At 39.1% G+C, this 144179-nt stretch overlaps 3 protein-coding genes and 1 non-coding gene across 6 annotated transcripts; 2 read left to right on the forward strand and 2 right to left on the reverse strand.

Moving 5' to 3' along the window:
• The first annotated feature begins 21864 nt into the window (after window positions 1-21864).
• Window positions 21865-57540, forward strand: rims4 (regulating synaptic membrane exocytosis 4). 3 transcript variants are annotated; one of them, XM_026347034.1, is made up of 8 exons: window positions 21865-23094; window positions 40275-40419; window positions 46679-46791; window positions 46930-47031; window positions 49427-49566; window positions 54148-54352; window positions 54450-54491; window positions 54735-57540. In XM_026347034.1, exons 1-8 carry the CDS (start codon window positions 22998-23000, stop codon window positions 54854-54856), a joined length of 966 nt encoding a protein of 321 aa, XP_026202819.1. In that variant the 5' UTR covers window positions 21865-22997; the 3' UTR covers window positions 54857-57540. The 3 variants fall into 3 exon arrangements, with proteins under 3 accessions (XP_026202819.1, XP_026202820.1, XP_026202821.1); XM_026347035.1 differs by having other exon boundaries at window positions 54450-54870; XM_026347036.1 differs by having other exon boundaries at window positions 54148-54870.
• trnal-uaa lies at window positions 44635-44717 on the reverse strand. The gene has a single exon. It is a non-coding gene; the product is annotated as a tRNA-Leu (tRNA).
• A 7934-nt stretch (window positions 57541-65474) lies between the features above and the next one.
• Window positions 65475-69261, reverse strand: abraa (actin binding Rho activating protein a). Its single transcript, XM_026349306.1, has 2 exons — window positions 68252-69261; window positions 65475-65912 (listed from the first exon to the last, which is right to left on the reverse strand). The coding sequence occupies exons 1-2, from the start codon at window positions 68882-68884 to the stop codon at window positions 65475-65477; spliced, it is 1071 nt and encodes a 356-aa protein (XP_026205091.1). The 5' UTR covers window positions 68885-69261.
• A 16753-nt stretch (window positions 69262-86014) lies between these two features.
• LOC113153174 (U6 snRNA-associated Sm-like protein LSm3) lies at window positions 86015-90237 on the forward strand. The gene is made up of 4 exons (XM_026346655.1): window positions 86015-86061; window positions 86804-86914; window positions 87095-87190; window positions 89338-90237. Exons 1-4 carry the CDS (start codon window positions 86041-86043, stop codon window positions 89416-89418), a joined length of 309 nt encoding a protein of 102 aa, XP_026202440.1. The 5' UTR covers window positions 86015-86040; the 3' UTR covers window positions 89419-90237.
• The last annotated feature ends 53942 nt before the right edge of the window (window positions 90238-144179 follow it).

The raw sequence follows: 144179 nt of genomic DNA on the forward strand, positions 1-144179 counted from the left end.
CCTACACAGCCACTGCAAAGTGCACACCCTCAAACATACAGTCCTCCAGCGCTCATTTCATCTTTTGATATATATTTTCTATGCATCTTCCCTCATGCATTTTATTATGGCACGATAGATGCTGTGTCTGTTAATCTCTTAATTCACTAGCTCACCGTTCTTTGCAGACCTTCAGTAGTGAAGTGCATGATCAAATCCAAATAGCAAAATAAAAAAGTCCACCCACATTTTTTGTAGGCCTATTTACTGTTACACAATTCCTGCTTAACTCAGCAACTATTCAACATACACACTTTTATGCAGTCGCTTTTTATAGGATATTTTTTTGGCAGAAAAATGTTCCAGTGGCACCCCTGAGTTTGAAATCCCTTCGGCTTTAGTGGGCAGTAAATTGAGATTTCAGAAACTTGTGTTGCATAATCAGCAACAAAGTGGTTATGAGTCAAGTCATATAGCCGTGATTTGCACTTATTAAATGCAGCAGTTATTTCATAATGAATTGTAGGAATATGAATGTATGATGCGAGATGTTTTAGTGCAATTAATCACTTAATTAATTTGTCTGTGCGTTTCATTCTGAGCCCAAATTATCCACTCACTGATGAAAACCATGGGATTCATCATCAGGGAACCAAATACTAAACCAGGAGGAGATTTTCAGAAGGACTGATTCTATGGGGACCTTTAATATCTATGTATACTAAAATGACATTTAATGGCATCCCATCCAATCGCTGTTAAGACATTTCAATAGAACCAAAGTAAACTGACTGACCAGTGCAACGGGACTGTCATCCTTGGAGACAAAATTTAAACAGTTAATAACCAGAGTAAAGATGTGACATGTAGGTATTTTATTTTTGTAATCGTCTGTCCTTTCAGTGCAGTTCATTTTGAATCAGTAGAAGTCACGGAGGCTGCAAAAAACTCACCTGAACTCATACAGTTTGTCAATCGGTCGACCCAGACCACAGGTAGATTTATTTGTCAAACTCAATCAAGGAAGACTGAACCTATTGAAATATTCTAAACTAATAAAACTTCCATCACTTAGCGAGTTGATAACCAAAATGGAAACGGGACACGTTTAAACAGCAGCCAGAGGTTAGTAACTCATGAGCAGACAACTAGTCGATTGGATAAAGCCAGAAAGCAACCAGGAATTATACCATCAAAGCAGTCAATCAATCAACAAAATAAATCAGTCATTGATGTCACCAACTGACTGGTTTTTATAATCTACTAAACTCATGATTTAATCATTTTATTGTCCTGCTCAGTCTACATTCCCAAATCTAATAATTGGTTTAATATTTTATGGATTACTAAAATAATTCTGGATAAGTCGGGATGCTGTGAAAAAGCGACATAAAAACAAAAAGCACTGCATTAGACACAGGCATGATGTTATGATGATTCTGCTGAACTGGCCTGTCTGCAATCCAGAGCAATGGGAAGATACTGACAAAGAAGACCCAGTTAAGCAGTTAGAATCGTTTATCAGGCAAGAATGGGAAATCATTAATTTTAAAAGTACTTTATATAAATACTACATAAGAGTTCCTGTTACATTTGTGTTTGCATGTATATGGAATATTGAACATGGCTCACATGGAACAGGCCCAGGGTCGGAGTGTCTGTTTGAACTGACTGTTCTAATGTTTGGAAAGTCTCAGAGGTCAGTTAACCCTTCATAGGGCACAAATACTTTGAACTTGAACGTTTGAACCCTTTATTGGAAGGTATTCCAAGACTTTTTTACTTTAGTGACTTAAGAATGTGCAGAATTATTTTCCCACGAGTGTTCTGTATCTTCAGATACTGATACTGGTAACAAATATCACACACGTAACAAAGTCCAGTCCAAAAAAAACAAAAAAAACAAGTCACTTTGGTTACCTTAACATCTAAAAGAAACATTTTTATATATTGTCAAAGCAGTAATGTAATATTTTATTTAGGTAAAGTATCTCAGTACTGTTAAACCTGGCACGTGTTTCTCACTTAGGCAGAAGGACAAATGTTATTTATAATATATTTACATTTACATTCAGTCATTTGGCTTTTATCCAAAGCGAATTATAAGTGAGGTACAAGGTACAAGACAAAGGCAGGGTAAGCGTAAGGAGTTCTTTCCTAAGTATCCCTTCTGAACGTAGGCCATAGCCGGGTAGGCCAATGTAAATATAAATTTTATTATTGTTATTGCACCGAGAAAATTTATTACAGCAAAATAATGTTCATTATCCAAACAGTAAAAAGAGTGTTTATTTATAGATATACAGTTTGCTATAGTTTTATTATATGTACAGAGAAAATAACAGTAGTAAGGAAGAATGTAGTGTAATTAACAACAGTACATATGTAAACATCATACAAATGAGTATTTGTGTATATAAGTGGAACCCATTGTAACACATGGGCGTTTTAATTGGCTGCATTAGAGGGAGCACTTCTCTCCTAACTCACAGTGAGAGTCCAACTAGCTTTAGATGATGTACAGTCACTGTGTACAGCAGAGGATGAGGAAGAAGAACCCCAGTGGCCAAATTCCCTCATTCAATAATAAGATTATTATCTCATGTAGTCATATGAATTCCAACCTGTCCTCATATTTGTGTTGTTAAATTCAGAAAATTAAACATTAGTCAAGTCCTTCACCATTCTGCCTGCATTATTGTTACTGTTTCTAGATCCACCTTTATTTCTATAGTAGTACAGTCTGTGCATTGAGGACCTGTATGAGAACTTGTAGGTCAGCTTGTGCACGCTTGTGTCAGTTTTATCCTGATGAACTGTCCTTGTTGTAACCCGTCTCCTCCAGTTCCATGATGGGACAGTATCCTGCCACACACTTCCCTGACCTGAGCTGAGAAAATTATAAACTGAAAAAGTGAAAATAATTCAGATGGAAGAGAGTTAAATAATTCTCAAGAGGCTGATATATAACTTTCATCTACTCTGACATGTCTCAAATCAAATGCTCCGATTTGTCACTGCTCCTCTGAGCTGTACCTCACTGCAGCAGCCACAAGATGGAAGTAGACTACTGCTAGTTTTAAATGTGCTTACGAGAGACGTGGAGCTGTTGCTCTTAAAGCTAATATTAACTTGCTTTAGATTATACAATATCAAATATTAAACAGCATTTAAAGTTATTATAGAATAAATATCTTTACTATATTTACATCTATAAAACAAATAATATATTTTATCTTTTGTTGATGTATATTTCATAAATTTTATTCACTTTCATTTTGTAATTAAAACATTTTATAAAAAAAATCAAATTGTCTGTTGCCTGTAATCTTGTTTGTGTTACTATACTTTATTTGTAGTTATAAGGTGCTTCATACATTAATAAAATAATACAGACATGTCAAAACTAAATATATAATGCTCATATTAAAAAGCAAATTAAACAACCTCACCCCTACAGGTGGTATTTGTCCACCTCATCCTCCCGTCCACCACCAGAGACGTGGGAGTTCAAGAGTTCTTCTCCCAGCACAGCGAGCTCTGATGTTGTTCCTGAGATCTGTTGGAGCCACTTTCAGGAGTCACAGGTCCGAGTGCTCCCATCAACCTTTCCTATAACCTTTTCTATGGCTCTCCTCACCTTAACTCACATCTGCTGTCGCCCTCGCATTAATCCTCACATCTCTGTGAATGCATGTAAACACGACTGACATTCAGGAAATAGACCATGACTTGTCCTTTCTGTCAAAAACCTATACATAAGAAAATCTGCTAAAGACATGTTCTGGTTGTCATTTCTCCGATAGCTCAACCACTGCTCTGACCTAGAAATGTTTTAAATTTAGATGATGATCATCATCCTCTGCAGGATGTCTTTAATCTCAAGATGTTACATTTTGGAGAAGCTGGTCTGACAAAAATTCACCCATCAATAGTCTATTTCCAGATGAAGCACTTCCTGTCCTTAAAAATGGTAATATTTTGTCGGTGAATGTTTTTAGGATGACTCATAACTTCAACCATCAGCGCTACTTAAATTTTACTTTTAAACTTTAGATCATTTGTACAGGGGCCAGTTTTGTTAAGTCTTCAACAATAAAAGAGAGTTGTGTAACATCTATCTATCTATCTATCTATCTATCTATCTATCTATCTATCTATCTATCTATCTATCTATCTATCTATCTATCTATCTATCTATCTATCTATCGTTAATTATGGTTTGGTGCTGATGAAGACCTGAAACAAGCCTCTTGTCTTCAGGTAGCCTTGGAGACATGAAATAAGGACGGCTATGCTTAGCTTTCTTTTCAGGTCACTTAAGTACCTCAGTTATCGGTAACAGAACCACTTCAGCAAATGAACACAAAGAACGAGCAAAGGACGAGGGAGATAAGTGGAGTGATGTAATTCAACTTTAGCACATGTGGATCACATGGCACATAGATTACAGGACATCACGTACTGTAAAGATATCACATTATCAACAATGAGACAATCATCTTGATTTTTTTTGTCAGAATTGAACTCACATGATGAAGAAGGCATTATTAGCGACCTTAATCCCAACTGTTGTGAGTAGACTCAGGAACTGCTTCCACACTTGTAGTCAAACTTTAGCCTCTCAGGTTTTACCCCACATTTGAAGCACAGATTGCAGCATAGACAACAGTCACAAATGAAAGCATTTGGTCACTGTCCTTCTTCTTTCTGAAGGAAAAATGACACTACCGGTAATTATGACACTCGTCAGTGAATACAGCCTAGTACTGATGCTCTGTGATTAGCAGTTAATAACAATGCATCTGATTGCACGTTGCATTGATGGACCAACAAGTGGTTGTTTGTTAACTGCAAATAGCCCAAAAATACATGTTCATCTTGAGGTTTACTCTGCCCAGCTGTGGACTGCACGCTGCCTCTTGTTGTCATACACAAGAATGACCGAGAGCTGCTTCGCCCTGATGCAGGAGTCCGCTCTCTGCAGTCTTTAATCAATCTGACAGAGTTTTAATCAATACGTTATGAAGTCCTATAACTCAGGTCTTGCTGTAGGGCTCCACGCAGAAGAGAGATCTACTGAAAATCAATGGAGTCAATCTTTCCCAACACAGTCATTTGGTCAGAAGGTGACAGCTTTGGAAAATAACAGGAACCAAACCAAGAGAGCTGGGTGCCGAGATACAGGAGGAGAGAGCAAAGACGAAAATGAAAACAGACACGAAGGTGGATTTTTACATGGACAAACAGGAAACGTGTAGGGAAGGTGGGTTGAAACAGTTCTTACAGATCCTGATAAAGGCCATTAGCAGTAACATCAATAATAATTAAAAGACTAAAACACTATGGTGAAACAGGAAGTGATTCAGTGAGAGGAGACAGGCTTTGGTGAAGATCTATACCTACAAAAATGTAAAATTAGATTTTGCCTATTTGTGCCTGTTTGTATATAGGTGTGTGTGTGTGTGTGTGTGTGTGTGTGTGTGTGAGTGTGCACGTAGAAAACGTGTCAGCTAATGATCCTCATCTCTCTGTGCCACTGCAGATCGAATCCCAATCACGTACTGGGAAAATCCCAAGAGAGTGCAGGTTCAATTCCTCATTCCAATCTTTTTCAGCACATCATTCACTCTGAAAAAAAAGAGTGAGAGTCTGGTGTGTTTCATCGTGTGCTGCACGTGTACAGATGTATACAGATTGGGCTGATGTGTGTGTTTGGAAGAAAAGAATAAGAGCAGAACTGTGTTTGTTTCATTCAAGGTCTTTTCATGTTTGTTATTTAGTTAAATACATGCATGTATTTCATTTAGTCTTTAACCCTTACTGAACCTAGTACATGTGAAATCTGCAGTGGTAGCTAATGATTCTCATCATATAAGTTATTATATTGTAATTAGATATAATTAAATTTGTTGCTTTATATAATACATATAAGATATTTATCTAGGTTTCACCGAAGTATTATCCAGAAAATCTTTGGAGCCAAAACAAAACTAATTTGACAGTTTTGGTAAAAACATAAAACTGATTCTCATCATATGGCAGAATAAGAATAAATGAAATCTGAATGAAAATCTGCACAAAAATCACTTGTATACGGCTTTTTGATTAAAACTCATTTGTTCATTCTCAACTTATAAACTTTCTTGCATCGTGTTTGACATCACGTACAAAATGATCCATACAGTTATCAAAGTATGTCATAGATATGTGTAGTTCCTAAAAACACTCAAGACAGAGTGTCAGTGATGGCTGGTGATGAACAATGAACAATGGAATGATAATCAACACATCACGATCAAGTCTGAAAGTCTATAGAAGTTGTTCAAAGTACAATCACTCCTATTTTTGAACATGGGGGAACCTGAACAGTGGCTACATGCCTGTGAAAGAGGAAGTTGAGGAATAAGAATGTGTGGTTGTAGTAGATTAAGATGAAGAGGAGGAAGGCAAAGAGTGACGACATCAGAGCCACACTTCAGCTTGGTCGGAGGGTACAACCTCATGTAAACAGGTCCACAGTTTCATCTACTGTGAAAACATCACCTGGATTTAACTAAGCAAATAGGTAAGAGCCTCCCATTGGATAATGGCTGCTTGGATGATTATTTTTTAGCTGACAACAAGTTAACAAGTAACTGATGCAGTGAGTAGCTTCTCTTTCTTAAGCCTTAAGAAAATCATCTGTCAGTGAGGATGATTGGGAAAAAGCCTTTAATTTGCTAGGGAGCATAAAGATTGGACTCTGGAGCAATAGAAGAAGGTCATGTGGTCTGATGAGTCCAGATTTACCCTGTTCCAGAGTGATGGGAGCATCAGGCAGGTGAAGTGATGCATCCATCATGTCTAGTGCCTACTGTACAAGCCATCAGCAAGTACAAGAAATCTGTAACATGTAAAGAAATATTTTGGGCACTTACTACCTTTTGCAAATACGCAAAAAACATTTGAAGTATGATCAAACTCTTAGAGAATGTTAAGTCTGTTTAAACAAATGAGCCAATCGAGAAAAACTGTAACAGGAGCAGTTATTTATAGAGACCAAGGGATCAGTGCTCTTCCTGTTCCATGTGTTTAGTGTTTTGGATGTGCACTGCTTCTTTGAAGGTGTGGAAGTGTATACTTGTCTATGTGCTACTCTCTGCCCTGCTGTCAGTGACAGTGCACTGTTCAGCCTCATCTGTCTGTGGAATCTGTAGCATTTGCGTGCCTTTACAAAAGCCCTGTGTAGAGTTCTGATGATTTAAATTATGTGTGTATATGTATAGTTTGTATGTACATGTCCTGTATATGGAAATCAAACATAAAAAGCCACATCGCCTTCATCTGAAATCGTCTGGCACCATGGTGCTTTTTTTTCTGGTGGATGAGTCAAACTAGCAGCAGGTTCCTGTTTATTTTGGACTTGGCTCTATGCAGAATCAGGACAGGAAATGGAATACATATGAAATGACACAGAGTGATGTAGGTGAACAAAGTGTAAGGATCCACGCGCAATGAAATGTTTAACTGTAGACACATTTAAAAACAAGCTCTAAAATTACACAAAAGCACCAGTGTGACGTTGGCTGATGTCAGTATATTGCATGGAACATAACTACAAACAGATTATTTCACTTTAACACAACATTGTGAGAACACATGTAAGTTGACACTTAATGTAAAGTTGCAAACACATTGATTTTGAATATGTTAACATAATGTCCCCTGTTTTATTTCTTTTTAAAATGTCTGATCCTGCAGTAAACGTCCAGTTTATCTGACCCCAGAGTGAAGATTTGCTGTGGTTATGTTTAGAAACTGCCTGAATAGTTGGAGAATGGTGGGGTTTTAATCCCAGGTGTGGTCTCCCTCCAGTAGTGGTCCTTAGGCAAGACCTCCTCACACTCACACTGCCTGTACCTTGTAAGTCACTTTGGATAAAAGCGTCTGCTAAATGTAGGTTAAGATTTGGAAAAGATGTTGGTCCTCCTCTCTTGTCCTTCTTTTACCCTCTGCTTCTCTTTCTTGTCCTTTTTTTTTTATCCAGGTCTTCATGGAAACATTTGTGACAGATAAAATTAGAATCCCTCCAAGCGTTACTGAGCTCTTCTATTGGCAACAATGGGACCAATGGAAGGTAACAGTGACTTTGACCACTGGCCACCAAAACTGAATCAGTTCAACTTTGAGTCCAAGTCAATGTTGATGTCCGGTTTCAAGACATTCTCTCATGATGGTCCTGAGATATTAGGTTCAAAGGAATGAGACCGACAATCTAAATGCATCACCTCCGGCTCCAGCATAGAGGAATAATAACCATTATATTAGCAAAGAATCAAAATAATAATTTACACAGCTAAATGTCACCCATTTAAATAACAAGAACAGAAACAGGAAAAACTGAGAATTGGGGATAATCTTTATGTTCTTGATTTTTACAGAAATGCTCACAGCAGGCAATAACTGCTCTGGTTGGGCCCCCACCTCTACCTGAACACAGCTGTGCCTCATGGGAGAGCTTCTTAATCTCAGAACCATGTCAATGGCCTTCTGGGAAATCTGCAGAGACAAATGGTGACAGAATACAGAGCTGATGTCTTGTTGATTCAGCAGAAAACACAATGACCTCCTGGGGAGAAGGAGCAGATGGAGGAGTGGAACAATCATCTGAAGACTCTCAGCGTGTGTGCTGATTGGTCACAAGCATCGACCGCACCACTTACTGCTGCTATAGAAGAAAAAGCATCTTGGCCTAACACACTAATAATCATTAACAACTAACAGAGAGAGGGACTTGAGATGGATTCAGATGACACGTTACGTAACATGCATGTCAGTGACATTAGTTAATTGGATGAATAAAGGAAATAAAGAAGTGTGTTTATTTCTTGTGTAAAGTACTTTTTGCATAGGTGTATTTACATATTTAGACATTATTTCATAGCAAAATAACACTTGTATAAGTTGGTAGCTAAAAAAAAACAGATAAATGATGGTGAGCAACTAAATACATTTAAAGAGTGCTTTTACTTTCAGTGGAATATTTTTCTGGGCAAGTACTTGGACTTTTACTAGAATATTAAGGTTTATGTACTTTATACAACTGTGACTGTCAGTCACACACACTCCTAAAAGGAAGATCCAGTAATAGTGAGCCTGAGCTCTGGTTTCTATATAAGCTGTCTGTGTGAGGCTGCGCCCCACTTTCTATCCAAATTAGGCTGATATGTCCTGAAATGTCCACTTCAGACACGAGAACCAAGTACTTGAGGTTTGGCAGTCTGGAACACACACAAAACCATACACAACACACACAATTTGGTTTAATTGTGTCATTTTGTTGCAAAACTGCAGGGAACTGAAGAAGATCTGCTGAATTTCCAGGGTTCAGCTCCTGTAATAGTAAGTCACAACCATATTAAATACATACAATTAGAATATATGCAACAATTCCTATTAAAAAATATTTGTAGTTTCTTCCACTTTGCTGTTTTTTTGTCTATTAATCCACAACTAATAAGACTCATCACTTCCTGTACACGTTTCACATTAAAAGCCTATCAGCAACTTAAACGGTATAATTTTGATTTTACTGTGAAACAGATGCAGGTGGTTTGACAACAACTTGAGTAAGGTGATATAATAATAGAAGAAGCAATAGTTAATGTGTGAGTGTAAACAGTGACATGCCTTTGTTGTTGTCCTTATAAAATTAGTGCTGTGTCAAGAACTGGCAACATGTGCATGAGTAAAAAGATGTATAGCAAGATCGAGAGAAAGTAATGCAGACACTTTAAATAAATAATCGCAGAAGCAGCGTAAAACTATTTCTAAACCAAGTGTGGATCCAAACAGATCTTTAGAATCAGATCCCACAAATCACATTGACAGAACAAGTGTAACCGCAGGCGATGACACAGAACAGCAGCGTCGGAAAGCCACAGTTATGAGAGGAATGCATCCTGCAACATCTGCAACATCTAACCTTTACAATGAAAATGTCACACCAACAAATGGCGATGGCCTCGGAGCTATTTATGGTGTGGAGCTGCAGCCACCTGCGTTGTTTTGCCCATCCAGGGGATGATTCTCAGCTTGGAAGAAGATATTTATATTCACGGAGAAACACTGACATTAAGGAGCTGTGTACTGTACACAAACAACGCAGCATCTCCTCTGGTGAAGTAAGGGTGATATTATAGGGTAAATAGTGACCTCATGCTAAATAAAAGTCTGAAACCACATGATGGACAGTGAGTAACTGCATAAGTAACTGAAGTTGTGTACATATATCATTTCTAAATAATTCCATATAATTCCTCAAGACAGCGACTCAAGGTCTCAGTGGCTGAGATGGGAGAGAGCCTGTGAAGATCATGCAAATGCGAAATGAACCCACTGAGGACTACAGCAGGACGGGCGGGAAATAACTGAAACGACGGGAAACGTTAGGAAGTGCAACGGGAAATAGAACAATGCAGAAACGTAGCGATGAAACTGTTGTCATGGCAATGTGTCAGTGAGATGTTGGTCCTGATGGTGTCCTCAGTGCTCACATTCAACACCTGACTTACACAACAACACACAGGGTGAGTCTGAGCCTCTGTAAGCTCCTAGGGATCATTAGTCATCTGCTGCCCAACCTGCACACCTCATGCTTCACACACATTCATCCTGCAGCCCTTAGCCCCTGTACGTGAAAGGGAAATTCATTTAGCTGAAACCAATACTGCTGATTTATGTAGTGTTAGCGACTCTAGATCACCGTAATGCTGCTTCCACACACAGATAGTATAATTCTGGGTGTTTTGCTGTTTTCTCTCCTCTGCTGTTTCCACACAGAGTATCCTGCCAAAACCCCATCTATAATAAAAACAACAGCACAACATTATTCATTATATATCTTGTTATTCTATTTTACTTCCACTTTGATTTTCCTTGCTTCATTTTGCTTCACCACGTCAGCTTCAACAGTTAAAGAACTACTACAAATACATGATGTAATAACCATTTAACAAAAGGAAAACAAAACCGGCAGAGACATATGATGACCATCAATCTGCTCATGTTTTAAAAAACAATAAACAAACACAAGCTGCAGAAACCTCTCCTCCCACTCATCATAAAATCATTTCTTGCCCTTTTTCCCCTTCTCTGTCTCCTATTTACTCGTACTCCATCAGTCCTCCAACAACCCCCTGCTCACGCTCTCATTATCTCTCAACGGTTTGATTTTGCTTGTGTGATCTTGTTACCTGTCTTTCTTTTCTCTCTTTGACTGTCATCTCATTTGAATGGGATGACGTTCATAGGTCATATGAAAGCGAAACAGAAGTGTATCAGATGAATTCTCATTAACATATATTATCTAACCCAAGCAGTACTGCAGAACTTCTTCTGAATCTGTTGTGTGTGTCTTAGTAATTTAAAACCTGGAGATGGTAACAATGTACAGTATAGAGAGGTAATAAAATAATTTATGTACACTGAATGTCTGTTCAGAAAATGTACTAAAATAAATACAGTAAAGCCTGGACAGGGAGAATTATGACGACATTACACATCAGAGATCATCATTATCAAGGAGGACGTTGAGCAACTTCCAGCTGCTTCCAACACACACACACACACACACACACACACACACACACACACACACACACACACACACACACACACACACATGCCGTGAGCTGTACAACCTATTCTCCTCCTCTTATTTGTTCATGTGAACCAGTGTAAGTGGAACAGTTGGGCAGCATCTGTGTCCTTGACAAGAAGGTCTGTTCCCTCTGCCCCCTACAGGACCTGCTGTCCCTTTGCATCTGCAGCACAGTACACACACTCATTAACTGAACACGGGGACAGGGACACACACACACACACTAGTGTCCGCCTAGAATGGCTTTTCTTTGGAGATTTGGTAATTAACGACTTTTGTGTTGTCATGTGAGTGGATCAGATCCTGTGTGTGTGTGTGTGTGTGTGTGTGTGTGTGTGTGTGTGTGTGTGTGTGTGTGTGTGTGTGTGTGTGCAACACTGCTACAAAATGCTGATAGTTCTTTGGAATCTGTGCAGGTGAAAATACAGACCTGCACAAAATGACTCTCTGGTTCTATTTCACGTGGCTTTGTCAGCATTTTGGACCCAGCCTGTGTTTACTGCTTTCAGAAGTGTAAATCTGTGAAGATCTATTTGTATCCGTTGGCTTCTGCAGAATTAGACCAAGAAAAGTCTAGAACATAAGTCTGCCGAAGCACCAGTGTGACACTTTGCACTAGTTGCTCTTCGCAGCAACTCTACCTGCAGTTTTTAGTGACTAAGCTGTTTGTGTTTCCAGATTGTGAATCGTTTTGGCATTGGCGATTCACAGACGTTTCACCTCTTCAATAGACAAAAGGACCAACGTGTTGGCACCATCCCAGAATCTTGTCATTCACCCAGTTGTTATAAGAATGGAAATATTTACATATAATATATTTTAATGTTGTCTTTGTCCAACCCATGTGGTGTGCTTTTCTGCCACCAGAACAAAGGGAAGATGTTCTGCCTCTCTATTGACACCTCTATCTCAGCCTTGAGTCTACTCAGGTCACATTGTTGATCAGGCCATTTAGGACCTTGAGGAGATCACAGGCTGCCAGTTGGTCCTTCAGCTGCTCAACAAGGCCTTGATAAGAGGCATCTAATAAGGCAGACTCGTTTTACTTGCCATTGGCTGTGCAGAAATCTGTGGTTTAGTCAACCACAGATCTATTTCCTTGACAGATGGTGAATAAGCCGCGTGAAGTCTCTGTCTCAAGCCGATATGGATCGAACACCCAGAACATGCTGTGGAGTTTGTCTCTAGTTCTGCAGCTGAACCTTGACATTTATGAACAATTTCAGTAAGTCTTTCATTCCCACGTTGGATTAGTGCGTTATATCTGTCGAGCACCAGCATCTTATCAGTGCAACAACCAAACATGAAAAAGGAAGAACCAGTGCCATTAAGTGCACCGCCTTAACATGGACATGACTACCTGGGTATGAAGAAACATCATCACTGTCACGCCTGTTCTTTTGCACTTGGCTCCCTAGGTTGAATTTGTGGCACTGATAAAGTCTGTTGGTGTTTAATGTCTGGCAAAAAAGCAAACGAGGCTTCTGGCTCACAAACAAACACTCTGGTCTCCTTTTTTGCTCCATCTGTGCTTGTGTCTCTTCATTCTCCCTCCTGACTGAAAAAAGACCACACACATTTTTTTGTCTCTTTAAATATCTCTCTCTCACAGAAACAGTCATGATTACGCATCATAACCAGCGATGGCGTCGCAGTGATGTCGTACATTGGATATGTGGGCTGTGACAAGCTGTTATATCAGAGGTGCCATGTTTGTGTGCTGTTTGTTTTATTTGTTTTTGTCCTCTGTGGAGATCAAATGACCTCAGAGTGAGAAAAAAAGAGGAAAAGGCTCAGACGGGACATTTTTCTGAGTCTCCATTAACCTTTGTAAAGGTTTAGGGTCAGAGTGATTCCTAAATTACTATCCAATGATAACTGGGATTGTAAAATCGTATTTTCATAGTGCAGAGGACATTATTGTAGTATTTTTTTTAATTAAATTAGCACTAACCTGGTTTATATATGACAGAATAATAATAATAAATCATACAAACACAAAGTTTAGAATATTAATTGAGTTCAATAAAGCAGAGACAAGCTGCAGGAGAAGAAACCTCCACAGAGAAGTAGTAAACAAAGGCATGAAGGATTATTGGCTGTAGGCTTCCAGTTGTTCCTCTACATATTGACACTGAAGTGTCAAACTGTTTCTGGGCAAAACAACAAGTTTCAGATTGGGTTTTCCAGTTTTGGTACAAACCTCCAACCCTGATTCTCCACACGTTTTAAGTGCATAAGTAAAAATGGTAATAGAGCGTCCATAAAGTAACATAATAGTCAGTGTGGAGTTTCTGTCAAGTCGTAAGGCTGCACCAGAACCTTCTATTCCCAAATAGGAGTTAAAATCTTGTTCTTTAAGCAATGTGTCCATTAACAAAAGAAGACAAGCTTTGTTACAGTCCAGCAGAAACATCTATATCCATACAGCAAGTGTCATTAAAAGAAGAAACAACACAGTGAAACTACAGCGACTATGACTTGCGACTATGACTTCTCCCTTCTGATGCTGGTAAATGAAAAAATCAATAAAAAAAACCCATCATCTGTGTAAAGGTATCAATAAATTCAAATAGTGAGTCACCTGCCTTACTGCCTTATTTACTCTGGCTGTAAACGCAACAGGAGAGGTAAACAGATGGTCCAAGGACTGTGCTGCACATTTCCAACATGGAGCAGCATAATTTACAGGCCTGCAAATGTGACATGTGTTACTACTGTCGATCTTCCATTTTTACAAGCTAGTCAGTAAATCTGTGAATTTGAAACAGAAAACAATATTTAAAGGTGCATTCCTCTTTTTTTTAGCATTGAAATGATAACAAATAAATGTGATATATTATAATCTGTTTTATAGTGGAAAGAGCGCAAATGTCCAATATGAAGTTGGAGTTTCTTATCAATGTATTTGCAACTTGCCTTTTATGATGAAAGCCAAACATCCTCATTATGTTTATAGAGAACAAAACCTGGTTGCAATTATGTTCCAACAAAAAAGTATTGTATGTGACTGCAGCTTAGTTTAGCTGAATATAACTAAAGTGCAAGGCTGAGTTCCAGGGTTCACAAGTAAAAGAGTGGAACTCAGAACTGCAGCAGGGCAGACACATTAGACAGAGAACGTATAAGAGTGTCCAGCAGTTGTTGAAATATTTCAGAAACAAACAACCAAACAAACAAACTCCAATTTCTTTCCCATCCTTGAAACCAAACAATACAATACAATCAGGATCAGTCTCTTCTATTGAACCAAACTTCCTCTCTCCCTCTGACTGGCAATTAATTTACACGTCTGCTGCCTGTCCTGCCTCTCTCCTCTGTTTCAACAGGAAATACAACACACTGAGGAGGAGCTGTTTTATTAGGACTTAAAGCAAAGCTCGCCTCCTGCGGTTCCAACACACACGGGGATAACACAATTTGCAGTTTCTCAAAAGCTCAGCCACATTCTGGTTTGTTCTCCCTCTCATCACATGTAGAAATGTTCTTGCCCTGTGTTCGTTAGTGTATATGTGCATACATTTGAGTGTGTAGCCTATAATATGTGCATGTGTTTGTGCATGTGATAAATACACAATGTTACTGAAGCTACTTTCAAAGCACATCTTGGCAAGTTACCAGTTACTTTACACTGGAAACAGTTCAGCTTCAGCAAAACTATGAGGGTTAGCCGTTCACAAGGACCAGATGTCAAGAAATTGTATAATTTTATTGTAAACAAATCCAGATTTAATATTTTCATTAAACTTGTACAACTTAAAATTTTCTCCTTACATTTTACATTTATGCTTTGTACTTCACTTGTAAGTCATTTTGGATCAGAGAGCCAAATAACTAAATGTAAATGTAAGTGAGGCTGACAGCCAGGCTGCGGTCGCCCGCTTCTCTTGTTTGCTATTTTATCTGCTACTGTAGGATTACATACCTGAATCCAAAATGTCAGTGTTCAGGTTGCATTGTGGGTAATGGTGGCGCCAGATGTTGACAAGGAAGAAGAATAATGGACTGACAACAAGATGTTTCTGCAAAATTGTACATGAATTGTACTTTAACCACTGTTTCATATGAATAATATCAATATATCAGTTCATGTGGTGGTGCACGAGTCCTCCAAAACAAACAGGACGTATTAGATTTTCTTAGAAGAGTCTGGATTAACACGATTCTGAAGTTCAGTTTACAGTGAACGGATAGTCTTGCAAAGAGGGTGGAGCAGAATCTGCTTCCACTAATACAACTACAAGAGAAAAAAGAGACAACAAAAACACAACAGGCTGCTTACTGCACGGCAGATTAACCGAAATACCCCAAATCAGGAGGAAAGTGATGTAACAACAACATGCCTGTGCTGCAAATGGTATTTTTTAAAATCCTAATTTCCTCATTATTTTTGTGACTTTTTGGAATATTCAAAGTAAATACTAAAGAATTCTGGGAATTTTCTATATAAACATGACTTATGAGCGCTGGGCTCTGTGATGTAATGGACAGATTTGTGGTTTAACTTTGTGTATGTGTGTGTGTGTGTATGTCTACAGTAGATAGATTCGCCCGACGGAGATTACCATGACAGGTAAACGTTTGAACTTACATCTTTGGGAGGACACTTATTGACTTTATACCTTCCTTAGCTCTAAACTTAACCATCAAAACTAAATGTTTTATCCTAAACAACAGTGAATTTATACTTAATCCTAAAGAGCTTTGACTAATGGACCAACCAAAATGTCCTTACTCCCAAGGCTGGAATCTCAAACACACAACACACACACACACACACACACACACACACACACACACACACACACACACACACACACACACACACACACACACTCTCTCTCTCTCTCTCTCTCTCACACACACATGCAGAGGCTACCTGGTGATCCATCATGACAGGGTTATGTAACATCTTTATCTGTCCCATCCCCTCCCTGCACATTAACACTCATACACACAAAGAAAGACAAGAGAAAAACCATCTCTGTCTCTCTCTCTCTCTCTCTCTCACACACACACACACATACACACACACTGTTACATACACAAATACACACATGCATCAAAGAGCTACACACACACTCACTGTGGTAGCTCAGCGGACATCTCTACCTCTGGTTGCTCAGCCTTCTGTCTCTTCCTGGATAGACTCCAGAGACACAGCAAGACTGACAGACTGACGTCAGTGTGTGTGTGTGTGTGTGTGTGTGTGTATGCTTAGAGACACTGCATAACTGAGAAAGAACATTCCTGGCCAATGCATGATCTGGAAAGTGTACACCATTGTCAGCCAGTCTTCAGAAAAGTATGAAGGAACCTATTTGCCTCACACATGAAGCTGATCTGGTAGGAACGCAGGCGTCACCTAACCCCAGATTTTATGAGGATAAATTCAGGCTACAGACAAAACCAGCAGTCTCTCTGAAAGTTGCTGGTCCAGTAATTGACAAAACTTCAATGGGAAGACAGAAAGAATGTGTGTATATGAGAGAGATGTCTGAAAGTGATGGGAAAGAGTGACCGAAAGGTAACGAGGAAAAGAAGAAAGAGAATAGAAGAGCACTTCAGAGTCGCTCTACTTATAAAAGTTTCAATGTTAATACCCAGTGAGGCAGGATTATGATGGAATAACACACATTCAATTGCATAATCTCAGAGGACTACATGGCTGTGTGTGTGTGTGTGTGTGTGTGTGAGAGAGAGAGTTGGAGAGATTTCAATAGTAAACGATTTAAACAGAGACTTCATCTTTTTTCTATCTGTCTAACTCTCTAACCAAATGTCACTTTACATGTACGCCATTAGAAAATGGCTTCATGTCCCCGGTCTGTTCCTTAATTATTTCTTTCTCTTCCAATTCACTCTCCTCCTCTCTGGGTGGTCTTGTCATCTCACATCACTGTCAGCTGATCCCAACGTTGCTCCTGCAATGTGCAGTTGCCGTGGCAACACCCGGGTTTGGTCGGGCAGGCAGCCAGACGTGCGACGAGGCTGGACGTGACCTTTATAACCCGACCCTGATCATCATCAGGTCAAGGTGGAAGGATTTCATCTCTTGATTAACAGCTGCTCTTCATTTGTACAATTACAACCTGAAACATGATCTGAGTCATAAAGTGAAAATGAAAACAATAATACACTTATTCATTATTTATTATAAAACATGATCAACCTTGAATATTAGTATGTGGCAAAAGTATGAATACCTTCAGTAATTGGTGTGACCTCCTTTAGCAGCAGTAAATGAACTAAGCTGTGAACATGGGCTTGGTGGGATTTTAGCCCGTTCCTTTTTACAGATAGTTTTTAACGGAAGTTAAGTCAATGAGAAACTGACAACAATAAATAATTCAGCTAAGTTTCAAAACTTTATGGCAAGTTAAAATTTAACTTGAACTTTCTAGGCTAGAATTAACAAACATGTCGACTCACCCACTCCAAATAGTTGGCTCCCATACCTTACGTAATCAGGTACAAAAAAAAGAAGAAGCATATAATATGCAAAATATTCGATGTCCGTAAAATAGGTCAATAAAACAAACTCAGGTAATTTTAACTTAACTTAATGACTGCAAAAGGGGGACATCTATAAGAGCTGATCAGATCATTTCAACACACAAACAAATACTACTCATAAATCATTTGAATCATTAAACAGTTCACCAAAACAACTAAATGAAAAGACTAATAGAATCTGTATCAATTAACAGAATCTCCAAAGTACAAATCTAAATTCCCCCATTGATGTGGCGGTTTAATTGGTGCAGTCTGACGAGACACTTCCTGTGTTTAACAGCTCTGCTGCCAAAGGCTCATCCTTTGCTTCCTCCAGCAGCAGCAACCTCAGCACAGCTACCTCAAAAATAATTATTAACAAAGCAAGGAATAGTTACACAAATGTGCACGTTACAGAAAGAAACAAATAGACACAGTCACAGTCAACAAATTAAAGAGTGCATCATTTGTGGAGCCAGTATCCCCAGGTGCAGTATGAGTAGAAATGTGTGCATTCAGCAGTGTGGGTGTGGATCCATTGGAGGGCAAACAGCTACTATGAATTGACCTTTAAGAAGAGAAAACTGCAGGGAAAACAACCAACAGATAAGGAAATAGAGACAAATGTTAAGGTAAAAACACATGCAAGACAGGAAGCTAGATTCAGACAGACCATAAGGGGAGAGGAGAACTGGCAGGTAGACAAACCTGTGAGGAGATGTAAGCAGACAAGCAAAGACAGCTCACAATGGCAGCAGGAAGACAAATTGAAACACAAAAACGAAGAGAGAGGGTCTGACAGGAGAGCAGATGGAGAAAAAAGGCAGGGAGGCAGAGACGGGCAGTGACATGAAAAAGGAAGAAACAGAGGCTGCGGCAGGTACTTGTAGTAAAAGGTCAACGCTCCTGTGATAAGGCGTGCTTGGACAGCATGCTCACAGCGAGCGGCCCTGCGCTTGTCAACACGATAGCAGTGCACTTCACTGGCCACAGTCCACTCGGCAGAGCACACAAGGACGGACGCGCTGCAGTGTAAAAGGCTTTTTATGAGGCTTCGGCAGGTTACTGACAGAACATATAGTGAAAATATGTACCGAGGCCTGAAATATGACACATAAATATAATATAGACACAGGTCAGAGAGTAAAAATAGTTGTCCTGCTAATGTGTCTGAGATTTTCAAGTCTGTTTGTGGCATGTATTTGTTTAATACACAAAAAAAAACCCAAAAAACAAGTCGACAGTGAAAAGACGACAGTGGTGCAAGAAACACTGTGATGAAATACTGTGCGTCATAGCTTATAATAAATAATAATAATAAATAAAATACACACAGCAAGATAGAAGGTTGTAATACTTAAGAAATTAAAGGCAGCAACAGCAACTATGTTACCGAAAAGTGTCTCACTAACTTTAACTGCTTTACTGTTGCACACCTACTGCACAGGAATCTAATTAATTAACATAATGAATGCATTTACCCTCCAAAGTGCATTCATGCTGTCTGTGTGTCCACTTGTCGTCGTACGAATAGAGGTTTGTGCAGCTCGTTCGCCTGACTCACAGCAAATGGAACCATGGTTTTAAATAGGGTCTTAACGCTGACGACCATTACTAATAAATATTATGTTGAGCCTGTTAGGGAGACGTCTGTTGGGATGGCAGATGGAGGGAAGTCGGAGAGAAACATTTGTTTGTCTTTTTGCTGATTAAAGAAAAATAGCTTACCAAAGAAGGGCACCTGCTTCCCTTTGAAAGGAAGCACAGATAATCTCATCAGTTTGTTTCAGTTTGTGTTCGGGTCTAATCAAGATGTTCAGAGGAACTGGTCATGAAGATGCAGGTGAAAAGATCTGATTTTATTGCCTTTATTGTATATTCAACACAACTGGATCATTTCAGCTGTTGCTTCGATGTTTGTTTGTCTTTCATAATATTTTACATACATACAGTTTATCTGTGCATCGTCTCTATTGACACACACACGGATTGTGTGGTAAACGTGCACTAAGAACAATACACGACAATTGCATGTGTCTGCTGTGCTTTTTTTTTTGTCTGAGTGTCCGTGTTTGCTTGTTTTGACTGTGTGTGTTGTCTGCGGCTTCTATCTAAAGATGAATGGAGCCCCGTGAAGCACTGTTGATTACACAGTCCACCTCCTCCCTCCTTCTCCCTCTGCTTCACAGAAAACAAGCAGTAGAGCAACAGAGGGAAAGAGTGCACAGTCCAGGATGAATCCAGACAGAGGCACACAGAGGAGGAAACGAGGTGATGAAAGTGGGGGGAATAAAAGACGATCAAGGAGAAAATGAGAGCACAGTTAGACCCTAATGGATAAAAGCAGATATAAAAGATAATATTCAATCGGTCAGTCTTCATCCAACTTGCACTGAGCTCCATCTGACAGACACACTGAGGTGAAAATTCATTCCTGGATGACATCAAGCTGTGCAGGTCCAGAGGCAGCAGGCAGACTCCAATCATGATGCGTCTTCCACTTTAAGATTTGAGCTGTTACTCTGGGCTTCCTTTCTACCTCATGCATCATTATTGCGCTTTTGGAGTCTCAGCTGCCATGGATACAACATTTCAAGGTCATGATCTCTGAGGCACTTGGTTTTCACTCGTGCTCGTTAGTAAAATGCACAGATCCTCACCTTGTTTGATGTTTTAATACATTCTTTTTCGTGACTGTGTTTTGGGACAGAATTGCGAATGAGCCCACTGCTGTGGATGATTGGATGAAGCAACCCCACCCAAAGATGGTGTCAGGATGCTTCACTGTTGGCACAACACAAGACTTGGGTAGAGTTCACCTTTTCTTCTCTGGACAGGCAATCTCCCTGACATTTCAAACAGTCGAAAGGGGCTTTAATCTGAGAAAATAACCACTCTCCTGCTCCCGATCCTTGTCAATCCTAGAGGATCAACACTGCATTTGACAAAACTACAGAACAAATCAATGATTTATGGTACTTACAGTGACCTGGCAAGTGCGTGCACTGCCGCTTAAAAAAACACATGCAAATAAAAGAAACAACTCGACCGTTTTGCAGGGGGCACTAAAAAGCGAAGGACAGGGCCGGGACATACATGCTGTGGCTACGTTGCTGTCGGTGACTCATTAAGCTACTGAGGTCGACTGGTGTTGAAAGAGGACACGTACATTTGTGCACATTGCTTTAGTAATGACATAATTACCATATCCAGATGTGTGTGTAGTTGCTCCCAACATAACATTTCTGTTATCTGTGATATTTGAAGCAAGGTTTTTAATTTTCTGTGTTTTCTCTTTTGCATCTCATTTCCGTGTTTGCCTGTGTTTCTTTTATTTTGAAGGAGGATGTTAGATCTTTAATTTCATACTGTACCAACCCTTAGTTTCCTCATAATCTTTCTTTATTTCAAATATTTAGATATTCTACAGCAAAAGCAGTTGTCCAGCAGGGTGGATGGCGTGTGATCAGAGAAATAAAGAGACTCAAGAGACTCAAGAGATGGAGAGAGAAAAAGAGAGAGAGAGATTGCAAACTTATCTCGCTCTGCATTGCCTCCACTGTCACCAAGCCACACCCATATTCCCTCATCCACGTTGTGATTGGTTGGGCTGTCAGCAACAGTCTGCTCTCCATGGCTCCCGTCCTCCCTCCGTCTCTTTTCCTCCCTCTCTCCCTGCTCTGCCTCTCTCCACGCAGCTCGCCACTGAATGAGTCCAGTCAGACACAAGCTGTTAAGCAGCGTAGCCTCGGTCTCCTACGCTCTCATCATCTCTCGCTCTCTCTGTCCTTTCTCATCTCAGGAGCAGACAGTCAGTGGAGCATCGGCACGGCACAGGAGCGACAGAGGACTGACAGAGGAGAGAAGAAGAAAACCTCAATGACTGCAACACAACATAGAGAGCATTTATACCAACAAGAGCAGAACATCTCTTATCTGTAATATAGTTTAAAGCAAAGCAGAAGCAACAGATTGCCCTCAGCTGGAATTGTTGCTGCAACTGATGCTCTCCTGGCTGATCTGGGCTTGGAGACAAAGCTGATTTGCAACAGCGCCTGCAGCTGCCGTCTCCTGGGTTTTGAAAGTCAGTTTCCCTGTGTGAAATAAACGCATTTGCTGTGTCCAAACACAAGGAAATGACAACACTGTGTGACAGGCAGCTTTGAATTATTCGGCAACACGTTTTCATGCTGGACGTCAACATCTCCACCAGCGTCTCCTCCCATTTTCATTCCTTTACCAGGCTGTGAAGAAAACCAGACATCTGGCCACTGAATGCACAAACAGGAGGAGGATGTTAGATTGACATGCGGAGTTCAGGGAGTTTTGCTGTGAAACAAAAAGAAAAAGGTGAAGAAGAGCTGAGATTTACCACAAGACATCGGTGAGTCCTGCAGATTTTCACTTGGACTTCTGTGGACAAGAAAATGATTTACAGGAGGATGTATAGGGCCACCTGGTTGACAATGGAAACCTAAAGAGGAGATATGACACAAAGAGAGCGCTATAGCTCTGCTCCACACAGCAGCAGATAAATATTCAGTTACCGAACAGCAAAAACACTTTCATCAACAGTGTGCAACCAACAGAAACATATCTTCATCCACATTTTTTGAGTCCTAGGATGATTTTGCTCCACTGGAGTTAGGATCCAAATCTCTCTTTGAAGTCAACTTACTTCAAGTAAGTTAGTGCACCGATTTATTGTCGGTGTGATCGCCTTGGAGTTCTTGCTGGACTCTAATTTTAAGGGTGAGGTGGATCTGCCGTGGGGGGCAGCTGACAGCCATCCAAGACGCCGCGAGCCGTACTCCGCGTGAAGAATGCCCAGCCGCGCTTGGCCAAGCCGGCTGACCCGGGCCCGACGGCGGGCCTCTATATGGAGAGATCACAGAGCCGCATCAGTTTGTCGGCATCCTTCGAGGCCCTCGCCATCTACTTCCCCTGCATGAACTCCTTTGATGAGGATGATGGGGGTGAGTGGAGATGACACAAACACACACACACACACACACACACACACACACACACACACACTCACACACAACCATAACAAGATTGAGAAGCCACACATAAAACAAAGCACATGCTATTTGACACCTGTCTGCCGGAAAACGGATGCTTCCATTCACGTCAGGCACTCTTACATAAATCTGTCAAAGCTCAGAGGACAGTCTAATTCACTAAATCACCCTTCAACTCAGGAACCTTTTATATTGTTCATGCTTCTGCTCATGAGTAATAATTTGCTGCATTTGTCTGATTTGTCATTTAAAACTGAAAATTCACTTTTCTGTGTATTTATTAATGAATGATTAACATGTTAAAATAAACATAGAATGATTCTAAAAGATGTGTTTCAGTCTTAACATGAACAGTAGACGTAACCGACAAGGCAAATGGATGTGACTAGACTCAGATTTAGACAGGTGAGATGTGAGGTAACGTTCCTTTGGAGAAAAAGTGATCTAAATACAGTGAAATGTCTCAAACAAAGTGTGATACGTTTCAAATTCAACACTGTTGAGCACAAATCATGTATGTGGTTTAAAATGAACTTGGGCTTGTTAAAAATAACATGAGTCATAATCAGTAAAACCATTAGAAAATTCACCGACGGGTGTTTGTCTGCATGCAAATGTGTGTGTGACATTGACATATCCACCTGTGTTTATGGCAGGTTTGGATGATATTTTATGATATTTCTTTTAGTCACAAGCATCAGATGATGTAATGTATTTTGTTCTGAAGCGGTATCGTTGTTACGTGACATTACTCCTCACTTCCTGTCATGCTGATCCCATCTTGTGAGCTGGAAATGTGTAATAGTGGATTCTTTGTACTATATGTTGATGTAAAGGAGAACTATACATGACAGTGTTGTCAAATCATACATTGTTTGCAAGGTACCAACACATTTATTCAGTTATATCATATCACACAGTGGCTGCCAACTGATGCCGTAGTGAGCTCATGTGACACACTCCACTAACACTAACCCGGACTCAGCACCAATCCCTTAACAAATGCTGATTTGTACAAGAATTCTAATGTTTTGTGGAGGTGTATGTGTGTTAAAGTGTTTAAACTCACATATTGCCCAATTAATATTCCAACTAAATATTCCTAATTAAGTTGCATTTAAGGAATAACTTTGGTCAATGTCCAAAAAAATATATCTAGTTATATAAAAACCCAAATGAAGTGTGACGTAAACCAGACGACTGCACATCTGCAGTGAAATAACTAAAGTCTTGTGTTGACGTTTGTAAAATAAATAAATAAAATAAAATAAAATAAAATAAACCTTTTGACAAAGAGTTTTGGAGTGAAGAAAGATGTCACAAGTGTTTTTAGTTATTTTTAGTCTACAGTACAAACGAATTAGCTCATCCAGGCTGCAGACTAGTGGACTAGCTGTGTATTTAGTTCATCTACATAATATCTAAGACTACAGAGTCTATCACAGAGCCAACATACAGAGACTCACCATCATTCACACAGTCACACCTGTAGACACCTATTAACCCAAACTCCACACAGAAAGCCACCAGCCCGTCTCGATCTCCTCGAGAACCAGGCTGATCCACGGCTCATCTAAATGTTCCACACTGCATTCGGTGGTGGCGTTAATTGAATAAAAAGTGTTGCAGCATCTAATACAATTTTGTTTCTCACACAGTTGTAACTTGTTGGAACAGTTAGTACATGGCCAAATGTTCTGTTGGCTGAAACCACCTGTTGTAGTTATTTACATAGTAAATCACAAACACTTTGAATCCAACAGCTCAGACACAATCTCAACACAATCGATCGGTCCAAACCTCTAAGAGGGCAGCAGCTTATTTTCAGTATCGTGCACTTTACTCACACACGCCGCTTCTCACCAACACCAACAAACATAGACATCTATTATAAATCCTTTTTTCTATTTTCAATAAGACACAAAGCTAGAAAAGAGAAGCGTTTGATAAGGAAAACATCCATGACCGAGCAGATTATTTGTCAGGTACTGTAACGGGGACATGTGTCCTGTTACAATCACAAATAACACCGCTGTACAACATCCAGTAAAACTAATCCTCCCATTTATTGTAAACTAGCTTTGTACTCGTTGTTTTTTCTGCACTCCGGTGGCCTGGGAGCTGAGGGGCCATGAATGAACCACAGCCTCGTTGATTTGCATCCAGCTGGCTACTTTTATTGGATTTAATTCCTGATCCCTCATTTCCTCATAAAGTAAGTCCTTAACTTAGGTTCCATATTACTTCCTAGGATTTCATTATCATTAGTTCCATTATAACATTCACGTCACCAGTTCCAGTAAATGGAGTTTAGTTGTGTTTACTTGTCTCTGAGCACAATATTATACAAGTATCACCTGCCACATAGCATCATAATATGGTTACTGACACTAATGTCTGATCAAGGGCAGCATCACCTGGATGAAGGTAGAAATAATGAAGCACGCGTCAACACGCTGATGCCCTTTTGTTCTTCAGGGCATCTACACATGATGCTTTTGATGTCAAAACTGGAATACAAACACATACAAATCCCTTCACATGCTTATGTTTTGTGAGTTTTACACAGCAGCTGCAGCAGAGGTTCACATCAACCCAAACACATACAGTACCTGTTTAACCACTCATGCATTCACAACCGTAGGCATTTATACACCCATTACTGACTGGAGGAGCTCGTCAGAAGACACACATGCGCACACACAGATATGAAAGCCGTGTGTGAGGTAATCAGAGCGGAGAGGCAGACCGTGGTTTGTGGCTCTCCGTCTAATTAAATGCTAATATGGCAGCTGATTGTGGCTGACTGCAGCTAAATAGAGGCCTGATTGCAGGTTAATTCTTTCTCTCCCTCCTTTTCTGTGTCGTTGTCTCTCTGTCAGGATTCGTCTCTCTCTCTTCCTGCTCGACACTCTCGTGGTTTAAAAATCCTGTTTGCAGGTTAACTGTCTTTCCACCTTAAATTGTCTTTTAATCGTTGTTTTCCCTCATTTTCTCTCTCGCTCTCTGTTTCATCCCCCTCTCTCACTTCAGTTCAGTTTAATTGAAATATATTTCACTGGCTGGACAGGTAGGAGGTGTGTCTCATACTAAACATCAAGTGCAGTGATAAAAATCAGAAGATAGGACATTTTTTCTGTGTGCGTTGCAGGTCCTTCTGTAGTTTATGCTCTATATGCTGGATTGGATTTTACGACACTGGGTTTGATTTTGACGACACCGGCCAGTTGCATGACCCATCTTAGCATTAGGAAATTGAAAGTATCTGTGTTGCTGTGAGTATATTGGTACAGCTACAGATGAGATGATTAAACATGATCCAGGAAGTCCAATCTGAGTAATAGTCATGGGTTTAAAGGCTTATCAGACACCTAAATACTGCACAGTGGTTTTTAATAACATGGGACCCGATTTTACATCAGTGGAAGTATGCCATTGACGCTACAAGGTAATGTACCAGGAATGAAATTCCTTTGATACAGTTGAGCCACAATGACGCTGTGCTCCCTGCTGCAACAAAACACAAGTAAATGAATAAAACATTTCCACCCTCCATCCACCCCAGACAGACAGTACCCCAGCCTTAAAAAGTGGTGAAAAACTCCAGTGCCATGTAACAAAGTTAGGTTAATGTAATGTTATATAATATAACAATAAATATAATAATATACTTTAAAAGTAAAATAAAAATAACCTTTCACATCTGTCTCTCTTTGTCTGACCTGTATTTCATTTAGCAGTTTTTCTTCTCTCATGTTTCACAGATGATCAGCAGACAGAACAGACACACACGCCCTTATGAATGTGTCATCTAGCAGTTTAGGTGTCATATCACATCACTTTTGGTGAGAGACTGACAGCTGAGCTAATTCTTCTGCATTACTGGGTAGATACGAAATGTGAAAAATGATATCTACTCATCAGTCCATCATGTCCGACTCAAAAGAACATCCAGCGTTGACGACTGGTAAATGAGAAAACCCCTTAAAAGTCATAATGTAATGTAGTGTGTTTCAGAAAGTTTCCCACTGTACCTGAGATTTTTCCCATTTTCCATTTCATGATTTCCTACATTTCCCAGAAGACTCACCACTCCCAGTCCACTGGGCGCAGTCGGTTGTGTTTTTTACATAAAATTGGCGAGGGAACCACTTAGAACATTAGGAGAGGTTTGTCATTTGCAGAAATAAGATTTGCAAATCTAATTGCTGCATGTTGCTGTGATGTTCCCTGCTTCGGTTCTGTGCACTTCGCTGCTCAACTCCAATACCCCATTCACCAAAGCTAGCCAGTGTTGGCTCACACATCTCGTTGCTGGCACAGACGTGATGCTCTGCAGGGGTGTATCGTTTAAAGCAAAATGGAAACAAGGAGAGAAAACATGTTTGTATTTGATGTTTGCAATTTGCAGAAATAATTATGGAAAAAATATGTTTACTTGTCTTTGTGGTCGCAGAGACTCAGAAAATGATTGTCACACTTGCTCGTCAACCCTGTCTCCTAAAAATTACACTCCTGTGCAACTAAATTGGAAATGTAAGTGTGTGTTTGTAGGAAATGTAACCAAGCAGGTGGATTAGGTTTTGATGTAAAGTATTTTTTGAATGAATGCAGTGTTTTACATTTATTACCAGAAAGTAGGTGCAAGCAAAGCGGATGGTGAGTGTACAGTCTGCACGGCTATGACACCACAGACAAGAATTTGACTCCCAAGCCTCATCTGTGATGAAGTGAAATTTTCTTTATTTAGCCAGATGGTAAGTTTAGTCCAGCCGTAAACAAACGCTGTGACTGTAACCACAAAGCTACTGTTCAGTGTGGTAATATATCAACTAATCAGCTGCAATTGTTCAATTTAAAACACATTTGTGATTTTCATGGAGAGCCTCAGTTCAGCGAAGGCTGTTGACTGTTTGTAACTCATTGACTGCCAATGCAGGAATCTGTGTCACATGGTCTGAACTCGTTTCCTGACTTGCATGTAAAATAATATTCAGCAAAGTCCATGTTTAGTTTTATTTACTGCAGTCGACTCTACGGAACGGAAATGTTATTGCTGTGTTATTGAGGATAAAAAGTGAAACACTGCTGTGCACCAAACAACATGTCTTAAGAAAGTAAAGGCACATTGTGAACAGCAGTTGTTCAAGATAATATTTAGGTTTTAGGCAGGTTTGGGTTCATTCTGATCATTTCATTGATGAGATGGAGAAAATATCTTAAATATAGAAATGGAGCAGGCACTGCGGCTGCTGCTCTGGGAGACTAATTGCGTCTATATTTCTTTGTGTGAGACTGTGTGCTGCTGTAATGTTTTGCATGTAGGGACCAAATGTTCTCACAAGAAGAGAAAAAATGAGAAAATATGCCAAAATGGGCTTTTTTTTTTTAGTCACTCACTTTGTTTAATAACTAGCAATTCAATTCTGGCTTTATGCGGAAGATTGTAGAACATGATTATGTTACTGCATTCAATGATATGATTATATTTCATTTTGCATTATGTTTGTGTCTGATTGTATTTCTGTGTACAGCCTTGTTTGTGATGCAGAGATTAGAAAGCCTTAAAGTTAAGAAGCTGTGTTTGATGCTCAAAGGTTGTAGTTTGAAAAAGTTGTAATAGAGGGTTTGTTAAATATGTGTGTGAAGTTTGAGGATGCAAAGGAATCATGGCATCGAAATAGCAGCTAACGTAATGAGATGTCACTTATTATAGGAGGCAGAGGAACGTTAGCCTTCAATAAATCAAATGATGGAAAGAAGTCAAACGGAAGGAAGGAAGGAAGGAAGGAAGGAAGAGAGGAGAGGAGAGCAGGTTAAGAAGATGGAAGGGCAAATGTAAGCATGGCTTTGAGTGATGGACGTATGAAGAGAGGTGGAGCAAGTGAAGAAAGACAAGGGGATTAAGACAAGCATAGATAGGAATAGATATGGAGCGAGGAGCACTGCATCAATCATACATCAAGCAGGGGTCACATGCATGGATGAGGAAATGGTGGAAGAGGGAGGAAGGAGGGGAGAGTGATGAAGGTTAAGAAACATCAGGGAGGAGGGAGGGTGGATGTGAGAATTGAAAAATTAAAATGACTCCGTAGGTCTCATTTTCCCTCCTTGCTCATTACCCTTTTATTATATTCTTATTTCCTATCCTCTTAAATGTCACCCCCTTTTTCCTTCACCCAGACCTCCTCCCTCGTGTGTGCTCCACTTCACCCCATCATCAGTCCATCCTCCCGTCTTCACACCTGCTGTCATGTCACATGGAGACCAAAAGCATATATATATAAAAAAATACAAAACAGGAGTTCAAGTCATGTTTTAATGAAAGATCTGTAATGAAATGTAGCATGTAGTGCAAAACTGGGAGCTATAGAAGAGGAGGGACATAATAGTAAGAGAAAGAGAGGAGTGTGGTGTGCTTCTGAGCTGGAGAGACGACCCAGAAAAGTCAGGAGTAAAAAATGGATTGCCAGAAAAGGAGGTGTATTGTACAGGGAGGAGGAGGAGGTGAAGGCTGCAGGTGTTCGTTTATTATACTGAGCACCGTGGCAGCAGGGAAGGTGCTCTTCATTGTGTTGTAATCTGGTGCTGGAACAACTGGGGGTGTTTTTAACAGTGTTTTTCACCCTGAGGTACAAAAGCTGCACCAAGCAGCACTGCACATCAGCAGCACCGCGTGGAAGGGAGTGCTTTGACTAATTCAAACGTCATTACCCAGAGATTATAATGCAATAGGACATCCAGCAAGTGTCTCAGTCTTCAGTCAGTAGACCACTGTACGCTCTCACTGGGGGAAAAGTGCTGTATAAGGGACAGCTAGACTCTCACGCATGTCATCATGCTCCAGCTCACCAGGAGCTCAGCTCTGTGTTTTAATGGCTGCAGGAAATGAAGCAGCAGCAGATTTTCAAATGTATGTGCTGTTTTACAGCGAACACAGTAGTTTGCAGGTCATTTAGATGCTCAGATCTGGACCAAACGGACCAGCGAATGATTCCTAAAAACGCAACCAATATGAAGAAAAGACAGGGAAAGGACACAGGAGCACGATGCTTCTCTAAATAATGAGCAGCAAAGTCAATAAAAACTGAAATACATTGTTTCCCTGCACTCTTCACCTCTCACCTTGCAGCTAAGAGGCTTCTGCTGACATTACTTGGTTGGTTTTCTGAAATGATCCATCCTTATTTTCTGAATTGTAATTGTTACCTGACAGAGTCTAAGTATGAGCAGTAGTAAGTAGTGAGTCGTACGCATCAACACGTGAAAATGTTGGATTGTAATTTGAAAATCTTCAAGAGTTCCTGAGAACTACTTCTTCTAATGAGATGGACACATGATGGGTAAGAAAGGATGTGAGAAAAGAAAGAAACAGAAACACAGGAAGATGATAAGAGCTAAAGGAGGGAAATGAAGAAGAAAGAAGAGAAATGGACGTCAGAGGAAGCGCTTCCAAAAGGCCCGCCTGTCCTGACAGGCTGCATTGTGACAGACTGCGAGCAGGAAGTCAAGTTGTCATGTGGGCTTCAAGTGGAGACAAAGCCAGACGAGACGAGCGGCTGCGAGCTCCGAGCTGCCTCTTCAAACATAACGTTACATAATGAATGAGAGTGTGATTTCATTCTTAATGCCGCAGCCGGTTAACAGCCGCGCTTTGTGTTGTAATGACACAAATCACCGAGAGGCAATTTGAATGTGTTGATCCGACAAGCTTTGACAGCCACTCTCCTTTGTCTGAGATGACAGGTAAAATCTTTGCAGGCAGCTTGTAAATTGCTGTGATATGAGCGTCTGTTTAGAGAGAAATAGAAATATTAGTTAAAAATAACTGAAACACTTTCAAAGCCCCGTTGTCGACTCTTTTGTCACGTCTTCCACCGTGACCTTTCGTCTTCTGCAGCTCTTTCTAACTCACGTGAACTTCAGTCTTCCTCTTCACGTCTGTTCCACTTTCTTCCCTCCACTCTCATCTCCTTTCTTTCTTTCCCTCTTCACTATTTTTCTACTGTATTCCTCCTCTCTGTTTCCCCGTGAACTGTCCATACTGAGAGAGCACCAAGTGCAGAAACTGTGCCTTGCTGCTTGTTTCATAAACTTTAGATGTGATTATTTCCACATCGTTTTTTTGTTCACATAATGCTGCTTCATATTTCCTGTCTCTCCTCATCTAGTCTCACTCTTTTCTTCTTCTCCTGTGACATGCCACATCACCTCTGTGTGTGTGCTCCTTGTTATTCATGTACTGTCAGTTACAGGCATCAAAGAGAACTTAAAGTTAGAACATCTTGGATTATGTTTTTAGAGTTTACTATCATGTAGCTACTAAAGTTAGTTCTGAGATTTAAGAATTTGAATGCCTTCCTAACACTTTGACTATTAGTAAGAGCACACTTTGTTGTATTAGCATGCAAGTGTCTTCAAAATGCTCTAAATTCATCAACACAACCCTTTATCACATGTAATTGTCATAGTTTTCAGACATCTGCATTTTATTCATTGTTTGCACCTTGTAGCAACTCCACCTGTGGACACCACAGCTGCTACTGATTGTGTTCTTTATTTCCGCCCATCTTTCATCACTGTGTGTCTTTAGTGAGACACAGTGAATTAGCAGGAATCGCAGCAAAAGCAACGTCAGGTGCTGTCATCTGAAATAATAAAAATTTCAAGCTATAACAGCTGTTAGGCCGTCAGAGTGTATCCAGCACTTAGAGGGAGGTTGCATGAGGTGGATCAACTGAACTTTGCAAAGAACTTCAGTTCTGAATATTGTTTGTAATAAGGGTAAATGTGCTGTTTAAGGTCAGGTATATTTGTTCGACTGATATTTTGCATGAGGAGTCGATACAAATAAATTACACTTTATTATTTCTTGTACTTGGCTGCAGCACCCTTCAGGAGCCCTTTTCTAATTTCATCAGCTCTTTGTAATAGTTTAGTCTTCAGATAATTTTTTTTTAAATTTAAAAGTCTTTGCTCAGACATTTTCCTCATTTTAAAAAAGTCCTTGTTGGAACCTCTTCTTCTATTTTGGACCAGTCATTATGCAGTTTCAATGCAGACCTTGGAACAAAGCAGCACAGTGCCAGCTATAATAGAGAATAGAGGACTCTTTATGTGTAGGTGTGTGAGTGTTTTTGGTCTTGGTCAAAGATAAAGACAAAATCATGTTAAATGTATTTTATTGGAAGCACCAACAGAATTTCTCTCTCCTTAAAGTGATTTATTCTCCCTGCAGCAAGCACGGCAACAATAGTGTCCAGTCATCGTACAAGACAAAGAAAAAGGACACAGACCAATGTTTGCATTTAAAGAAATGAACTTTATCAAGATCTTTTCAGCAGTAATGTGCTGCATACATGCAGAATATACAATATACAATACCCTAGTGTTGCTGCTTACTGCTTTTTTTATCATGATTTTGCAATTTTACATTATACAGCAGACACAATTTTGAATCACTTAAATGGGAGTTAGAAGATTTTCCAAAACCTGCAAAGCTAATAAAATTCAGTCTCCGTTGTGCTTTGAATCTTATGACAGCTAGGAGGCTAACATGTTAACACAATGAACAAAGTGAACATTACCTGCATCATGTGGTTTTCACAGAGCTGCTAGAAGGACCGCAGTGTTGCTTACACATAAAAATCAAAATAAGAAATTGTTAGTTTTGCATTGAGACTAGTTAAGACTCTTTGGAGTTTTTTTTAAATATCAGCGCAGTAATTCTCTGGAAAACTTCATCAGTGCGTTGTTTTGCTGCAGTGACACAGTACTTCCCTTTCCCCCTTTATGCTGTCAGCCTGATTTGATCTTTTTCTATTTTTACCTCTCTTGTTCTTGTCGCTCTCGCTGCATCTAGTTCATCTTAATTGTCTTGTTCTCTTTTGTATCCTGACAGACTGTCTTTTACAGTCCCTCCCTCTCTATATGTCTATTTCTCTCTGTCAGCGTACAACCACCAATTAGTCAAATAACTAAGTTTGTTGTTCTATAGATGAATTCAAACCATGAATACTGAATGGAAATGATGCACACTGGAGGTACTTAACCAGTGTAAGTAAATAATGTAGTATCTTGACATCAGTGTCCTCACATACCCACCTCCGTCACCGCACTGAACAGATCCTTAAGGAAGCAGACTTGATGGAGGCTCAGCCAGTGTCCTCACAACTGAACTGGTTGCTGATCTATTCTACTCTAAATCAAACTGATTATTTAGAGTATTTAAAAATATGTTTAAAGTACTTTAAATAATCAGTTTTATAATATACAGTGCATGAAACCTATAAAGGCTTCTTTAAAAACTTTAACCAAATTTTAACTTCAGTATTTATTATGATCTCATGCAGTTGAGGTCAAAACTCAACTTGTTCAGTATTTTGATTTATCACAGAATTCATAACTTTTCCATTCTACAGTTTCATACTTTCTCAGAGCATGTAAATGTCTTTTCTGTGTCTGTAGAATGATTAATTGAAACTTGGAATAGCTGTATGTGTGTGTACATTACAGCAGGTCAGGGCCAGTGCACCGGGTTACAAAGGTCACTAATGAACCAAAGATGAATGGAGATTTTTATGACACAAATGTTTAATCAATATAAAGGTTTAACCAGAATATTGGCAGCTGCAAGCACCGATCAATAACTGTCCCACAGGTCACTGGGAAACTCCATTTCCCCTCCACTCCAATTTGCCTGGGACATTGTCCTTGTCAGGAAGGAAAGAAATGTGATCATGTGAAAGCAATCCATATGTCCACAGAAGCAGCACATGTAAATAGCTCTGAGTCACTTCCCTTTGACCTGATACACCCGTGATGTCTGCTTTTCAGTTGTGCCACTCGCTGCTACTGCAGCACTGCTGAGTTAAAAACTGACCGTCCACTTTCCCGTGACACTTCCTCTCAGCATAAAATCAATTCTTTAATTAACTTATCTTGCTACATCAAAACAGAGTGTCGCTGTTGTTATGTCAGCACTTGCAGTTACAGTGTAAAACTAATTCACAGTAAACAGGTCCTGCAAGACGGGACTCATTGAACCAATTAAAGAAGTTTTCAAGGTCCCAGAAACTTGTGTGTCACATACAGTATGATATAAATGGCTTTATAAGCCTAGACTTTTCTGTATGGGACGTACATGTTCCAGACAATAGTGGCTGTTTGATGTCTAACAGATAAAAGACTGACGTACGACGAAACTGATTCAGAAGACTTGGTGCTCTGAGACTTGACAAGCTGCCAGTTTGCCATCTTTATCCACTGCAGCATCAAATCTCGATGTAACACTGAGCAGGGCGTTTAAAGCCTGGCTTCCCCCTGCCTGTACAACAATACTGCAACAGGACTGTAACAGGGTCCTATCATCCAGCTGTAAAACCTGTACTCAGCAAACCCCTTCATTTGGAGAAAGGTTAAAAAATGCTTATCTCCCAGTAAAGTAATTAGTTCTGACTGTCTTCCGGTCTGTAGTTTGTAGTGCCAAGAGGTTTCAAAAAGCGGCTTCTTATTCATCTCTAGCCTTAGTCATCACTTGTCATCATCTGTAGCAACTCCACAGGAAACTCATTTTTCAAATAAATGCAGCTATTTCAGGATCCTCTTCCTCCTCTATCTCACTCTAACAAGCACCTTATGCCAGATTTTCTCTTTTTCTGTAATGAATGGACTGACAGTGACAGAGCAATTTCACTCACTGGCTACTGCAGTACATCGATTTTATTTTATTTAAGCATTTAATCATCTATACGTGTTTGGGTGTGCAGCGCTGCCTGAGCAGGATGGAGAAAAACATTTTTAGCACATGATGATAGAAAAGATGGAGTGACTGAGAAATAATTAAAGATAATGTTCAAAACTACTACAAGTGGCTGAAAAGCAAGCAGGAGATGTTTCCCAGCAGCTATAATGGATCGTTATGGTATCATATATGGCATCATTTAGGAGGATGGACTAAGTCTTCTGTTAGATGTTTACTTCTAAGACACTATGTGCTGAGCTTAAACGTATCATAATGTTTTATCTTTTTTCCCAGCGTCTCCCAGGGGAAGCAGATTCAGCCTGACTGTCTTCATTAGCTTTTACGACAAACTCACTGTAGACGCTGCGGAGGGTGGGCGGGTGATGGAATACGTCATGAGCTCAGTGTGCCAGGGGAGGACAACAGAGCCCCATGGTGGATGTGTGTAAAGTTCAGAGTTTGAAAAGAAAAGATGAATCGAGGACAACACAGGCGGGTTAGAGGTGTTTGATAACCATCACAAAACTCCACCCAACTACGGTAGAAGTGGATTCATTTGCAGTGATGTGAAAAGCTCTGGATACAATCCTTGACTAATACTGCTGTCACAGTGCTGTTGTTTAAATATGTAGACAGATGTGGTTTCGAGTGCAGACCCAACAAAGATCTGGACTCAGATCTTTGACTTTTATTTTGAAGAAGCTTCTTAAATTACATACAGTAACATAAGACACACTTTTCCATGTTGGTGCAGGTTCTGTTATAAATGTTAAGACACAGTGCAAAACTGGAGTCATCAGTCACCATCAGCCACAGCAGTGCTTTGAGCTAAGTGCTAACATGCTCACGACATTAATCTAGCAGCTATAATTCAGAGTGGTCGAGCAACCATCTGACCGGCCACTAAATGTGAAGTAAAGCTGCTAATCCACCTGCAGTTGTTTTGACTCATTTCGATGTGACCTGACTTGTCTTCGCGTCCTTCTGTCTGTTAGTCAGTGTATTGGCCAGAAAAGTTGGCTGAATGAGGAGCAGCTATTTCTGTATCTGTTCTGCTTTCATTAATATCTCTCTGCTGGGAGACAAACTAATGAGTCCTGGCTCTCTGATTGCTACATCACAACTTGTGTGCGTCACATCAGACACTTTTTGTGCTACATCACAGTAGGTGCTCTACATCACATGCTGTGAACTACATTTACCAGGATGCTATTTTAGAGAGGAGCGGGATTTTACTTATGTTAGTTTTAAGTGCACATAAGAGAACACTTTGGGAGAGGTGCATAGATAAGATAAGAATGTTAATATGGTAAATGATTGGGAGAAATGATTCCTTGCACGTGTTTGATCACACTTAGCATCCGTCTACAGAACACCAGTGTGAAATGGGTGTGATGAAAGAAAAGGGACAAATCAGGCGGGTGGAGTGGCCGTACTTTCCAATTTCTTAAGACCTGAAACATCTGGAAACAAATAAACAACAACAGCTGGTCACATAAAGTGGTCTGGCTTGACTTTCCAAGCAGATGCTGGTAAGTCAGCATCTGTCTTTTTCTAACTGTAAACATTAGTGTTTCAGGGTGATTACCTGTAGCTGGTGTGGCCTGCTCACTATGAAAGCAACATATAGGCTGAACCAGATTTCAGGGAGGTATTAACTAGTTTTTCTACACCCAAAACGTATGTCTATCCATCCGTTATCCTAACTGCTTATTCTCTAAAGGGTAGTGGGCGTGCTGGTACATCTGATCAGTCAGATACAGAATCAAAACAAACAAAAAAAGGTTTAGAAAGTGAAGAAGTTCACCATGTCTGCTGCCTCGTGTTTCTTTTCTTAGCTGTGTCGCAAAATGACCAGTTCAATGGGACATTTTTGGGACTTACCGACTAACAGAGGAGCTAACATCGAATTATTGCTCCAGCTTAAAGTAGAGAAATAGCAAAAGATAAAGGGAAACATCACAGGCTTAATATTATGCAGAAAGTGTCGGGAATCCATGTAAAAATGTCGTAAATAAGAAAAACTGTCAATCTTTTAAATTTTAATCTTTTACCTTGATTGTCTGGTAAGATTGCCTTTCGCTGTGCTACAGATAAACCATGTGGAATTGAACTGAATTGAAGTGAGATAATATCCCATCAGCGGCATGAAAGGGTTCGCCGCAAAGCAGAGCGCATGATGTGTCTCGAGTCGTTATCCACCTGCAGTCTCAGTTTTGCCTCAGCAGAACCTTTTTTATTCATGAATTGAAAATATTTTTAAAAACAATAATATTTTAAATATTATTATTAAAGCTTTATTTATAATGACAACACTGCTAAACATTAAAGTGCTCACTTTCACCTTGTATGGATTTATGATGTTCTGTATTTAATACTGTTCATATTTTTGTTGCTGCATGCAGCTGGTCTTCTGTTTTTAGCAGTCAGTTTACCTGCCTGTCAGCCTTAGTGCAGCCATTTTACAGACAAAATAACACCCTGTCTCAAGACCGGGAAGTAGGTCAGTCTGTTAATTGCTGTTATAGCTTTGAGACTGAGTGGACTCATGGTGACGGGCCCACCGATTTCATTTGACTCTCTCCAGCAAAAATAAAAAAATAAAATACAAAGGATGCATTTGAGAGGGTACAGAAGGTTCTGTAAGGCTGTAGAGGCTTGAGCATGATTTGTGACTGTTCTTAGCACAATAGTGCACATGCAGCTGGAGAGTAAAGCAGATTTAGTTGCTCATAAATCTATGTGAAAAGCAAGATTAGGATTAGTTTATTTTTCAACTTCAAAAGGTCTTTATGTGGCTGTTCAGGTTAGTCACAAGGTCAGATGGACATTAAAAGTCTATTTCAAGTCAGTTTCTGTTGTGTAGTCTTGATGATGATGGCGTTTTAAGCTTTATTGAAAATTTGACTGAATCAGGTATTTAATATTCAACATGTTAATGCACGTTGGCATTGGGCTGCAGTCGAGTTGCATTAATTGCCACTGGACCGGAGGAACATGCGACCTGGCTCTGTTCCATGTTTGTTTCCCTGCTTGCGGATGTGGACATGGATCAATTTGAGCTGAGAATCAGTGCCCGTCACTTGAGCTAGCTTTGCATAACTGTCGTTTACTGGAAATTTAACACGTCACTTATTACTAGGATTCCCTCAACATCACAGGGCTTCTTTATTGAGCCACCAGTTTACACTGATGGTCAACAATTATACAGAGAATAAATCTCTCAGAGACGAGGCTCAGAAACCAATTTCTATAAACCATTAGTAACAATAGAAAAGACTGCAGTGCTGCAAGACACACTGAGATTAAGGCCAAACAGGGATGTGACTGCCATCATCCCAGGGGGTTCACCATGCTCTGTGGTCTAAGGTGCAAAGAATCTGCAGTAATTGCAATGTCCCATGGTTCAGTGCTGCCTGAAGTCCTTCATTTCACGTCCTTCCACCTGGCCGTGCTTTCTGTTTGCCATAGCTGTTAACACTCTTTATATGTCTACCTTTACATGGAAAGCAACAAATCCACAACAGTCTTCTGCAGCTAAAGCCAATCTAAGAAATACAGAAATGAAAAGCAGAGACAGAGACAGAGGTGGAGGAGGCAGGCTGAGAAAAAGTGGGTTCACAAAAAAAAAAAAAAAAAAAGCAGAGCACTGAGACTGAAGCAGATCCAAGGGGGATTTTTTCAGCAATAACACAATGCTGCATGCATCCTCTAACAGAATGATTACCGCTGCTGACTAAGTGTGGTTATCTTGACCTTTGTACCGGGCTGTATAGTAGTGTTGATGAATGACAGCGTGGACTAACACAATAGATAACTGATCATATAGAACCAGTCAGGGAACAACAGCAGTAACCCAAATCTGCCAACATCCCGTCCCACATGAACACGATAGAAATAGCACCGTTCTAGGTCAGTCTTTAATAACCACAGAACTAACTTCATGGTACGGCGCTCTGGGTGTGTGTGTGTGTGTGTGTGTGTGCCAGGCTCTCTACAGCAGTTTTCTTTATGTATATAAGACAACCCAACACATTACGCTCTCTCATGCTCTCAGCTCTGTTTGTGATGTGTGTGGGTTTCCTGTGTGTTCCTGTGTGTGTCCTCCATTAAAGGAAAACAACTTTAATGTCCTGTCCTAAAAACAAGGTCAGAGACCTCCTGCTAAAGCACTTCATTATGGGCCTCAACCTTAATAATAATAATAATAATAATAAATTTATTTATAGAGCACTTTTCTAAACATATGTTACAAAGTGCTTCACAAGACAGACAAGAAACACATGTAGCCCAACAAGATCAACTTGAGCAAGCACTAGGCAAACAGTGGAGAGGAAAAACTCCCCCTGGGGGAAGAAACCTCCAGCAGAACCAGGCTCAAGTTAAACGGCCATCTGCCTCGACCGGATGGGGAGCAGGAAACAGCTATACAAACAAAACAATAATACAAACAACTACCACATCGGTCCTTGGGGAGACCAGTTCCAACGTAAAGACATTGTAATCTAATGGAGAGTCTTCCCAAGGACCGATTTGTTTTAGCTTACAGAAGATCGCAAAAGGCTCGCCGGTAGAGGTATGTTTTAAGGAGAGTTTTAAAAGATGTTACTGAGTCAGCTGATCTTATATGCTCGGGTAAGCTGTTCCAGAGTTTAGGGGCTCTAACTGAAAAGGCTCTGTCACCTCTAGTAGTCATTCTGACATTGGGGACATACAGAAGATTTCTACCAGAGGATCTCAGGCTACGTGCAGGACCTCCTTCAACAGACACACACCACACACACACACACACAGGACACCTTGCAGCCAGCAGAGGTAGGTCCCATAAAGTGCTCTGCATCGATTTGTGGTCTGTTTTGCAACAAGATGTATGTCTTTGCTGCGAGGAAGAACTGAACGCTTTTGTCCTTGGACTTGTTAAAATGATTTCTCATCAGTGAGGTCGTCCTTTATCTGACACTGACGAAGTCACATCCGGACAAACAGATGAACAATCACGACTGACCTGTTCAGACCGGGAGCTGTGGGGACGTTCCTGTGCTTGAATTTTCAGAAAAGATTTTATTTTACTTTTGTTAAATGTTCTTAACGTCAGTCTCTCTCTCTGCAATGATTTCCTGTCTCACTGAACTGTCCTCTATCAAATAAGGCATAAACCCTCCAAAAAGGGGTTTGTCTGAGGGAAAACTGGAAAAAAAGACAAGAGTAATGATTCTAACCTAATAACAGAACGACTATAAGGCAAGACATCATGCTGCTGCACACCAAACCCATCACAAACCCAAGAACATTATTTCCAATATAGTACAATTTCCTTCCAGTACTACGGCATTTTCAAAATGTGTATAGGAGCTAAATGACAGATTTGTTTGTATCTGTTTCTCTACAGTGGACACAGAGGGCAGGAAGTTGAAGGGGGGCATCCAGAGGAGCACAGAAACAGGTCTGGCTGTAGAGATGCCCAGTCGGACCATCCGCCAGGCCAGCCACGAGTCGATAGAGGACAGCATGAACAGCTACGGCTCTGAGGGCAAGTGAGTAAGAAATCCTGCTGCAGTTCCAACACAAATGCAACTGTGATGAATTAAAACTTACTAAAACACATCACTTCAGCTGAATCCAACATGTTGACGCAACTTCATTTCATTTGTTGAGCTCTGACAACATTTTGGATTCATTTTAGATATGTCTGGGACATGCTTATGAATATAATTGAGTTAGTGTTAGGTTACTACAACAGATCTGAACAATTTCAGTGCAGTTTTAAAATGCATCTGCTATCCTGAAAATGTAAGGATGTGTTTCAGTAGAGCTGTGCAGTTATTTCGCTGTTTGTTTCTCTGCAATATTTCTCACTGATTAATGAACAAACTCCCATGAAATGACCTGTTCTGCCTTTGGAAAACATCTGGGATGACTGACACTCGACTATTTGTGAGGAGCAGTGAAACTGACAGATTGAAATATTTGGCTATTAAAGAATCTGGACGTTTGTTTAGCATTGCTTCGAGCTTTTTCTCTTTTCTATTTTGTTTTAATAGCGGGATATGTAACTTCCTCCTGTATGTGAGTTTCTATCACCCATTTAACAGAATAAAAGTCAGCAAGGGTTTTACTGTAGCTGATGGAGCACAGAGAGCAGAGGAGCCTGTGACATCAGCAATACTGAGGTAGTACTACCGAAATCGCACGCACATACACACATGTAGATCAGTGCCAACCTGGCTACCAGCTTGAATTTCTGCAGTTACATAACAAGGCAGGCAGACAGAGTGACTGATGGGGGCTGGGAGGGTTTAAAGACAAACAGAGTACAGAGGATAATAAGGAGAGGTGGAGACTGGGAGAAACGATCACTGCATCGTTGAATGTTGTATTTGGATGATGCAGATATTGTATCTATGACCTGTTGCATGGAAAGTTTGTATTCTCAACATAGAAATATGACTGATTTATTGTGATTAATGAAGAGGCATCAGAGAGACAAAGAGAGATGAAAGAGAGCACCAGGACGAGAGAAACGTACAGTAATCTGTTCTCACACTGAGCCTGTTTGACTATTACTGTATAGTTTATCCATACTCCTCAATGATTACTCCTCTTCCTGTTGATTCGAGTGGGATAAAGACTAACCAATCACAACATATTTTCTAGTTACAGCCTCAACTGTCTCCTAGGAAAAAAGGTTAACTAGTAATTAACAACTGCAAATATTCTCGAAAATAAATCTAATGCTGCCGGGATTATTAAGAAAGAAACTTTGTTATTTAGCATATTTAGTATTTGTAAAGTGTCTGAAAACATAATGATATTAAATATATTTAAACCAAACCAACATTTTGCATCTCTGGATTCCCTCAAACACCAGCGCTATTGCTTAAATTGTATATTTGTGGATGCTGTAAGCTCCAATCATCACGGCACAGAGGGAACACCACAGTAGGATCATTAAAATTGGCAGCATCACAGCATCATTGAAATCAGCACCAGCTCATCTTCCTGTCTGTCTGTGTTTTCGTCAACTGTTTGGCTCAGTGCGCTGATTGGAAAGCTCCGTGCCTGCGTATGCACAGCCATGAATAAGCACTCTGTTAGCTAACACCATCCAATCACACTTATGAGCTTATTGATTTGTGGTTGGGGAAACTCAGGAACCACCGAGAGTGTGTGTGTGCTGACAGCAGTGAAGGGGCTAAATGGGTTTGCTTTTGATTTTTATCTTTAAACTTCCAAAGGTGAACAATGTTTTACAGGTTGGAGGTATAGTGATAATGGTGACAGACCAGTTTCTATCTGAACTGAACTGTGAATCGCTTGTGTTTAATCCATACAATCATCCTATTTGTAAAAATAAGGCGACATTAAACATAAGAAACACCTCTTAACATAATGAACTCCAGTACACTTATTATTTGCCTTTTTGATAGTTTCAACTTAAAACTGTAAAATTATAACCTTGTAAAAGTGTAATTCATGGCAGAGATGCTGTATTTCATTATATTGTACCCAATAAAGTAGTTAGTGAGTGTATTTTCAGAATCTACTTCTGAAAAGCACCTAATAACTAGAGAAATGTCGAGAAAAACATAAATACTTTTGGAGCCACGGTGCAACAGGAAGTATGACGCAAAGTGAAAATCATCTTACAGCGTGCAGTTTACATTGAGCATCATATTTCTGCGAAACAGCAGCGTAATCCCCAGATGTGCCTCACACAAACATTATAATCTAAAGCTCAGGATTTTATCACCCAGTAATGCCCACTTGGCTAATGTTGCTAGATTTATTGCGTGCCAGAATGCTTTCTGCACACACACACGGGCACACAAGGAAAAGCCACACAGAAACACAAACTAACTTATCACAGCAGAAACTGGTCGAGTGCACACATGCACTGCAGGAATGCAGCCCTACATTACATCACATGAACATATAATAAGTGAAAACATCACAATATGAGCATGAATAATAATAATAAAATATCTAAACCTGTGGTAATTTATTGTTTTCTGTCATCTGCACTAATGACTAATCTAAGATAAGTCATTTTGTGCATTAATCATACTGGAAGCGAGTGTCTTATAAATTATTTCATAATGAGTGCTGAGTGTCTGCTCATTATGAAGTTTATTTTAAATGTCAGCCTGTGTGCTTTTAAGTGACTTTGTTGGGACAATCTAGTAAATAGTTTAACACTCTTACTTCATTTAACATTGAGTTGCTGGATAATGAAGGTTGTGGTCCTCGTGGAGAGACTGTTTGGTTTAAAAAAATAATACACCTGTTTCCTTAAACGCGCAGCTGAAGTACTCTCATCAGAGCAGTGATGAGGAAAAATTGAGCAGCTATAAACTAGAATGAAATATAAATGTCGAGGCAAGAGGGAGAAAAATGAAGGTTAAAGAGATTTTGAAGAGGAGAGAGAGAGAGCAAGAGAGAGAGAGAGAGAGAGAGAGAAGCAGAGATAAAAGTAGCGACAGAGAGACAATTTTATCTCACGAGGATCGAAGCAGCTGCACACTGGAAAAGACACGCCGGAGGAGAAGAGGAATTAGAGATGGAGGAGAACACTGGAGAGAGGCCGGAGAGGTAAAAGGAAGAGCAGAGGAAGTGAGAGAAGGATGTGTTTAGTTGATCTGCCCTGTGTTCTTCTGTTCACCATCTGGTAGGCAACACAGCTGGATTTACAGCGATGTGAAGACACCTTCGACAGCCATGGTGTGACTGAGAAGTTTGTCAGGTTAGATAGTGGGATCGTAGCTGTGGTACTGGGACGTACTAGTCTGCAAAGCTTTATTTTGCAACTTTACATACAGTTTGTTGAAGTTATTTTTAGTATTTCATCTTTAGTAAGTCTAGCACTGATTGTTGCATTGGTAAAGGGAACAGTTTAACGACACATTAAGGAGTCTCACTATCTCCTTAAGCTAGTTACAGGACCCACTCTTCATGTGCAGTGAGTTTTTAGACACAGCTATGTGAAAATGATCTACCTGTACACTCCATCTCTTTAAAACATAGAAGCTCTCATTCAACCAAATTCACATTATAAACCGTGACTGCTCCATGTTTGCTAGTGAGTCCACCGAGTGTGGAAACACCAATTCAGTTAATTGATTTTAGTTTCATATTCCACTGTTATATAAGTGCTCTCTCACTAGGACATGATAATCCAGTATAAGGTAAATAGCATACAAAAGATGCAGAAGATTTCTTGCCATATTATAGCAGGTCACAGGTCCAGATGAACTAATGGGGACAGATCCTGAGAAAGTGGTCGGGTCCACCAGGACAAAACCCCCAGAGACAAACAGAGCAATGTAGTATGTGCAGTTCAATGCAGTGAAGAATGTACAGATTTGTACGTAGGAGAAACCAGAGAGTAGCTTCACAAAGAAGAGCCAGTTCCTCAGGACAGGACAAGGGTCAGTGCTTTGAAGATAGTAAAAGACGAGTGGTTCAAACGAGGTGTGAAGGAGGCTGTTTACTGTAAGATTGAAGAAGCTTCGTTAGGTGGAGGAGGTGGACTCAGGTGGAATATCATCCACTTACAATGCAGTTCACACTGTGTCTCAGGTGGTCACAGGGACACACATGAAAGAACAACAGGTGGCCATCAGGTGCAGGTTTTCAGCCAGTCGCTCAGAACGGATGAAGTCATCTGGAAAGAAGACTAATTAGGAAACAGGTCCAGTAAGTAGGTCGACCACAGCTGCAGCTGCTTTAAACCCATTACTCTATAAAGAATGTACCAGGAGTGGGGTTCGAACCCACATGGGCTCACACCCATTGGATCTTAAGTCCAACGCCTTAACCACTCGGCCATCCTGGTTCACAGAACACCTCTGTGAGTAGACTGCATTAGGTAAAAGCTGGTCACCATAACCAACAACCTGTATGTTGCACAACTATTAACACTGTGCTTTCAGAACCATGTCGACTTCATCAGTGGAGTTTAAGTCCAGCTACTGGACCTTAACTACCAAACCGTCCACGTTCATCACAGATTAAACATATAAATCAACATCACAATATGTTCAGGTAAATGTATTCTTTAACTGCTGCCCATGGAGAACACACACACACACACACACACTTGCAGAGATGTGGTGTACCTCTCGTGGCAGTCTGCCACCAAAGCACTCCAACACAAGTGGTCAAACTATAAACTAATATCTCAGGAAGCTAATTTGAATTTAAGAAGTTCAACTAAATTAAAACAAATGTGATAAATGGCTTCTAGTTATCAATTATTGTGCAGATTAGCTTTAAATCTTTTCTCCACCTCCTGTTCTTCCAGATTCACTCACATTCTGTCATTATCGTCTAATCTTTGACAACTTTCTCAGCCTAGATGAAGTAAAGTGTGAACTGCATCCAGGTGAGAGAGCACACAGAATTAAATTTGTCCTCAGAATAACACAAGCCTGTTTATCTACAGTCAATATTTTCTGTTTCATATGAACAGATACAGTATTAATCGCAGCACAGTTGATGAGTGTATTGCTAAGATTTTGAGAGTCAAAGCTTCTACATGTAGTTTTTAAAATGCTCCTGAATCGAGGGCATTTACTTGAAAAATGAAAAGAAAACTTGAAACAAATAACTGCTGAAATAATTTTACACTAGCAAAACAAGTGCATCATAAATCAACACTGTGTTCTACTGCAGAGTTTTCCTCATCGTACCCACATTAATTCATTTCCAGGCTGTATATACTGAATATATTTTATGCAGCCTGTCTTCCACAACAGTGATCTACTGTAAGTGGGTCAGTTTTCTCGCTGGCAACCAGACAGTGTCCTTGGCCCAACTACAGTGACACTGACTGGACCAATTCCACTCCAAACCTGCAGTCTGGTCCAACATTATATAATGTCAGAGGACCTAGAATAACTTGGCTGTTATTTGCACACAGCTACTTTGAAAGGAATGTACAATTTATTTATCTCAAACTGTTTCCAGAAGAGACTTTTTACGTTGAATAATGAGAAAAGTTTCATTTTTCCAGATCAGTATTTTCTAAACACAACTCAAAGCTGGATTGTGGATACAAACAAACAAACAAACAAACATAGTTCTTAAAATAGATCAGAGCTATTTTAGATATATTTGCATGTACAGGCCCTGCTAGTGACACGGGTAGAAAACAAAGACAGACATGTGGTCTTGGTGTTAAAGGGTAAACAAAGCCATCAGGTAAGTACTGAAAAAGCACAGCTGCACAACCCTGTCACCAGCTGAGCTGTTCTAAACCCATGGAGAGTTTCTATTGGAGTTCAATGCCTTCACTACTGAGACGTCCAGATTCAGACACAGAATGTGCATCAGAGAATGAAGACATACATAAACATCAGTGCATGTTAGGGTGGACTTGTCCTTTAACTGCAGTACACACACACACACACACACACACGGTTGTAGTATACTTGGCAGTCTGCCACCAAAGCACTCTGAGCTGATTCCTTTGCATACGCACACAAACATGCAGAAAAGGACACAAGGGGTCAAACTCTGAAGCCACCAGGCTGGGTTTAATTTCAGAGAGCTAATTTGAATTTTGGGAGTTTAGCTAAGTTGAAAGAGGGGTGATGAATGGCCTCTAGTTATCAATTATTTTCCGTTTTCTCCTTTTATTCTCCCACGCCTCGTTCCTCCAGACTGTCTGTCGGTCATTATCTTACGCTCACGGACTCACTTTCGCTCTCTATTCGAAGTACAATCAAAACTGCCTGATCATGTTTAACCATCTGTCTCTTTGTCTGCTCCTTTGTTCTTTGTTCCTCTCTGCAGTCTTAACTACAGTGGAATGTGTCTGGCATCTGATGCACAGTTCAGCGACTTTCTAGATGGAATGGGACCGGCCCAGTTTGTTGGACGACAGACGTTGGCCACAACATCCATGGGTGAGAGAGAATTTCAGCCTTTTCATTCGAGCCACACGAGCACAACAGCAGTTCAACTACAGTCAACTTGACTTATTGCTTAATATTAAAAATACAAATAAATCTAATACCTGCACACCTGTGTTCTCACCCATCCAGGTGATATTGAGATTGGTCTGATGGAGAGGAACGGAGGTCTGGAGGTGGAGGTGGTCCAGGCAAGAGGACTGACTATAAAACCAGGTTCAAAGGGACCTCCAGGTCAGTCCCTCCCACTGCAGTCGATTTAAAACTGTGTTTTTTACCATCTGTCGGAAACATTTTGCTGTCAAAACATAAAATTTGGTTTTCATGTTGTCTTCCATTACGAAGACTGCTTGAATTCATAAATGTATCATGAGGCAGCAGATAACAGCAACAACACACACTAAACAGCCTGCAGTGAAAATTTAAACCTAATGAGATATATCTTCCAAAACACAGCTCTGGTATTTGAAGATATGAATGAGGAAGAGGCAGTTTTTAGTGCTAGATGGAATTAACACACAGGCCGGAGGGAGGTTATCAGCTAAATAAGTAAGAGCGACATGTGGTTTTGCCATATTTATTTCTGGATGGAACAAAATACAATATTAAGCACAGCTTAAATGACAAGAACTCAGATGAGTCTGTTCTCGGACTGGGTTGAAATTTTCAGAACCAATAAGATCAAAACATTTTTACTTAAACTTAAAATCCAGTGGTTCTGTCTCTCTCAAGTGTTGGAGCTTTAAATTCGTTACTTGAAAACACCGCGACTCTGCTTCATCAGCATGTTGTGGATGTGGTTTAATCCGATTTTATAGGAAGTGAACAAACTACCTGCAAACTGTGGCCAGACTCGGATTCATACAGTAGGTTTCTGAACCTTTTCTTTATCTTCTTATGGCGTCTGTCATGTGACAGGAAACAGTAACAGTAACACACCATTGTTTTATACTGGATAGATTTTGAGTTGAGGGTTTTCTCTTTACAGGAGTGGCCTTGTAATGTTCAATCCCTCTCACAGGTTTGTGGTGATGTTTTTTTTCCTGCTGATCCAAACAACCGATCACTCATATTTTACAGGACAGTCTCATCCCATGCAGCTTTAAGCCCTTCCACTATATGCCGAGAAGTTTATTTTACCACCTACTAATTTCATTTTATTTTATTATTTTGACCTTAAACATTCAAACTGAAGAATATTGAGGTACTTTTACCACAATAGGCATTTAAAACCCACCATGTGCACATGTAAACTCCCCCTCCGGTTATTAAACCCCTTCCAGTCCTACAAACAAGGAAGAGGACGCGTCCTTGGCGTCCTGTGTTTTAATTATTTTTTTATTTTAATGCAGGTTGGGTTGTATAATGGCAAACTATCAAGTCTACTCGTAGTTCCTCTCTGTGGTTACATAATATTAAACCAGCCATCGATTTTAATTGCATAAGAACAGAACAACATCAGCAAAAAAAGAAGAAAGAACAAAACAAAACAAAACAAAGAAAGCATTATTATTATTACTTGAGTTACCAAAATGTCATCCCAGGATGTAAAGTCACATCTTCAAGACTGACTCAGTGTTGTATCACTGTTAAGCTGTATTTTTATTTTTTATTTTTGTACAGCTGTTTCAGTGTTGAGTGTGATGCAGAATCACACTGTGAAAAAAGAAGAATCACTTCAAGCTGACAGCTGTCATCGTAAATAATAGTGCTATGACAGAGAGCCTTTGTGTCTGTAGTTAGGAGCTTCCTCAAAGGTGCTGAATGTGGTGCTGACATCCAGAAATCCAGAGAGACTGATGGTGCCAAAATAAGGGAGGCTTTTAAGGACCTGCTCCAACCTGCATAGAGAGGGCTCTGTGACCACTAACAAGCTGATCTGATTGCAAACTGTTGGTTGGCTGACTTTGGTCTATTTCGAGCTGAGTGAAGTGTCACATATTTATCTAATAAACCGCAGTGACTGTGGATTTGACAATGTCACGTCAGAGTTTACTCCAGAGTTTTTAAGGAAACGGTGTTACTATAGAAACTGACTATGGCAAATACTATGAACTGCTTCCATCTCATTATCTGAGCTAGAAATACTTGATCTTGATCTTTTTTTAGAGTTATGGGGAAAAATGTGTCCCACTAATGTGGCTCTGAATCTAATTAACTAGAACTATTCATGAAGTAATAAGTTTTAGCCTGAATCTTTAGTTTGTTTGTCTCATGATTGTCTATTTTACATTTAAACATTTTCGCACTAATTCATCTGTCTTATTACATTTTAACAGAGACCAATGTAATGTTTAACATACTTCACTGATTTCCTCTAAAACAGTAGCCTGCACATAAGGAAGCAATGCTAATGCTATGTTGTCACGTAGTTGTATCAGTCTCTGCTTCGTCGTCTTTTACTGTGCCTTACTCTAAACTGATGTCTTTTATCCTTCTCTGCTCTTTGTCTGTCGTACTCTCCTGTACTCCACAGTGCTGTGGTTCACTCTGCTCTTCATCCTATCTCTAAATCCTTGAATCTTAAGGATTAGACTAAATTATAATATTATGTAAAGACTGTGTAGCACCAGAGTCTCTGAGAGGTCACTGAGTTCAGGTTTAACTTTTCTGTCTGCTGTTGTTCCAGCGGCCTACATCAAAGTTTACCTCCTGGAGAACGGCATCTGTGTGGCCAAGAAGAAGACCAAGTCAGTGAGGAAGAGTCTGGATCCTCTGTACAACCAGGTCCTGGTCTTCTCAGAAAGCCCACAGGGGAAGGTGGTGCAGGTGAGATACACCACAACGACACGGAAACGTGTTCTTAACAACATTAACAACCAAATAAGAAAAAAGCATATGATTAAAGATGGACTCGACACTTATCTACTCATCAAAATATCTATAACTACAGTATCATAAAACCAAGATCTCCATGTTTGGGTTCAGACATGCAGTGTGCAGGGAAAGATGTGCTCTCAATGTACCTCAAACATTTGCAGCTATCTTATTTAATTCACATGTGTTCACATAATAATAATGTTTGTTACGAAAACATAACAGAATAGAAATGTAATTTTCAGGAGACAGGGTTTCATCCCTAGAGCCACGTCACCAGTGTAGCTAAAAATACAGTCGACACAATGTGCATGTAGAACACATGCACACTGGGAAATGGGAAAAGCAAATTGATTACCCCACTCGCATATAAACAGTGCCAAGGAGAGTCCCTCTAGGATCATGTGGATTGATGAGACTGTCCTCCCGCTAAAAACAACCCCACAGGTCGTCTGTGCAAGCAGCTCATTACTACCCATAGTTATGGTTTATTGTTAGGTGACCTTTATTGGCTGTAGGTATTATAAAAACAGCAAAGGAGGAAGTCGGGTAATAAAGAGCCACAAAACACAGGATTTAATGCAGGTCCTCAGAGATTTCTTTCTCTAACCTGGACTGTGCAGAAACAGACAATCCATTATATATGGCCGTCCAGGTTGGAGGACCTGTCTGGACTGATGTCAGAAATCACCCTGCACGTCTTTTCATGACTTTGTGAAAAAATATAAGAAACTCAGCGACTGCAGAGGAGACAGAGCAGAGGAAGCCAGGAAGCAGAGCTTGACATTTACACTGAGAATCCGACCTGAGGGAGCAGGAGGCCGTATGAGCTGAGTTTGTTCTTTCATTGTTTGAGCTTCGGCTGCTTTCAAGATCAAAAATGTCACAGAAGACGAACTGAGAAAAAGACTGATTATTACAGCTTAGTTTTTGCTCTCTCACCTCATTCCTGTCTTCCTCAGTCCACCTGCCGATCCTTCACTTTCTCTCCCTTATTGTTCGTCCTCTGTAGCTTCTCCTCTTTGTATTTCCCTCCTGTCTTTTCCATTCTTTCTTTTCTACCGCCTTCCCTTCTTCATTTTCACTTTCTTCCCGTCTATGATTTCTGTATTCCTTCTTTCTCTCTCCTTAATTTCATATTAATTTCTTCTGTATTTAATCAATTTTCTTTCTGTATTTCATGGACTTATTTATTTTTTGCCCTTCTATATTGATTTCTTTTTGTGTGGCCTTCACGTAAAACTAACGTGCACAAACAGGACTTGTCGTGTTTTAACCTGACGTGTTTCCTTAGTAGTGAGCAGATGGAAACGTGACGTGTTTGGTGGAGGGGGCTTCAGCTCTGCTTCAAGATGCTCTGCTGCTCTTGTCGCTGTGTAATTAGCCACTAAACGCCTCCCTCTTAATTATCTGCTGTCTGTGTCGCTGTCCTCTGAGCTTCATCAAACTCATTCACATTGGATAATGAAAATCGCTGAAATCAGCAGCTCTTTTCAATTTGTCACTTCCTGATTTAGCAAAGCAAATCAGCTGCTAGTCTGCACTAGAAATGAATTCAGAAACCTTCTTTAACTGTCTCTGTGTCACATGATAAGACCAGTTTGTTTTTATAAAGCACATGTTGTTAATTTAGAATTATAAACAGCTGTTTTCTATCAATTGTTTACTTCACGGACGAAGGTGTTAGATTATATACATCTCAGATGCAGACTTCATGTTTTTTTGATGCATGATAACAGGAGCCACAGAAACTACATTATTTTTTAACTTGACTGTGTGATTAGTGTGATAATGCACATTAAGTTTTCGTTTCTTTTATTTCGTCTGTAATGACTCATTCACATGCTGTTGGGACAGGTGTGTGATGCTAACAGAGGTCAGGTCACTGGGTTTTCATGGCTGCATTTTAAACTTTAGTGCATTCAGAGAAAAGGCCTTCAGAGCGGCCGAGGCTGCGCTGCTGCTGCTGTCACAGCATAATTAGCTGCTAAACGCCTCCTTTCTAATTATCAGCTGTCCGTCGTTCCCCGTCCCTCCTTTGTTCTTCTCTGCTCCTGTCCTCTGATAAACTAATTTTCTCTCTTGTCTCGTGCTCTCTCACGATTTGTAATCTGTAATTTTGTTTTGTTTTTCAGATAAATTGTGTTGGGTTGTTTGTTTTCTGCAGTTAGTGCAGCTAAACGTTGATTTTGGTGCTAGAGTCCGAGTATTTTTAGATAGTTAAGGAGCTTAATCAAATTGTTCATGTTAAAAAAATCACTGTTACTCACCTCTCATAGTGAATATATATTTTTTACATACAGTAGTTTAATTATTGTAAAACTAAGTCCATGACAGAACATTAAAATTTAAGCAGTGTCAACCAGTAGATAAAAAATAAGAACTGATATTTTTCAGCTAATTCTGGATATTTTTCTCTGTCTGAAACTATGATTTATTTTTTTGTACAGGGAAAACTACCTTCATATCTTTAACTTCCAGGAGTCAGAGAGAGATAACTTTAGCATTTTAACTAATCTCTCTGTTTGATTAAATATTTTCTGGCTCAGTCTCATCAGGACTGCTGCAAAGTTTCTGAATAAAAATCAAACCACTCGAGTCTTTTTGAGTACACTTTCCTTTTAGTGAACCCTGACAATTAATCTCTAATCTAATCTGTTATTATTATTTAAATTAATCTAATTTGCATCAATGACCAATTGCAAACTCTCTGATTGCACCACCCTCGAATAGGCATTACATCATAGAGCTTCCAGTACCATGTAAACCACAACAAACACGACAGTATCCTTTATTGATTTAAACTTTATTTAAAATAAACAGAAAAAAATATAATTGTATGCGTTAACGTTTATGTTCATTATAACTAAAGGACACAAGGGATGAAGACATGAAAAACAACTTAAAACCAAATTACACTATGATGCTTTTTACCATACTGTATATTTTTCTAAATATTTTACTGAACATCTACTTAATTCTTCAATTCAAGTTCATCCATCTATCGTCTGCATCCACTTCTCCTCACTCCAGTGCAGCATGCTGTGTTTTTTAAATTAAATCCCCTTTTGTCTTTCCATCAGCACCTGCGGGATGTGATTTTGTGTTTGCTCCATTTCCTAGAGAGTGGGACTGTAGAGGATCTAGGACACTGTACTTTTCATCTTCCATACTAAGCACAACACAATCCTTTTCTAATTCTCCACATGCCTCTCTCTCTCCTACATTGAAGTGGTTGAGGGCAGGACATTGTTTAAAGAACAGGTCACAGGCAGACAGAAAGAAATGGAAAGATTCCTTCTTTAAAGATGGAGGGAATAGATTGAAATAGATTTGACCGCTGAGTCCCACACACCAGTACATGCCAGACAAATTGGTATGCTGGCATGCACAGGAACAAAAGACCACCATGAACGGACAGATATTGATTATTTTGTCCACTGTGTGACAAGATGTGGGGACATCTGAGATGAATCCTGATGGTTTCAGGACATCAAGAGGACACCTAAGATCCAAACACATACACAGGTTTCCAACCACAAACCACCGTAATCTCCCTGTCTCCCTAACGCACACAGTCCCTGTTCATTTACTATAACTGACACCTCAGCCTGCTCGATGCTGCTGGAACAGAGAGCGAACCTGTTTAGATCTACAATGGCTTCAGAACAAATTTCCAAACCATATGGATTAATGCTAATTAACCACACCCTCTTAACATTATTACTTTGTCAATTAATTTATCTGGTCCTCCATTGCCCCCAGAATGCTTTATGCGCAGCCCCCAGGGGCCTTTGAAGCTTTGATTTAGGAAATAAATCCCCTGACACAAATTGAATTCTGTTTTGTGAGCTGGGAACAGTGAGGGAAATGGTACATCAAACTGTGCTAACAGAAATCAAAGACCAACGTCAATAAATCAAAGACATTCAACATAAACATTATGTTCTTTATTGCCATCATTTTAGAGATGGCAATGTGAGTCTGTTGCTTGGTTGGTATACCACTTGGAAACTGTCTTAACCCTAACATTTGGTACAGAACTTTATGTTCTCCGGATGATGAAATGTTCATCTAGCGCCACCATCTGATCAAACACCTTAGTTTACAACAAAATACCTGCAAATCTGATGATCAGCATCAGGTGTGGCTGCAAGTTATGCTAGTTAGTAAATGTTAATGCAGCAGACTAACATGGTAAACATGGTAAACCTTATAGCAGATAAACATTAACATGCTAACATTATCTCTGCACATATAAACCACTATCTCACAGAGTCATTATCATGACTGGAGGCTCTTTGTCTTGTTCCTGCAATATCAAAACAGTTTAAGCAATAGAGATCTCATCACTTAGTTAGGGTAAGGGTGAAGATCATAGATGCTTTAGACAATACTGAGCAAACCTCAAATCTTAACGAAGTGAATTAACACCCTAAACTAAACCAGGTTGCAGGACATGAAACCTTTTGAAACTGTCTTTAAGTATTTTTTCTACCTTCCTAATTTCTATCCCACCACTCTGTTCTGTAGGTGATTGTTTGGGGAAATTATGGACGGATGGATCGCAAATGCTTCATGGGTGTAGCTCGAATCCTCTTGGAGGAGCTGGACCTCAGCACGATGGTGATTGGGTGGTACAAGCTCTTCCCTACCTCCTCCATGGTGGACCCAACAATGGCACCACTCATCCGCCACTCGTCTCAGATGTCCCTGGAGAGCACCATCGGACCCTGCTGTGAGCGATCCTAAGACTCACACAAAAATATTTAAGTTTTGTTGCCACTAAGATTTCATTGCTCAAGTCCTAAGACACATTTTTATATACCCTGTAGCCCTGCACCCAGGTCAGCCAGGCCATACTGTCCCTGGAGCAGGTAGGTGTTAAGCATCTTACTCAAGGGCACTTTGACAGGTCCAACCACCTTGGGGAATGAATCACTTCCCTGATTGGGAAATTACTTTATAAACCAGTACATGATTCCGGCACTCACTGGAAATGCACTGTAATTCTTTTGATACTGTATCAGACTGTTTCCTGGGACTTACAGGAAGCACATTTCTTTTGTTGTTGCAACCGACCGCCCCTCAGACTCACAAGAAAGTTTTGCTCTCTTCAGATCTCTTTGATGAAAAAAACAAAAGCCTGCTTAATGAGGATACTTCAAAGCGGGTCTCGGTTGCCGACACTGATCACATCCTATTGGGACCACAATGCACTGCGGGCTCAGCTTTGCTTTAGTTCTGCGCCTTCCTCACAGCCTACATTCGATTTCCATTCTGCTTGTTGTCTTTCTGTGTCTTTATTAAGGCGTTCGACAGCTCCTGTGTGTTAAATGTCTATCCATACGTCCAGAGAGAAAGTGACACTGTCCTCAGATTGTTTGAGACATCAGCCTCCCGTTTTGCAGGTGCATGGGGACAGTAGGTTGAAAATGAAAGGATCTGTGCACAGCAGGACTAAAGAGGATTTCCAAGGAATGAAACTAAGTTGACTTTTTGTCTTTCAGCACTCATGAGATGATGAGATATTTTTGTGTCACTCATATGTCCCATCAGTGTTTAGTTAATCTGGTACTATGTATATGTGAATGGAGTAGACATGAATGAATTTCACTTTCACTGGAAGGATCTAGACCTGATCTACCGGATCTTGGGGATCCAAAGCTGGTTTCTATCCTACCAGTTAGTACTGTAATACATTACAGTTACCTGCAATGTCAGCTATAAGTTCCTGGGTGGATTTAAAGGATGTGAAGGCAGATTCTGAGTTCCCAAAAGATGTGCTATTACTTTAAGAGCCTGTACATTTTTATTGCTTTTAATCACAACATTAGCTGATTTTATAGATTATTTTGTCATCTTTTATGCAAGGTGCTTATCAGTCAAATCAGCTCATGTTGTGTTCGGTAGGAATAAAAATATGCAGCCTTGTGTGTTTTTTCTAATCAGTAATCCAATGGATTGCATCTAAATTTCAGCTTAGAGGAGCAGGTGAATAGGCACTCAAAATACACGGTCTGATAACTGATCACCTGAACCTCTTCAGTTTTAGCTAGTAGGGATACAAGTATAAAAGCATTTGTGTCACCTGGAACCCTCCTTGTAGCCATTAAGCAACCATCCCAAAGTGGAAACATGGCAGACACAGATCTAAATTGGATTTTATACATGCATGAAATCTGAACTCAAAGCAAGTAACTAATAAATGCATGTGGCATCTAAATGCAGTTTATCAGGATACAATCAACTCCAGATTCAACTGCCGACAACCTGCCAGGTGAAAGTGACGTCTGAGAAGTTGGAATAAATGCCACTTGGTAGTGCACTTCCACAAGTGAAGGGGGCAGTATTGTACCTGTGCTGCGGCTCTAACACATGATGATAATGCAAAAAAACAGATGTTCCCAAAAGCATTGAGGACAGTAGCCTGGCTGACAGCGTAGGGCTGAAAACTTGCTGTGTATACCAGTTTAATTATAGTTTGGAATGATCTTTTGCTATCTAGAAGTAGATTGTTGGGATTCATCCTTTCTCTCTCTCTCTTTTTTTTTAAAGCTTTGGCTAATACTCACAGAATAACAGTTTCTACTGTGCCAATTTCTACCAGCAAGTGTCTTTTCCTTTCTCTTCTTCAATTAACTTAAGGCATGTGCCATTGAGAGGGAGGACCAGAAACAACCACTCACAACATCTGACAGCCGTATTCAGGCTGTGCAGAGAGGCGTCCCTTTTATCCTAAATTACAACCCTAATCCACAGACGGCCAAGGCACCTGGTGATTAGCCATGCTACGACTCAGTGTGGAGGGTGGAAGCAAGGCAGGAAAAGGAAAGCAAGAGGAAGTAAGCATGAAATGTACTTTGCATCATCCAAACAAAAGATCTGTCTGACATCAGGTTCCACAGATTTAAAAAAAGGACACAAAAATAGGATGACTTTAAAGGGAACACAATGTGCACACTGCAGAGAGATTTATAGTTTATTAAAGAACTGAAGTATATGTATTTCATTTGGGCACTTTATGATACTTAATGTCTTTTTTGTGTGTACATATTATGGTTGTTAGTGTCTTTTGGAGTGAGCCAAATTTAATCTTTAGTAAGTTTGCTGATTCATGTTATAACTCTGAGGGAGGGAAGGGATAACCTTGCTAGTTACCGTAAGATTGTAGCATTAGCTGGTAGCATCCGCATGATTGATTAAATCGTCTAATTAATTAGAAAACAACTTGATAAGATTATAAGCATGAGCTATGAGCTACACAGAGAGAGGAGAAATTCAATATGGTATGTTGGGTTGAAATCCAGCATCAATAATAATAATAATAAAAACATTCATATGTAGCAAATGAATTCATATTTTTACCAAGGTGACTGATTTTCACGTTCAGCACTTTTTCTTTTACAGACACGAACTGAAATCTGCAATAACAATTAAAAAAATTTGAAAAATATCAATTTCTTTTGCAAATGAAAATTTGCTTTCTGTTTTACTTTGAGGCAAGATTTCAGAACAAGATTTAATTTTTCTAATCAGATAAGATTCTCATTACGCTGTACAATTTGGAGTAATTTTATTCGTAAAAACTTTGCAAAAGTGTCCAACTTTGCCAGTAGCAGCATTGCAGGGATATTACTACTGTATGTGTCCGAAAAGAAAAACCTTAGCTACATTCTGTAAAGCAATAATTAAAGAAACATTCAGTCAATGCAGTTGTTTTTTCTTGTTGTTGTTGTTGATCAACACAAACTGTGGAAATGGACAAACTTAGCTAGTGGTTTTTAAAATGCCCTGAAAACCACTTGTTCAGTCTGTCAGTTCACTGCAGGGCATTCATGTTTTTTTTTCCTGTACCTTCTTGCACAGAGAGCATTATGTAGTCTGTTAGGATAAAATAGTTTAAATGTTAAGATTTAAACTATTTAAATTTTAAATTGTGGGATCATCGAAATTAACATTGACTTACAAGTATTTGAATACAACTGCCCTGTAAGATTTGTATATTGGAGCCAAAAATTGTATAAATCATAGATACATACATATATAAATATATAAATATCATTCAACTCCTCTTCAAATGACCCAAGGAATGTGTTTCTGTCTGTGTTCTTCTGTGCCAAAATTTCAACATTCTGTATTCTGTGGGCTAAATCCCCACTGAGGACCAATGAAGGAGGAAAGTTTACACAGTTGGCATTTCAGCAACTAATAAAGCAGAGAGCATTATGGTCTAAAGAAACAGCTTCGTGAGTAACAGCAGGGACTCTGCAGCTGAAACAAAAGGAATACTGTTTGACAATAATCTACTTTTAGTGCAGATACATCTTACTGAGAGTTGTCGAGAAATGTAAAGTTGCAGTGGTATCCATCATAGAAGCTTCCATACGTCTACATCTAATCTGCAGCTGCTGCCCATTCAGTGCAAGAGACCTTTTTTCTAAACAATGTTAATGTTTTCCTAAGAGTTGCATTGCAGTGCAGCCTCATTATGGCAGTAGCAGTATCAGTGCCGTGGCGCGCGTGCAGTGCACGATGGGGTTTCTATGATGGCTACAGGTGGAGACAGTGGAGTAACAATGTGAATTTGGTGTAAAGGTATATACAGCCGACCCTTGAGAAAACATTTTGTCCTCTAATTGTTTAAGAGAGAATGAAAATCTATGCCAACAACGCTAGCAAGATTAAGAGTAATTAATGTTTGTTTGTCAAACTGATTGTGTAACTTTGCTCATCAAAACTTTCTTGGTCACCAGTTTGATTGTGACATTTTGTAACTTTGAAGAGAAATAAATTAACTAATGAATAATTTAGATGTTATAGTTGAACATGTTCAGCACCAAAAATTGTACATTTTTGCATTCCCCCATACTCTGATTGTGTCTGCCACATGGATGTTAATTATGTACTACTATCAATTGTAATGTAAGTAGAGGCCTTAAACACACCGATATACATTTTGTCAGGGCTAAGGACTAAGAATTGTCACATAAAGTAATCAAAACGACGCAAAAAAAAGTTTTACAGTGTCACCATTTTCAACCCATTACTTACAGTAAAGTAATTTAAGTGTCATCCTTGGAAATTAGAATCTTTGCATATGTTCTTAATGACTTTCTGATATACTGACCACTAGTTGTGTGTTCTCCCCACTCCTTGATGTGGGCTTAAGTGAACAAACTGAGCAAAAAAAAACAAACAAACAAACAAAAAAAACATTTTTGCAGCGTAGATCTTCAAACTTTCTGAGTGATTTCTTGACAATAATTAATTTTTAAACTCATGCTATTGTTTGCTCATCAGTGCTTCAATGCACATTCTAGTATTTCATGGTTTCAATTGATCAGATTAAACTGGAAAAACAAAACAAACACAAACAAAAAAACCAACCCAGTCATCTGTAAGAGTTGTACTGAAGATCTTCTGTGGTCCCTTTGCGCCCTTGCTGCCTTTTAGGTTGTCATTCTGCAAAACCAGACATTTTTCTTTTACTGACTCAATTTTGGAATGAAAAGAGTTGAAAGGACCAAAAAGTACTGGACCTCTTACATTCACTGACAAATTGTGCATAGATCAGTGTGCTCCACATGACCTAAAGTCCTGGCTGTGGTTACCATGATAAAAGCCAGCCAGACTCTCCATTTGATTGTTCTGACTGAAAAGATAAGAACATGAAGTGGTTTGGAACATGTTCTTGAAGTTATATAGAAGTTGAGTCATGGCAACTGGACTTCCTTCTTGATAGGTCGAAGCTTTTTGCTATTCATCCAAGTAGTTTCTTCAGTTTGAAGATAGTTGGTTAGAGACACAAACAACAACTCCCCTTCCATTGTTTCACCTAACTTGACCTTCTTGACAATTTAGCTTGAGTCCACCTCTAAAACTGTGAGGCAGTTAGAGAAAATGTGAAGAACAGTGAACCCTCCACTGCAAAGAAAGACCAAAACCACCAAACAGTGGAAACAGGGTCGAAGTCTCTATGACTCCTTGATGATTCACATTAGTTTCAGGATGGCAGATTTGCTAATGTCTGTTTTTGCAGAAGACCAACCTAAAAGTGAATCCGGGTAGAGTTCCCTTTGAAGTTCTTTAAAAACCCTTCTGAGCTTAAATCGTCAATATCTGTTTCCTCTTAAGGACATGATTTTACTTATTAGAAGGAAGGAGAGCACTACTTGTGTCTCTTTCTTTTTTCTCTTTTAGAGTGACAGTATGTACATTCTTAGATACATATCATATCATGTTCTCTGTGGGGGAAGAGGTGGAGGAGTGGGAGGATGAAAGGGGAGCTGCAGCTCCTCTGTGGCTGTTCCAAAACAGTGGCTGGTGGATCCCAAAAGCAACACATCTCCTCCAGTCTGCTGTTCTGCAGAGGCAGCAGCTCGACTGTTTTTTCCCCAGCATAGCCCCTCCTCATACCAATCTTCACGAGTTTCCCCCCACATGGCATCTGGTAGATCCTCTCAACCAAAGCATCCCTCATTACCGTGAGTGAATAAATTTTTTGGTTGGCCGACCCCAGTCAGAATTAAAGTGCCATGAAGGTTTGTAACTTGCGTTTCTCAACACTGTTCCGAATGAACCATTCACTTTTCTTTGTGAATTCACACGTCAGTCTCAAGTTGGTAGTCATTCAGTGGTGTTGACACAGTTTGGGCAAAATGTTTATTTTTCCAGTGATATAAAGCCATTGCATATGCAGCATTCACAGCCTTAAATTCCCACCACTAAACCATAATTTGAGGCCTTTTCAGGACATTTGACACATTACCAAACATGACATTTTCCTAAGGCCCCTTAACTACTACTGCATATGAAGGTGATGTTTTGGTTTTGGGATATGTTGCAGGTCTCCTCATGCTGTCAGGAATGTGTGACGTGGGCAACCTTTGGAAGCAATGCTGATGTGAAGTGGTCCTCACTTTTAAGACTTCATGCAGGAAAGATTTGCTCAACGTAAAGCATCAACCACACCTTCATTTGGTTAAACACATTTCAGGATTTCAAACTCCCATTTCAAATTTAAACTAATGTTTGCATAAGATAAGGTTAGTAAATCATTAATCAGCAAAAGCCCATCTGCATTGCTTTCCATTTGTTGCTCAGGTTTTACAGCCTTGAGGACCTGATTGTTATCAGAAGAGTAAGAAAATTGTGTAACTTTAATTTTTATTCACCACACTGTCATTTAATACACAAGTATATTTGCAGATTCTTTGGCAAACTGTTATATTGTTGAGTAAATGCACAATTTGGTGTATTGTTATTCTATTCCAGCTGTCAATAAAATAGTTGAACTTCATCATCTGCTGCATCAATGGTTGTTTTTATTGGAGCATTTGGTATTATTCACACATATTTACTGTATGAGCCAACAGAGACCACAACTTTCATATGTTTGATTCATGAATATGTTTAGATTTAACTAAATAATTGTGACATTATCTTATCTTCATTAAACAGTGAGGCCTGTGTACTTACTTTGCATATTACTGAAGGCTATAAACTCTGCAGACTTACACATTAGAAACCAGACTAAATAATGCATCAATTGAGAAAGTCAAATGTTGAAATGTTAAAAGAAAAAGGAAGAAGTGGTGACTAGTCGTCCTAAAAAAACCTTTTGACATCATTGTTGTCATTACTTCAGTTATCCCCATCGTTCGTCTCTAATGTATTACATACAGTACATTGAAGTAACAGAGGTAACTCCAGATTCTGAAGGTATTTACAGACTCCTCAAAGACTTTTCTAGGGGTCATAAAGAATCCGGTTCCCTCCAGGAAATGTATAATTCTAACAACCCTGTCTCCTTTGTGGAACTGGGTTCGTATGCAACTAAACTGGAACTGTGATTACATTTTTGTAGCAAACATAATTCATGATGGAACGAGTGCAGGTTGACAACAAATACATTTGCCCAAAACTTTCTTGAACCTTAACACACTGCAAAGCTCCTATGGGACAGATGAGAAGGAAAGTAAAAGCAGAAAAATGACGTGGAGAGGGAAAGGAAAAGCACAATAAAGACAGAATGAGTTGCAGAAAGAAGCAGAGGTTTGAAGTCTGGAGTGTGAAGCATTAGCCTGCTGTCTGTACACACCCCACATTGTTTTCTCTCCCTCTATCTCCTTTTCTAAAATCTGTCCTCTGCTTCTTCTATCTTTCTCTATTCATCACTCACTATTTCTCTCTGCCTCTGTCTCTCTCTCTCTCTCTGGCAGATGTCCAGACTCCCTGGCGACCAAACCGATCAGCTTGTATTAAGGTCTCTCTCTCACTCACACACACACAAAGCAATTGCGTGACAGGAAGGCAGGTCACACTAGGCAGACACACACACACACACACACACACAGGCAAAGGCATGACTTGCATGCACATGCGCAGTGCACAGTGAAGACACATCAAACACACACACACACACACACACACACACACACACACACACACACTGGCGTGACTCGCATGCACAAAGACAAAAAGACAAATTCACACACTAAAATTGGATGAACCAGCAGGAGGTTCTCAGATGGTGCAAATGCAAATCGAGACAGAAATTCTTTTCTCCACAGGGAAATTGTAATTTCAAACAACAGCGTGTTTCTGCTCAGTAAATCACTGACAGCAAATAGGAAAGAGCTGAGCTTCGACACAGACTCCCGGCCTGAATGTAGTGCCCCCTTTGATTTTTAATTCTTCTGACCCGTCTCCTTCTATCATTTCTTTGTGGTCTCCTTTCCTTATAGTCTTTAATTCTCTACTGTGTCTTCTACATTCAATTACTTCTGTTCTTCAGTTCCATTCTCTTCTTCCTACTCTTTTATTTACTTATACTTTTGTCTCCTCTGTCCTTTTCCCTTATCACCTCCTTCCTATTTTCTCCAACTCGATGGTGCTTTCTTCCCAAACTATTCTCTCTTTATCCCATTGTAACTCCTCAGTCTCCTTATAGCTGCTTTCTTCTTCCTTCTCAACACCACCTCCATGTTCCTCTTCTACCTGTTATCCAAGGGACAGATTTAAGCCATTCGTGTGGAAGTATCCAAACTGTAAAAGTGTATTAAATTTGCTGCAACAAAATGTAGGTAACATGTACGACTGTTGCCTTGTCTCAAACGTCAAGTGGTTGCCAGCGTCTGAGAACCCCTCTCCTCTTTTTGACACTGAAACTGTTGAATCTGTTTCCCTCTGCTTCGTTCGATTCCCACATTATGCAGAAATTCACTCCAACTCTTTCACATGGTTTTTAATTTCCTTTACCATTCTTCTGCATCACACCTTTCCATCCCTTGTCTTATCCAGGGCACGCCCTGGTGAGGTCCATGCTGATAAAGCTCTGTGATCTGCCAGCAGTGTCTGGTCTGAGAGCCACACACTGTAGCCCATAAGGACTTACTGTAAAACTGTCTCAGCACAGCACTGGCAAGTACTTAAGTGCTCTGGAATGAACTTGGAGACTTCCCCAAGGATTTTTAGCAAGTCTGCAACCTTGTAGACTTTTCAGAGCGATTAGGCCATATTTCATTGTAATGGTGGCATCAGTAAATGAGGACACAGCGGACGCAGCCAAGAAACTAAAGCAATAAGATCAGGTGGAAATATAAAAAAGTTACCCTATAAATTCTTCCATCTTTTATTGCTCTTGTGTACATAATTGTATCGTAAATGTTTTATCATGAAATATTTATCTGCTACATACAGTAAGAGACTGTCGATGACGATCAGTGTTACTGTGTCCAACAGAACAGTTGATTCCAAATGATCTTTCCTTTCATGAATTAAGGATGTGTTGATTAAATAAAAAACATCTTGAGACGTGTGCAGCATACGTGTGCACACACACACATACAGCATCATGACAGATACCACTTACACATGATATAGTCAGTCAGTCAAAGAAAGTAGCCCCAGGTAAATTAATGTGACACTAATAGGAAACTGAATCATACATTTAAATAAATTTACAGGTAATGCAGGTAAACTCCACACAAAATATTATTATTATTAGGTGAAACAAAGCAGCAAAAAGACTGATTCGTCTTCGCCTCAGCCTCATTTCACCCAATCAAGATTTTCGTCTGAAGATGTCGACTTTTTTTTAACTGGCAACTATTTCTAACCAAATTGCTTCATATTGATTCAGTGCTTTAGAAAGCTTTGATTTCTCCCCCACTAATTAAAAACCCTAACTCTGTAAATAAAGATGTTACAACAATTCAGACAATAAAAGGAAAAAAGATCTCGACTGCACATTAAAGGAATTTAAAAAGGCCAAATCAGTTAAACGTCAGGGACATCAATCTGAGCACATAGGAGACAAAGGTGATTCTGAATCAGTTTCACCTGCTTTGGTGCAAAAGAAAGTGACGACAGGTTCAGGCTAAAACAAGACAATGCCCAGAAAGAGGTTCAAACATGAACAAAAGGTAGAACTGTGACAATGCCTTTATTTGTCTTAATAAGAGTGCTTTCAGACTTAATTCGTTGGTGCCGATAAAACAAACTGTGGTGCATTTACCCTTGTTTTGTTTAGCTGTATTTTGCTGGTGTGAAAGCTGTAATTTCAACATTTTGTGCAAAACACCTGCATCAAGGCCAGTTTAAAATTTCTCAGTCTGGTTCCAAGCAAACCCTGGCATAGCGGCTTTATTTTATGAAAGCCAAACCCTAAGCACTGTTTTCTAGGAGAGCAGACGTGATGATTTTACTAGAGACTAAACTGCAATTAAATCTGCTGCTCAGTTCCTGACCATGATGAGAGATGAGAGTCATTCAAAATGACTTTCTGTTCAGCCTTGTTGGCTACATCAACGTGAACATGACACCAATCGCCATAACAAGCCAAGTTAACCAAGTTAGTTAATGTCAACCAGCAAGCAAAGCCTGGCTACCCTTATCAGTGTATCTGTGAGTGCAGTTTATTTGTGTAGGAATGCATTTTTGGAGACAGGGTTGCAATATCCCACACAATCCAATTTATTATTTAAAAAAACAACATGGCAGAATTTGAACGTAAACCTTTATTAACATCATTGTGTCTCGTGTTTGTATCCTAAACATAACACAAATGATAAAATTCTCCCAATGCTATTTTGATTTTTAGCATTGACACAAAACATGACATAACAAAACATTTACAGTAATTGCAATTTGTGCACACTACACCATTTACACAGTTTCTGTAACACTTCTGTAAATAAATTGTACTTCTGTGAGAAGACACACATGCTTTCACTTTGAAAGAAAAGAAATGTCAAAATGTATTTATTAAGCACCTCTATGTTTCATTCATGCAACTTGAATCTCACCTAGATGTTAAGAGGATGTAATTTACATTTTACAAACAGGTAAAGCTAAAATCACATTTATTCATACATTTAATAAATAAAAGTTTTTAAAACATGAGTTGCTGGTTTTGGTGTAACTTAAAACTTTAAACTCGGACGTTGTTCACAACAGGGAAAAAAACTTTAGTTGCATCGTTTTTGTCTTGAAATGTTGCCCTTTGACCAACAAACCCAGCTATATCTGACAAAGGCAACACTCATATTAACCTCAGCAAACTGTTAATAGCAAACTGTTAATAGGTGAAATCAACTGAGATTTCTCAGCCATAATCCGAGAAGAACATTTCAACATGACTGACATTGTGGTGGATTCCTGAAGCTTCTAGGATGTGGCATAGTTTGGAAGGCAAGCATGGTTACCATGCTAAAGATAGCTTCCCTTCACTGCCTGATTAATCAGCTATATGAGAAGAACAGCTCTGGAAGTCTGGTGTGTGCGTGTAAGTGGTAAAAATATATTGATATTTAATGTGAATATAATGTGTTTGGTTTCTCCAAACACTTGAGAACTCAGTCCCTTAACGTAATGATGACATCATCGTCCCGTCCTTGCCACAGCATCTCGCCCTCAAAGTCCAGCATCTTGTGTTTGCGGCAGCGCAGCAGGATGCCCACCACCTTATCTGAGATCTTCACGTAGCGGTCGAAAAGCCGGCCGAAGGTGATGATGGTCCTCCCCTCTTTATCCTTGAAGCCCATGTCTCTGATAATCCACACCATCTCCTCCATCTCCCTGAATATGTGTTTCTGGGCCCTGTCGCCCCTCTCGGCCGTCTTTGAACCGTCTTTGGGTCGACCGTAGCCAGAGTCGCCCCTACGGAGGCGCTGAGACATGGCGTACTCATAGTCAAACTCCTCACTGAAGGGGTTGAGCTTCTGGCCCTCAATGTGCTCCTGAGACCACTTCTGCCAGCGGCTTCTAACATCGCCCATTGTGGCAATTTTAATCTGGAGATACAGCAAATGTCAGGGAACAGGTCAAATCCAGCTGATAACCTTCATACAAACAAATCCACTAAAAGGTGCAACATCAGTCTTCTGTACACAAGCGGAGCCATTATTTTAATCTTTGCAAGTCCAGCAGCTTTACTGAGGTTCTAAACATAAACATACCAGCTTTCTTTACCATAAACTGCACAGGATCATGTTGCAAACATTTGTTGCTCTTTGTCAGTTAAGACTAAGTTACATTTGCTATTTCCGATGTGCTAAAACTGGCAGTGACTCCACTTATTTTCTTATATATTAATGCTGATAAATGATCGTCTACCTATAAATAAGCTTCTTCCTGCTTGGTGTAATTGATCCCTTGCAAGACCTTATCTTTATTCTAACACATATATAGTTTATTAATGGGATATTAGAGACTAGCGTGCTCAAACATCACAATTGCTCTAAGATCATTTTTTGTGCTTCTTGGGACTCAAATATTACACAAAATGCTTCTACAGACTCTTAGTTGTGCTACAATTAAAATCTTAACATGAAACTCCCTTTATTCATTCTCATCTCTCCTTTGTTCTCTTTACCTTCTCTCTCATTTTGTTTTCGCTCTTGCACTCTCCTCCTCTTGTCTTTTTCTATGCTCTCATTTATCAAAATCTCCTCTTGCCCTTCCTGTTTAATCTCCTATTTTCGCTTGGTCTCCCGCTGTTTTCTCCTTCCCCCCTTATGTCTTCTCCTCCCCCCTCTCCTTCCTCTTACGTCGGTATTTTCCTCAGCTTGCCAAGCCTTCAGATCAGTGTCAACAGATCTCTTTGGTATTTGGTCTATGAAATGTGAAGACTTGTCACTTAGGGACCTTCCATGAAACTCTGTGAACCCTTAAAGTGATAATGCTCCTGATTCCTTTTTATTAATTCTCTGCCACCATCTTTGCTGCTTAGAACTTGTTTAATTTGTGTTAATGCTCTGCACATCGGATGTGACGCATGAGGGAAACAGTTTGTTTGAAGACTCTCAAACCAGAGGTGTAGTTCATTTACTTGTTAATAACATATTTTTAAAGTATAAATCCCATTATTCAAAGAAATCTGTTGCACTATGAAACCAAACTAATAACTTTGTGGGGATATGTTATTTCACACAGCCTCAACCATTATACTAAGATCAGCGTTAATTTTACAACCTCCTTCATCATTTGTTAATTATATATCCCTACACTGCTCCAGGACAATACATGGATCCTTAAACATATAAAATTAGTTAAAAAACTGTCATCCCTCTGTTTGTCATATGTCTTGAAGCTTTTTAATTTCCTAAATTATTATCAGTGTGTCTCTTTCTGTTCCTCATATTATCTGTATCGATCATGTCCTTTGCTACCCTCTCCCCCTTCACCTAATTTTCCTCTCACTGGCTGAAGGTCAGGTCGGAGAGCGTGTTGCACAGCGTGACTATATTTATTTATTTATGTTCCTATATTCCACTGCGCTGCAGTCCAGCTCGTGTTTTAATGTTTTGGGCAACCACCCCAGCACGTCCTTTGCCTTTTATAGGAGGATTTTAGGATTGGAGTTAGGCAGCTGCTATGTTGATTGGTGTCCATGAGGGAGTCAGATTTCTCCAGGTGACTTCTGCCTAAATGTTCGTGTTCATGCTGTTTGACTTGTGTGGGAAGATTTATGCTTTATTGTAAAGCATTTGCTCTCCACTGTGTGTTTGATTCAGGGACAAGGGAAATATTTTTTGTGGCTATAGAGAATGCTGACAGTTCATAGGTGTCTCCTAATAAAAAAATAATTAAAGGCAATTTTCAGGGTCATATTAGGTCATATCTGTTAGACCTGTTGCTAACATTCAAATATGTGGGGGCATGAAATAAACATGACCTCTATCACAAAAGATGAGGTTTGGTAGTTTTGGGCATTTGCTGTCATCATTGTGCTTTCACTGATCATTTTGTACTCTTTGAGGACAAATTTGGAGTTTAACATTGACATATACTGGTTCAAATGTTAATTGTAATAAGTCATGTCTTCTTTTGGTTTATGCCTCATGAAGTTCCCAAAGCAGATCATGATCATACCAACCACTGAGCCACTGCTGCTGATGAAGAAGTATCGGTATCTTAATTAAGTTAGAGCTTGATGATAAATGTTTGTGTTTGACAGAGGTCTACACCTCATAATGATGCATTGGCCAATGAGCTAGTTGTCTCTCTTCTTTGTTTCTCTGCTTTTTCTCTAAACAGCTGATTTCTTACATTGTTAAATTAATTCATCCAAATTCAAAATGTTTTTTTATCTACTTCTATTCACTTCTCCTTTTTTAATTAACCACTCTACCTTTGGCCTGTTGGTGTGTTTCTTGGACTGGACCTCATTCTGTTCAGATTTGGACTCGCTGTTGTCGCTGAGTCCTGCCTCCTCTCCTATCCCGCTGTCCTCTGTGTCCACACTGCTACTCCTCGACCCCAGCTTTTTCTCCTGGAGCATCAGTTTCCTGTCTTGGACCACTCCACCTCCTTCTGCGCTCTGCAGCGCCCTCATGTGGCGCCGTCGTGTTGGTGACTCATTGCCCAGGAATGGCTTGCTCTCGTCAGGGCCCAACTCCATCTTGTCTCGGATGGCGCTAACCAGATCGTTACTGCTGCATTTGCTGCGTTTTGGCTGAACCATGTGGTTGACAGAACAGGTCCTGATCTTACTCTCACCGTTATCTGTGTCATCTGCATTGATTACACGTGGGGTCACAGTAAGTTTGACCACATGACTGCGTTCCTTTTTGTCTTCCTCCACAACCGATGAAGGCATCCAGCCACTGGGGATGGCATCCTGCTTGTTTGCATGTTCATTAGCCCAACCCTGCCAGCTCTTGGCTAAGTTGGCCACCATTGCAGCACATTTTACTTTCCGCACTGCTCGTTTAAAAGCCTGAGGCTCTTGTGGTGAAAGTGTGGCAGTTCCCCCTCTACTCATCGTGAGTGGATACCAGATGGGATGTTGAGATTTTATTTTTCTTGTGTTCTTTCCTCTGCTTTGGATGTAAATTCTAATAGGTTCTCACAGAGTGTGTTGTGTCTCTTCACAGGGTTAGCATCTGTGAAAATGCTTCCAAAAAATAGGAAGTTAGATCAACGCAAAAGGCTCTGAATGTTATGTTAAAGTCTTAAAACCTTACTGGATCTCTTAAAAGGTCCTGGTTGTCTTCTGGAAAATGTTGAGTTAAGAAAAGTCCAAGTGAATGTAAATAGCTTTTGCTTCAGCAAGTATTCAGCTTCTTTTCCAAAAATTCCTCAATTTAAAAAAAAAACGTATTTGCAAAGTTTAGTTTCAGATGACAATGAACAAAAGTCCAAGCGCCTCAGTCTTTATAGGCAGGATGGGTCTTCACTGGAACATCCAGAATCTTCTAGATCATCAGTTGGTTATTGGCTGAACTGCTAGTGCGAAGAGAGCGAGGGCTTCGGTTTAAATCACCTGCTGAAGCTCCTCTGGCTCCACACCGGCCTTTAAATAGTGGTCATAAAGGAAGCAGTGTTGCACAGTGGCCATGTGAGACAGGAAAGTCCAGTGTCGACACACACACACACACACACACACACACACAGTGATTGAGGAGTGGAATTTCTCCCTGTGGGACCCGGGGAACAGGTGCCCAGTGTTTTTAGCTCTGAAGTTTCTGTCCTTGCAGATGACAGATGCTCAAACATAAACAGGCCCTTGCTCTGAGTCAGCTCACTATACATGGGGGGACAGTCTGTGTCTACAGTAGATGTTGTTATTCAGATGCACAACTTTCCTTTATGGTACGGGAAGTTATTCTTGATCTCATGGATGCTGTTGGCGTGTGGATTCCTAAATAGTGTGTCACGTCACATTCAATGCATCTGGAGTGTTTGTCTGCATGTCTATACATGTGTGCTAGTATCTATTTCAGTCTCTCTGTGTATTTGTGAATGTGACTGTGTATTCCTGGGATATGATTCATATACAGAATGAATTCAGGGCTAAATATATTCTAAGTGACTCCACGGCTTCAAATACAACTTACACACGTGATGTTTTTTTTTTTTACTCTTACTTTTACATTAATTTTTCTATTTATTTCTGTGATGCTGTGACTTGATTGTTTGACTTTACATGTTTGTGATTTTACTATTCAGTATCATAGTTGTGGTTGTCTTTGGTTAGATCAGACTAAAAATCCCATTTGGTGAACAGCTTTTCAAAGAAACAATCTCTCCTTGTTTTGAGTATGTGCTGCACTAAATATATATAATGAGTACATTTAATTTCCTGCCCAGAATACAATGTTCCCCTGGGGTGGGGGTTTCCTACATTTAGCAAAAAGAAAATTGGGTGATGCAGGCAAAGTAAGAAAGTGTGCATTAGGTTGGAGCAGACAGATGTGTTAGAAAACACAGATGGTTTGGACAAAGACAAAGTTCTGGTACGTTGTTTTAAGAGATACTCCTACTGTTTAGGTTGTAAAAGAAGGGACAAACCTGTTTGGTCGCTCTTGTAGGAAGACTTGATAAGAGCAATACTAACATTAAGGTTACTTGAATTTATTGATAGGCCTGTCAATTATAGAAGATTGTCAGATTGCCCATCCGTATTAAGTAGTAAAATACAAAATTGCACCTGAACCAACATGAAAACATGACTAGTCTGACAAATGATATTTCTTTCCTTCTTTTCTTTAACTAATTAATCTGTTAATTTTTTTCATTATGTATTCCCCTGTGATCCAATATACTCCCATATGGCTTAATACATAACTTGTAAACTGGGGAGTAAGCTTTGTCTGGGTGCAGCTAATTAGTGTCATTAGAATCATCACAGTAGAAAGTGAATTTAAACCCACCGAGTTATTGTAGATTGACTGACAGATTGACAGGAGACTTTTATTAGATGATTAATTAGCAGTATCCAGTTATTGGAGTTCAAAAGGATTAAAAAAGGCATTTCACCAAAGCAACTTTCAAACATAATACTAATTCTCTAATAAGTATTCATACCTTTGTTATTGCTGCTGTCAGCCTAATGTGAAAAATGTGTCATAGCAGAAACATGTTGATTCAGTTTGAAATGTAAAAGCACTCCATGATATCATGACATTTAGTAGTTGAACCTTGTTCTTTCACCATCATACAGTACATAAAATTCAGTTAATGTAAAGATGACTAATTTACTCCATAAACCAAACAATAAATAGTAATTAGCAAATGTTGAGTGCAGTGCTACTTGTGAGAATTAAGAATCCTTTCTATCTCTGTCTGACATGTCTCCAAACAAAGCTGAACACATCTTGTAAGTGTGGATTAAAATAACCCACCAGGAGGCCACGCTGTCACCAGCTCAGGTTCCTGGCATAGGTGTGTGTGTGCTTCAGGTTCCCCCGTGCTAACAGCTGCTTCACGTGCATGCTCTGATTACCCGCTGAGCATGACAAGGCTTGAGCAGAAATAGATCTGCCTAGCAGTAGAAAACCATGGGGAAGGTGTGAGCACAGTGTGTAATGATATAAGTATTTATACATGACATAATCAGAGGAAAGGTGCTTTTTATACTGTATGGGAACCGTGAGTCACCAGCTGAATAATCATGTGGTGGACTCTGCTCTTCTTTTCCTCACTTACAGTAAAGAGCAGTTTCAGCTGCTGCTCTGACTTTCTTAAAGGCACTTTGGTCGTTTCCAAACACTTGTTTGTTTTCCTGATGGCTGATGAATCTGAAAACAGATGTTTTAAATTGGTTTTGTGATTTGTGTGCTTCAATAGGCTATAAAACTATACTGGTGTCCTGATGTCTCGTGTGCTCTTGCTCCTCTAAGTAAAGCTGGATGTTCCAATAGTGGATATGATTATACAGTTACACTGGCTCTTTATGCAATACTCTCTGTATTATAAACTCACGTGTTGTTATCATTGCCCCAGTTTCAACACATTGCTCACACACCAATGGCACATAGTTGGATGTATTTCCTGCTCCAGCACTAAGCCTCTTCAGTAAACTTTTGTGGATTGTGTGTGCACATTTTCTGTAATTGTCCATTATTTCCAGGCTCTGCTGAGGAAGACACCGGTCACCTATAAATAATAAACTGTTTAAAGACACAAAAAAAGCTCGGAGGGGCAGTTTTTACCCAGTCACAGTATTATCCACTTCTTGCACATCTCAGTTGTGCTAGAAACCCAAATGATTAAGCTGGTTACCAAACATTACATAACATCTTTGTTCTAATGTTTTTTAGACTCTGGTCTCAGCTAATCTCACATAACCAGGCTGTTGCTTTACAGAACACACCAGGGATTTTATAGCAAAATCAAAGCAAACTTAAAAATGATCAATCATTCTTTGAAGTTGGCATTAATTGCAGTTTTCTGAGATTGACTGATTGATCTGATGTAATTGAGTTTACATGAAATTAATGATAAAAAGTTGTGAACATACTGAGTGAGTAGGAAACAGGATTTATGAGCTGGACTCAAAGCCTTTGTGTTGAATTGCACACACATCTGTGATCCCTGCACGTCACACTGTTAACTCTGGATTTTACTTTTTTTACTTTAACTACTTTTTGGACAAAATAAAATAAAATAAAATAAACAGCTGTTTCTGCTGTGAGGGGATATGCATGAGGGTAAAACAACTACAAACACTATAATCACTGCACAACTAAAATACAGTCAGTATCTGATCAACATTTTCTGTGGGCAGTGAGTCGAGTTGGAGAAAATGTGATGCATGACATCAGTATCTAAAAATCCTGATTACAGCATTGTCTGTATTATCCAGCAGTGATAGAGTTACTTGTCTTGCTCATATAGGACAATAAATTTCATGTGCATTACACATTTTAAACACCTCGTGCAACTTGTTTGCTCTTGTGCAAACCTGTGGTAGCCATCATCACCAATCCTCATCTCAACAGGAAGAAAGGCAGAAAATAGGATTTTACAGCACACAAACAACAGACAGTGAGATGACTCTTTCAAGAGTTTTTTACTTGCGGGACAACTTGCTATATTTACTCACACATTACACTTTCTATATTTTTCTCGTGCGTGGTTCTCGCTTTCATAATTTGAATATTTGTGTCTAATTGGTGGATGTCTTTTTCTGAGACTGCTGACGCCATCGCCGCAGGAAGGCGAGCCAGAAGTGAGATCTCATTACGGGTTGGTTCCTCTGTCCAAGCAGAGTGCCAGTCTTGGCAGAATGAGAAACCCGATGCGACGGCACAGCCTGTGACACTCACATGCTCACACACATTTACACCTCTGTACTTGTGGGTGCCCTTAGTGACATACTGCGTTCATAGCTTTGACTATAAAATAACAGGAACCCATCCCTATTAGAATTTGGGGCGTCATATATGACTTGATTCAGCTTTATCAAGGTTTTGAGTTTATCTTTACAATTCATTAAAAGAATTTCTAAGACACCTTCTGTCTTGGTTATTTATGTCTTTACCTCCCCAAGATTCCCCCGTAGTACTGGAAAATATGGAAACCATCTCTGACTATTCTACACTTTATTTAGCCCTGTCAAACACCAAAAAATCTAATTCTTTCCAGGAATGAAAATGCATTGCGCCCGTATTAGGAGTTCTTCTCCAGTTAAATCCTATTAAACCATTGCAAGAGAAGATTGTACAGTTGTACAAGTGCCAGCCAAACTTTAAGTGGCTGGCACTTAGTAGTTTTAAGTGAAATACAATGTGGAAAATATGATACAATTTTGACATTTGTGGTTGTTTCTAGTACTTATTCAAGGAGCCTAACAGTCTCCTTATGGCCTCTCGTGTGTTGTTTTTGTCCTCTGCATTGATTTGTTTCAGTAGGTGTTTAGCTCATTCATTTTAAAGAAACTAGAACTAAATTACATATTTACAAAAGTGTCCTCAAGTCTACAAATCTGTAGATTGACTACTGACTGGTCCTCATAAAATACACGTTTGGACAGGGAACAAACACATAAACACAGCCTGAACAGGTCAAAAAATACACATGGATATGCTGTCCAAGTCCTACTGTGAGAAAACAGATTGGAGTCAGTGTGAGAGGAGAACATTTCTCTGGATGCTCATTATGATGATGACATCATTGTGCAGCCACAGTGATGAACAATGTGTTCTCATCCAATTCTGGTGAAAAGAGAAACTGTCCCTGGCTCTGGGTCCTCTTCAGTCTGGCTCAAATGATTAAGCTGTTACAGTTTTAGCTTGCAATAAAAACAACATGTAAACACACTAAACTTAGCTTTTTTTCTGCGTAGTTTGTTAAATTATGTTGTCGTAGCGATGCAATAGTGATACAGGATAGAAAAGGGGCCAAAAATGGTCATTTAACTGTGTCCACCTCGTCCGTCAATTCACTGCAGTGTCTATCCGCGCATTATCAGCAGGAACAAAATCTGAATAAAAAGCATTTGGCATTTAATAAAGATACAATGAGCACAAGTCCAAGGCCAGTCCTCACTACCTGCCATTGACATGTTGCAGTTTATTTGCCGGAAACAGTTCTTCAGTAGACCCCTAGTGGAAATGCATGAAACTACACCTGCACTATCTTCACCTTACAAATCTGCACAGCTGAAAGTCTTTGTTTACTAAAATGTAACCACAATCTTTCCCTAACATTAACTACAGTCCTTTGTTGGACTATGAATGGCTTAGGTGTGACAGTTGTAGGCTGTGTTACCACTGTTGTCTCTGCTGCTGTTAATAAAAGGAGTGCTTCATTTATTCAGAATAAAAACCCCATTGCCTCTGAACATAATCCAGTCAATAGGTATGTTGTCACCGCAACATCATTTTTAGGAGACAGAGTTGACATGAGTATTGTGCTTCTCTGAAAACCTTGGTGACTGTTAAAACAGTCACACAGATCTGATTAAATACTCAAACACACTGTGGTCCAGTGCATTGTTTGCTTTTATTATCCTAGATGTGTCCACGTGTGCTAAGGTGAAGTGATTGTACATGGTTTAGAAATCCACACACGTGTGTGTTACTGTGAGGTCTCACATTTCACTACATGTCAGCAAATAAAGGGCCAGATCAGGGCAAAAATACAAATGTCTGAGATTAACAAGACTGTTTATTACTGGGTCACAATTCCTAGAAATGTTGAAACAACCAGCAACTTCACAGGGCGCCTTTAAATATTCTGCAAATTATTCTACAAAAGCAGCAAACACGTTTATTGAAATTCTTTCCTGGAAGGTAGAAAACCAGCTTTGTTTTGGGAAAGGTTCAGTAGTGACGTGATTTGTATCTAAAACTATTTGCATGGTATTTTATCTTATTTCTTTTCAACCCCATCTACAAGTGTATTTTCACAGCTTGCTATTTTCTGTACAGGTTTATTACGAAAAGTTATGGAGGCTGCAGAAATCATCACCTATAATTATTTTTTTTTTAGAGAGAGGGGACAGGGAAGTGGGACAGCAGCAGATCAGAGCGTGAAGCTCTGTTCACAGCGACGCCGTCACCCAGGCAAAAACCAGCCGGAGACAGAAATAAACCTGACAGGCGTTCTTTAGTTTTGCACTCGTCGCTCTGTTCAACTGTGAATATGACACAGCTGAGTCACACAGCAAAGTGTGTGATAGAGAGAGAGATTTGCTAATGTGCAACTCATTTCTTCATGTGCATGTGTGTGTGTTTAGCTTTTCAGGTGTATGTTCACACGTGTGTGTTTATCAAGAGAAAAACCTAATAGGATCAGTCAGCTGCCGTCCTCTGTCTTGACAATACATCAGTGCACCTACGCACAGCTCTTTTTTCAAATGTGTTTGTGAAGTGAAAACCTAACAGCTTGTCCTTGTTTCCTGCCATAGGTGAACTGAAGTGAGCGATGGTGTCTCACCACTGAGGTACAAAACATAATCGAACCAGCTAATATAGCGATTTGTGCAATGTGTTTATTCCTCTGTTGCATTTACAGCATCAGCTTAGTGCTCTAATAATGTCTTTGCACGATTTCATTAATTTTCCAACTTTCTCTCTTTATCTCTTCTCTCTCCTTATGTTCTTCTTACATAGTTTGTAAAAGCAATGATTTTCCTTGTCAGCAAGCAGCTATAAAGAGATTTTTCTGCTACTCTAGGCTGTCCTGCCATGTCTGTCTTTTCTTTTGTGTTTATACTGTACTCCTGCACAGCCACAGCTCACTCTCTATTGGTCCCTCATGATGTGATGGATAGATTTGTAAAACAGCTGCAAAACTTAAAACTAAAGTGTTTCATCAACAGCACAAACATCAATTTTCTCAACATATAATCTTTCTTTCTCTCACTTTTCTCTTTCTCATTCCTGTTCCACTGTGAAAAGTAGGTGAATACATATGTGTACAATGAAATGGAAGATCTGTCATTTCCTTTTTTCACTGATTGTGATGAACTCAGATGCATCTTGTGGGATTTCTGGAGATTATGGATTATTTTACATATGAATGGTAATTGTCCATTAATTACTTTTTCATGGGCGCTTCATGTTATGTTTATTATTCTCATATCACATTGCCATATCTAAATTATGATGTGTAATTATTAGAAGTATAGTGACACCTTCATTAATCATAATCTTTCAATATCCAGGACTTTGCATAATTGCCGGGCATCATCTTGTTGTCTGGAGACTGGGTTGCGGCTACAGACAGAGACACACAAACACACATAGTGAAATATACAATAGTATCCCAACAATTCTTTCTCTTGCACTTCCTCCTTTTGTCATCTCTTTTTTCATCTGTCATTCACCTCTTTTCTTCCTAGTGCTGTTGTTATTGAAAGGGAAATTAGTCGGAAGTCGAAGTCTTAAAATAGAGATTAATTCAGTGATCTCCGAAGCAGTGTTGACAAAATGTATGACTTACTTCCCATCTTCCCCTGCCATAATCAACCTATTAAATGATTTTGTAATGGTGGAAGATATTTGATGACACAGTGTTGTAGCTGACTTACTGTAAGTGCAGCAGTGCAGTCATATCCAAACTCATTAGATAATGGAGCTAAATTGTGATGGGGTAGAGAATGCCTTTCTCAGCTCAACTTTCTTTACACAATGTGGGATAAAGTATATACTCTAGATGTGATACATCTCCTGGATAGAAGCCCTCACTTTTAATCAACTGGAAAGCTTCAACAATATTTCAGTCTTATTACAACTATTTAAATCATCTGGCAAGTGGATTTTTTTAAAAACCGGTGGAAATGAGTGAAAACTAAGAAAGACTGCTAAGTCATCGTCTTTATGCAGTTTTGTCGTAGCCATTACTCGTTTCTTCTGCTGCTCTAATGTAATGCAGTACAGATACAGGACAAATCCACAAGGGAGGATGACTGCAGGGGCTCCCAGTATACATTATACAACCCTAATGCAGGATATATGCAGATCACATGCATGCCAGATAGCAACAACAACCAGTCTAACAAGCTGCGTAATAAATGATCCACTCATTCTCTAACAAGCTCCCCTGCACAGAAAAATATTGCTGCTGTCAAATATGGTTTTAATATATTCATCATGTGCAGCTACCACAGTCACGTGCAACCTCTCGTTCTAGTGCTTATTGGTCACCACCTCTCAGTTTTAATGAGCAGCCCATGCCAGAAAAGCCTTCCTCTGGATCAGTGCTCTTCCTCATTGTTTGCTTTCAAAGTGTGCATTATCTAACAAGCTGTAAGATAAATGATGTGTCAGTTTTTACACAAATATCTTGATAGCTGGAAAAATGTAGCTGTTGTGATGTGGCGTTTGATATATCGCTGTTGTCAGATGAGAAGAGGACACACCTCTATACAAACATAGACAGCAACATTCTGGCTTTAGGGATGGAGACGTCAGTCTCACAGTCCACCATGTTAGTCCAGACAATGAGATCACGTATTAGATTCATTCTTTAATGCTCGTATAGATGGAGTGAGGCCCTTGATTTCTTCCTGAAAGTGATATTTATATTGCAGCCCATCCACCAACATTATCATTGATCAAACCAAACTTGTCTCCTATTGGATACAAATCTAGAACTGAGTGTAATGCATACAAAAAGATAACTGTTGGCATTTACTACAATAGCTGTGAATGGTGGAATCAATAGTGCAGTCGCTGTTCGATGGAGACACACTGTCGGTGTCAGTTTTCATTCTGTCATACTCTGGGCCAAAAAAAAAAAACTGTCTACTGCTGTGCGGCGCCGCTCCACCAGATCTGGCTTAGATCTCTGATATATTAATTAGTCTGCATAACGAGCCATTAGTTATTACAAGAAGACACCTCCCATGCTCTGGACAAACCCGGAGCTGTGTGTGTCTTTGCATGTGTGTGTGTGTGTGTGCTGTGTGGTTTAGGGTCAGGGAAAGCGTCGTACCTAGGATGGTCCTCATAACTTTATAAATGAAAATGTGTGCGTATCTATCTCTAAAAGTGTGTTGGCCCTCTGACTGTTGTCTTTTTCTGTCTTTTGGTCTATTTCTGCATGTCTGGCTTTGACATTGCTGGAGCACATTAGCATTACAAAGAGACAGTTAATGCCTGTGTGTCTGCTGCGGCTCCTTAGAGACGAGCTGCTGAACCACTAACAGTCCTTGATTCCCAGATACTTGCACTGATATTATTAACCTGCTGCTGGACTGCTGTCTAACAGTGGGATCTGTGCATATTCTGCAGCATGTGTGGGCCTAGTTTCTAATAAACAGTTGTATCCAGAAGTGTGAGACGAGTCATATGTTTGTGAAAACCTAGAAATAACCAAAAAGTCAAAGGATCTGGAGACACGAGAAGCTGTAAGACGACGCATCTGTAAACCACTGATCAGTAAATGACACAAGGCCAAACTCTGAATGAAGCGGTGCCTATGGTCAACTGTGAAATCCATTTAGAAGAAGCTGTGTTTCTCAGTGTCAACAAGCCAAATGAAGACTAGCTACTTTCCTAACACGCCCCCACGTGATGTGGGTAAGGTTTATGTTATGGTACCTAAGGGGAAACACATTCTGACAGGCTTCAACACCACATCCTCAACATCATCTGCACAACTTTTTGTGGAACTGTTAACAGCATTACACTCATTCTGCATTTGTTCCCAGTAGACTAGACTCATATTTCACACAAACAACAAGAGGTCCTTGTCAGGTGAACTGCGTCAGGCACTTCAATAACATACTAATTTTTGCATCCGTTTATGTCACGCAATCAGCAACAAAGTTTTTGTGCTGTTAAAAATTGTCAGAAATACTGACGGGGACTTAAATCAGGGATCCCGGCAGATAAAGGAATCTGAAGCAAAGCTTTTACTTCATAGTTTTTTACCCAATTGAAAGTAACATCCCTTCAGCCCCAAGGGGTTCAATATGAACAGCTCCATTTTCTCTGCTCAGACTTCCAACCTTTCCTTTTCTTTCCTTCCTAATATAGTCACATTTTTAAATGTGACTGTTTCTATCACCTGTCCTCTTGTCTTGTCTGTCTTTATCTCCTATTCTCCTCCTCATCTTTCATTTCCTTTGTTCCTCCTCACTAATATAGGAGATGATAGCAGCCTATGCTCACACACAGCTATCATTTCTCCCTGCTGTAATTCATATTGCTCCAAATAGCTAGCAGTGGGTTGCAGCCTAAATTGCTGTAACTCCCTTATCCATAATGGGTTTCTGTCACAGAAAGCAAATGCACAGAGAGCACTTGACCGAAGAAACCAGAACATCATCAGGTGCAGGAAACTTCCGTGGCCTCGCTATATTCCACTGTAATTTACTTTGCTGCATTTTTTTGTAGAAAAAAATGGTGTAAAAACAAATCTATGAGAAAAACAACAAGGAAATGGGTGCACATGTGTCCCTTATGCTAAACATCAGAGGGTTTTGACAATGCTACTTAGATACAGTAGATACCCATTTACATTTAGCTGCTTCAGCTTAGCTTCAGATCGATCAGATGGAACAGCTCTCTGATGTGATGGTAGCTCACAGGTTCAGTTACTTTAAAATCTCTGTGTCCTGTTGAAGATTTAAATAATAAATGACGGTATCCACACACAGCTGTGCATAAAGAACACTGAATCTTGTAGATGTCTCAGTGTGTGCCTCTGCCAGCGAGTTGGTCTGCGGAGAAGGGGTAAAATACTGGTTCAGAGAAAAAAGGCTGGGTAAAGGTTGCATTGTTAGTTTTTTGTTTGTTATCGCTGTCCTCTGTGACAGAATCATCACTCAAGTATCATCTTGTACAATAAACCTTTGAATTGTACCGTCTTTGTCTGGCTGCATCCTTTGGTCCAAATATAATGTCATCACACTTTCATCCCTGTAGGTAAGAGACCAACAAGTAAGAGCTTGTGTGAAACAGTTGTCTTGCTCACAGTCCATTAACACCAGTCCTTTACATGGATGTTGCGCTATTTCACCTTTCCCTTCACTGGATCGATGCTGATCTGATCTGAAGTGCATATAATAGCTGATCCCTGCATCATTTGAATCACTCCAAGTGCTAATGCAGCCTGACATCTCTTATTTGAGAGATACATGATGACAAGATTACAAATTAATTATCGTATCATTAAATGAAATTGACTGTGTCAAACACTGTTTGTACATTTAGTGAGACTGTACAGCGTCCTGGACGTTGCACGGACATTCATTATCCTGTCCACAGTTTGTGTCCCTGCATTGTTTTCTGATTTGGTGCTGCTGCTAGGACACTCGTTCAGAAAGGCAGCGCTGTTTATTGCTTTTCTTCCATTTTGGAATGAATGATGAAGAGTAGTTGTTAATGGGTTGTGTGTTTTCCCTGCAGACCTCTGAAGGGCCTGGCATCTTCAGCTCCTCCTCAGCTCCTCCTCAGCCTGTGTTTTAAATAGATCCAGTAGAAATAGCTACTGAGGAGACAAAGTGTTCTGAGATCAGTGCATGTGAATTCAGTGTTTGTTGTTTTTTCAGTTTCATACATATTAGCATGTGCATGTGTACAATTATGTGTATTTGAGTTTGCTTCATTGACTTTGACTTCATCCATAATTAAATCCATATAAATCAGGCTGTCAGTGACTGCTGTAATGTGAAGGGGTGAATGACACTTTAATGACAGCAGGGCTATTCTAAGGTCAGAGCGATCGAACAGGTATGCACTTTCATCACTCACATTCAACTATTAATTATTCCTCTTCTGTACTATTCTCTGTGTGTTTCAGCTTTCATCTCTTGGCGCTCCTTCTACTTCTTCTTCTTGACAGTTTATTTTTAGATGCTCAAACTGAATCATCTTTTATAAACAAGAGGATTTTACAATGTGCGGAAAATGTCACAGTGTAAACACAGCCTCAGCTGTTCCACTGCGTCTGATGGAAAACTTCACAAATTAAAAGAATCCATTTTAGGTGATCTACATGTTCATCTTCACAGAACATGGGTTGGCTTCTGCTTTTTGTGCCTTATTTTCAATTTGATTTCATTGGCAGTTTTGATATGAATTTAAAAAATACAAAACTAATAAGGTTTGGGCAGTGAGGAGTGATGTCACATTTGAAGTGATCACAGTACGTCAGTGGCTGATGATGAATACTGACTTATTGCTATGAATCTGTGCTCAGTCTGAGCCCTAAACAATGACGTCAATCAGGAGACAAACGCTAGTGCCACAACACTCAGGTTAGATTTGACTTATTTTTAGGTTTGGGGAAACCTGCCAGCAGGGTGCTGACACACGGTGACATGGTTTTATGTATTGGATTCATGGCTTTGATTCATGTTTAGCCAAGTTTTGATAGTTTAACTCAATGAGTTGTGCTTTGGCCGCTTGTTCATTGTGAGTTTATGTTTATGATAAACGTTTGATTTTTATGAAGGACAACCTTTGTCACATAATGAATGTGTTTATTAACGTCACATTTAATTAATTCCACCTTGGAAATGTCAGAATGAGAAGTTGCTCAGTGCAGCAGCAAGTGACCCGATGTCCTTTAGAATAAGGTCATAATGTATAATAATGTCCCATCAATCACTCTGTCAGACCAGGTGCCTTGTTATATGAGTCTGTCTCATTTCAGAAGAAAACCATTCATTTGACCTATGAAAAGTGACACAATGACTAAAACATGACGGAAAAGTGCAATTAATGAACCAAAAACATCTAAATAAGCAAATATGATGATGAGCAACCTATTTTTCACTTAATGGCTTCTTAACTACACAAGCAATTAATCTCATGCAAAAAGCAGAAGCAATTCAATACGGCTCTGAGAGCAATATACCAATATGTGGTATATACCTTAATCCATCTTTGAAAGTATAATGAGATGATTCTGTTTTCATTGCAGAGTGTTGTCTTAACTGGGTCACTGACAGAACATTACAGTACATTTAAATATAGCCACAGAGAAAAGGGAGCTGAGTCCCAGCAAGCAGCAGAGCTGGTGGCAGATTTCTTTAGCTGCATCTGTCCTCTTCCAGATGGAGAAGATGTTATTCGTGTGAATGCGTCAGAATGACTAATCTTCTTGAAACAATGCAGATGAGCAGTGTGGGTGACGAGGTGTGGATCTACTACATGTGAGTGTTTGAGGTGGTGTGTGTGTGTGTGTGTGTGTGTGTGTGTGTGTGTGTGTGTGTGTGTGTGCAGGATGACAAGCTTGGGCAGCTGCAGCTGGTTTAGACCCCTTAAACTCTGAGCTCTCCCTCAAACTCAGTCAATGCAAACACATTATAAGACATAACATTTTGTTTCTTTGTGTGTGTGTGTGTGTGTGTGTGTGTGTGTGTGTGTGTGTGTGTCAAGCTTTTCTTTCACTTAAAAGATGACCTCTAATTAGACTCTAATAAGCAGCAGCAGGTTAAACGTGTTTAAACGTGCACACATCATACTGACCAGTAAATCAGTAGCACATTAGTATCGCTTTGATCCGGGTCAGGTTTTGTCTCCTTCTTTTTTTATCTCATCTCTAATCTGTGTTATTCATAGTCTACTCAACTAAATTGAATATGATGTTCTTTTTAAAATAAAGTTCATTTAAAATGTCCCTTAGTAAAATCATTTGAGTGCCTTTTAAGAGTACAGTAACACAGCAGTTTAAAACACTCGTTCTATGCAATTGTTCATTTCTCTTGGAACCGACCTGCGGTCTACAGCAGGAGTTTTTATGGTCTAACACTGACCCGCTGTGGTCGGCTTTGAAATTGCATCTACCTGGTCTTCCAACTATAAGCCACTGTACTTCAATGTACATTGATACAGCACTTACCTAGCTACAGTATGAAGAAAAGCTATTTTACAAAGTTTGACAGACAAAGGAAATAATAAATGTAGGGTACTGGTTTTGTGTAATATGAGACTTTAGCTTTGTATTTCAAGTATATTACTCAGAACTAAGCGACTGTCAAAGTCTGTCTTTGGGAAATCTTAAAAAGGATGGATTTGCATTGGATTCTGGGTAAACCCAACTCCAACGCCATTTGTTTATTTTTTAGGCTTATTTCAGGTGCTCCTATATACCACAAGTTACATATCAACATTTATTAGCACTGAAAAGGACAGACAACCTGTGAAAGTGATAGAATAACTTTATTTAAATCATATCAGTCTGCATTACATAAAGAAATTCCACTCACACAAATAAGATAACAGACTGCTGCAAAAACTAATTTAAGTTGTTTTATCTGGTCAAGTATTTATAACTACCAATGAGATATTTGTGTTCTTGTTTCTTTTTAATGTCAGTGCTTATTACCACCCATTCAGAAAATGTTGAGTGATGAAGTGATGTCCAGTGATGAGGAACAGTGGAGGGAGCATCATGGTTTGGGGCTGTTTGCGGCCTCTGGACTTGGACACTAAGTTATCAAGGTATCCTACAGGATAATGTCACGGTGGCCGTCTACAAGCTGAAGCTGGCTGGTACAGCAGAACAATGATCCTAAACACATAAGTAAAGGCACCACAGAATGGAGAGCTTTTCACACCTTACATCCTATAAATATGTCTGAGCTACAGCAGGTCTGAACTAAGCTACAACTGCAGAAAACTGTTGCCACAGTGACCTCAACTTCTGTTCTTCTTTGGTTGGTCGTGATCTTGTGGCTGGACTCAAACAAGCTGGTTCCTGTTGGATGCATTAACAGAACAGATATAGAAAAACAGACATGTAAAGAAGAAGATGGATGCACATATCATCCCTAATACAATAGTACAAGTGTGTGTGAATTAACGATTAATTGTAAATGTCGCTTTCATTTTCCCTCTGTGCACTTTTATCTCTCCTTAAAGCAAATACACTCAAGTGTTTTCATAAACTAGACATTGACAGTAAAGGACGCTACTGTGTGAATACTGGCTGTTTTGCCTACACAAGCCAAATTATCTTTAGTCTTGATCCACGTGTTAACTGTGTTCAGTGTGTAGCAGGGATCTCTTCCACCACAGAGCCACTCTGCAGCTGAGGGTGGAATGGGCAGTACCACTGCTCTGCTCTGCCTCCTCTGCCTGCACACACACCCAGTATGGAGCACTGGGCTGACTGGGAGAGGAGGCCCATACAGAAAAAAGGAGGACAAAGAAGATGCACAGAAGATGCTTCAACTTGTAAACAGTAAAATACAAATAAAGTTTAATGTGCATTAGATTAAAAACTGTAAGTCTGGAGACACTGATTGACCCATGAAGCAAGTTTATTAAAAGTCAAGCCTTTTTCACTATTTTGCTTGATAAACAACTGAACCCATTAAGTTTTACACAAATGTTAATGTGTAACACCTAGTGTGCCAAACATTAAAAACCTTTTAATTTCACCTTTTACAACATGCTGCAGGGCTCGTGTGCAACACAGTACAGCATAGGCATCTGTAATAATGGCCATAAATGTACTTTGTATTAGGCTATGTGGAAAGAAAACAAGCCTCATACATAGACAAGAGAGAAAAGAGAAACACACTTCTAAACTGTGAGTGGCCACATTTGACTGACGTGGCATGTTTCATCTTATGCCAACAAATCTTCAGACCTAACTACATTTATTCACTTTTATTATCCACAGCAGCTAATAGTACAGCATTATTAGCTCTTAACGGGAATTCACATCACTGCTGAGCGACATCCTGATTATAAATCAGACGTAATAAACTTAATTTTAGTTTTGCGAAATCAGACAAAAGGCTCAAAAACAACTGTGATGTTCAGAGAGACAATGAAACTAAATCTGAGGAGTTAGAAAAAGGAGAAGTTTGGGGTGAAATACATGCAAATAAATGCAAATCTGTGTATCCCCAGAGGGGATAATAAAGTGAAGCCACCTACCACTGAGCGGTCCGACAATCAGCTGCGCAACCAGCAGACAGAAGAGTCTGGAAACAGACAGCGCTGCGAGTGGTGGAGCGGGTTGCCAGGTCTGCACTTTAACCTTCCACCACACGTCGGCAGTGTGCAGTGGTGGAAGAAAAGGGGTCAAGTTAATCATTACAAAACACGAGGATTAGAAATACAGAGGTTGGGATCTAATGCTGACTAAAGAAGCAGCCATCCTCTATCATACAAATACAAATTTAATTCTTAAGATCACCATTTGCTATGTTGTGAAAACAGTCGTCTTCAAAGTAAATACATTTGTCAGAAGTGGAGTACAACGTGCAATATTTCCTCCTACTATATATACAGTATAGCATAGAAATAGCCAACAGAATAAAAATACAAAACTCCAAACAGAAGGACGGTACTTCTTCTACTTCTTATATGAAGACTCACTGCTGCTGTTTAAAAGCAGGCCACTATTTGTTATTTATTATTATATTATAACCCACTTACTATGTTTCAGTGTAACCAACCTTCTTTGCCTGAACCTCTCTGATCGCAGTGTTTCTTCTGTTGTATCCTTTATTTATTTCTTATAAAGATAAAGATAACAGCAAAACACATTCTCTGTATGCTCTCATACAAAACAGATTCTCATTCTAAAGTATAAAATTACATACAGATAAATTCAAGTAAAGTTTTGTGTCAATAACTTGTGACAAATGATTACAGATAAATTATCTACACACAGACGTGCAGGTTCCTCTTCTGCAGCGTTTTCTGAAAACGCGGTTTTTCCCTGAGCCTGGCAACATGCGCACCGGACGCACTAGACGGCGCAGACTCAAAAATCATGGCGGACGAAGTTGAGCAGGTTTGTGCAGCTGCGTCCAATTTACTGTTTTTCTTTCACATAGCATTCATGTAATTATCAATAAAAAGGGCAACAGACACGTTTACTCGTGTTGATATTATACTGTGTTTATCGTGTTACTTTATTTATGGTTTACCTGAGAATATTGCGGTGGGGCCTACCAAACAAGCTAACCCTAGCGCCAGCTAAGCTAACGTTAGCCGGGTTAGCTTGTTAAAGCTGCCGTCAAAATAACGAAACGTGTTTGAGTGGTGGTGAGTTCAGGTTAACATCGAATTTAGTATAAGAATAAAACAAAATAACTGGACTTTTGAAAACACAAAGATACTGCTGTTACACTCTTTGTGTAGTTTAATGCTAAAGTTACTGCAGCTGGACAGTTACAGGTTTGTTTCGCTGTAAACTGATGATTTTAAAATAGCTGCTTGTTATTTTCTTTGTCCAATTTAATAAGCTTAACATTTTCAACTCTTACCTCTCCCATGTCAGTTTTTTATTTATGATCATAGGTGCAACTTTCTGTGTAATTTGTTTTTTGAGTTTTCTTGTAAAATACTGTTAAAACACTGACATCATAGATTTTCAAGTGATTTATCCTCAATAGAAACACATGTTCTGTCTCATAGTGATTTACCCAAAGCTTTGCTACCTTTAATGGAGTTATGGAAACATCAGTTTACTGAAATGCCATCATACGGGCAGTCATCATACGTCTAACTAATGTCTTTTACATGTGCTGCAGCAACCAACCACCAACACAGTTGAGGAGCCCCTCGATCTGATCAGACTCAGTCTAGATGAGAGGATCTACGTCAAGATGAGGAACGACAGGGAGCTCCGGGGCCGACTGCACGTAAGCTATAAACACAGCATCTGAATTAACTGTTTATAAAGACTAGAAAAGTGTGTAGGTTTGTGATGTGTGTCTCTATAATTTGGACTAGCTGACCAGAAATGCGATGGGGGCGTAATGGGGACCTCTTTTTAAGCTTTTGCATGCTCTCCAGTTCATGTTTTTGGTTGTCTGTCACAGGCTTATGATCAGCACTTGAACATGATCCTGGGTGATGTGGAGGAGACAGTGACGACGGTGGAGATTGACGAGGAGACTTATGAAGAACTGTACAAGGTACAACATGAAGCTGTTTCCCTTTCCTGAAACACTACAGTAATGCTGCTTTATCATTGTACTCTACATTAGCAGCGCATAGATCCAGAAAGTATTCATAGTGCTAAACTAAGCACTAACTTTTTCCTCATTTATATATTACTGCCTTATTTCAAAATGCAATTGATTCGTTTTACCTCAAAATTATACAAACAATGTCCCAAAATAACTAAATCACATGTAGGATTCACAGCCTTTGCCACGAAATTAAAAATTGAGCTCTGGTGCATCCTGTTTCCACTGTTCAGCCTTGAGGTATTTTGACAACTTGATTGGAGTCCACCTGTAGAATATTCAGTTTATTGGACATGTTTTGGAAAGACATACACCTGTCTGACATACAAGGTCCCACAGTCTACAGTGCATGTCAGAGCACAAACCAAGACATGAAGTCCAAGGAATTGTCTGTAGACCTTCGACAGGACAGACAGGGTTCTATCGAGGCACAGATCTGGGGAAGGGTCCAGAAACATTTCTGGAGCATTGAAGGTTCCACTGAGCACAGTGACCTCCATCACTCGTAAATGGAAGAGGAGACCGCTCAGCACCTGGCCAATACCAGCCCTACAGTGAAGCATGGTGGTGGCAGCATCATGCTTTTCATCCCTGATAAAAACCTGTTCCAGAGCGCTTTGGACCTCAGACTGGGCCAACGGTTCATCTTTCACCAGGACAGCGACCCTAAGCACACAGCCAAGATAACAGAGTAGCTACTCGATAACTCTGTGAATGTACTTGATTGACCCAGCCAGAACCAAGACTTGAACCTGATGGATCATCTCTGGGGTTGAGAGGTTCTACAAAGTAGAACGGGAGAAACTGCCCGATAGGTGTAGATAGGTGTGCTAAGCTTGTAGCATAATACTCAAAAAGACTTTAGGCTGTAAGAGACAGTAAGAGACTGTGAAACCTACATACATGTGATTATTTATTTAGTTTTTTATTTTTAATAAATTCGCAGAGATTTTAAACAAACCTCTTTTACATTGTCATTATTGGGTATTTTATGTAGAAGTTTGAGGACAACAATCACTATGATCCATTTTGGAATAAGGCTGTAATATAACAGAATGTGGAAAAAGTTTAGCACTGTGAATACTTTCTGGATGCACTGTGTTATACATACATGTGAAGTACTACATGTTTATATAAATGTAAATAGACTATATGCAAAGTATCCACAAGTTGTGACATTACCGCTGACATGAGTGGACACAGTTCTCACTGAGAGTTTGAAAGACAGAATTTGCTGTGACTTTAAATGGTGGCTACAGATAAAAATGTTCAGACCACCTTATTTACTGTGGTATTGCATTAAAGCTACAGTTTGGTTAAACTTTAATGGAACTTCCTGTGCAGCACAGTGCAAACAAATAACTGTGGCAAAGAACACAGATCATCCATCTAGAAGTTAAAACTTCCTTAACCAGGTACAGCATGGTGGTTTTCAGATACTGTGATAATAAAATGCATGCAAAGGCCTTCCTGCTAGATTACTTTTTAAGGTATTGCAGTGTTTCAGCATCTGATAAAGCACATTACACATCACAATGCATGAATGTGCTACTGTAACTCGACGTCCTGAATTACAGTTTATGTTTAACTGGTAGTTTAAATCTAGAAATGCAGAGTTTAGAGTCTAGACTTGTGCAGAGTTTTAACACCGGGCTGTTTTTGTAATGTGTGAAGAAGGAGATATGTAGAACAAAGTTCTTACAAATGCAGATTATCTATCTATCTTTCTAGTTTCTCTGTTAAATGCCTTTTTGGAAAGTTTATAGTAGTATTAAAGAATATTTTCATAGTGACTTTTCTGTGTACAGTTCTCCTTGTTGTGTGTAGGTTTCTTCCCACAGTCCAAAACATGCAGTTTAGTTAATCAGTAATTCTAGATAACCTGTAGGTGTGAGAATGAATGGTTGTCTGTGTCCATGTTCAGCCCTCTGATAGACTGCTGATTGGTCCAGGACGTACCCCAGCTGTCACCCGGTGTCAGCTATGATTGGCTTCAGTCTCCCCCCCCACAACCCTTTAACAGAATAAGTTGTATAGGTGTTGAATGGAATTCACTCATAGTAAAGTAAAAACATGTTTTTCTATGTTTTTAGTCGACCAAGAGGAACATCCCCATGTTGTTCGTCAGAGGAGATGGCGTTGTCCTCGTAGCCCCGCCTCTCAGGGTGGGCTAACCCAAACAACTTTCTGTGGTTAAGGAGCATTTGTGACCATGGGGAAGCATCTAACCCCAGAAATCATCAACCCCTCAGACTCTTAAGTCAATATTGTGCTTGTTGAAGGTCAGGAACTTTATACATTTTCAACCTCCTTTTGTTGAGCTGCAAAAATATAAAACATGTTTTGAGAAGGAAAAAAGTAAAACAAAAAAAAAAACCTTTCATGGAGCGAGAGAGCCTGTTTTTATTTGAGCAAATTTATTAAAATGATTTAGGCATTATGGTGAATTCAGGCCATTCAGAAGATTTCAGTTCTGTTTCTGCAATATTTAATTTGACTTATCTTAGTACAGCAGTGAGTAAATCCCCATGATTTTAGTTGTTAAGTGAGGATTAAGTGATTCTTTTAAATCACCACAGGGTTTAGTTACCTCCTGTTTCAAGTCTCTGCACATACCAGCTCATCCACCTACCAATGTGTCGTTGCGGTATGAAATAACTGAACTGCTTGAGATGTGTATATTTGATGAGACTCTGTAAAACAGTATTACCACAACAAACGAAGCACAGGAGTTTTATGATTCATCATTTTGAAATTATTCACCAAGTGAACTTTTATGTTGCTTCAAAGTAAAAGTCTACTCCAAATCCGTGATCTGTGAACATTTGACAAGTCGTTTGAGTTTCTGTTTGATGCTTTCACTTTAATCTTTTTATATATATATTTTTTGTAGTATTATGTGGGATTTGGCGAGTACATCATGTTCAGATGCGTCAACACTTGTTTTCATTTAGTTTTGGTAAACTTGAATAAAAAAGATCATAAAAAAATAACTTGAACTCTTGTGTGGAAAATGAATGCTCTATCAGGAGGAAAGGACAAATGGATAGTAATGAATTGTAGTTTTTAATTCTCAAAGTACTACTGTGAGCAGTAATTCAAAGACTGAAATACCTGGTTTGGATAGGTGATGAACCAGACCAGGTACAACCTATTACATTTGTGATCACACACACCTTTGTACTTTCTTTTTTTCTTATTGAACACAAGATGGCAGTGTAGATCTGAAAGAGACACGGAGTCCTGCTGTTCTGGCAGTAACAGTGATGGGGATGAATAATTGGGGCTGAATCATTAGAGTCTTCTGTCCTGAAGTCTGATATTTTTACATAAACCTGTTTCAGGATTTTCAAACACAAGAACACATGAATGATGCAAAATAGTCCAACTTTTGCACATCTTCCTGTGACCATGTTAACACCTCTGGACAAAAGGTCAGGTCTCCTCGAGTGGATGTGTGTCTTTACCCAGGTCATTGGTAAATACAGGTTAAAACATGGAAATCTCTGCTATCTCTGTGTCATTCTAGCAGAGGTGTTTTTAGCACTGTCCACTGTCCTCGCTGCACTACCTGTCTCCCCACATCACCATCATTGTCCATTATCACTGTACAGAGCTGCTGCTGAAGGAGCAGTGCTGTAATGTAACATTAAAGGGACAAGGCCTTAATGCACTTGAATGTTGTGCTCAGTGTTGTTTTGTCTTTAAGTGTTTGTAAATGAGACCGGTTGTAGATATTAGTCAATCATAGCCATAACAATAAAAAAACAACTTGAGGCAACACAGCTAAAATATGAAAATACTTCCAACTCCAGTTTAACTCAGTCAGTACAATAACCAAGACATAATTAAAATGAAACACAATAAAACAGACAATTTGAATAGAGTAGTTTTACAAAAGAAACTTAATGATACAGTGCAGGGTTTGTATTGTCCAAGGTCAAGATCACTTTTACTTTCTCGCTAAAGACAGATTGTTTTTGATGAAGGGAAACTGTTGCAAGAACTTGAAACCATCACAAAAAAAGTATATGTAAATGGTTGAAGTCTGAAGGTTTCACTTCTCTTTCTAAATTCCCTTTTTTTTGTGGTGTGAGTGCTTCCAGAGCTGGCAGCAACCACAGAGAACTGGATGCAGCGTGGCAGAGTTCTCCCCCTGTGGTCAATTGTGCTACTATAAAAGACACAACTATAAAACTATTGTTGTTCATGTGATTTCTAAAGAAATGAACAACAAAACCTGGACTTTGCCGTTGTTCTATCGCTCGTAAAACCTCTGTAATACAGACCAAATGTGTTTACAGAGTTTTAAAAATATATTTTCAAGTAATCCTGGAAATAATAAAACTTTGTTAGGAGTGTAAGTAGCAGTTTAAGTTTAGAAGCACTCAGAGTTATGAGAGGTACACCATCAGTGCCAGATGAACCTTGCTTCTCAGAGTGAAACACAGGTACAGAAGCAAATTCTTCAAATTAGTCCTGTTTCCTGAGGACAGTCCCTGGTTGAAACTCACCATAATGTTGGACATTCAGTAACTACACATCTAATGAACCTAGATATGTAGTTTAATTTAGATAAGGACACAGTTTATGAAGAAAGTAGACAGTGAATGTAGCAGTGAAATCTTCATTCTCTCACCACTTTGTGATCATCAGCTCACTACTTCATGCTTCACATGTCTTTACACTTGTGTCAGAGATATTTTTTAACCTCTAATCACCAGAGCTGTGGAGAGATCAGGCCACATCGCTTAGCATTCACACTCAGCCTAAGAATGTCTCTGATGTTGCTGAAGTTATTTTTTGCTTCTGCCACTTTTCCTCCAGCCTCCAACAGCAGCACGGCCTCCTGGTCTCGTCGTTTTTTTATATGAGGTGACTGAGTGGAAGGTTTCAGGTCTGCTTATTGCCTGCACAGAGAGAGTGCAGGTTAGTTAGTTATGCTAGTTCGTAAATGATGAGCATACAAATGCACAATGAAGAGACCGATGTTGCAGAACTGTTGGTTTATTATGTGTTGGTTCTCAATGGACCCACTTCCATTGATATTGAGGTTTTCAGAACCACCGTTTAGCCCAACAGATGGTGTTTGTAGATTTTCAGTGAGGCATAGGATCAAATAAAGGAAGCTACAGACGCAGTTCTGCTGTGGCCTCACAGCTGTGTGTTTTTTTACAAAAGAAACAAAGTGACCCGTGAAGTCTTCATTTGTCCCAGAGCTGGAGCAAAGTGCAATAATCCGCACCTTTAATGAGCTGGGTAGAAACTGTAAACTTATTGACTTGATATGTGTCCAAAATATTTTCATTTCCACTTCCTAAAGCTGGATTCAAGTTGAATCAAGAGATTAGCAGGAGTCGAGAAGCAGTTTTTGAGAATCTGAATTAACTCCGTGTGTGCTGTAGATGATCAGGTTGTATGATGCATTAGATTCTACACAGTGACTGTGTTTGCTACGTATTTATTGAACTGTAGCTACAGCCAGGTTACATATAATGTCTCTCTTTATTTAATGTGACTCCTTATTGAATTAGAGACGCTCCACCACTCTACGGTTGCTGTGTCTTTACCTTAGTTCATTAGTATAAAGAAGCTATTATGGCGAGATACAGTATAATAAAAATATTTGCTGTGTAATGCTAAAAGGAGAAGACCTCTCTTTATGTTCTCATTCTCAACAAACTCTGCTGGCATCAGAAACACGTGAACATGGTTTAACTGCTGATAGTGTTGATAGTGTTGTGATGTAGATACCTTTCTCAGGAGGAACATGTCAACCTTGGTACCGTAATTGCTGTAGGTATGACATAGACTCTTAATGCACAATGATAAATTTAGCTTAAAGCTGCGATATGCAACCTCAACTAGCACTAGCATGAGACTTGGAATCAATCAACTCTGCTCTGTCCAACCCTCCCTATGAAGGCTTCGACAGCACCCGACTACCTGCTGAGACAGTGTTGCTAAAAACAAATGGAAATATGGCTTTGTCACGTGCTGAAGGACACGTTGCACATGTAAGCACACACATTAAATCTTCCATTGAGACAGGCATGTGACCTACATAACCAAAAATAAACCAAATCAAAGTTTATGGAACCTGAGAACACAAGCAGTGCATCCTTGAATGAATAAAATAAACTCTCTCACACACCCTGCTACACCCCTCTACTTCACGTAGGCATCAGAAATATCACTGACCTCCTACTGCTGCAAGTATTTCTGTATTTAACAGTGAGCAGTGTGTTTTTGGAGGCACATCCAGATGTTGTTCATGATAACAGATGTTTTCACTTTAGCACTGACTACATTAACATTTAGCTTATGTGAATCCTGAATCCTTCTGTGGGTTGTTTTTGGAGGAAATGGTGTTGCACGCTGCCCTTGAATGCTGCTGTAGCTTCTTGTTTACAGGACTTTACCAGGGACTGCGTGATGGTACATGTTCAAGTCAGATAATACACAGTAGTACGGACATGTGCAGACACATGTTTTTATAGCTGCTGCTTATGTTTAGACTGTGTTGAGTTGTTGAATTATTCATTTTAAACATGTGAACATTGTAATCTGTAGTGTGTCTTCTGGTCTCCTGGTTACTAGAGGGTAGTAGTGGGCTCCTCAACAGATTGTATTTCTCACTCATTCCCTCAGTCTATCTACATGCTGGACAATTTGACAGAGTTCAGTTATGTGTGTGTATATTATATAACATCGTGCCATGGCTGCTTGGCAGAACACACGCATAATCTCATTGCTAAATCCCCACTCCCTATCCTCCTCCTGTGTGAGTGTACAACCCTGTGTCCTAAAGATTATGTTTCTATGCAGCTAAACTGGAAAAGTTTTTGTTGATGCGGTTTCATATTAACAAAATGACACAAATGTTCACACTTAACATAAATTACAAGTTGCAAATACATTGATACTGAAGATGTAATGTACACAGGTCTCTGGTGTGACAGACATGCACTTTATTAGCCCTCCACCCACCTTAACCCCCTCCTTACAACCTGCTTTCCATTAATAAACATAGTCCTTCATTCATTCAGAAAAGTCTCAAAGTAAACTTGAAGATTTCTACTTTCACAGAAGTGGCATTTACATTAATATTTTAATGTGTTGTTAAATAAACAAATCATTTTCTCAGATGCATTAGACATTGAAATGAATGAAAGGGTAACTGTAAAATAAAAACATGCAAACGACCTGGACTTTTATATATTAACAGCAACACTATGCTACTTCTAGTACAAGAGCAACACAACACAACAAAGTACAGTCAAACTAGCATAAACATGGAGGAAATGAGTAATGTTTTGCCTTTTATTTCTTCATCTACAATCACACCAACACAACTGTTTTTCTTATTTATTGGTCAGTGAGGTTGGACTCAACCAAGATTTCTGTCTCTGTTTCTGAGGTCTTATAAACAGCAGCTGTAAATCAGACAGCAGCAGCACAGCGAACCACAGGAACCACGAGGCTGCACACTGTTTGTCATCAACAGCTTCTTAGTAGCTTTACTCAAACGATCACATGAAACAAATGGACGCAGATGAACAGGGCTTTAATACATCGTTTTACTGTATGTGTAACAACGCATTACAAACCTAAAGAAGTGGTTCCATGTGGTCAAAATCATCATATACTGTAGTTTTATAAAGAATCTAAAAGCACATTTGTGATACAGGTCCGAATGTGCCATCAGCTGACAACATCTCTGACTGTTCATCTCAAACATATTTGTCTTTCATCACCTTGTGCCACCTGTGAGTGGCTCTATAAAAGCATTTGATAAAAAATAGTGCAGTTAGTTAAAGTTAAGGTCTAATGTAACTGAAAAGTACATATTGGAAAATGGAAAATACAAAAACGTTATGAGACTTATTTTACTTTCAAGCAACCTAACATGTCCCTTTTAAGTTCATCCATTCATAACTAACAAAACTCACCTTTAACCCTTTAACCCTTCTTGGCAAGGCCACATTCCTCTTGACTTTAAAAGACACACTCCCTGATACTACACACACTTCTGGTGACAGTTCTGAGACTTAGGCCACAATTAGATGACTTTTTAGCAACAAGATGATTCCTATGTGTGTTTATCTCTCGGTTTTTACATTAGAACAACTAGAAACACAAAATTGTTTTCTTTCAGTCCTGATCAAGTTTCTTTAGACTAAGAAAAGATGCTGAAAGGTGCTAACCCAGGTCCGTTTTGGACTTCTTTTGGTCTCTTAAAGAAGAAACAACTAAATTAGCTGGGGACCACAGTTTCTTTGATATTCTCATGTTTAGACATTCTACAAAGGTCAAAGGTTTAAAACTACTCAGGGTGTTGTTCACTCTGACCTTTAACTTTATAATAATATTTTTATTTTTACTCAAAAAGGTAAAAATTCTGAGAAAAACCACGTGTTGTGCGAATGTTCCCTCGAATGCTTTATGTGTTGAGGATTGCAATCCTGCAACTCCAGTGTTTGTGGTCATAGCCTGCTGGGAACTCTATTTATTTACCATGATGGTGATGACTGCTCAGCACGGACAGCATGAACGGAGAGCAGACACACGGAGGAACATCCAAAACCTATTTGTCTGCAATTTGACTGAAATGCAAAGCCAAGAATTAAAATGATTATGCAAAAAAACAAATGAATGCCCTGTGTCCTCCGTCTCCATGTGACCCATTGTAGAAGTTGAAAATAACAGCCCAAAGGGATCTGTTATACAAGTCAGCAGGACAGACGGCCAGAAAATACCAAGATGCCACAACCATTTTATGATGCCAACATAGATCTTCCTGCTGAGCCAAAGAGCAGAGACCCAGGCGCTGCTGTGTGTGTGTGTGGTGTGTGTTGTTTCTGTATGTGTATTAGAGCTGCCTGTTTGTTTTAAAAATGAAAATAATACAAGATAAAGTAAAATAAAGTGATAATTGTTCCTGAGTAATGTGGTTATTATGCATTCTAGATGCTCTTGAACAACATTCATTGCATGTGTTTGTGCTTTTGAAGTCTTTTCTACACGTTTATCATTCTTGGTTGAACGCTAAAAACACGGAAATTAACCAATGATCCAAACTTGGCCAAAACAGTTTGGATGATGCCAAACCCGACGTTTTTTCATGTAACAAACATGTCAAAACAGGGTGTGCAATTTGTGGGTTTGCCACATAATCTTTCCACGGAAGAGGAATGAAGAATATCATATACAGTATTAAAAAAAATCAGATGAGAAATAATATCCTCATATAAATTTTATGTCTTCATCGTGTATCTGAATTCTTGCTTATTTCACAACATTACAAGAGACGTATTCAGAACCAACGAGAGGCTTTTGTGGTGACTCCAGACATTCATACCTGGGAGTTGCCCAGTGTGACCACAGTCTTCTGCAGCAGCTCCACATGAGCAATTAGGAGTTTCATGTCTTCACTTCAACTTCCAAACAGGTTTCCTTTGCAGACCTCAGGATTGAAACCAACAACCTTTTGGTCAGACTCCAGCTTCTCTTAAGCTACTGGCACTGATGTTTGTCTTCTCTGTTATTGTGCAGTAATGAACGTTTCAGAGGCTAATGAGTCTGAATTCCTCTGAAATTGACTACTGGCACAGTCAGGGGGACACAGAGGACACGGCACATTTTTATGTTGTTTACTCCTTCGAGTTTCAACCATCAAACGGAGCTTTGAGCAGATTCTATTTGTTGTGCTTTCTACTATTATGCTCCATGCTGTGAAATGTATAGAACAGCACTGTTTTCATTGGGTTTTTATGGACCTTTAAGTTCTGCTGTTTTAGATTTGTAACTTTTAGAGCACCACTTCTCTTTGCATTCATAAAACCCCACTCACTCATACAGAAAGGAGCCTAATGCATCTGCAGTCACTACACCTTCCTTTACATCTATCCAATCATTTTAAGTATGGAGATCGTGTGAAGCATCAGAAAAAACAGCAAGGACACATAATAAACAGTTATTAAACAGTTTCAGTTTGTCATGTGATTAAAACTATGAGTCTGTTTCCTGTTTTACATGTGCCACCATAATATGACTGCATATGGCCGTGTGACTGTGTTTAATTAGATTTAATCAGTGAGATGTCCACTTATTTAGCTGAGGGGCAGCAGTGACTCATGGACGACCAATGTTCTCAAAGTGCTTCAGTCATGCACCAAACTTAGGTGTTTGTATGTGTATGTGCTGCTGAAGTTACGTATTCTGTATTAATAAGATTTCATTTTATATTTATGTTTATTTCTCACAAATAGTACAGTACATTGAGTGTTTTTATGTCATGATTATCTTAACTTAACTCAGAATGGATTGCAATGAATTGGTTTTTGCCAATAAGCTTCCTTCTCATTCCTGTTGTTGGCACATTTCCGGATGTGTTACCACCATCAGCTCGATCAGTGGAATAGCCTGGCAGCAAGATGTGAATCGCCTCTGCTCCATAGCACTTATTAGTGGTTAAAATCTCCACAGAGGACTTTTAAATAAGTGATAAAACATATTGTGGCATCACTGTCATGGAAAAAGGCATAAGCCAGATGCAAAGGTTTCAAAAAGGTAGGATGAGAGATAACATGCTGCATAATCCAGTTCGGACTTGATGTGCACTTGATTAAATGTAAATTAAATAATTTCCTTTTATTATATTTTTCTATAAATGCTGTGTACAATCGTAACTTTGTCAGCGACTTAGTTGCAGGGCTCCAGCTCAGCCATTCACTGTTCACTCAGTTCAAGGTTTCTGATGTTGTTTCCAAATCTTTTTACAGCTGCTGCTGAGGTAAAGATAGTTTTTGTACTTTGGAGGTTAGAGTAAAGTTTTCTGATACTGGCTTTGAGAGAGTCGACGTAAAACTGAGCTAATGTACAATAAACATGAGCCCGTAAATAAGAAAAATACCTTCATGTCAGTTGTAAGTAAAGTTTTAAAGATTTAAAAATTAAAGTCTTACAGCTATATGTCTCAGTTTTCATCACAGGAGCATAAATCAAATCTGAAATAATTATAGCTTTAACTAAAAGCACAAATAAATTCTGTAAATGTTGTTTACATCTGTTTATTCTCTAACAAACATGCTACAATTTATATGCCACAGTCTGTCTTTAGTTCTTGAAACCACAGACACACACCTGAGTCCTCTGTCCATCTGTGTATGTCTTAGTCATCGGTGTCCATGGACAGGAAGTGCAGTGACATCGCTGAGGCAGACAGAGTGTAAGGCTTTAGAGATATTAAAATGACAGAAGGTCACATGGAAGGACGAGCAAGCGCACACGTGGCAATACACGAACCGAGAAACGCACACGTACGCTGCTGGGCTGGAGATGCTTTACAGTTACATCACTAATTTCTTAGCGGCCTCACCGTGTCCTATCATGGGGGATCATCAGAGAATTATTTGTGCACTAAACATGTCAAAGCGGGCCAGAGGATGAGAGGCAGCTTGTAAATATTTTGGTATAAACAGATAAAATCACAGCAGAACGCAGCCGTCGTATCACTTATTGTTGACATTACACCTTTTTGCTTTGTTCAAATCTTTGACAGAGATTTAATTTCAGACTAATTCTCTGTTAAATTTATACTCCTCTTTGAAAAGTTATCCTAGCTGTCTACGGTTCACCCACTACACTTTACTACTCTTGTAAATGTATATTAGCTCACTGGCCATTACATCAACAGTGTGAGTGTTAAACTATCCTCCTGTCTAATTATATTTCCCTCTCTTTGCTTGTCATTGTTGTCAAGTGAAAAGCTCCAAAACATCAGACATTACAAACTTGTTTACCACTGCACAGCAGCACACTTTCTATCGATGCAATGAGCTTAAGAATTGTGAAGCATCAAAGTGACCACGAGAGCAGTTACCAGGTTTTCACATGACCACAGCAGCAGGCGGGCGGCGAAGCGGCAGACACAGCATGTGGCGTGGTTAACATGTCAGAACTTGTTAACATATACTGCTCTTAGCTTGTTATGACCACACCAACAATACGGTGCGTGTCTGGAGGAGTTAGTTTCACGCTGCTGGACAACACTGACCTGTTGTCTGAATCTCGTTACAGTCTGTTACATGACAATGCATGTAGAGACAGGGACCAGTGGACATACGTTTTGGGGGCTTAGCAACACCACAAACATGAGGATGGATATTACAGACTAACAGAAGCACGGTGCCACAAGAAAAACTAAATTCAAATAGTAATATATTGTATATACTGTTAGGTTGGCTCTCAATTAGGATTTAAGACCTTTAAATCACACAATTAGTGTTAAAATATGCAGCTACATCACTGGATCTGATGCTCACCTTCATGCTTTTGAATTAGTGCACGTTTCTGTGGTCAGTGAGTCTCATGTTGTTGACTGATCTTTTAGAAAACCTTTCAGCTTCTTTCTTCTGTAGTTAGTTGTAGTCAATTTTAAATCCATTGTTATGCTACTATAGTTTAAAAAAAAGAGGCCAAGATGAAGTGCACATGGCTTTTAAATCCCCACACTCACATGTGATCCTCTTGAATTGAGATGATTCATCTCAAGAGGTTTATCCTCATACAAATAAAACATCTTTTCAGACCCTTTTACTTATACATATTTGCCATGTTGAAGAAATAGTGGAAAAATAAAGAGGATGGAGCATAATGTTTAGGAGTATGGTGAAGATTAGCAGCTGGATGATCACCATCTGCTTCTTCAACAGGAGCCTGTATAGACAGCAGGTATGGCAACCTCAGGAGAGTTAACAGCTTGTCAAGACGGCTGACAGGTTTTAATGAGCTGAGGTGGAGGACAGCAGGATTACATGCTATACTTCCTTTGTGCAGTGTTGTGCATTTTGAGTTAACTTCTAAATTAACTTTAAATTGAACAGATGTTTGTGTGGCACAGTTTAAATCCACACTACTATACTTTTTGTTGTGATTACCTGGAAGATGAAACAGATAGATGGAAATAAATAGATGTTGTCAGAGATATGAACCAAAAGATAAGGCCTGAGTCCTCCTCCTGAATCATTTCCTTTTGACCATTCGTGCTAGTAGTGGGTGATATTTCAGCAGGAAATTGCATGATGGTGTCTGAGCACAGCGTGCTTGTTAAGTGAGAAACAACATGCTGTAGTGATACTTATAAACCCCAAATTTAGGCCAAACCCCCCAACATACCTAACGCTCATCTCAATTTTAGTCAGAATTGTAATAATCACTAAATCTGTGTTAGAATGAGCTGCTCACAGCTTCAGGTTAAACTCCAAAGAAATAATCATAGTGAAAACTAACTGTAAACATCCACTTTCCCTTTTTAAAGGGAAGAAAATGCAACTTTTACAGGAGAATTTACTGTAATCGTGGAGAAAAAACAGGCAGCAAGTGACTAAGACATTATAATTGTTAGATTAAAAACAGTTTTTTTCACACTTGTATGTGCAAGGGCTGGCCAGCCTTTTCCCATCCTTTCTAGTCTGCATTTTTTAGGGTTTGAGGTAAAAACCAAATTTTCCAAAGTTATTAAAATGAAATTCAAAATATGAAAATCCAGATGATTTGTGTGTGTACATCCGTCTGAATAGTTCCCAGCAGCAAGAGACCACACGATGTGGGCACTAAGATCCAGAACCCACTAAAGAAAGTGAAGCATGAAAAAAACATCTCATTTTACCGAAAAAGAAATCATTTTATGGGCAGAGGAAGGCTGGAATCTTCATTAACTTTACTTTGTGTACTGCTGTACATACAAGTTTATGCAGTCCCTGTAATTAGACATGTGCTAAATGGATTTTAACAAAAAGGATTTGAAAAGGTTATACTACTTTGTAGAGCTGAAATGTAATGTTTGTACTTTTAGAGCTGGAGGTTTGAAATGCTTAACATGTTTCTTCAAACTCATTCATCATTTTTGGTCTACCAGCCATTGCCATGAAGCTCTCAATTGACCATAATTTACTTGATTTTGGTCAATTAGGACAAAGCATAGCAGGCGAAAACACGACTGTGTCACCAGACCGACAGTGAAGCCAGGTCCACCACAGATGGCCAGTGTTCTTTAAAGTAGCTTGAAAATGGGAATTACAGCCAGAAACAAGCAGACTAAGTTAAATGTTTCCCATTTCTGAGAACAATTCACTGTTGATTCTGCTTTGGAGGTTGTTTACTGAGTAATGTACTCATAAAATATAAGTCATCACAAAACTGTGCTTCTTTTTGCTTCTGTGAAGACTCAAAGTGATCCAGGTCAGTTTATGTGGAAGTGGAAAAGATCAAATCTCCAACAATATTTTATTATCAAACTAATGTATTGTTGACGGTTTTGATGAAAGCAAGCTGTGGCGCAGTGGTCTGACGATAACCGTTCAATAAAAGTTGTTTAAGGAATCATGGCCTTCATCACAGACACAAGCCACAACGTGTTGATCTAATACGAAAGGATCTTGTCACTTACCCAGGACTCAGAGCAAGATGGCTGCATTCAGTTGGGGAAAACTGCAAAAACAGGAATACGACACATAAATATCTGTTTGAATTAAAGGCAGTTGAACTCGTCCGTGAACATTCATTGCAGTCACTTCAAACACCAGGCTTCGTGGCTAATCTGGGAACAAGTTTACATGCACTTGGTTACTGGAAATCTGTGTAGACAACTAATGAGATATCGTCTCTACCTTGAGTTTATAGCTATACAGAGACTTTTTTGCTTCCTGACTTTTTGACATGTGTTCGGGGACTAATTGATGAATAAATATGATCTGTTCCTTTTAAAAACACCACAAACTGTCTGAATTAAAAGCAAAGCTCCTTTGTGAAAATATATCTCAGATATCTTATTTAATCTACTTAAACATTCAATCACACAACCGCTCTTCCCCAGTTTCCATGTGTTCCACTCAAATAGCTTTTACCACTTGGTGGTGGCGGTGTATTCACAGTCACGTCTGCATCCTGATGTCATGTCCATTTTCTAAATTTTGTCTAAACTTCATCCTTGGTTATCTCGAAGTTGAGTGATGGCAACAGGATTTCAGGAAGTTGAAAACAACTCATTCAAGTACAGCAGTTTCTTCAGCTTGAGGAAAGTTAGAGATCTATAATTTATCTCCAGCTTGCTTTCACCTCTCACCTCACCTGAACAGGCTAGTTAGCAAGTCAATTTGAAAGAGTTTCACACAGATATTTTGTACATTGGTGTTCTTTCTTTTCTATTTAGACTTTTCTACTTGTGATATACATTTTGAAGAAGAAGATAGCCGACTGTTCCTGAGGGACTCAACCATTCAGCATAGGTATGTTTTTCATTTAAATGTCTGATTAGCTCTAACCTAAAGTGGTAACAGATTTTTTGTGGAGTTTTCAGCTGCTGGTTGATGGAGTTGTTTTGACTGTGGGGCTTTGTGGCAACTGGCTGCCCAGAGTGTCATTGTGCCGCCACAAGGTCTACAAGAAACTGGCATTATGGCTTGGGCCGCAGTTAACTATGTGGCTGACCACAGACCAGGAGGAGGAGAGCAGACAGAGCCTACTGGAGGGAAGAGAGAGAGGGAGACAGAGCATAAGAGAGGGAGGAATGAAGGAATGGATGCAGGATCAAAACCTGTTAAGATATAACGGCCGTTTTTTTTTTTTTTAAATACAAGGACAAACACTTCTATCTATGTTGTTTTCTCATGCTTGAGTCTGAGTTCAACATTCTGATTACATGTGGATAGAAGCTGTTTCTGAACTAGCTTTAATGTTTCTGTATTGTTTCCCTTTAAGTCATAAAAACAGTCTGTAGCTGGGGTGACTGGAGTTCTTGATGATTTTCCCAGCTCTCCTCATGCTTGTCTGCATAGGCATCGAGCATGGATGGCAGTTCAAACCTGGTGATATGTTGAGCAGATTCGATGGCTCTTTGCAAGGCCCTGTCAGTGGTGCACATAGAGGAAGCTTGAATGATGGCTATCCTCACTGGCACCATCTTTACCACAGGTCAAGCTGTTCACTTATTTTTCAAGTTTAATCATTTGAATGTAGCAGTAGTAACATTACGAGTCAAGAGATCTAGGCATTGGGAGACATTGCTCAGGTTCAGGCAGATCCTACAGCCTTACGTTAAAATCATTAGAAATGTGTTTGAGATACTTTTGCATTTCTTGTGTACTACATAGCATTGTATTGTGTTGAGTGAGGATGAGAGAGAATGGCATGGTAAACCTGTGCATCTCTTTCCGTGTAAGTAGGTAGTAGTAAGTAGTAGTAAGTAAAATCACCTCACCATGCGGGAAGAAATTTGCAACCACCTGATTTGGCTGGCGTGGCCAGAAGAGAGAGAGAAGAGAGTCTTGTCGCTTGAGTGTGGTATCAACATTAATCTCATTTGCATTTCACTTTCAATATGAAGCAAATAACCAGCAGTGCCTTTGAAGAAACTTTGCTTTTGGATTCCAATCCAAAAGTAAAAGGGAAACATTACCTTGCACACCGACAATGATGGATATGATTGTAAAACAACAGGAACAATAACATACCCTTTCATGATTTCATCTTATAAATAAGCCATGGCATGTTTTCAATAGCATTTAGGTGCTATGTGCAGAGGCACATGCAGTACTGTGTACTATAAAGCACCTCAAACTGTATTGAATACATTCATTCATATTATTTACCTTTATATCCCGACTCACTGTGATCCTCACACTCTAGTATTCTACTAATCCCACTCTCACATGATAATATGCGTCAGACACAGTAACACACTGTTAAATGATGACATTTTTTTACACTTTAAAAAACATAAAACAATGCAAATGCACGAGGTGATGTTTGCCGTGGGTTGATTTTTGTAATCATGCAAGTTCGTCAAACCTTAAGAAAGTGCCTATTAGATGTTTTTCTAAACCTAACCAGGTGTTTTTTGTGCCTAAACCTTACTAAATCATGCTGCCACAATTGTAATTATTATTTTATTGTAACAACTAAGTGCCAGTACACCTGCTGATGGGACTGCTCCTCAGGGCAGTAACTTGAAAGCATGGAAAATTTACCTGCAGTTTTTCCTGCTAAACTGTGTTGTCGTGGCAGCTGCACCTACTGCTTTCAACCAAAGTCGGTTCTTCTTCACAGAAAAGTGAAGTATTTGCTTCCCAGAATGTTACAGTATGTCCATACTTAATTGTGGATGGCACGTCTGTGTCCCACAGGCATCAGATGATATGATGCATGTGATGCAGTTAATGTGTGTTGTCCTGCAGCTGCTTCCCAGCATGCCTCCTGATTCTTTATTGGCAGTTCTGGAATAGGAGCTTTTTAGAAAATGTTCTAGCAATGTTTCATCCACCCTGAGGCATGGGTTGTGAGTTAATTAAAAAAGTGAATAAATCTTAAAAAAGCTTGAATCATGATTTAAAGCACAATAGCACGACAACTTATCCTCAGGGAATTAAAACGTTCATCAACCTGTTGAAGGAATGTTAGTGAATCACACTGTGGCCTACAATTTGTTGTGAAAATGTCGCCTGCAAACTTTTCCATAGAAATCATTTAGTGGTTTTCAGGATTTAGTTGTTTAGTGTCTTGAAATCATCATGTCCTTTTTATTGGTTTGTTCAGTAAGATGACCTAACGAGTCAAAAACAAGTCTGCTTTGTGGTTTTCAGTTTCGTTTCAGGAACTTTCGTTCTAGGAATTATACAAAGTACCTCAGTTAAAACTGAGTGCATGGTGTCTAAAGGCAGATAGCTACTCATGTTGTGGTGTAATCCTCTACAAACCCACAGTGCAGACTCACGGATGGTTTGATGATTCCTGTCCCAAACTAGTACTGTGATGCTTTTATGCTGGAAAGAATGAGTGCATGAAAATGCACAGAATGTGTCAGCTCTCACTTGAAAACTAACTCGTTCATTTCATGACTGACGGACTCAGCTTTTCTGTGTTCCTAGCACACCTTCAATATCCTCTCCAACTTATATTATAAAATATGCCCTGGACATGACAGACTCATTTACACAAGCATGAGACGCAAAAAACAAATGCATAACAGAGTATTTAAAGAACTGCCGGGAAAACTAATGAGTCAAGTAATTTCCTACATTACGTAATAAAAAGCCATAATGAGCTCTTGTGTTGCCTCAGGCATTTGTTTACTTGAAATTCTGGCAGAAACCATATGTTCATGGCGAACTGATCCAGCTACAGTACAGTTAGACTCATGGTTAACTTTAGTCTGTCTTGCTTGTCATACTAACCCCATGTGTATGAAATATAATGCATGACATGGTGGAGATTTTTGGATTTTATAAAACAGGATCCTCTGTAATCCAACAATCAAAGCAATAAAAAAGAAAAAACTAAAAACAAAATAATAATAATGTATGTTAAGTTGTATGTCTTGAATTTAGATTTTTACAGAATTTTTATAAAATGATTACATTGGCTACAAAAATATACATTAACATAATTGTTAAGAGACATGGTTGTCTGTGGTAAGTAGATTCATTACAACTGATTGTGTGATATTGTCTCACATTGTTATTTCATTTGCTTTTTCAGCTTGATAACTAGAAGTAAATTAGTTCTGATTTCTCAGCACCAACACAAGTAATCTCTTGTTGGTCTTAAATGAAAATCATATTAACACCAGGGGGTCTGGTCGGTACATCTATCGAAACCCCCAGTTATTTATTAATTTTAGTTTCAATAAGAAATTTAAATATTTCTGGTGCACATCTTGCCTTTGGTGTGTATCTCAGTTGTTAGAGCAGTTGTCTAAACCCCAGGGCTGGTTCCTCCTGGCTACATGTTGAGGTGTTCTTGGACAAGACACTGAAACCCCTCAGTAGCACCATCATCTACTGCAGCCATAGATGATTTAGAGATCAATAAAACCATGTCACTATTATTATTGTTATGCTCCATTTTGAAAGTGAACGGTGGTCGTAGAAGGAGCTGTAGCAGCAGGTAGCTGAGTTTTGCGTTTTGTCAAATTCAGTTAAGTTTTGAATAACTCCAATCAAGTGCAAATAAGCGAATAACCGAACAGCAGCTTGCATGTGAAAAAGGAATTTGAATAGATACGTGGTCTGTGGTTTGGAACAGTCACCCCCGCCATCACTGATAGAAGACCAATCAAACATAGAGTAAACAGGAAATCAACACATCAGACATGGTGTTTTTGTCTTCATACAGCAATAAAGCTCAACTGTGGGAAAGAAACCTGAAATGGGAATGGTGGGGTTTGGAAGCTGATGGTGTTTTTGTACGACCACCAAACGCCAAGACAAACAACGACTGAATAAAAAATCAGTTTAATGCTGTGCTGGCACACAAATTTAGGCGTGTCAAATACTGATCCTGTTGAGTTTGTTGTTATTCAGACATTACCTATGTTAAGTGGCGTAATAAGAGTAAAAGTGATTTATTTATGATGTATTTTCTCATCCCTTGTGTCCAATTAAGCTACTGAGCAGTCTACAATATGTCAAACTGAATTTACTTGTCAGAAATGGTCTGGAACTGAAGTTGGGTTGGTTTCTGTCATGGCTGCAGTTCTTCTTATGATGTTTATGATCCACTGTGTGTAGCAAACAGTCAGCAGCAGTTTGATTTGATTTAAATTGATGTGAGAACGTTAATGTGGGTTTTTGGTCTGGACTAGGTTATGATGAGGCGGGTCGGGGTCTCTTTTTGGCATGGACTCCATGTTTAGCAGGCCTGACTATAAGCAGCTCTGCACACTTGTGGTGTCGTTGGCTTCCCTCTGGGAGATTTTTTTATTTTCTGTATTTGGTTCCAGAGTAATGGTGCTGACAAAGTGTCTAGGCTAGGCTCTGTAATTGGCTTTATGCACGAGACTGCTCTCTATTGTACAACCCTAACCGCTCTATTTACTGCCTTTTAAGCAGCATAACTGAAATTCTAACTGAAAAACAAACAAGGTAAGTCTGTTATGCTGGTGGCCATCTTGGTACACATGTAGTAAAAAAATCAGAAAAATACAAAACCTTTAAGAGGAAATCTTCCAATAGTACCAGAAATTCTGAAACATACTTTTAAACTTACTAACATCAGAATGGCTCTAACTCTTCAAAATCCTTCAACCTAAATCTGTACCTCTTTCACTTTGGTCAGTTTAAAGTAACTTTAAAGATCTGATATTATGAAAAACAAAAATAGCTTTAGCTTTAAGATGATGATGCTCACTTACTTTTTTAAGTTGAACTCTTAACATGCTTTATTTTATTGTATCACGCTCTTTTCAGATGCACAGTATCACCATGAAAATGTTTGACAATACGTTGAATGCTGCAGAAAAGCACATAATCTTTGTTCTTAAATTATTTTGTAAGCGTTCACCCTCCCACGGTGTGATGATCATTTCCCCCTCAACAGGTCAGTAGGTCCGAACAATCATCATGTCTGAATACACTCACTGTGTGTGTGTGTGTGGTTGTGTATCTACCCTCAGACACAATCAGACTGATGTGTGGTCAGATAACAGGTGGCCTAAATCTCTCCTCTGTGAATCGGGGTGTTGATATTTGGCTCTCAGTGTACTTATCCTATTCTTTATTTTTGTCTCTTCACTTGTTTATTATCATGTTTATTTTAAAATGTATTTAGATTAATTTTATTTTTTAATTAACAAATAATTTGAAAAGTGGAAAATAAATAATAAATATTTTGGACAATTGGAAGGACAAAGCAAGAAATGTAAACAATTTTGTAGGGGCTCTGAGAAGTCTTGTTATCACTATTATTTAAAACAAATATTTCAGTAGTTAGATTTGCAGTTTTACACCAATACTGTAAGTTTTACCATCATAGAAGCATGAACATAACATGGACATGATAACATCTTACTGCGATGTTTGCTGATAATGCAGCTTTTCAAAGTTAAACATGAACATAAAAACATTCCCAACATTTAAACACAGCAAACTTTTGCCAGTGCACACACAGTCAGTATACACAGACGCAGGATCACATAACTAGACAGTGTTAGTGAGATTCGACGTTTACACATAAATATCCTGTTACACACACACACACACATGCACAAGGCATACTGTAAAAATGTGACTTCCCTGCAGAGCTTTTTGTGGATCTAACCTCTTCATCCTGTCTTGTACAACATTTAAACGAATAATTTAATATCTGCTTCATAGCAGGGAGTGGGCAGAGGAATGCAGCGATGCTGGAGTTCAGGGATAATACATACAGCAGGTTTTACATGAGGGAGGAGGCACAACACTTGATTTTTTCTATTTAGACTACTTCTGAATGTTTCACTTGACATTTAGATTTATGTCTAATACAGCTGAACACTGCACAATTTTGTTAGTTTATCTTTCTTTGAAACTATTAAACAGAAAAGATAAATTCCACATAAAGAATCCAGCTGTAACGTATCTTTCCACAGAGCGTTCATCTCACATACATGAATTAGCATTCATTACTGTACTAGTAGTGTTTCTGGCTTCCTGATAAATACACAGCCTGGGATGAACAATCCTGGTCCTCAAGCAGCACTGCCCTGCTTGTTTTCCTCCTATCCCTGATGTACCCACTGAATCAGGTGTACAGAGTCTGTCAGAAGTGGGAAGGACAGCAGGGCAGCAGCGTTATCCACCCCTGGTTTATATTCTATTTGGATAATTACACAATTTTTGTGCATCATCAAATTTTATAAAAAAAAAGTGAGGGACGGATAGTGCATTAAAGCATTACATTTAACAGTCTGTGTTTTTATTTGAGCAGATTTATCACTGCAGAGCAATTCGGTAATGATCTACATTTATTATTGATTTTGTTCACTGATAAAAAACAAAATGAAGAATAAAAACTTGAGGAACATCCTGTGTTGTCAAAACCCGCTGAAAAACATTTAATCATTCAGCAGGACATTGAGCCTCCACCTACAGAAGAGGTGGAATATCATTGAGTGGCCAAGGGAGGAACCCCACAATATGCAAAAGATGCTGTGTAAGGCCTGGGAGAGACCTCCAGGGTAGATACTGTACATATCTGTGGATTGAAGATGTCAGGCATTCATTAATTACTTTATGTGTATCTGTCCAACTACATTCAATTATGTGTGGCCCAATCTCCCTAAACCCATTGGGTGTAATGTAATATCCACTATTTGACCCCACCACAGTCTACACAAACTCTACAGAACCACTATGTTAACTAGCTGCTAGTCAGTGAACTTGATCTGTCTGCCGCATGTCTGCAGGGCTAGACACTGCTAGAGGCTGGAGGATATGAATTTGGGTGAATCGAATTTTTTATGACATATGATGGAGATAGTTTATCTAAACAGGATGACTCGACACAGTTTAGTTGAGTCGCTGTGTTGCACAATATTCTTTTACCTGATTTCAACACAGACGAGACCTGCAGGCATAATTTTACACTCAACTAACTGATCCACTGCTTTCCTCTCGTCTCTTATTCATGTAGTTACACTGTGGCAGTGGATCACGTTCCTCTGCATGCTCCCGTCTCATGTCTAATCCGACTCCTTCAACTTCTGGTGAAGGATAGCAGGTAACTGAACACCTTGACCGACAAAGTGATGACACTGTTACTGTCTGGGGTGTCTCTTACTAAAAGAAGCACTAATATGATAAACACCTTAATTTTACTGGATAGATGCACTAAACTCCCAATTTGATTTAATGTCAGTTCACAAAGTCCCTTTTTGTTTTGTAGGAGTGTAGGAGCCAAACCTGTATGTTTGAATTTAAATGTCATTTCTGTTTCGTACCCTAGATGTCGCTGTGTTTAGATGGCAGCACATACTAGAAAGGTGACTCTTACTCATTCAGGTGTTTGTTGACCCGGAACGACAGAGAGGTGTTGAAACTGTGCACACTGGATTGTACAAGAAGACTCTGTAAGTAGGAAATAAACCAATTTGTTTTATACATAAGGAAGTGGTCGTATCATTTGTAGACAATAGTTAGAGCAGCCACAACCTGATATTGATAAAAAATATTGATGTGTCAACCGCATCAGTAGCAATCATGTCAAACAGAGTGGAGCACATAGGAGCTAAGTGCAAGCTTAGCTCCTATGTGCTCCTTCATTAAATATTCAGACCCCTTCACTTGATGAACTTTGCACACGTTACCTTGTTGTTCTGTTATCTGAGGTTCTTGGACTGTTTTTGTCCTGGCGTGCAATGTCAATGTCAAAAGTGAGATCTTATCTACACAGGTGTCCATTTCTATACAATGTCCAGTCAATTCAGTTGTTGTTTCACTGTAGACTGGTAAACACACCTAAAGCAAACAGGACACACCTGAGTGTGGAGTGCCACAGCAAAGTGTCAGAATTCAAATCTAAACTCCTTTGGGTGTGGAGTCATGGACAGAAATTCTATCAATTGAGTAAACATGTTTAATCTATGTTGAGGATATGGTTTGAACATTTGAAATAGAAAATCATGCAGCTGGGCAGGGGCCATACTTTTGAAACCAGCCTGCTCTTGTTGGACCGCTTACAGGTGGTGGTTTATTACAACTGTGAAGTCAACTTTGAGGTCAAGTTGTTCTGAGTTTGGTTGGCAGGTCGAGTGTCTGCTGGTCACAGCTATTGTGTTATAATATAGGAAATGAAACTGAAGAGGTCAATCCAAAATAAAAAAATAAAAAAACATTGTGTTGTAGCAAAACTATTTGGTAAAATGTGACTTTCTGCATCGGAGTCAGAAGTATTTCTCTTTGAGTTTAGTGCATTAAAAGTGTGTTTTTGTTGTTTCTCAGGTTGGTATCTGGTTTCATTAATGGCTTGATTTGCTGTATCAACTAACTGAATTGCTCTTAAGGGCTCAGACTGATGCATGCTGCTGTTTTTCTACCTCTGGTTGATGAGGGGGGGGTTTCACATTAAAATGTTACCTTTCACATTGAACTATTTATTTAAGAGTGTGCACTTAATTCATCTATTATTAAGTCTGAGGAGTAAAAGCCCTGTAGCAGGGTCCACACGCTTTTTCCCACATGTATTAGTAGCCTCATAATATTCATCAAAGTTTTATTTCACTGCTTCGGGGTACCATACAGTATTCAAGCTGTAACCATAATCTAGTAACCTCATATTCTCCAATTGTCTTATGATGACATTTGATTTAGCTTCGGACTTTGCTCCTCTTTGAGTTTGATTCAGATACACGTCAGGTAAATGTTTCACTTTGTCATTACTGATGCTGCTTTCAGGAGCTGGTCTCTTCTGAGAAAATGTGGGACATTGGTAGAGTGGACTCAGAAGATAATGTTCTTGTTTAGTTAATGATGTTCCAATAAGAAATGATTGCAAAGTGTTTTCAGTGACAAGTTTCAGAAAAAGAAATGGGAACACAGTGACCTGATACTGTGGTGTGGTGTGTGTGTGTGTGTGTGTGTGTGTGTGTGTGTGTGTGTGTGTGTAGAGAGAGAGAGAGAGAGAAGGAGATAAAACAAAAACCCAGCTTGATCTGAATGTGATGTTGTTTAATGTATCTCACTCTGTCTGGGTGTGTCAATTCTACACACACGTCTTTTTATTTTCCTTAATGCATTTAGTCCCAGCTTTATTCCCCTGGAACAAACAGAGAAGTGTCACAGGAAAAAACCCAATAGCTAATTAGCAATAGCAATGTTTTATTTTAAACAAGAATCTATTATATTTAATGTAAATGAATGATACCTTATTAAATGTAACTCAAGGTAGCTTAAAAATATGTTGAGTTCATATTTGGGATATTTTTATCTTTGTCTACCTTCCATCCATGTTTGATTATCTAACTTCTGCCATATTTTATATAAAGTTTATATTGTAAAAGAAGGAAACATGAATGTTAGTATGATCAGCTCGACACCACAGCTGTACAGAAATACAAATAAACCATAAGCAGTACTGAAACTCAAACCTGAGAACTGATGGCTTGTCAGATGATCTGTGGGAATTGCAGTGCATGAACTGTGCTTTAAGCACATTGTGATGGCTTAGCTTCTCATGTTTGTGTCTATGCACACTGGTGCTTTATCAGAGCAAGCTTTGTTATCAGAAACTACTGTGGGTCATCTCAAGCTCACATTGCATCTGTTTTCTTTGTCCTCAAAGTGTCTATCAGACAAATCGAGAGACACTTCAGCAGAGCGAGCGAAAGATAGGAGCCAAAGAGAGAGAGAGAGGGAGAGAAGTAGAAAGTAGACAGAAAGTGCTAAACATGATCAAGACCACACAATATTCCCCACCAAAATAAAACGCAGATCTGAAAGTTGACACCACACTCCATTAATTTTCTATTTATGCACCTGTGTTGTGAGGATTGTTTCACCCTTAAGATCAAACCCACTGCCTATGATTCAATAGAACAATCACATGGCTCATCTACAATATCCACATAGGGGAGGTAGTGATGTGGGTCTGTGATCCAGTCCGGGGCTGCCAAGTCATATGGATTAATGTTGTTCATTTGTCCAAATGCTGTTGCTTGGGTAAAGAAATATGGATTTGGTCTGTAATACTCTGTATTGGCCATATAAACATAAACTCAGTCACATTTTTCCTCTTGCCATCTCACTTACCTGCTGCAACCAGCAGAGTTAATTCATGTTTATCTCACTTTTTCCTCCGCTGTCATATTTTGTTTCAACCACCACCTCTGCAGACAGAAAGTGAGGGTGAGTCACTGTAGCAGGCTACAAACTATTAATGCTATTACTTCTTAGATTACTCTGTCGGCTTTGGTGAGCTGTGTTTCCCAAAAACAGTATGAATTAAAGTATGAATTTACAGATTAGACTGTACTTATATAAGCACATCAATCACATGACAGTGTGGCTGCAGGCCAGATATAAAAGCCTAAAACAATGTGAGACAAATGTATTAAAATCTCCATGTTGCTCTTCCCCCCACCAGGTAAATGAACAGGAAAGGAGATTAGATTTCTGAATGGTTCCAGGATTCTGGTTTGCCTCCAAGACCAATATTTGGAGTGAGTTTGAGAAGTGAAAGTGCATTTGTTTAAATATTTTCCTCTACAGTTCAGGCACCTGTCCAGTTTTCATATCAGGCAGAGCAAGAAGTGGCATTTAGATCAAGATTTGTCCTTGTAGTAGAAGTTATTTCTCTGTATCCAGGTAAAAAGGGATAAAAACTCACATCAAAACAGCTGTCCACTCTGGCTGTTTAACATCACAGGCAAAGTTAATATTTCTGGTTATTTCTGAGCCAACAGCAAGACTCAGCAGGTATGAATCATAAGAGTACAGGAATTAATCTCCAGCTGTTTCAAGTTGATGTGTGACAGATTTGTTGTCTGCTTGTGTCAGGACTTGTCAGATCTAATGAGTCACACAGGAAGAGGCAGGGAAAAACACACGTTTGTGTTCAGACTGTACTGAACTTGTAAAAGATGTAGTTGCTTGCAAATGTGCCATGAATCCAGTTTCTAAAGTTTGAATCTTTAGTTAGCTATGTGAAACAGCAATGTGGCTCTTGCATGGTCACTCCACAACCCAGTCTCCTAAAACCTCCGTTCATATACAACTAAACCGCAAACACAAATACGTACACAGCTCACACCTAGGCTGGGACTCAGGTTCAGGCAGCTCAGTACTGGGTTAAGATCAGGGGAAGATTGTAGGTTAATAGAGAAAGATTTACATGTGCTTTTATTTTGGTCTCCTTCCTGTTGCCCACCTTGTTTTATTCTTTGGCTTCACTATTCATCTTGATTAACTTCACCTGTGTCTTCTTCCCTGTTCACCTTGTGTTTGTCAGTTGTACGCTGCTCTCCAGCCAGCCATCTTGTTTCAAGCTTCATGTTCTCCCCAGTGTTTTTTGACCCTGTGAATCCTGGACATTGCCTTCGCCTCGCCCTGGCCCTATTGTGAGTTTTTGCCTGTCCTGGGTTTGGACCTTTGCTGTGTCTCAGATCAGCGCTTGGATTACAGACTTGTACCTTTGTCTGTGTGCGTGTTCTTCTGCCCTTTAGGTGGTGATTTTCTGCTGATACTTCTCCAGTTTTCAACGTACCCTTTGTTCTTCTTGGATTTCTAGTTTTGTTGTTACTTGGTTTTCTTTTTTGTGTGTTTTCAGTTCTCTGCCTGGTTCCTGTATCATTCTGCTATTGTACTTTACAATAAACCCGTTTCTTATTCAGTTGTGTCTGGCATTATAAATGGGTCCTTAAACTAGAACTTTGACAGCCCTTCTTTAATAAAAGTTTAACATAGATTTATGGCTTGAAGCCAACAGATCTCTTTTGAAATATTTTATATTGTCAATTAACAATATACAAGTCGCACTGACTCCATTTGCTGGAGAGGAAAATAAAACATACTAATACATCTCTCTGATCCTTGACTTTCAACTACTGAATGATTTTGTGGGCGAGAAAAAAAGCAAAAACAAAACTTGTTTTGTAGCCACAAACATGATTTATACATGTATTTGTGTGTGTTTATAGACTTCAGGCTAACTAACCTAACAGTTCGTGAAGTGCAACTAGACTTGACTCAGAGGCAGAATATTTACCACAACACAGCTTTCAGCCCACACATTAATTCACCACAGGTGAAGATTTAAGACAATTTTAAAGAAACATATTCACTCACAATAAAAGATGAATGCAGGGAAAATATCTACTGTCCACCACAACATAAGAGAAGGTTCTACAGAGAAACAGCCCCTCAACTCATTTATTCCAGGGAAAGAGCCCAAGTGGCTTAATGAAGTAAAATTCTCAATTGTGATCATCAGTTGTTAACAGTGTGGACACGAACAGGCCATGTTTTTGTCAGCAGGTTCTAGGCTCCGAGCTTGTTTATCCAATATTAACTCAGCAGCAGCGACGGTGTTGCATGTTTTAGTAGCAAAACTTTGGTTTCATCCCAAGCCTGCTCCATGGTGGGAACTAATAAGAGCCATCAAATTAACACACTCGAGTCATAACGTGCCTTTAGGATAAGTGGCTAGTGATACATAAAAAGAAGGAAAACTGTAATTTATCTGACTTAAACAGTTCCAGTCATTGGGAGAGGGATACCTTTCCAGCTTGAGGAGGTCTATGCTCGGTTTTCATAGTGCACTCCCTGTGGCTGGCGTCTGTTCATTTAAGTAAAACCTTTGTTATATGTCAAAACATTGGTGCAACAACAATATCTGGGGAATAGCCCCAACAATTACATAGCAATGTGGTGAAAGAGGGATATTGTAAGAGTTTCAGTGAACTCGATTCAAATTTGAAGATGCTTTCTAGAGGCAGTGTGACTGAAATAAGGAGGTGATTGAATATAAAATGAGCAATGTAATTCTATATTTGAATAATGCTTAGGTGTAACATTTATAGCTTTACATTGTATTGAAAGAGTTTGTTTCCCTGACAATAATCTCTAATTTTAGCAGTTGTTATTAGTTGTTATTTTGCGAAGTGCCACCATTGCATGTTGGTAACTTTGTGTTTAACCTTTTGTCTTCATGCTCCTGTAGTTGTGTTTCCTCCTCTCTGTCTCCCTCTCTCTGCAGGTATCCCTAGCCTTGGAGCAGTATATCTCCAGAGTCCAGTTACTGGTCCTACCGACCTGTCCAGTGTTTTTGCTGCTTGTTGTTGTTTTTTGTTGCCTGCTGTTCTTTTCTCTCTCCTCTTTCCACACACCAGTCGAGGCAGATCGCCGCCCACCATGAGCCTGGTTCTACTCCCTCTAAAGGGAGTTTATCATCTCCACTGTCTCCTGGTGCTGCTCAGGTTGTATTGTTGGGTTTTCTATATAATTCTGTATACAGTTATATTTTGTAAGGTCTCAAACAGCCTTGAGATGAGTTTTATTGTGATTTGGTCCAGTTAAATAAACTGAATTGAATTTTGAATTATTTGAATTGAACTATGTTATGAGTCACCAAAACCAGAAAAAAACATCTCTTCTCTTTGAAAATACATTTTATTATTAAATCAAATATTTTCTTTGTAGTGTTCTGCACGTTCCAGTCTCACTGAAAGAGCTTTAAGCCCAGAAAGTACAAACTAAGTGGTAAGCTTTTGTTAATTCCTCTTGCATAGCACCAGGAGCTTGAGGGCATTAGGTTGGACACCCTGTCAAGTTTTGGATGAAAGGTTACTCTGTTGTTGGTTTCCAAGGTTTAGATTAATGCTCTCTCTTGGAGGGGTCTGCTCTAATTATTCTGTCTTAGCAAGAGCCAGGCCACTTCTTATTCCTGTCAGATTTTCAAAGTGGAAAAATACTGTACTGCATATTTTCCAGAAATGTGTGATTCCTCCTGTAGTCATGAACATTAGTTTTTGAATAGATATGACACATGAAATATGGCATGCATTGCAAAACAATGCTACAGTGCTGAGTTTAAGTACATGTTTACAAGGATGAAGAACTGTATGACTGATGAATCATCTCTCAGATCAAGTGCTGCTATTATTACTTGTAGAGACTGCTCAGAAGAACTACATGCATTGGTAATTTGTTCTAGTCAACAAAGGCTGGGCTGTAGAAGAAAACAGCGCTGGTAACAGCATACTGAAGGCCCCCTTACTGTAGTAAACAGTCGAGGATGAAATGACTTCATCTTTAGCACCTTTTAACAGGACAAAGTTAATTGTTGACCTGGGAAATGGTAGTGTAATAAAAGAGGCATTGAATATCTTTGGTCAGAGCTTTGAGTTGAAATTATTTTTGATCAATGTCTGTAATGAAGTTTGATGCTTAACTTAGCCAACATGCATGAGAATATTACCACACATCTGACTTATATTTGTAAATATCTGTATCTTTTTTATCATCATCAATTTTATCATAAATGACATGTCACCAATATGTCAACATGTCAATAAAATGTTACCAGACATCGTACTGTTTCTACTATTGAACAGTGACTGATACACGTAAACGTTTAACAAAAACCTCCAAAGTCCTTTGACTTTAATCAAAGTACTTTTCCTGCCTAAATGTACCCACGCATGAAGTAAAACTTTGGTCTGTGGTTGTGTGCATTGATTCTTTTTCTGTTGACAAACGTAGCGGTTTATTCGATTAAGTGTTTCATGTGAACATAATTCATCCAGTACATTGCATTCTCCACAAAAAACATAATCATATTTGCAGCTCAGTTGAATGGGAACATAGTTTTAAAAGATGGGTTTGAAGCCAGTAGGCTGTACATGACAGACAAGGTTGCCCACACTAAACTACAAAAACTGTTATGGGCCTGGCTGCATGTAAAGGGGCATTACCATGTTGTAACAGCAAAAGAGGTTCATCAAACCACAACAGTGTCCTAAATGGTTTTGTATGCTGTAGGATTGCATTTGATCTTAGCAGATTAAACCATGAAAAGCAACCCTAAACCAAAAGTACACTAAACTATGAGGAAAGGGGTGTGTTTTCAGCATGCATCTACACCAACAGAATGCTTTGCTGATTGCTATGCTCCATACCAACAAGGTTCTAATGTTTTTCCGATTAAAATCTATCAGTTAAAAAGGGAGCTCTCATGTTTAGGGGTAGCAAATAATGCAAACATGCCAAATCAGAATCAGGTGATCTTGGTTTTGTACTACAGGAGACCTCTGTCTTTGTGTCCAGATGCAGCACCTGACAAACTACAAAAGAGATGTGTGAAGGTTTCAGTCTTCACTGCTGCTACAAAATGTTGCTCGGGGGATGTGAAAGCACACAAGGACACGCTATGCCATACCAGCTTGGCAACCTACTAACATGATCTGGCTTTAGTGGGTATTAAATTATACTGCCGTTATGTGTGTGGGGAAGATTGTGTGAAAGGAAGTGACTGAGAGAAGAGACAGTGTGATTAGAAAAGGGATAAAACAGTGGTGAGAGGGAGCCAGAGAGAAAGAAAAATACCATGAGAGATAGAAGTGAATGGAAAGAGCAGTTGATATCAGTTGTATCTGAGTGAGCCAAGTGGCTGCCATGAAGGCTTCTCATATTCCATACCAAGACTGTTATCACTCTCACACACGCACTTACAGTAGACTGCCAGACTACACTGGTGTGGATCACTATTTCCAGTCGTTTCACAAACCAATATGACATGTGGATCTAATCCAAGAAACACTAAGTGAGACTTGTAGGTATGAAGCTGTAAACAGCAACCAGCAACTCTGCACAAAGACTGAAAACAATGAAGCAGCTTGCACGCCTCTGTCAAATGGTAGTAAAATCCAAGACCAAACTCATTCCCAATTTTAAAACATAGAAAGGCACAGGTGATTGTTGGAAGCTGGAAGTGAACTACAACGTCTCTGTAGGACAGGGAAACTCGAGTCCACCATTCATAATCGCTGCTGTAGCTTCTGCTGGACTGCAGAAGATCTGAAGCATGTTGGCAGTGGGCGTAATGTCAGCTGATCCTCATGCATGCTGCTGCAAATCTTCTGTGGAATGCTGTGATGACAGATGGTCGCACGTGTTTGAAGGACAGGGAATAGAAATCTGTAAGCTGCATTTGTTGAGTCACCTTTCCACCCAATTGTTATCTTTTAATATGAAAGTCTCCAGTTTACACCAGATGTCAGCATTCAGGGGGTGCAGATGGAAGTTTTACGGTAGAGGTTTGCTGATTCTACTCATGTGCTCTGAAGGAGCCAATACATTTACAACACATCAGAGATAAAGTCAATTCTTCTGGATGTGAGCAGAGCTAGTTTGCTATGTTTTCTCAGCTGCTGATCTAATGGTGCCAAGTTATTCATCAGTTAGCTCATCGTGATCGGTGTGGGGTGAACAGGATTTATTCCAAGTCCAATATACCTAATCCCTTATTCCAATAGAGTAATAAGTCATGTGTTATTCATCTAATGAGTTCAAGGACAGACAAAGGAAAAACAAAACAGCAATGCCAACACTGACAGTTGTAGAGCAGGGTGATTTCTCATGCTAATAATGTTTACAGCCGTGTGCTGTGGGTAGAAATAAGACAAAAGAAAAGTTAATTTTTTTTTTTTCCTTCATAATCCAAAATATCATTACATTGCAAGGTTGATGGTATTTATTACAGCACATTCTCTCTGCATCATTGTATGTGTTTACTGCATGCTGTGTATATTTAAACAAATAAAGAATATGTATTTTAGGGAGATTTCTACATGTAGCATGAACTTAACAACTGACATTTGTTAATACAGCCCATCAGTGTTAGCAGCTTAGTGAACTCCGTATGCTCAACAATAGAAACTTCTTTTGGGACCTGACTGTTAATCTGCCATCAGATCATCCACAACAGCGTTAGACAATCTAAAATGAATATCATTTCTTTTATTGTGTTTTTTTATTGTACAATGTGGGGAATTCCATAAACATGCAAACAGATATAAAAACAACAATAAAAGTGTATATGAAGTCTAACCATGTCACCTGTAATTATATTTTATGTCATTATGGTGGAGATAATGATGTTATATTTTATGATTTAAGAGAAGAAAACATCATTCACATCCCCCGAGCAAGGGTGGACACCAGACTTGACTGTTGTTGTCACAAAAATACAATAGAAGTAAAAATACATGACATGAAAATGATCTAAAGCAAATATTGATGGCATATTATATTATTAATACGCGATACTGAATCTTCCTAATGTCTTCCTTCATGTACGTAACCATGCAACATGTTCACTTTTTTAAATTTTTATGTAATTAAATTAACATATGTGAAATTCCAGGCCTAGCTATTTCCCTTTAGAAACCCTGACATGTTTTTAAAAGAATGCAGTATTCCTTGTGGGAAAAGTAAGAGGGAATTCCATGCAGTTACACAATACATACGCCAAAAGTTAGGGTGAGCATTCCTACGGAGGTCAACCTTAAATGTGTTAACCAACCTAGACCCCCCCGTGGCTATTGCACCACACCGTCATAAATCTACTGAGCCCTCAAACAGGTGTCACTGTTCTCTAACCCTGACCTAACATACCTTTAAATCCTGTCCTTACCCAAACAAAGAGCAGATACTCAGCTGCTTAACCACCTGCCTTACCGCAGCGTAACGTTGAGCCACATTAGCTAAAATTCAACTCATATTTTATATAGATTCACGACTGAATTGTCTCCCATCTTTCACACTGGAGTCACCTAATAGCCTGTGCGGACAGGAAGAATAATTTAAGAAACCAATAACTGTTTCAACATAGCAAGAGGTATTAAGGAACTTCATTTGTCCCAGACTTTTATCAGAGGTTCTCACTAGTCATCAAACACCCATGGACTCATCTCTATTCATTGAACCAATAGAAATGTTAACATGATACATGTTTGTGTCCTGATCTTACTGTTGCATGATCCTGATTGATTCATGACCTTCTAAGGTCACTAAGGTTTGCAGTCTTTAGTCACAATGAGTGGAATGTGTCTGCCACCAGTGCTGCGATGACAGCTTACACACACATACACACACTCTGCCGTCAGCAACACCTGAATATGTGTGTATGTGTGTGTGTGAGAGAGAAACTAACTCTGGTAGTTTTCCATCTCAGCAACTACACCTTCATTTCTTTGAAAGCATAATATGAGAATTATTACTCCATTAGCCAGTATTCAGAAAAGCATTTGCCTTAAGTTATAACAACACAATAGTATTTATAGATTTATGTGTTTAAAGAGTTTAGACATGTAAATTAAAACAGGCTGCACTGCTGTTTTGATGTACCAACATTTCATCTATCTTGCCTTCTTGAACGATGAACCACACTGGCCTGCACTTGGCTGCGTATGTGTTCTCAAACAAAAGAAACGCTTATTAGAAGTGATTGATAAAACTAAGAGAGAGGTTTATATGCTGTAACTCTGGAATGTCACCCCAGCAGAAAATGTTTCCTCTTTGGTTGAAGACCATGACGTTAACGTGCTTTATGTGATTGATCAGTGCAGCACCTTGCTGGATGGGAGCCCTAGGGGTCAAAAGACATAAAATAATGATCACACTTTCTTATTTGTCAGCTATTACAACCCGGTGCACTCAGTGACCTCCTCTTCATCATCCCAGAGTTCCTGTATTGGATTGGATAGTCAAAAGCAATAACAACAAGCTAAATAGTCACAAATTTATGGTGGCAGCACACAGTGGAAGAATTCAAAGGATTCTATAAAAAACATGCCATTGAAAAATCCCGTCCCAATTTATGATTTATGAGTAGTAGTATTACTAAGTGAGAGTGTGTGTTCCAGTCTATGGTTGGGTTCAACCATTATTGTGAGGGACATTTTTTCTGGTTCCCACAACTTCAAAGGCGTGTTTGAATAAGATTTAGTTTTGGTTAGAGCTTGGGGAAAGGTTGGGTTAAGCGCTTGCTCCATGCAGTGGGAGCACTCACAACTATAAAAATCCCACCATTTGTGTCTGGGATTCCATCTGTTGCTGTATTAGAGGTCAGAGTTTTTGACCCTTGCCAGCTGACTTCACAAGCTGTTTCATCACTTTACAAAAAAGCATGAAGGAACACGCAGTAATGTCATTACTGGCTCAACTGTAGTGGCAATAACTTCATTAGGCTGGAGCCATGCTGCAGCATCAGAAGCAGCAGAGCAGCTGACATGCAAATGTTAACTGTTGTGCGTTGTCATTTGCCTTAATGTACAATTATTTACATTAAGTAATGATTGTAAAATCTAGGTGTTTCCTTTTTTCCTCCCTGTAACTGTCACTGTTACTGTCAATGTATCACTACAGCAGATTCGTATTGTGCTTCCATGCAGCGTCTAAAACACGATGACTTCCAGTCATTCTACATCAAGGGTAATTTTTGGACAGACAAAGAGGTGTTTCCCTATAAGGGATTCAGGTAAATAGCCAAGACCATATACTCAAAGAAGGAAGGACTTATTGTTTGTGTTTCTGAGAGTTGTTCTGTAAAACTGGTGTTTGCCTGTTTGACATATGGAACCAAGACATAATGGTGAGTCTCATGCTGGTGAGGTTGTAGTGGATACTGGATAAGTCGTACCTTTAAGTAAATTGTAAACTGTAAAGATGGTTTGTTTCAGTATTATTTTACTGCATTTAGTATGTCATCAGTATCAGAGGGTTTTGTTCATGTTTAATTATTTCTTTGTGTACTGGACATCTCTGTGTGGTTGTGAAGACTTAGAGGAGCAAGAAGTTCCCACCATCTAGTGAGTTTCCCCATTTAAGCCTGCAAGTAACCTGACACACATTCAGCTCATCAATGCAAGTAGCTGTCACAGATAATACTTATTTCTGAGGATAAGCTGATGGCAAAATCCTCTAGGGATGGAAGATGGGTAACAAGAATCAGGCTGAGACTAAGGAACAAATACAAGTTAATAAAGAACAAAACCTTGACAAATTGGGCAACTAGTGGGGCAAATAGTGTGAGCTGATCAGGACAAGGGAAACAGTTGAGCAGGTTGGTGTTGAGAGTCAGGCAACGAGGAAATACTGGGAAACAGAGGGTGCTGCAGGTGACTGAAACAGGTGGGGCTATAACAAACTGTGAAATTAAATTTGACAGATAGCAGCCTGTTCTTTGGTCAAATGAAACCAAAATAAATACATATGGATCAGATGTGGTTGTGGCAGACTTGTTTTCCAGCTGTCAGTGACGGCCATGAAAGATAAAGGTGAAAGTGTGCTGACATGGGACTATACAAAAAAGGCAAAAGGTAGCCATATATAAGTTGAGGTTATGAATACTGACTAGAAAGGTGACTCCCAGCCCCACAAAGTATTGCAAGACAGGAATTTTCCAAAATAACAGTGATCCACACTGATTCATGGGGTTGTCGTGGCACGAATGGAAGGCCTCTACAGAAAACTACTGTCACACCACAGACCCAAGTTTGATTCTTGAGTCCCCTGTGTGGTTACATTTAGGCAACAAAAGCACTTTAATCAGGCTTTGAGAAAGACAGTGGTTTTGTTTAAAGGTTAATAAACTTGAAATTGCCTCCGTTAAGCCAGACCACAGTTTTTCTCCTAACCAAGGTAACCAATGTTAACTAAGTGAGTGTCTAAACACAACCATAAAAACTTTAATAAGGCTGTAGTCAAACAAACTGGATGCTGTACTGACAGATCAAATATGTTGGCAAAAAATATGTTGTGTGGGAACATTTTAATGATGTGTTCAGTATTATTTACATTAACTGTAAACATATCCTCTTTAACAGAAAATGTAATTCCACAGGAATGGTTCCTATAAAACATAGTTGTGATTGCAGTTTAGTTGAGTTTATTGAAAGGGAATTTTTAAGAGGTGGGGTTACATAAAAACATGAGGCTAAAACAACAAAATACCTAAAGCAAAGAGCAGATGAAAAGAAGCATCTGGGAAAAATCATCAACATCTCCCCACAGTTTGGTGAGGGAGTGGTGTTATCTATGGGGAAAAGGGTGCACAGCAGGTTCATTAGACTACCGGTTATTATTCAGGCATTTCCATTTAATTAGCTTAATTCTTCTTGGGCTTTGGATAACAAGAAATACAAACAGTGAAAATAATTAAATGACACAGACACTTGTGAAAACATACATTACAGTTGCAGGAGCACCAGAGAATTGATCTTCTCTGCTAATTAAATTCTTTTTGTGCCAGTCCTGTTACCTCGTCTTTATGAATCTGTCATTGATTCTGCTTTGCTTTTATGTGCTGGTTTCATCGCCTGACAGTAATGGTTGTGTTGTATACTGTATGAGTGGATGAGGACGTGCTACTCTGATAGTTTTATTTCAGTTTTGAACTTTCAAGCTTTAACGACTGAATGTTTTGGTTTCATTCAGACCTGCTATTACAGCCTAACTTTAAAAGTGGCCTATCTGCAGATGCAAACACAGTTCTATGTACCTGTGTGTTTTATTTTTTTAAACCTGTAAAACAAACCTGCTGGACACACTCAGAGTCCAAAGTTCAGTGAGATATGAGAGCCCCTGTGTCCTTCTGCTTTCTCCACATCCTTCTGATGAAAAGCTACTGTTACATCGCTGATACGCTTCCTTCCTTATAAGAGTCACAATCTTCACGTTTATACCCGAAATGCCACAATGATGATAATTACATTCATTCCATCATATCAGACATTAAAAGCAGTGTCGTAATCAAATATAATTTTAGTGTCTCTAACATAGATTTTTACCACTCTTGTAACTTTTTTACAACCATTTAGTGACCTTGACAGTTGCCATTAAGCTCATGCTTTAAACACTGATGTTAACCTTTCTCCTCAGCCTTGAAGTTCCCTTCTATTATAACTTGAGTTAACTTAGTTAACTGGAGCTGACAGCTTGTATCATTAAAAGAATTATTGTAAGTTGATGTTGTTATGGTGGAGTTCCATATTTCCAAGGTGAAGAAGGTGTGAAAGACCTAAGGGACATTGACTCTGAAAAACTAGGTATGTCTTATCTTATCTTGAGAGATACTGGCTCAATAAAGGGGCATTTAAGATATTTCAACTTTGGTTTGGTTTACTTATATGAGAATAATTTACTACCACATTTACTACTAAAGAATAGATTACAAGAATACATTTTATGTGGTTCAACGCAAATAAAAAAAAAAATACATACAAGTCATTATTGGTTAAATTATATATGACTGATAACTGTTGGCTACACACTAAACCTGAATTTGGTTCCATTTAAAAGGTACTTCTTAAACCTGTGATTTGCAGTCATCATTTTGCTTGTAATTAAGCAGCGAGTGCAGAAATGAGCCAAATATTCTCCACAACCTTAACAGCAGGCTGACTAAGGTTAATATTAGTACCAAAAAAAGCAAACTTGGTGTGATCCTACTCACCAACGATTACTGGTTAATCCATAGTTCCAACAACTTTTGCTCCAATTACTCTATTTTCAGCCCATCTGAGGCTCAGTTTCTGTGTACATTGTTAATTTAAAGTTTAAATAAAACTGTCGATGTGTCCTCGGACAAGACACTGAAACCCTATAACAGCGGCATCACCTATGTGCAGCTGTCCAATGGCAAATTTTCTCATGGGGATCAATAAAGTTGTTAAAACCGATGTGTCCCCGCCGGCCTGCCCATTGTTCACTATATACCCAGTATCCAGCCAAACAAATGCCAACATTGTTTCCTAACAGGGGTGGTGAATATTTGCATTTTGATGAGAACGTTTTTGGCAAAAATGAACAAAAACACCATTGTTAAGAATTATGACACATAATGCAGCACATTTTTACATCTGATGGGGATCTTAATCTGTCGTGGGTTTGGCTGAAAGATGCTTCGGCAGTGACTTCTATTGTGTAAAATGAAAAATGGGAACTTACATACCAACGTGAAAACATCATCACATAAAAACAGTGAAGTCACTGAGATTCTGTGCTGTTTTACTGTTAACCAACCTGAAATAAACCTTCTAGCCAGGCCCGTGTTACCTCCACAGTGTTGTCTCTCCTCGTGTGAACTATGCACAAGGAGCCGAGCAAACACAAAAAAACACTGCTGCAAAATAGATGGAGCTCTGAACAAGCTGGGATTTAGTCATTTGAAGTTTGTTGTGCTGAACGCCTGGGGTCGAATGAGCAGCCAGTTTCTTTTAAATAAGCGGCAGAGCCTCTCATGCATGTTAATTCAAGTTATAATGTTGCATGAAAGGTCAGTATATTATATAATCCGTATGTGTTTGAATGTGTGTGTGGCTTTATTTTAAGTTTTGCTCAGAGCACACGTGGACAGCTCATGGTGCACCGCTTCTGTCCCAATTTTGTAATTCTCTCCTTTGATTGGCTACTTTATCCACCTGACATCCTATAAAATATTCCATTACAGCATTCTCTGTTCTCCACATGATTGAAAGAACGAGGCTCCTACACCTCTGATCAGCTGATTAGTTTTATTTCCTTATTTAACTTCTTGTTTTTTTGTTTTCTTTTTTTTTACTTGAGCTTCCCCTTTTGTAATTTAGGTTGCTTGGTGTTGTTTTCTGTCTCTGGTGTGAAAATACTGACATGTTCTTAAAGAATATGCCTAGGTCTTGCGTTATGTGTTATGTTTTATGTGTTATGTGTTATGTGTGTGCTGCTGTCAACGGTTTATTAAGGTTGACATGAATTTTATCGTTGTTGTTGTTCTTTTCTTTTTTAAAGTATCGTTCCACCTACAGGCTCAGAAAGCATCTTCTAACTTTCACTGATCAGCTGGCAGGCAGCCAGCTACATCAAGTAAGTTGTTGTGTGTTTTTCCCAAACAAAAATCTTTACAGCATTTAAATCTACATGATAGTTGTAGTTTTTCCACTTCCTGGGGACTTTACTGACCTTAACTCTAACCTTAACCATTATCCCATTCACCCTTTGACTTACCATCATGTCTTTAATGAAAACCAAAACTGCATCTTATTCTAAAAAAATAATAATTAACCAACCAATAACAAACAAACTTCTCCTCAGACCACACACATGTCATGAATACATGTACACACAAGCTGTCCTCTAGCTTTGACATTTGTCAAGTTGCATACATACTTCAAGACCTTTTATAAAAGGTAAAGTAATTGAATTCCTGAAATTCATGAGGGCAGAAACAGACTTCTGTTGTGGAAATATGTCACCACCTTTATCGTCACCACCCTTTGGTATCAGATTAGTGTGTGTGTGTGTGTGTGTGTGTGTGCGCTACCCCTGGTGTTTGTAACCCATGAAATTCTGCATGACAACACTGAACGTGTCTCACCCCTCTGTGCCTGTGACTGAGGACAGTATGAGGTAATAGACACCTGTCCTACAGTCACACTGTTGCATTCACATTACAGTTAGTGATCGAACGAGCTGCCAGGAACTTTCTGATTGTCTGTTTCTTAAAATAGGCTCACATCATAGTGAAATGCAGCGCAAATAATACAAGTCTGTGTCATATGCAGATCAAGGCAGTTATGTTCAAGATTTGATTTCCCCTCAGACACATTACACAGACATGACTTTATATAACAGTGCAACAGTCAATGTCATAAAAATACACTGCTAAAAAGAAATAAGGGAACACTTAAATCACACATATCATCTTGATGAAAGAAATATTCAAGTTGAAAATCATTAATAAAGAGTTTCAACAGTATATAGTGCTCTCTAAACAGAGGACTGTTTTCAGTTTAACTGGTTCAAGAACTTAAGTTAAAGGATATCTCAAAAGAAGTGATCCTTCATTTAGGGTACGAGCACATTGACTTTGAAATGAAACACTCAAGATATGAGTGAAGCTTAAGCTTCATGAATTTAAAAAGACCAGTTTACACCTAAAAAGGTGTGAACAGTTGTGAAATAAGATTATCTGATGAAACCACCATAGATTGTATCAGAGTGATGGGAAGAGAGAGCTCATGATCCATAGACTGAAAGCAGCTGCAGCAAAGACCTGGAAAAGCTTCTCAAGGGAAGAAACTCAGCAACTCTTTTTTTTCTACTTTTTTGCAGTGTATTAAAGGGAATCTTTATGTTTGTAATTATGTCAGGTTTCATTATTCATGATCTCCCAAAATGTGTCTATGTCTGTGTCATAAAATACCTTGTGACTGGTTAATGCCACACTTTTATCAGACCCTTGAAATAAATCGGAAAGTCTTTGCTCACGTTAAGTGATTAATTTCAAATTCAATGTGGAGGTGTACAGATGACTAACTCCAAACAACATCGCTGGCGTTTACTGAAGACCCGCAGGAGAGTGGCATCATTCAGTTTTTATGGACCTGACTGTAAATCATTATGAATGTCACAATGACTTGTGCACACTTTCCGTGATCACAGCAGTGAAGGCAGCTTTCTAACATTGCTCAGTGTGATACATGGATGGAAAATAATATGGTGTTGGAATTACATGACAGCATTGTAAGCTGCGTTTGAGCATAGAGCACAGTGTCACAGTCAGTGGGGAGTGGCAGGTGGAATGACAGGGGGGAATTATTGTCAGAGCTCAGCTTTCCTCCCGCCCTCTCCTTCCAGCAGCTCTTAACACCTCCCACCAACGTGCATCACTTACATATCTCTGACAATAGCCTGATATGATTTGCATTAACACTAGAGGTTAAAATTAACCTGCAACATTTCATATTCGAGTCAAACTTTAGAAAAACAGAGATCAAAGCAAATTACAGTCATGAATTGTTGCAGACCATGTATTCGTAGAGTCTATGAAGGCATAGCGGGTATTATTTAAAGGCTATGGGAGGGTAAAGCAGCACAGAATAGTCCTGGAAATACAGGATGCTAAACTTGCTGAATGTTGTTTGAATGGGAGTAAACAAGAAAGAGAGGGAGTCGATAGACTGAGCAGGAGAAATAAAAGCTTCTAATTAAGCCACTGATTACAGCGAGCAGTTTATAATCAGGATTGCTTGAACCATCTCTTGACCTTGACATCACTTTACGCATTTGTTTATTTTGGTGCCAAGTGTAGCGTGCAGGGTGCACAAGTGAAAGTTGAACAGGATGTTGATGCAGCGAGAAAAATGTCTCCAAAGTCACAAAACTGGAATCAACACAATCCCAGTAGAATATGCACAGTAATTAAGCAACAATGTTTAAAATGCAAATAATTAATTTTATCAACCCTCAACCAAGAAATGCTTTGAAACTGGAAATGAAGAATGCTTAATGTTGCTGAAGCAGGAATAATGATACAAATCTGTGTTAATCTTTAACTGAATGGGATCGATTGTTAGTCTTTCCCACATCCAACGTCCTACATCTTCTTACATACATCTTTCTTCAGTTTATAAAATCCTGCAGCCAACTAAAGGCAGAAGAACACATATATGTATGTTGATTTTGAGGGACAATTAAATCAAAAACGTGACACACCAGTCGAGGAGGCTTTCCTTCTTTTTTCAGGAAATCAGATTTCCCTCTAAAACATTGTTACGTCCACTCCATTAACATGGTGGCTGTAATTGGTGGTTCTGCTATATTGTCTATTGTCTATTGCTATATTGGCATTAAATCACCACTTTTTAATAAAATCTATTTATAACTAGATCGAAATGCATCCTTATCATAAAAACTGATAATTGCATCCAATGTCCAGTCTCATTCACAGTGTAGCTAAATAGTAAAGGTCCTAATATGGAGCCTTAGGGGACCCAAGTGTTGTACCTAATATGATGAGATAAGCAGTCACCCTTAAATAAAAAAAAAACAAGAATTGTTTCACTGGAAATATTTAATGCAGAAAATGAAGGCAATACAATTTCACAAATAATAAAATCAAAAGCATTCTTCAAATTTGAAAACACGAACCCAACACCATCCTTATTCCAGTATTCTGGAAAAAACAACTTGATCTTATTCAAAAAATCAGTTGAAAGGTCAGTTACTCATTTCTCAGCAACCTTAGAAGTAATAGAGAACGTGTCTATAATTTACATTAACAGCAGGACCACCTGATTTTAATAGACTGTATGTGCTACAATAGTAGCCTATGAGTTATTAGGGAATATGTCTAATTTAATCTACATGCACATTTTTCACTTTCAGTGGGTTTATACTTACAAGTTTGCTTGATAAGTTCTGACAAATTCAATAACACACAAAAAAAGAAAACGTTTCACAGTCTGACCAACCACTTGAATTTAATCCAACATTTCCGACATGACTACAACCTTTCCGTGAATTTTAACGCACTATTGTTATTATCATTACATCTGTTTATTCAATAATATCCACAACCCTTCCTTCATCACCTCTAACGCCTGACTGACCAAGATAAAAACCATAAGGTTTTCTCTCCTCCCTCCCTTTTCTCCTTCCTTCCTTTCCTCATCTCCCTACTCCCGTTGTCCCCTTCTTCCTTCCCTCCTAACTTTCCCTCTCCTCCTCCTTATCTTCTACTGTGCAGTTCTCTATTTCCCTTTTTTGCTCTCTCCTTTCGTCTGTTCCATTCTTGTGGAACAATAACAAATAAAAAAGACTGTGTGATATTGCTGCTGTAAACTATCACATGCTGCAGGAGTGATTATGACTAAATAAGGGAGAAAACAGAACGGTTATGACATGCCAGAATGAACTCTCAATGGACTTTCCTTTCTTTCCCATGCGAGCATGTAAATGTATTTGCAAATGGTAAGAGTAACACTATGTCTTTAGGCCTCAATGGTAAACATAACAAATCTAATAAGAAAAACTTAAAGTGAACATACAGTACTATTTCTGTCAAGCTAAAAGTTTTACAGTTGTGTGTTGGCTGTGAAGGGTATACACGCAGACCCTATAATAGACCTGTAGGCTTTGTTGTAGCTGAAAATGCAACAACAGGACATATGGCTGTGTTATGGCTATTAGTTTGCAGTTGATACCTTTGACCGTTCTTTTCAATAATACAGTTTGAGCAATCTGAATCCTCGTGCTATTCCATTATGGGTTTCCAACCAAACATTGCAGAAACTTTAAGACACTTTTGAAAAGATAAATAGTGTTAGAACAATAGAAAGTTGTGTACTGAAATGATCATGAGAATGAGACAGACATTTTTCTGTGGAGAATAATTCTCCCAGTAATACACAAAGTGTGGCTATAACCAGGTGAAATCCAACAATAAATCCTCGTATGAAATATAAAATTACTCCAAACGGACATGTTTGGAATCATTGAAGTGTATCTTGTTTTTTGTCATTTACTGTAGCTGTGTTTCCATTTCAACAATGTATTCAGCTTACGCATCTGAATAAACAAACTCAAGTCAGCATTTACTATATATGTACATATACTTTTTGTACAACAATAAACTCTGGACTCTCATTTGTTAGCGTTGTATCTTTTAGTGATACGATGGTATCTTGGTCAGATTTTGTCAGCAAATTTCCCAGAAAACTATTCAACTTCAGTTGAGTCACAGTCCTGCCCTGTGTTTATTTCTGCTTCTGCTTTCACTCCTTCTCCTTCTGTCGCAGCCCAGCCCTCAGTCTCCCACTCTGTCAGCCACCTGTCACACACATAACTGCCTCTGCTCTGCTCTCTCTACCTTGCCCTCCCCATTCTTTTGCCCCTCACTCACATGCAGCTCATTCAGTGTAATCGGCTCAGCTATATAAGCCATCAGCCACCAAAAGCTCACTGCCAGAGTTTTCACTCTGAATCCATTTGTGGCTATCCAGCATTCCTGTTTGCATGTCTCTTTGCTAGTGGTAGAGAAGTTAAAGTTTCTGCAAGCACCGAATCCACATGAAGCAAGTGTGTTGAAAGCTGTTCATTATTTGGAAGCAACTGATGTCAAGAACTGCAACATCTGCTGGCTTAATCTTTAAAGTGCCCATATTATGCAAAATCCTTTTTGGTCATTTTTGTACACATATGTGATTCGATAAGTGAACTCCCTCTTCTTTTTTTACATTTTCTAGTTTTGTTGAAGCCTGTCCTTCAGTGGTCAGTTAAAAATGAATTATTGTTACTTCTTAGGGACCCAGTCCTTGCTCAGGCTCAGTCCAAACAGTTGGACATTGTTTTTCCTGGCTACAGCAAACTCACTCTGAAAAAAGCAAAACAGCAGAAGCAGAAAGCACGACAGAGTTCAGTTGTTGGATTTATGAATTAACACAGATGTCTTTCTTCTTCCTCCCATCCTCTCAGGATCTAAACAAACGGGATTTATTTGTTTCTGCCGGAGTGGTCCTCACACAAGCGAGCCAGGCAGTATTTGTGTGTGTGTGTGTTTGTGTGCATGCGAAGTTCTGACTGTTTGTAGCTGCTGGATTCATTTGAGACTGAAGCTCAAAGAGGTACTGATTCTGTCTGGAACCCAAACCCCAATGTCAGTCAAAGTTTGCATTCCAGCTGTCTACAGCCCACGTGTCGACTCCAGCATCACTCAGTACTCATATGTACATGTGACCAGAAACATATTTTTAGGCTTCAGTTCTAGTTTCCTACATTCATGACAGTGATTGTGTATTGGGCTCCCAGTGCTTCCACTTTGCATTGGACTCAAACACCTCTGGTAGACACATGCACTACATAACATAATGAAGCTTTATTTGAGATGGTTACATGATTTTTGTGCAGTGAAGTGAAGCATTGAAACATCTTACCTTTCTGCTTCTGCTTTGCTGTGTTGAGTAAATCCCTTTTAGTCACTACTCCTTTCACAATTCAGGCTTTAATGCTCAATTAAATTTTTTTTTAGACTGATCTGACCTCCTTATGTTTATTGCTCATATTGAAGTTCATATAGTGACACACATAGATCTACAACACTTTTAGATCTACAACATTTACATTAAATAAAAACATCTGTCTGTTATAGTTGCCAAAACAAGTCGTCAATACAATTCATTCATCAGTTTTATCTCTTTATTAGAAACATAATTGCAACTATATTATTTAACATAATGTGAAAATGTTAACATAAATGGCAAAATAACAATTATTGTGATACTGGGCATGATGACAGCGTCTGGAAATATCTGATCTTGCAGCACCTTTATGCAAATCAGAGGCCACTGAACCACTGCAACATTCCCGGCCAAACTGCAAGGCGTAGAAAACATAAAGAAACACTGTTTACATCATATTAAGAAACCTGGTTACTGTGAACTTAGATGAGTAATCTGATTTCTCGTCTATCTCTGACTTACTTTGATGGGAAGGCTTAGCATAGTGACAAGACAAAAAGAAACTTGTTTTTAGAGGATGAACTGTCTGAATAAAAACAAAAAACAAAAAATGCTATGATGAAAAGTGACGCGGTTTTAGTCAGACTTTGTGCAGACTTGATTTTGAAATGATCAAACATCACGCCAGCCGGGGATATACAGTACTTGCTATTAACCTGCCATTAATTCTGATACTTTACATGTACTTTGTGTATGTCTGGAGGTTGGAAAAGGTTACAAGGGCAGAGTAGTGTATAATGATCCCTGACAGAAAATGAAATTCACACTTATGACTCTTTTCCAACATATACAGAAGTCACGGTGACACTCGAAGAGGTTAATGATGCCATCACAGCAGAGAGATAAATAGCTGTGATATGTAGCTGTAGGTAGTTTTTCTTCAACACGCTGGACTATTGCTGTGGTAATTCGAAGCTGCTGATGACATGATTTGATACTGTTCCATTAGTCATACAAAGGATTGCATCTTGCATAGGCATACAATTTATTTCTGACAAGTCAGTGCAGGCTACCTAAAATTATCTCATGCAGGGTGAAAGAAATATCAGCTATTCTTTTAATTTCATCACCAATGATTCTCAAAGTGTGAACATTAAAATATCACACGTGGCTCCTGAAATGCCAAGTTCAGTGTGGAGCAGAGAGACCAAAAATGAATTTGCAAAAATACTGTATCTACAACCACAGCTTCAACACACACGGCACAAAACAAATTTAGACAGAGAAGTACTTTGGTCAAGCTGAAAGGTTGGTGTGTAAATGCTATCTCACGACAAGCACAAATCACACACATGAACTTGGGATGAAGACATATTTACATTCTGACGTTTACAGGCAGAACCACAAAATCTGTGGAAGGGTCATCGGATGTCTGTGAGATCAGATTTCATGTGGACCTGCTCATTACCACTGTAATTCTTCTTGGTTTACTTACCCCCTCAGGCCTGAGAAGGTAAGTAATCTGTGTTAATGAGTCTGTAAGCCCACTCTATACTATTAATGCATTTTACACAAACAAACTGAACAGGACTTTGGAATGTTTATATATATAATATACAGTACATGACAAAGAAATTGGTGTTCTCCAGGAGAAATCTCCCTGGAGAAATAAGATATCCTCTACCCCAGCTATGGAAACCAGGTTCCTCATTTACATGATAGTTAATACATCGGCTTACCTGAGAAAACCTGGTTACATAAGTGCATTTACATAAACGCAGTCAGTCTACTCATTGCCCCCACACAGTCTGTCACTATTTACCCCCCACAGCACCTACAAAGTGGCTCTGGATCATCTGGACCATCCCTTTCTCAGTCAACACCTCAACTGCTTACTCCATCACCACCCCTTAACAAACAACAATAAAGAACACTTTACTACCAACACCTCCTAGTTTGCCCTGACTCATCACCAACACTAACCACATATACAGTGGCAAGAAAAAGTATGTGAGCCTTTTGAAATGTTTTGGTTTTCTGCATTAATTTGTCATAAAAAGTTATCTAAGCTTTTTCTAAGTCAAGAGTATTAACAAATATGATGTGCCTAAAATAATAGAACAAAAACAATTCTGATCTTTCATGTTTTTATTGAGCGCAACCATAAAAACCTCATCGTGCTGGTGGGTGAACCCTTGGAATAATTACCTCAACAAAGTTAACTGCTAGCATACCTGGAGTATTAAGAGAATTGGTTTGGAGGTGTAGACTAGAGCTACTTTGACTGACAAAACCTTTTTAGTTTATTTCACACAAGAAGAATATGCTTATGTGAGCCATGCCTGACCAAAAGAAGCTTTCAGAGGATCTATGATCGTGAACTGTCCATTTAAATAAAGCTGGAAAGGGTTACAAAGTGATGTCAAAGACTTTAGAAATTCACCAAATTCATTGTCTACAGTTAGACAAACAATCTACAAATGGAGACACTTTGGGACTGTGGCTACTCTACTAAGAAGTGGGCGGTCAGTCAAAATGACCCCAAGAGCCCAACAAACACTCATTAATGAGATAAAGAAGCAACCTCAAGTGACAGTCAAAGATTTGAAAGCATCGTTGGAACTGGCGAACATCTGTGTTCATGATTCTACAGTAGGTAAAGCATTGAACAAGCAGGGTGTCTATGGCAGGACACCATGAAGGAAGCTGCTGCTTACTAAAACGAATATTGCTTAACTCATAAAGTTTGCCAAAGAGCACACTGACACTGCACAGCAGTATTGGCCAAATGTTTTTAGATTGAACTATTTGGAAAGAACACAAAACACTATGTCTGGCATATAAAGGGCAACGCATATCATGAAAACATCATCCCCACCAGAAAGTATGGTGGAGGAAACATCATGATTTGGGTCTGCTTTGCTACATCAGGGTCTGGCCAGCTTGCAGTGAATTCCCAAGTGTTTAAAAAAAAATATACAGGATAATGTGAGAATGTCTGTACGTCAGCTGAAACTCTGTAGAAGTTGATTGATGCTACAGGACAATGACCCTAAAACACAACAGAATGTCTTCAGAAAAATAAAATCCACCTTTTGGAGTCAGAGCCCAGACCTCAACCCAATAGGGATGCTATGGAACGTTTTGAAGAGCGTCTGATCCACAGCTACAGGAAGTGCCTGGTTGAGGTTATTGCAACTAGTTATTAATTCCAAAGGTTCACATACTAGATCCACTATCGATATATGGTTTTTATGATTGTTCTCAATAAAGACATGAAAAATCTGATTTGTTTGTGTTATTATTTTAGCCACATCATATTTGTTAACACTTTTGACTTAGATGAAGACCAGATCACATTTTATGACAAATTAATGCAGAAAACCACAAAATTCCAGAAGGTTCACAAACTGTTTCTTGCCACTATACAGCCCACACTACAGATCACCCCTAAGCTATTTGGGATATGTCCTGGGAAACCTTTCAGCACCTATTGCACCCCTCTCTATGTCTGAGGTTGAAGAAAGCCTCTAAATGATTGGAAACCTTGAGAAACCAATTCTGCAGTATCTCAGTCATTGTCTGCATTTACATTTACATTTAGTCATTTTGCAGACATGTTTTTATCCAAAGCGGCTTACAAGTAAGATACAAGGAACAAGGCAAAGGCAGGCGGCAGGTAAGGAAGTCTAGCCTAAGGACCCATAACTACTTCGCACCCCAATCTCGATCTTACTACTATACTATCGCAGCCCAGTGATGGACACTAGAGACCGATACAGGTAGCTTGATGCTAGTCAAATAATAAATTATTATTATATTATTTTCAGGAGAGGACTGAGCAGGCTGTTCTTCCTTGGAAAGCTGAGCTCCTTCAATATGTGCTGCAAGCCACTGAGCAGGTTTTATCAGTCTATAGTAAAGTGTGCATGCACTGTTCCTTGCAGTTGTGTGCTAGCAGGGAGGCATCAAGGCTGGTGATTCCAATCGAGTAAACAAGCTATTATAAGATATTAACTAACAGATGGTTGGCATGGAAACAGAGCCCAGTGAAACTCTGCATCATACTCCTGACAGACAAGATCTTGGAGCTGGCAGCCTTGATAATGCGAACACAGATGGGATAACAGGTAGTTGTTGTGATCATGGCTTAAAAGAAATCACTTCACAATGTATAGGTAAAAAAATATTTGTATTGCCAGGTGCACACTCACCTGTACAATACAAAATAATACAGCTGCTCTGCCATGACTTTTTTCTTGTAGCTGTCCAAAAAGTGATAATTCTCTTATACAGGAGTCGTACTGCAGTGCATTATGTCAAGAGGTGCTTCCAATGGACCCCTCCTTCATTTTAAATAGGGTGAGACTGATGAAGTGACTTGAATGAGTTTCAACTCAACAAGAAGGTTAATATGGTTCATATGTTGTGGATAAAGACATCCACAAAGTGTTTTCAGAGTGAAATAGATTCTCCTGTAGAAGAATGAGAAAAAGCTTCCAGGAACAGAGACAACATTAGACAACACTACCTGTTAAAAGACCATCAATAACAGGCTGGACATGACGTCTCTCTCTCGAGTTCAATACCACCACAACAGGAAGAAGGTGTTGTGCTCTCCCTGTTTTTTCTGCCTGTACAGTATGTGTGTTCAAGTGTTTATGTGAGTGCACACACTGCATTAATCCTTCTCATGTTCTGTCCATCAACATTATCATCATATAACCTTACTTTATGTGTGGGTTTGCTGCATGTGTCTCTCTCTCTTTGCTCTATGTGAATCTGCTATATACAGTGTATCTAATAGTAATGATGTTCTCCTTTCTATTCCATCCAGCATTCTCTATTGATGTGTACTGCATAGACTCCAGCTCTTAACTTGACCCTACTCTGAATAAGAACATTACTACAATTAGGTCAAATAAAAAAAATGCATCTCAGTCAAATCATGAAAGGATAAAAACATGTACCAATAACCGACAACATGTCTGTGATCACAATGTTCCGAGACAAACCTTGTTTTTTTAACTTCTTATCTTTCATCTCTTACTCACAAATTAAGGCAGTGAGCTTCTTCCACGCCTCCTTAAACTTTATTTACAACTAATGTAAGTTTACTCCCTTCCTATCTCTCCCTGATTGTCAGTAAGTGAAACCTCAGCTTTTGTCTTCATGTTCTGTGGCTTTCATATCACTGAATTTCACCATAGTTCTCTTGAAAGCTTCAAAGTTTCAATAAATCAAATCTTTCTCCGCACTAATCTTGCACTCATACCCCATGAAACAAGCTTTTTCTAGATCACTTTACTTGTCTCCTTGGCTTAGATATGTGCTTTGTACCTCACTTGTGAGTCTCTTAAAAGCGTCTGACAAATAACTGAATGTAAATGTAAATGAAAGCAATAATTCTACTCTGAGCACCATTCAGATATCTGATCTCTTCACCCAGTGTCTAATGGTGAGCCAAGACAGTCTGGAAGGAAAACATATTTACTGTGATCATGTTTATCTTGCTTGTTTGTTCACTTTACAGAGGTGTGAATGTACTGTACACATCTTAACCAATAAAGGCACCTGAAGGCACAATCCGGATTTGACAGTTTGGTACAACTCCCATAACACTCCCAATGTTCATCACCCTAACTGGAACTTGATTGTGCAACCTTATGAAAGATTATACAGCTGTATTCATCAGCCCATCAAGGATCAGTGTAAGCTAACTGAGGAGTTAATCAGGCAGAGTAGATGTTCAGTAACTTCAAAAACCTCTCCCCAAAGTTTAGCATGTCTTTCATCAAACGGATTCTTCCTGTGTTAAAGACACAAACTGTCTGTTCCCGTTGTTGAGTACATGTATGAGTTGGTAAATGTCAAACTATAGAACCATGTAGAACAAGTCCTCCACTTTAGAACAGAAGTGTTTCCTGATCTGACGACATTAAAGAGGAAATGTTTCAAAACATATTGAAATCCAATCTAATAAGGACAGATCAATGTAAATAAACACTGAGTGACCACAGAAAAGGATTCATGCAATTAGACTGCGCTGATGTGTGTCCTCTCAAAACCCAGAGGCCAGGGACAACAGCTGATAGTACGAATCCCCCAGGGCTCAGATGCTAGTGGTGGAGGATTGAGCCAAAAGAAGGAAGATGGAACCTGACAGTTGATGTGACTGGATTGACTTTTAGATAAGGTGGTGATAAACAGGGTGAGTTGTGTAATTATAGGTCTAAAAAGCAGGAGTGACAGAAGTATTGTTATATTTAAAGAAGCAAACTGAACTCGAGGAATGTGGAGAGATCAGTTATTCACCAGGGGCGAAGATCATTTAAGATTAAGATATAAGATTAATAAATGAGAATTTGGATGGCATGGGAATTGATTGAGTAGATAAAGATACGCAGTACAGTAAAAGTGGAACGGTAGTACGTAAAGCAGAAGTTAAAAGGTGTGTTAGATCAATTAATTAGATCAACAAAAAGAGGAGAGGGTACTATGCCAGTTAAATATAATTTAAAATTATTAGCTGGTGAAATAATTACTTATTCAATACTATGAGATACAAGTTTTGTACAAATTTAGCATTTCAGCTGCCGCCATGCTTTTTGTCCATTGTTATTATCACGAGGTAGTCACCAGAATTATGCTTTACACAAAGTAATCCATCAGGAATGTGCCCTTCCACTAATTTGATTGATCCATTCTCAATTAAGTAACTCATTGTGTTGCCATGTTACATTTTATGGGGCATAAGCTGAACATCTTTCTGCCCCGGGACCCTGAGTGAATCCAGTGGTCTCATTGAAATAAGTAGGCAGGCAGTTTTGGGATACTAAATATGAACATGGCCTTATGGTCGAGAAATGGGAGAAGGCTGAGTAGCAGGTGAAGGAGAAGGAGAGGTGAACAGGAGCCATTATCGGGGATAAACACATTCCTAAAGGCATGTGTTTATCCCCGTGAGAGAGAGAAAGTGCTGTTAAACACTGAAGCGAGAGAATATCGGGCATTATGACAGAAAGTTAAGGAGTATTTAGTTCAATAGGTGTGAAAATAAGTGTGGAAACATGGAAAACACAGGGCAGAGAGGGGTTTTGATAGGAGAAAGATTAAAACATTGAGATTGGTAGAGCGACCCAAAATTTAACTCTGAGAGCCTGTGAATGGAATTATGTTAAGTGAAATTGGCTTAAGTTTGGCTTAAAGTAAGACACAGCGAGAGCATGTGGTGGAGAATGTGTTTATACTTTAAATTGAGCAAAGAGATTTGACGTCCATTTCTAAGGAGAAAAAAAGTAAGTGACTTAGAGCTTTTAATGAGCGAATGGCAGAACAGGAGCTCAGCCAACCGGATAATGCTTCGTTAAGGAGAAGCTGATTGGCCTCTAGGCTAAATCCCCGACCAGCTGCAGGGCAATAATGAAGCCTTTTGTTAAGTGAGGAGTGAAGGATCATAGACACAAAGTGTGGACATGTTTGCAAATATATTATGAACTTGGAGGGGTTTGTTTGTTAGTTAGTTTGCTTGTTTGTTTAAATAATAGGTATGGAAGGAGTAAAGATGAGTACCATTTTTAAACCAACTAATTCATGAAGATATGAAGTGCCAGATCACACAACAAGACACAAACCATTACAGTACAATAAGACAGAACAAGTTCCTGCCACTGTATTTGTTATGTTGCTGTAAGTGCTTTTCAAGTCTTTCCCCTCTACCAAGTTCACCCAAAAGGTAATAAAGATAAAACTTATACTCACCTGAACACAACATCTCATATTGTGAAAGTGAATAAGTGCTTCAAGCTCGGACATAACAACAGACTCAGCTGGAGAACACAGGGGAACACAACTCTCTCCCAGAGTGTGCTGTAAAACAGCCACTGCCATGGTAACAGATCGACTTTCTGTCTCACACACTGCATCAGTGATTATTTCCATGGCAACATTATCAAAAGTCGCATGGCAACAATCGTAAGCGTGCCAGCCTGATCTGAATGAATGTGTTTCTTGTGTTCTATGTTCTTTTATAATTTTCATTCTGCGCACAGAGAACAGTGATGCCAGAGGTTTGACATCACATGTCACACGTCTGTTTTTCTCATGTTGCTTCTTTGTTGTTAGCTACCATCTATTTAACTGCAGGCTGTTATGAAAAAGCTTGTTTGATTCATTTATTTCCCCATGAAAGTAAACAGAAGATAGAGAACAACACTCAGAACACAGGCTTGGGGCCTTTATAAGCTACATTTCCAATAAACGGTATAAATTTATTAGGATTACACTAAATAAAAGGTATACGTTCACTTATACAAATACTCGATATCTTGAGAGCTGATTATAGGAATTTCTTTAAATTTGGTACAAATAACCACTTGGCTCCAAGAAAACACATTGGTGGCCAAAGGTCAACAAGTAGTCATGTTAAATAATTAGGATCTTAATATTGGCTCCAGTCACCGAGCAGCCCTACTGTGATCCCATGTCCATGTAAATTGTAATGTGTCTAACACAATGTGTCAGGAATGCCTTTAGGGATATTGGCACCAAAATCCTACATGTGCCAGTGGTGTCTATTTGGAACGAACTGCCAATTAGAATTTCTGTCTGGACAAACATTTATATAAACTACAACTTGACTGTTTGGCAGAGACGTACAACTGTGACGCAGTAATATATGTTTTTAACTATTTTAAATACATCTATGAATGTTTTGCAAGTATTTTATAAATGTGTGGAAAACAGTGACTGCTGAAATTGACAAAATTAATATATCCAAGGTTTTGTGGGCTTAAAATACACATGATTTTTGGTTAAATACAAAAAGATGCTACATATTGTATGTTGCTTTAAATAATCCCTATGTCATCACTAGAGGAAGCTGACTATTCTGAGCTGGAAGAACCTACATGAAACAGGCTGACTAATGAGATTGTGTGTCGGTGTTGTTGTTGGGAGAAGGATGGATAGGGTTAGTGCCACAGGGGATAAACACTGCAACCTTTAAACAATGTGAAAAGGTTTTACAAAGTAAAGTGTATTCTATCTATCTGTCTAGGGTACTATAGAGGTACTGTAGTTGTATCATCCACAACTTATCTAAACCAGTAACTCAGTAAGTCATAGCTTTGATATTATCACGTCTATGTCTTAGGTATTTAATTTGCTCTTCTTCTATCATCTTCTAAATGCATGAAAGTGCAGAAGTGTTATAAAATGGAGTGGACATATGAATAGATCTGAGTGATATCACTTCACTTTACTGATCTAATTATAAAACTTTTTTTTTCAGCTCAGAGTAAGTAACCAAAGCCACTTGTCTGTAATGCTCGTGTTTACAAGGAAGTGGTGCATTTATTTCAGTTTAATCCCCCTCTGGCCGGCTGGGGCAGTCAGATGACATGCTCTAATCTCTGGACTGCCTGCTTGACTGACTGCCTGCTTACTAATATGGGATTAAAACCTAGCACGCCTCCATTTTGTCATTTAGGTATGAGGGCTGAATGATGAGAGAAGCATTTTCATAGGATCAGTAAACAATCATCGTACAACTCAATAGTTAATGCTCATTTATGAACAATCCCCATGACTATAGCTATGGTTTTGGTGTTTGTTATTACATGTTAAAGAGCGTCATGGTAAACATTATATCCTTTTAACATTGTGATTAGGATCATGCAATATTTACACTTAGCCCTAAAACCAAAAAAAATGATGACATGGCTTTAGATTGACACGTTCACTCAGTGGAAATGCTCGCCTTAAGATATTGTTAGAACTCACTGAATTACATTAGACACCGTGTGTAACCACCTTAACCGTTTACAAATCAGTATCTACATTTACCAACTATAGTCAACATTTTAAGGCCCGACTTAATAAATAATAGCCCCAAAAACTGCAGTATTTATTGGACCCTTTGACATGATATAAAAAAAAATAAACAAACTATTTTACATGTATTATATTTGATGCATCAGGTGCTTATGGTACTTTTTGATCACCCAAAATATGACTCCAGAGGGGCTTACAAATAAATTTTTTCCTGTTGTATCATTGCTGATACATATGTTTTCATCATGATTTAACTTTAATATAACTTATAAATAAAATGAAATTGTAAATCAAATTTGTAATTGATCTCTTATCAAACTAGCAAATCCATGCAGCTCACTAATTGAAGGCAGCCATTTTAGATGTAGCTTTCAAATCCACCCCCCACTGCATGCAGTCCACAGAGAATCACCCAGGGGGCAGAGGATAAGTCTTCGATTGTATACAACACGTGTTAAGGTAAAGGATAGAGCTTTGTTGATGACTTAAAGGTCTCAGAAACTTTAATACTTTGTATTAAATATGACACAAGTGGGCACAACGGGTTAAATATTTCCAAAACTATCTGTGAAGTAAAGCAAAATGAAAAAAATGAACATTTAGCAATTTTCTTGGTCTGATTCCAAGTTGTGTTGTTTGACGGGAGGTTACACATTGCAACATTATGAGGAACTTGGCAGCATACCTCCACTTCCTGTAAAACCCGACAGCTCCACTATACATCACAGATCATCCAAGAAACGGTTCCTTCACTTCGAACCAAACTGCCTCTTTGTCTGTAAACAACCCCCTATTGTCTTACACTAACCCATTCTTTGTCATGTCTCACTATAATATTCTGTTGTGACAGTAAATACTTGACAGGGAAGCAAGATGCTCTTGAAATACAGCTTCACAGGGCGCTTCACTCCCAGTCTGTCTTCCTCTTTCTCACTCTGTTGATTTCATTTGTTTCATCTTTCTCTCTCTCTCCTCTGAGGATTAACAGCTTCTTATGGGTTTCGTAGCATGTTTGTAACTACTGTCGACATGCATACGTACATATATGCATACACTACATATGAACTCAAATGTCATCAACAGTAACAGTATCATAATGTATAAATGGCAGATTGTTTGATATTTAACCAGCCTTGCATTTATTCTTACTCTCTGCGTCTTTCAGGAAGTCTGCTATCTAGATGTTTGTCGCTTTTCCTGTCACATGACCTTTACTGCAAAAACAGCAACAACTTTCACAGTTTCAGAGCCTAAGTGTGTGACCGTTTCATGCTGACTGCTGGTTATCAGACAAAAGAAGAGACGGATATACAAGTATTTACTGTGGTCTGATATTCTTGTCTCCTATTTACACTAAAGGTTAGAATAAATGACTGTTGTCTGCACAGAGGCAGGAGTGTTGTAATGTGCATCATACTGCACGTGGTTGAAGAACCCATTGAGGTTTGAGGAGTGAAATGCAAATATAGAATGTGTTACCACAGAGGTTAAACATCTAGGTGAAACACAAATAATTAAAATTACAGAACAATCATAGTCTTCTTACTATGCATTGACATTCAAACAGTTTTCTGATGTGAACAGGTCTCCAGTGTCAAAATCTTATTCTAATCTTTATACCTACAGTATTATCCACCTTAACCACTCCCTGTGCTTTGCATGTAGTATTCCTGTTTATCAATGATTTAACTCTTTGGCTGTAACTTGGTATCCTACGACTATAACTTATTTTTAAAAGCTAGAACTGAAGTGTGCATTATAATTTAAAAACATTAAATTATTGTTAGAAGTACAGTAAAAGAAACCTGCATAAAACTGTCCTCCAGTGGAACTACACTGTCAACTCAACCTGTCATCAAGAGGAATACTATAGTTTCATAATTCAATCTGTACAGAAGGATTTTAAGAACTTTATCTGGATCAAGAGTTTGTCTCGATGTCTATGAATCTTCATTTGAATAAAGCAAAAGAGTAAACAAGGTGCAGCCTCCACTGCTCCATGTTTGTTTGCATCCAAGGAGGCAACTGGACAATAATTCACTATAATTTGCATACAAGCACATGACTGTACCACAG

The sequence above is a fragment of the Anabas testudineus genome, chromosome 5, assembly GCF_900324465.2.
Source record: "Anabas testudineus chromosome 5, fAnaTes1.2, whole genome shotgun sequence".
NCBI lineage: Eukaryota > Metazoa > Chordata > Actinopteri > Anabantiformes > Anabantidae > Anabas > Anabas testudineus.

Bases quoted from the DNA above. Each gene is read 5' to 3' on its own strand.
- abraa (XM_026349306.1), bottom strand. From the start codon at position 68,884: ATGAGTAGAGGGGGAACTGCCACACTTTCACCACAAGAGCCTCAGGCT. The intron at 65,913-68,251 runs GTAGAGTGGTTA...CTGTATCTCCAG, and splicing joins AACACACCAACAGGCCAAAG to ATTAAAATTGCCACAATGGG.
- rims4 (XM_026347034.1), top strand. From the start codon at position 22,998: ATGGAGAGATCACAGAGCCGCATCAGTTTGTCGGCATCCTTCGAGGCC. The intron at 46,792-46,929 runs GTGAGAGAGAAT...TCACCCATCCAG, and splicing joins GTTGGCCACAACATCCATGG to GTGATATTGAGATTGGTCTG. The intron at 54,492-54,734 runs GTAGGTGTTAAG...TGCTCTCTTCAG, and splicing joins CCATACTGTCCCTGGAGCAG to ATCTCTTTGATGAAAAAAAC.
- LOC113153174 (XM_026346655.1), top strand. From the start codon at position 86,041: ATGGCGGACGAAGTTGAGCAG. The intron at 86,915-87,094 runs GTAAGCTATAAA...TGTCTGTCACAG, and splicing joins AGCTCCGGGGCCGACTGCAC to GCTTATGATCAGCACTTGAA. The intron at 87,191-89,337 runs GTACAACATGAA...CTATGTTTTTAG, and splicing joins CTTATGAAGAACTGTACAAG to TCGACCAAGAGGAACATCCC.